The sequence below is a fragment of the Aotus nancymaae genome, unplaced genomic scaffold, assembly GCF_030222135.1.
Source record: "Aotus nancymaae isolate 86718 unplaced genomic scaffold, 86718_ANA_hifiasm-v0.15.2.pri h1tg000012l, whole genome shotgun sequence".
Taxonomy (NCBI): Eukaryota; Metazoa; Chordata; class Mammalia; order Primates; family Aotidae; genus Aotus; species Aotus nancymaae.
In genome coordinates, this window is record NW_026988423.1 from 40,672,287 (window position 1) to 40,816,135 (window position 143,849).

Below are 143,849 nucleotides of genomic sequence, written 5' to 3' on the forward strand. Positions count from 1 at the left end.
TGGTTTAAAGTTTTCCGGCATTTCAATACATATTCTACCAGGATATGTCTATATGAGGATCTTTCTATAGAACATGATTTTTCTAAAGGTCAAGAAAAAATGTTTTCTATTTCTCTTTTCATTAGTTTGTTGTTCTTGTTCTACTCTATTCTAAAAACTTTATTATATTTATATTGGAGTTTTAAAATTGGATTTCACAGAAGTATCATTCTTATTACTTTCATTCCTTTATCCTTTTCTTCTAAATTCTTGTAGAACTTCTCAAGTATGTTGTTTTTTTTCCCCCCACCTTTGAAACGAGTCTTGCTCTGCCACCCAGGCTGGAGTGCAGTGGAGCGATCTCAGCTCACTGCAACCTCCACTCCTGGGTTCAAGCAATTCTCTGTCTCAGCCTCCTGAGTAGCTGTGATTATAGGCACCTGCCACCATGCCTGGCTAATTTTTGTATTTTTAGTAGAGATGGGGTTTCACCATCTTGGCCAGGCTGGTCTTGAACTCCTGACCTCGTGATCCACCCACCTCAGCCTCCCAAAGTGCTGGGATTACAGGCGTGAGCCACTGTGTCTGGCCAACTGTATTCTTAATATCACTGACTTGATTTTTCTATGGTATCAGTCTTGCCTCACTTCCATGTGGATATTTAAATCCTTTTGATTTATTGCAAATCTTATGTTACACATGATGTTCCCCTCCCTGTGTCCATGTGTTCTCATTGTTCAACTCCCACTTATAAGTGAGAACATGTGGTGTTCGGTTCTGTTCCTGTGTTAGTTTGCTGAGAATGATGGCTTCCAGCTTCATCCATGATCGTAAAGGACATGAACTCATTTTTGTGTGTGTGTGTGGGATGATACCTTCATGTACCCTTGCAGGCTAAGCAGTCCCACAGCCCCACCTGCTGGAGACCTAGACAGTGTAAGATGCTTCCCTTTCACTCACCTACCCTGGCACCAGTTCTGCCTTGGAACTTGTTATTCAGTCCTTCCCTGCACAACTCAGTTTGGGTCTTAGGACCAGTGTTTGAACTGCGATCCCCCCACCTCTAACCTGTCCCCTTCAAGTCCGTTCCCTTTCCACCCCCTCATCTACTGACCTGGGGACTCTTGCTTCAATGCTTACTTCTAGAACCATCTCATCTCTCCTGGGAAATGACCTTCAATTCACCCTCAGCCATGTCCTGTTTGCCACGGAGGTAACTGTGCATCCCTCCCCAACTAGATTGATCCCTGAGGTGGGCAAGGCCTGTGATCATCCTGGAAACTCTGCACTTATACATGTATCAAGGCTGGGTGCGGTAGCTCACACCTGTAATCCCAGCACTTTGGGAGGCTGAGATGGACGGATCACCTGAGGTCACGAGTTCAAGACCAGCCTGTCCAACATGGTGAAACCCCATCCCTACTAAAAATACAAAAACAAAATTAGCTGGGCATGGTGGTGGGTGGCTGTAATCTCAGCTACTTGGGAGGCTGAGGCAGGAGAATTGCTTGAACATAGGAAGCAGAGGTTGCAGTGAGCTGAAATCACACCCTTGCACTCCCACCTGGGTGACAGAGCAAGACTCCCATCTTAAAATAAACAAACACATATCAGCTGAGATTGAAATATTCCCCTATTGGTTGGGCACAGTAGCTCATGCCTGTAATCCCAGTACTTTGGGAAGCTGAGGTGGGCAGATCACTTGAGGTCAAAGGTTCGAGAACAGCCTAGCCAACATGGTGAAACCTCGTCTCTAATAAAAATACATAAAAAATTAGCTGGGTGTGGTGATGCACACCCAGCTACTTGGGGAGGCTGAGGCAGAACAATCAGTTGAACCCAGGAGGTGGAGGTTGCAGTGAGCCAAGATCGGGCCACTGCACTGCAGACTGGGCAACAGAGGGAGACTCCATCTCAAAAAAGAGAAAGAAAAAAAAAAAGAGAAATATTCCCCTATTCTCTAAGGGTCAGAAAATGGAAATATATTGCTCAATGCTTCCTTAAGTCAAAATCTAAGTTGTCACAGTGTATTAATGAATAGCAACAAAACTCACTCTCCATCTCAAATGCATGTGGGAGAAGTCCTACAACTTAATGTGTCAGATTTTAGGAACTTACACCTATTTAATCTAGCCTAGGATATAAGAAAAGTGACACAGAATTGTAAAATTTTATTTTCCACACATTAACATTCTTATTAACACAGCTTGATTGAAAAAATTCTGACTATAAGCATGTTATTTCTCTTTGGAACTGATGAAATCAGAAAAAGATTTATTTTGCATATATAGCATCAAAAATATTCACTTAATGAGGCCTTATCTGTTTATATTAAAAGGCTTTCTTCCAGCCAGGCACAGTGGCCCACGCCTGTAATCCCAGCATTTTGGGAGGATGCGGTGGGTGGATCACCTGAAGTCAGGAGTTCGAGACCAGCCTGACCGACAAGGCGAAACCCCATCTCTACTAAAAATACAAAATCAGCCGGGCGCAGTGGTGCGTGATTGTAATCCCAACTAGTCGGGAGCCTGAGGCAGGAGAATCACTTGAACCCGGGAGGCAGAGGTTGTGGTGAGCCAAGATCATACCATTGCACTCCAGCCTGGGCAACAAGAGCGAAACTGTCTCATTAAAAAAAAAAAAAAAAAAGGCTTTCTTCCTTCAAAATAAAGGTTCTAAGATAAGTTCAAGATTCCTTTGGATGAAAAAAAGAAAACTGGCTGAGCACAGTAGCTCAGGCCTGTAATCCCAGCACTGTGGGAGGCCAAGATGGGCAGACTGTTCCCAGGAGTTCAAGGCCAGCCTCAGTAACACAGAGAGACTCTGTCTCTAAAAAATTTACAAAAAATCAGCCGGGTGTAGTGGCACGCTCCTATGTTCCCAGCTATGCAGAAGGCTGGGGTGGAAAGACGCTGGAGCCAGGGAGGTCGAGGCTGCAGTAAGCCAAGATGATACCACTGCACTCCAGCCCAGGTAACAAAGCAAGATGCTGTCTCAAAAAACAAAAACAAAACCTTCTAAAACAGCGAGCTTACACAATGCAACAGACTGATAGGCACACTTAGTGTAATGTGAAGTATGTTCACGGAGCAGATAATTTGAAACATGACCACAGACCTCTATGAAAAACCATAATGTGCCCTTTACTTCATCTGCTTTTAGCTATTTCATAAACACCACAGAGAAATTAGACACAGTTTGAGATGAAACAGAAAAAATTCTTTTTCCATAACATAAACATGGCAGTCTTTCCCTTAGCTCCTTCTTCCACTCCCCCTTCACTGTGCTGAAGAGATACTGAGTTCTTCCAGATTTTTCGTCAGCTGGGTGGCTTCGGAACTCAATGGACTCTCCAGGTAGGCAGTTCCTGCACAGGGTTTTCCTGTCACTGGATCTATGACTTTTCCAACTTTGAAAACGATCTCGGCCAGTTCATGTTTCACATGCTTTGTTCGTGGAACAGGTAAAGCTCTGAGAAGCACAATATCTCCAACTGTGCACTGCTGAAGGGCATCGTGAGCAAAGTAGGTTTTCCGCTTATTATAATACTGTCGCGAGAGGGAGAGAAAAAAATTAGTAGTTCCTATCTGGGACTTGGTAAGGCAATAAGTAATATGAAAAAGTAATGCACAGAAAACAAGCCAGGGCTTGTGAAAAGATAAGACACTTAAGGAGGCTTCCAGCACAAAAATTAGAGCCTGAATGATATAGTGAGACCCATTCTCTACCAAAAAAATTTGCCAGGCATCACGGTGACATGCTTCTAGCCCCAGCCACCTAGGAAGCTGAGACAGGAGGACTGCTTGAGCCCAGGAGTTTGAGGATGCAGTGAGCTGAATCATGCCACTGTACTCCAGCCTGGGGGACAGAGATCCTGTCTCAGAAACAAACCCTGGCCGGGTGCAGCGGCTCACGCCAGTAATCCCAGCACTTTGGGAGGCCGAGGCAGGCGGATTGCCTGAGGTCAGGAGTTCAAGACCAGCCTAGTCAACATGGTGAAACCCCCGTCTCTACTAAAAATACAAAAAAAATTAGCTGGGCGTGATGGTGTGCGTCTGCAATCCCAGCTACTCAGGAGACTGAGGCAGGGGAATTGCTTGAACCAGGGAGGTGGAAGTTAGTGAGCTGAGATCACGCCACTGCACTCCAGCCTGGGTGACAGAGCAAGACTCCATCTCAAAAAAAAAAAAAAAAAAAAAAAAAAAAACCCACAAAATTAGCTGCTTAATTTTTGGAAAATAGGATGATGCTTCCAGAGCTGATCTTATCCCCAAGCTTTCCAGAGCATTCCCTTCAGTACCGCTGCTCTATCAATGACCACCTCTTCTATGCCATTTACATTCCTCCTTCCCACTGGAGCGCTCCGTCCAGCCTGTCAGCACGCTCCTCTCACCACTGGCTGTGGGAGTCACTTACCACTGCACTCTGAGCTCAGTGTTTTTCCATCATAAAACGAAGCTCTAATACCTGCACCTCTAAAGTTATCAAGACAATTCAACATTATAATATACATCAAGCACTTAGTTCTATGCCTGGCTCAAAGTAATGCAAATAAACTACAAATGATAACTAGAATCACCTGTTCTATTTATTTACTGACAGAGTTTCAGCCTTGTTGCCCAGGCTGGAGTGCAATGGCGCAATCTTGGCTCACTGCAACTTCTGCCTCCAGGATTCAAGGGATTCTCCTGCCTCAGCCTCCCAAATAGCTGGGATTACAGGTACCCGCCACCATGCCTGGGTAATTTTATATATATATATTTTTAATAGAGATGGAGTTTCACCATGTTGGCCAGGCTGGTCTCGAACTCCTGATATGAGGTGATCCACCAGCCTCGGCCTCCCAAAATGCTGGGATTATAGGCGTGAGCCACTGTGCCCGGCCTAGAATCACCTATTCCTTAAAACAAACCTGCTGTCGCAGGTGTTCCCATTTTACATATTAAAAAAACAAGTTCAGAGAGGTTAAGCAATCTGGTAAAGAGTCAGTATTCAAACCAAGGTCTCCCAAGGCCAAGAATCAGGCAGCCACTCTTGAGCTTGCTCCCGTGTTTCTAATCCTTGACAATAAACAGCATTTCCACCCACCTGCGTGCCACCTTGGATGTGAAGCCATCCTTGGCACCTATCGGTCCCCTGGCACAGCAAACAAATCAACGACTGTGTCCTTTCTTCCTGAAATATTTTTTCCACTCCATCTCCACTATATCAACTTTAGTTCAGGCCCTTATTTCCATCCTGGATTTTTGCAGTGGCCTCTTTGCCCATTCCCTTAACTCCAGTCTTCATCCCTCCCCGTGTTTCCAAGTCTGTCTTCCCTTGGCTTCAAGCAGGGATCCGCAACCCCCAGGCTGCACCAGCCCTCAGGGCCGCAGACTGATAGCGTTTAGTGACCTGTCAGGAACAGGGCCGCAGGGCAGGAGGTGAGCAGCAGGTGAGGCGGCATGAGCATTCCCACAGGAGCACAAACCCTACTGTGAACTGTGCATGGGAGGGGTCTTGGGATGTACGCTCCTTATGAGAATCTAATGCCTGACGATCTGAGGTGGAACAGTTTCATCCTCCCCCTGCCCTACCTCCATAGAAAAATTGTCTTCCCTCAAACTGGTCCCTGTGCCAAAAACGTTGAGACTGCTGGCTTAAAGGATGAAATCTAGCTCCTTGGGAAGCTGATGCACAAGAATTGGTTGAACCAGGAAGTTGCAGTGAGCTGAGATCGCACTACTGAACTCCAGCCTGGGTGACAGAGCAAGACTCAGTCTCAAAAAAAGATGAAATCCAAAACACAAAAGACCCTTCACAGTCTAGCTCCAACTGTCCTTGTCATTCGTTCAAGAACGCCTACCAAATGCAAAGCTCTAGGCTCAGTGTTGCCAAGCCACTGTATGTTACTATAGAATATCATGCTCTATCATGGCTAAATGAACTAAATGAACTTCCACAAATCACTCATTATAGCTGAAATGACTTTCCCCCACCCAGTCCTCTGGATAAAACTTTTTTTTCTGTTTTTACATGGAGTTTCACTTTTGTTGCCCAAGCTGGAGTGCAGTGGCGTGATTCATCTCACTGAAACCTCTGTTTCCTGGGTTCAAGCGATTCTCCTGCTTAGACCTCCTGAGTAGCTGGGATTACAGGCACCTGCAACCATGCCTGGCTATTTTTTTTTATTTTTAGTAGAGATGGGGTTTCCCCATGTTGGTCAGGCTAGTCTCGAACTCCTAACCTCAGGTGATCCTTCTGCCTTGGCCTCCCAAAGTGCTGGGATTACAGGCATGAGCCATGGCGGCCCGTTGGATAAAATCCTTTTTCAGATTTAGCTAAAATGTCTCTTAATCAAGGTTACTCTCCTACAGCACCCAGAGAGGAAAGAATGAGATGCCCTGTTCTCTGTTCCCACAGTACTATTTTATTTTTTTTTTTTTGGAGATGGAATTTCCCTCTTTTCGCCCAGGCTTGAATGCAATGGCTCACTGCAACCTCCACCTCCCGGGTTCAAGTGATTCTCCTGACTCAGCCTCCAGAGTAGCTAGGATTACAGGTACGTACCATGATGCCCAGCTAATTTTTGTATTTTTAGTAGATATGGGGTTTCACCATGTTGGCCAGGCTGGCCAGGCTGGTCTCGAACTCCTGATCTCAGGTGATCCACCCACCTCGGCTTCCCAAAGTGCTGGGATTACAGGTGTGAGCCACTTCCTCCAGCCAGTGCTTTGCATACAGAATGACTATAGCAGTTAGAGTGGATTGACATTAACTCTATTTTCTTGGAATGTGTAAACCATGTTATGCCCACAGACCAGCAGACTGCCTGGCTGAAAGCAGATGAAAGACAAGAGAACTCTACTGAGAGAGAAACGTTTTTTGCTCAGGATCCAGGACATGTTGGTAACTTACCAAAGTCACCCGGAAACAGGAATGTTTCTCACCTTTAATAAATAGGGATCCAGAACAAGCCTGGTCACTCTCACTTTAGCAGTCTTTTGCATTTTTGTCCCAATCACCTTCCCCACGATCCATTTGGCATGGACGGATGAACGAACTACGGACATTATGTGGCTTTGGTCACCTGAAAAGCAAATTCCAAAGTCTCATATTCTGGTGGTTATAACGAATTTTGTCACAAGAACTGTCCAGGGTAGTTCAGAAAGTTTTTTCTTTTTCGTTCCCCCCTCAACCCAGAAACAGCTTTTTTTTTAAGCTTTCTTGAATCACCATTTTATTATTTACTGATTTTTTTTCTTGAGATGGAGTTTCGTTCTTTCCCCCAGGTTGCAGTGAAGTGGCACGATCTCGGCTCGCCACAACCTCCGTCCTCGGGTTCAAGAGATTCTCCAATCGCTTGAACCCGGGAGGCGGAGGTTGCGGCGAGCAGAGATCACGCCACTGCACTCCAGACTGGGCAACGAGAGCAAAAAAACTCTGTCTCAAAACAAACAAAAAAGAGATTCTCCTACCTCAGCACCCCGAGTAGCTGAGCCTACAGTCTCGCGCCACCACGCCCCGCTAATTTTTGTATTTTTAGTAGAGATGTGGTTTCGCCATGTTAGCCAGACTGGTCTCGAACTCCTGACCACAGATGATCCGCTGGCCTCAGCCTCCAAAGTGCTGGGATTTACAGGCGTGAGCCACCACGCCCGGCCTGAATCACCATTTTAAAGATGCTCACACGTTCCCCATACCCAACCCCTCATCTTTACAGCGCTTACAAAGCAGTAACTTTAACTTCGCCAGGCCTCACATTCTCGCTCTGCAAAATGGGCCTGTTTCGCAGGAGTGCCTTGAGAATCTGACCCACAGAACGCTCGATACCACAGATGAGCGCTGGCCATTACTGGTCCCTTGTGACTCTCCACCCCGCTGGGCAGCTTCTCCCCACGGGCTCGGCCCGGGTGGCACTGGGTGGGGCCACAGCGGTGTCCCCGTCTCCGCCCCAGCGACCGAGGACTCGGGCTGCGTTTGGGATCAGTTCATAATGAGTCCATTCCGCCAGGCTTTGGAAGGGTTGGGGTGATTCATCCCCTAGCCCCGGACAACTCTGAGGTCACACGACGCGATTCGCTCTCAGGGCTCTCTAGCGACGGTGCCTCGGGTCCCCTGCAAATCCGCCCCCGACAGCCACATCCCGGAGCCCGCGCTCACCTCCGCCACGACTCTGCAGCCACCTGCCCCGAGGAGCGCCGGTCGCAGCGGGATGGCGTCACGCCGTACGCACTGGCTCCGCCCCACGCCGGCCCCCTCCTGGTCCGCGGGTCTCCTGCTAGTGGGCGAGTTTAAGGCAGGACCCCGCCCACTGTCCCTTAAAGGGGCCCGCGGCGGGGGCCGGGCGGGGAGCGTTGACCTCCTTCCTAACGTGCCCAGCTAGTGGACAGCGGCGCAGGAGGTTGCGGACTGTTTTTTTTCTTTCTTTTCTTTTCTGTTCTTTTCTTTCCTTTCACGGAGTCTCGCTCTGTCGCCCAGGCTGCTTTTCTTTCTTTTTCTTTCTTTTCTCGATATATATATATATTTATATATATATATATATTTTTTTTTTGAGACGGAGTTTCTCTCTTGTTACCCAGGCTGAAGTGCAATGGCGCGATCTCGGCTCACCACAACCTCCGCCTCCTGGGTTCAGGCAATTCTCCTACCTCAGCCTCCTGAGTAGCTGGGATTACAGGCGCGCGCCACCACGCCCAGCTAATTTTTGTATTTTTAGTAGAGACAGGGTTTCACCATGTTGACCAGGATGGTCTCGATCTCTTGACCTCGTGATCCACCCGCCTCGGCCTCCCAAAGTGCTGGGATTACAGGAGTGAGCCACGGCGCCCGGCCCTTTTTCTTTCTTTTCTTTGTTGACATGGAGTCTCCCTCTGTTGCCCAGGCTGGAGTGCAGGGGCGCGATCTCAGCTCACTGCAACCTCCGCCTCCCATGTTCAAGCCATTCTCATGCCTCAGTCTCCAGAGTAGCTGGGATTGCAGGTGTGCAACACCATGCCTGGATAAGGATTTCTGAATTTTTAAAAAGCTTTATATCAGATTTGGAACATGACTCCAAATATAATCTCATTTGTAAAATAAATTACTATCCCTTTTATAATCCCTCCTGGGAATGTAATATGCTGCTAGTTTAAGGTTTAAATTCATTTGGTTTCTATGCATTGAAAGTTTATGGCCAGGCGCAGTGGCTCATGCCTGTAATCCCAGCACTTTGGGAGGCCAAGGTGGGTAAATCACCTGAGGTTAGGAGTTCGAGACCAGCCTGGCCAACATGGTGAAACCCTGTCTCTACTAAAAATACAAAAATTATCCAGGTATGGTGGTGTGTGCTTGTGGCCCCAGCTACTCGGGAGGCTGAGGCAGGAGAATTGCTTGAACCCAGGAGGTGGAGGTTGCAGTGAACGGAGATCATGCCACTGTACTGCAGCCAGGGTAGAGTGAGACTGTCTCAAAAAAAAAAAAAAAAAGTTTATGTATAAGCTTTCTCTCCACTATGAATAATTTGATATTGAATGGGATAAAAATGTCTGACCAAAAATTTCCTACATTTATATATTTACATGATTTCCCCCACCATGAGTTATGTGCTGCTAAGTGAAGGACTGTGACTTAAGCTTTGCTCACATTTATATTCACATAATTTCTCCCGAGTATGGATTTTCCTGTGTTGATTAAGGTGTGCGCTCTGGCTAAAGGCTTTCCCACATTCATTACATTTATAGGGTTTCTCTCCTGTATGAGTTCTTTCGTGTTGATTCAGATGTGTCCTCTGGCTGAAGGCTTTGCCACAGAAACGACATTCATAAGGTTTCTCTCCAGTGTGAAGTCTGTGATGTTCAGTAAGGGACGTGATACGGCTAAAGGCTTTACCACATTGATTACATTTATAGGGCTTTTCTCCCGTGTGAATCCTCAGATGCTGAGTAAAGGATGAATGCTGACGGAAGGCTTTCCCACATCCATTGCATACAAAGGGCTTTTCTCCCGTGTGAATTCTCTGATGTTGAATGAGATGTATCCTCTGGCTGAATCTTTTTTCACATTCATCACACTTGTAGGGCTTCTCTCCTGTAAGCACCATCTGAGGCTGGGAAAGAGACGAGTTGTGGCTGAAGGCCTTCCCATACTCCCTGGGTTTCTCTGCAGTACGAATATGATCAGTAAGAAGGATATGTTGATTGAAGATTTTTCCACACTCATTGTATTCATAGGGAGTCTCTCTTACATAATTTCCCCGATAGTAAATCAAGTCTGAATTATGTTTGATGTTGCTTCCCTGTGTGTCAGAATTCAGGGGTATTTTAATGGAAGGAATTCTCTGATGCCTAAGGGTTGAGTTCAGATTACAGTTTTCTGTGAACTTGTTACACTCAAGGTTTCTCTGATGTGTAATCTTTTTGTGGGTCAAAGTTACTTGTCCTAAATATCTCTGCTGGTCTTCTTGGTTAAACTCCGGATGGTAATCAAAATCCCAGAGTCCTCCTAGGATGGAGTACCAGAAGCTGTCTCCTGTGAGTCTCTCCATTATCATCTCTTGGGTTTGATCTTCATCAGAAATATTCTGGCTGGTGGTTGACTTTTTGATTTCAGGTCTGTTTTCTCCATCTAAAACAAATTCAAAACATACAAATACTTTCCAATATTATCATGTTCTCCATGCTTTGAAAAAAAAAGTAAAAGAAATTGTTGCACAGCAAATTACCAAATAAAACTGACAATAATGTGTACAAGGTGTACGTGGCATTGAGTTTTCCACCGTGGCCGCGTCACACAGGGAAAGACTATGAAAAATCACAAGCAAGGAGCAGGGGGAGATTTGAAATATGTGCAGTAACCACAGAAAAAAGAGGTCATCCGGAGTATCTGTGGTTGAAAGCAGATGGACAGGAGAATAAGATGTATCAGAGAAAAGTGTCTGTTCAGTGGTGGGAGACAGAGGAGTGATTAATTAGAGAAAGCAGGTCTGAGGCCAGGCCCTTATAAACCCTCATACACAGATGACTCGATTGTCATGCCAGCTACTTGTTCATTTAAAAAGTATATCTTCCTATTTTTATCTTTTGTTTAAAATGATAATACTAATACTTGCTGATAGAAACATATTCAAATAATGTGAGAATTGCAAACAAAGAATTCCACCCATTAGAAAAACTACTTGTTAATAGTTCGGAGCCTATCTTGTCAGATTTTCCCTACGCTCACACGGGTATATATATAAACACCATATTCTGGACAAGCATGACTTATGGATTATGATTTAAAAATTTCATTTTAAGCCGGGCGCGGTGGCTCACGCCTGTAATCCCAGCATTCTGGGAGGCCGAGGCTGGTGGATCACGAGGTCAAGAGTTCGAGACCATCCTGGTCAACATGGTGAAACCCCGTCTCTACTAAAAATACAAAAAATTAGCTAGGCGTGGTGGCGCGTGCCTGTAATCCCAGCTACTCAGGAGGCTGAGGCAGGAGAATTGCCTGAACCCAGGAGGCGGAGGTTGCGGTGAGCCGAGATCGTGCCATTGCACTCCAGCCTGGGTAACAAGAGTGAAACTCCATCTCAAAAAAAAAAAAAAAAAAAAAAAAAAATTCATTTTAGTTTCCCACAACTTCTTTAAACTTTAGTAAATGGAGGTATTCTTCCTGTGCTTCTAGATGAAGACCTGAACAGATCCCATGGCTTTCTCCTTAATTTTTTTTTTTTGAGATGCAGTCTCGTTCTATCACCCAGGTTGGAGTGCAGTGGAGCGATCCTGGCTCACCACAATCTCCACTTCTCGTGTTCAAGTGATTCTCCTGCCTCAGCCTCCTGAGTAGCTGGGATTACAGGCATGCGCCACCACGCCCAGCTAATTTTTGTATTTTTAGTAGAGATGGGGTTTCACCATGTTGGCCAGGCTGGTCTCGAACTCCTGACCTCAGGTGATCCAGCTGCCTCGGCCTTCCAAAGTGCTGGGATTACAGGTGTGAGCCACTGCACCCAGCCTCTTCTTATTTTTTGAGAAAGTATCTCAATCTGTGACCCAGGCTGGAGTGTAGTGGCACTATCATAGCTCTCTGCTACCACCTCCCAGGCTCAAGCAATCTTCCCACTTCAGCTCCTCAAGTAGCCCGGATTATAGGTGTATGCCACCATGCCTGACTAACTGTTTGATTTTTTTTTAGAGACAGGGTCTCACTATATTTCCCAGGCTGGTCTGGAACTCCTGGGCTCAAGCGATTCTCCTGCCTTGGCTTCCCGAAGTGCTGGGATTACAGGCGTGAGCCACCGTGCCCAGCCTCCACTTGATTCTTAGTAATAGATCTTCCTACTCTTTCATTGTCACAAATATAGTATCTACTCAATAATTAAAATGCTCAGTCCTGGGTAACAGTCAAAAGCCCAACAGTAATTCCTTTCCCTTCCCCTGGGACGGTTACAGAAAGGGTCGTGTTCTCTTTCTCCCGCTTGAGATGCTTCCCCCACTCCCCGTCTCCCGAGACTCTTCTTACCTCCACTCTCTAGCTTCTTTCCCGCTTCACTGCCTCCCTGCTCACCCCTTCCCTTACTCAGTCACTGTAATTTATTTTTATTTTTACTTTCTTTGGTGACAGAGTCTTGCTCTGTGCCCAAGCAGGAGTGCAGTGGTGTGATCTCGGCTCACTGCAACCTCTGCCTTCTGGGTTCAAGTGATTCTCATGCCTCAACTACCCGGGCACTGGGACGACAGGCATGCACCACCGCACCCGTTAATTTTTTGTAGTTTTAGTAGAGACGGGGTTTTGCCATGTTGGTCAGGTTGCTCAAACTCCTGAGCTTAGGCAACCCACCCACCTTGGCCTCCCAAAATGCTCGGATGACAGGCATGAGCCACCGCACCCAGCCCACTCCCTGTAGTTTAGTTTCTATAGAACTAGAGTTAGGCATGAGGGACTGTGTGGAGGGAGGAGAGATTAAGAGAAAGGACTGTTTGTGCGGCTGAGTGGCTTCACATTCTTAGCTCGGGGAATAGTTAAACTGGACTCATTTTGGGGAACTTTTACTACTTCCGGGAGGTTCTTGCTCCCCCACATTGTCGTTTCCATGATCTGGATAGATACGTCTCTACTTTGGGCATGCATCATATTTGACAAGACCCAGGACGTCGCTGGCTGACCCACAGGAAGCCCTCATGATACCTTGCCCCACAAAGCTGGGCAGTACAGACTCATCCCAATTCAACAGCTTCTCCTGGCTGACCCACAAAGGCCATTTAAGTCATCTCTTCCTGGTCTTGGACTTTCTGAGTGGGTCAGCTTCAGTTTTCTTAGACATGAGGCCCACGCCAGTCTTCACTGCTCAGCCACAGAAAACATACCTTGCAGTTGCCAGAGCAGTTTCCTTGAAGCTGGGTAACCAGACAATTATTGTCTTAATTGGGACACTTGACGGTAAACGGCAGTATCATCAATAATTACGCCAGGACCTGTCATGGGAAAACTGGGAGGGGAGGATTCTGACCAGTCCACCTTGGCTCAACCCATTGTATGCTTCCTTCTACCTCTTCCCACAAAAGGGGGTTAGGAACTCACAACCTGGTTTTCTGCTCTTTACCAATCTCCTCACAGAAGTCCCTCTCAGATCTCTCTCTCTCTTTTTTTTTTGAGACAGAGTCTCGCTCTGTTGCGCAGGCTGGTGTGCAGAGGTGTGATCTCATCTCAGTGCAAACTTTGCTTCGTGGGTTCAGGTGATTCTCCCATCGCAGCCTCCCAAGTAGTGGGGACTACAGGTACTTGCCATCACACCCAGCTACTTTTTATATTTTTAGCAGAGACGGGGTTTCACAATGTTGGCCAGGCTGGTGTTGAACTCCTGACCTCAAGTGATCCACCTGCCTCAGCCTCCCAAAGTGCTGGGATTGCAATGTGAGCCCCCACACCTGGCCTCTCTCAGATCTTTCTTACAGGCTTGTTCTTGCTGGCCGAGGCATGAGGTTCATGAGACCATTTCCTATGTTCATGGAGAGGTAGGTGAGGGTTGCTGCACCTACTTTGGTACACAGGTATCTTCTGTCATCTCTCTGGGAGGAAAAGTCTCTTTTAAAACACACATATAGTAACTATGTGTATGTATTTATACATATATAGTTTTAATTTATTTTTAAACCAAAACAGGATAATGTACGTAATGCCCATGTAACTTTATTACTTAACAATATTCTTTCTAAATGAGTATACATATATATGTCTACTTCATTCTTTTTAAAGGGCATATTCCAATTTTCTCTGCTATTTCATACAATAATGCAATGAACATCCTTATACAAACATCTTATGGACCTGAGCTAGTATTTCAATACGGCAGACAATATGCAATGCCAGCCTGGGCATGGTGGCTCATGCCTGTAATACCAGCACTTTGGGAGGCCAAGGCAGGTGGATGGCGAGGTCAGGAGTTCAAGACCAGCCTAGCCAACATGGTGAAACCCCGTCTCTACTAAAAATACAAAAATTAGCTGGGCGTGGTGCCACGCGCCTGCAGTCTCAGCTACTTGGGAGGCTGAGGCAGGAGAATCGCTTGAACCTGGAAGGCGGAGGCTGCAGTGAGCCAGATCACACCACTGCACTCCAGCCTAGTGACACAGCGAGACTTTGTCTCAAAAAAAAAAAAAGAAAGAAAAAAAAGCAGTGTCAGATCATAGGGTTTGCACATTACACATTTTGATAAATTCTGTCAAATTGTTCTCTTAAAAGGCTCTACCATGGCTGAGCATGGTGGCTCACACCTGTAATCCTACCATTTTGGGAGGCCAAGGAAGGCAGATTGCTTGAGCTCAGGAGTTTGAGACCAACCTGGGAAACAGCAAAATTCTGCATGGTGGCTCACGCCTGTAATCCCAGCACTTTGGGAGGCCGAGGCAGGCAGATCACGAGGTCAGAAGATCGAGACTATCCTGGCTATCATGGCGAAACTGTGTCTGTACTAAAAATACAAAAAATTAGCCAGGTGTGGTGGCGGGCGCCTGTAGTCACAGCTATTTGGGAGGCTGAGGAAGGAGAATCGCTTGAACCCAGGAGGTGGAGGTTGTAATGAGCCAAGATCACGCCACTGTACTCCAGCCTGGTCTACAGAGTGAGACTTTGTCTCCAAACAAACAAACAAAAAACTTAGCCAGGTGTGGTGGCATGTGCTTGCAGGTCTAGCTACTAGGGAGGCTGAGGTGGGAGGACCACCTGAACCCGGGGAGGCTGGGGCTGCAGTGAGCCATGATTGTGCCACGGCACCCAAGCCTGGGTGAGCAAACGTGTGGTGGTACATGTCTGTAATCCCAGTGCACATAAGGCTCTACCAAATGTATGTAACAGTGTGAAATGTAACTCATTTCACCCCATCATTCCCAATGTAAGATGTGATAACATTTTGATTTTGCCAATTTGGTGGGTGAAAAATGGTACCTCTTCCATGCTGTAATTTTATTTTATTTTTTATTTTTCTTTTTGAGACAGAGTTTTGCTCTTGTTAACCAAGATAGAGTGCAACGGCGCGATCCTGGCTCACCGCAACCTCCACCTCCCGGGTTCAAGCAATTCTCCTGCCTCAGCCTCCAGAGAAGCTGGGACTACAGGCATGTGCCACCACTCCTGGCTAACAATTTTTATTTACTTCATCATGTTAGCTTGAGCATTTCCCCATATATTTATGGGCTGTTTTATCTCCCATATTTTCGAATATTTTGGCGGTGCTGAGGATCTGCAGATCTGCTAAAATTGAACACAAAGTTTTGTGGGCAAGTACATACGTGTATTTTTTCTGGAGAGAGAACCATAACTTTCATTAGATTTTCAAAGGGGTCCAAGATTCAAAAAAAGTTTACGAGCCTCTGTTTTAAGGATATCCTAACTAGTCTCTGCCAACAGTCTTTTCTCCCATTTCATTATTCAGCATAATAAAACGAAATTATTCTTCCTAAGTCACTGATTTCATTATGTTCACACACACACAATCTGGTAGCCCCAACCCTTTTAAACTATCCTTAACAAAAATTAGGCTGGATATGGTGGCTCATGCCTGTAATCCCAGGACTTTGGGAGGCCAAGGTGGGTGAACTGCTTGAGCCTCGGCAACAAGACAAAACTCTACCTCTATAAAAAAATGCAAAAATTAGCCGGGCATCATGGTGGGCACCTATAGTCCCAGATACCGGGAAGGCTGAGGTGGGAGAATCGCTTGGGCCTGGGAGGCAGAGGTTGCTGTAAGCTGAGATTGTGCCACTGCACTTCAGCCCAGGTGACAGAGCAAGACCCTATCTTACAAACAATGACAAAACAAAACAAAAATTAGATTATGCATGGCCAACAAGGTATTCCTACTCTTTTAGTACAGTAAATTCATATAAGTAAATTCAAGCATAAAATTATAGGTGGAAAAGTAGGCCTTAACCCTTATGAATGGAATGGTCTTTTTTTTTTTTTTTTGAGACGGAGTTTCACTCTGTTGCCTAGGCTGGAGTGCAGTGGCATGATCTTGGCTCACTGCAACTTCCACCTCCTGGGTTTAAGTGATTCTCCTGCCTCAGCCTTCTGCGTAGCTGGGATTACAGGCATGCGCCACCATGCCCAGCTAATTTTTGTATTTTTAGTAGAGATGGTATTTCACCATGTTGGTAAGGCTGGTCTCAAACTCCTGACTTCGTGATCCGCCCTCCTTGGCCTCCCAAAGTGCTAGGATTACAGGCATGAGCCACTGTGCTTGGCTAAAAAAAAAAAAAAACACAAGAAAACAAAAAAACAGGGTCTTGCTCTTTCACCCAAGCTGGAATGCAGTGGTGTGATCTCGGCTCACTACAACTTCCACCTCCCGGGTTCAAGCAATTCTTGTGCCTTAGCCTCCCTGATAGCAGGGATTACAGTGTATTTTTAATAGAGACGGGGTTTCACTATGTTGCCCAGGCTGGTCTGGAACTCTTGAGCTCAAGTGTTCCGCCTGTCTTGGCCTCCCAAAGGGCTGGGATTACAGGCATGAGCCACTGAGCCTGGCTCCTGTTTATATTTTTGTTTTCAAAAGTATACCCATATGTACCAAAGAGGATTTAGTTGTTTCTGGAAGGGTGGAACTATGGATGGTGAAGTTTTGATTTTTCCATGATAAGCATACAGTTATTGTAAAAAGAAAAAAATTAAGAAACGACAATATTTTTACTTAAAAATATTTAAATATTTAGCACACTTTCATAATTTCAAAAATGTAACATGATAGACAGTGAGTTTCCAATTACTAGTTCATATGTTTAAGACATTTTTTTTTTTGAGATGGAGTGTCGCTCTGTCACCCAGGCTGGAGTGCAATGGCGTGATCTCGGCTTACTGCAACTTCCGCCTTCTGAGTTCAAGTGATTCTTTCTCTTGCCTCAGCTTCCTGAGTAGATGGGATTACAGACATGCACCACCACGCCCAGCTAATTTTTGCATTTTGAGTAGAGATGGGGTTTCATCATGTTAGTCAGGCTGGTCTCAAACTCCTGACCTCATGATCCACACGCCTCAGCCTCCCAAAGTGCTAGGATTACAGGTGTGAGCCACTGCACCTGGCCTGTTTAAGACTTTTGTGTCTAGCATGAAGGGCCTGAGTTGGGTCATGAGATGATGGAAGAATGCAATAAATGAAGAAAATACAGGTTTACCATTCATCAACCTTACATACCCTGTATTGCTGGAGCAATACATGCTTAACTGGGATATACACTTAAAAATAAAATGGAATTACACCGTCATACTGTTTTGTATCTTGCTTTTTTATAGTGTTGCATATGGTGAACACATTTCCATGGCAACAAATACATTTCCACACATTTTTTTAAATGACTGTAAAATATCCAGTATTCTGTATGTACCAAGGTATTTTTAATCAATTCACATTTAGGTTGTAGCTTCTTATTACAAATAGCACAGCAAGATCGATTAGTTGGCCAAACATATATTAAAACTAAATTATTATAAATAATTATAATATGTGAACATAATGAAATCATATATTAGATTTTTTTTTTTTGAGACAGGGTCTTGCTCTGTCACCCAGGCTGGTTTGCAGTGGTATGGCCATAGCTCACGTCAGCTTTGACCTCCTGGGCTCACGTGATCCTCTCGCCTCGGCTTCCAGAGTAGGTGGAACCACAGGAACGTGCCATGACACCTAGCTTTTTTTTTTTTTGGTAGAGACGAGGTCTCCCTATGTTGCTCAGGCTGGTCTCAGACTCCTGGGTTCAAGTGATCCTCCTGCCTTGGCCTCCCAAAGTGCTGAGATTACAGGCGTGAGCCACTGTGCCTGGCCAGAAATTTTTAAAAGAAAAAAAAAAGTCCAAGTCAGAAAGTTATGGAAAGTACAAAATACACAGAACTGACTCTAAGATTAAATTACATGTGAAAAAACTAAAAGCGTATGTGATTATGGTTATACGTGGTTCAGAAGATTAATTTTAAACCAGTATATTACTTCTACCAAACTGTCAACTGCAACACTTTATTTTCAGCCAAAAGGCTTCTGTGTGCACATGGACTTTGGCTCCAGAGTGTTTGAAATGATTGGCTGGAGCTTACAGACTGCCTTTCACGGTCTCTTAGCACTGAATCTGCAGCCTGTGGACCTGGTTCCTGAACCCACAGGGAAGTATGGTGCTCCTACCTAGGCTCCTACCGCCTAGGAATCTGGAGTTCAGGGCGTTCACTGCCTGTGCTCTGGCTTCCAGAACTTTAGTTTATCCCTGGAAACATGGTAGCTGGAACACCACGCTCATATCTACTATTGCTGATTTCCTTCCTTCCACATCTGGCCTCTGCGAGGGGAATGGAAAAACTCCTGCAGTTGCCTGACACACTTGGTAACCGCTCACACCAGGAGTGCCTGTGCGTGCACTGTCAAGACACTGATCGCTCACTGAGGATGTCCCAAAGCATACTCACATCTTTGGTCAAAGGGCAGCCCGTCTGCATCCCAGCACCAAATTCCACATTGAGGCAAAGATTGCCTTGGGCTTTGAGCAGCTTTGAGGAACAAAAGTCTATCTACCCCAGCTCCTCAGCTAATCTGGGTCCCCTGTGTTAGCAGATGTGATTATAACTGCTCTCAAAAAGAAGGTGGGCATTGAGGAGGATAAAGTCCCACAAAGCCATGCCTAAGGGAGCACGCGGAAATACTGGTCACTCATCATCCACCATCCACTTCCTGCCTGGTGCGGTCTCACCTGGCTAGAGACCCAATCATTCATGGAAACCTCCATGCCCTTCTTGTACTTTCACCTAAGTCTGCTATCAGATCTCACACCACCGACCCACCTGTTGTCTGAGACTACGGACAAAGCGCTCTTTGGGAAGAAACTGTTTTCAGACATGGAAGCAGAGGAGTTTCCCGTGCCCACAGTAAGAATGACATGAAATCTAACTTGTGTCCAAATCCCAAGTTAAGTGATTGTAAGACCTCAGGCATAACTACAGACAAGGCCCTCCAGTTTATGGCAAGGGTTCCTCAGGCTTGCATTACTCTTGCCTGAGGGCTCTTTGTAAAACATAACAAAACACTGGGGATTAGCACAGATTACTGTAATCTCAACGTCTCTACTATTTTCACCCATTATCTGTCTCCACTGACTCTGTATTCCCTGGATCCACTTTAGGGGTATGAGTCTTAAATAAAATTAGATGTCTGGGGCACCTATGACCTCCTTTGTATCTAGGACTGGATACCTTCTAGACAGGCCTGTGGTCGGTATGAGCGCGCTGTGACGCCATTGCGCAGCCTGAATAACACCTAACGGGGCCTTCTGCACCAGGGCATGCCTTGCTGAGCAGACGTTTCCTCTGCTCAGGACCATCCATGCCTTTTGAACTAAATTGTTTAGGAAATAGGAACGAAGGAAACAAGGAAGTAAGAAGGACAGGAGAGAGGGAGAGAGGGAGAGGAGAGAGGAAAGAAGGAGGGAGAGAATCAGGTTAAAAGGGAGAGGGGAAAACAGTATTTTTGAAAAAATGTTAGTCCTTTCTACATGTAAAGCATCATCATATTTTCCCTTCTCATTTATTTATTTTAAAATGTGTCACAATTTACAGGGGGTTATGATTTTAATAGTTAATTCAAATTAGAAACAAACATATTAAAAAAGAATACAAAATGTCAGAGTTCATCAGACACAGTGATAAAGATAAATATTGTTTGGTAACACTTCTGTTTTAATTTCAATTTTTTTTTTTTTTGAGGCAGAGTTGCACTGTTGTTGCCCAGGCTGGAGTGCAGTGGTGCGATCTCAGCTCACTGCAACCTCCACCTCCCAGGTTCAAGCGATTCTCCTGACTCAGTTTCCCGAGTAGCTGGGACTACAGGGGTGTGCCACCACAACTGGCTATTTTTATTTTTATTTATTTTTTTGAGATGGAGTTTCCCTCGTTACCCAGGCTGGAATGCAATGGCGCAATCTCAGCTCACCGCAACCTCCACCTTCTGAGTTCAAGCAATTCTCCTGCCTCAGCCTCCCGAGTAGCTGGGACTATAGGTGCGTGCCACCATGCTCAGCTAATTTTTGAATTTTTAGTAGAGACGGGGTTTCACCATGTTGACCAGGATGGTCTCAATCTCTTGACCTTGTGATCCACCTGCCTTGGCCTCCCAAAGTGCTGGGATTACAGGGATGCGCCACCACATCCAGCTAAGTTTTGTATTTTTAGTAGAGGCGAGGTTTCACCATGTTAGTCAGGCTGGTCTCTAACTCCCGACCTCAGGTGATCCACCTGCCTTGGCCTCCCAAAGTGCTGGGATTACAAGCATGCTTCATGGCGCCAGGCCTTAATTTCAATTTTATAGATAATATAGATCTTATGGATGGCAATAAAAATCCATTTTTTTAATGAGAGTGGTGGTCAACAGTAATTTACAACTATTGCTTTGGCAAGGTTGAAAAGTTTTTTTCTGTAAAGGGCCATATAGTAAATATTTTAAGTTTTGTGGGCCATATGGTCTCTGTCGTAGTGAGCTCTGCTGCTGCAGGGTGAAAGCATCCATAGACAATGCTTTTTTTTGTTTTGTTTTTGAGATAGAGTCTCTCTCTGTTGCCCAGGCTGGAGTGCAATGGCACGATCTCGGCTCACTGCAACCTCTGCCTCCCAGGCTCAAGCAATCCTCTTGGCTCAACCCTCAGCCTCCCAAGTACACAAAAAAATTTTGGTATTTTTTGTGGCAATGGGTTTCACCACGTTGCCCAAGATGGTGCTGAACTCCTGAGCTCAAGCAATCCTCCCACCTCTTACATAAAAGAAGGAGTGTGGCTGTGTTGCCATAAAACTTCATTAACGGCCGGGCGCGGTGGCTCAAGCCTGTAATCCCAGCACTTTGGGAGGCCGAGGCGGGTGGATCACGAGGTCAAGAGATCGAGACCATCCTGGTCAACATGGTGAAACCCCGTCTCTACTAATACAAAAAATTAGCTGGGCACGGTGGCACGTGCCTGTAATCCCAGCTACTCAGGAGGCTGAGGCAGGAGAATTGCCTGAACCCAGGAGGCGGAGGTTGCGGTGAGCCGAGATCGCGCCATTGCACTCCAGCCTGGGTATCAAGAGCAAAACTCCGTCTCAAAAAAAAAAAAAAAAAAAAAAAAAAAAAAACTTCATTAACAAAAACGTGTGACTCTAGACTACATTATTTTTCATCCAGAGAGCCTACAACGCCAACAAGCTATGTGGACTGGAAACCTGCTGGGGGTCCAGGACGTCTTTGTGTTGACTCCTGCTTCATCCAGTCCCAGCTATGTATGAGAGAGCTTTCCTCCTCATGGACCCAGCAGTGGGTATTACCAAACTTTTTGACTTTTGCTAATCTGGTAGGCAAAAAAATAGAATCTTTGTAGCTTTAATTTGCAATTCTCTTATTATGACTGAGATTGAACATTTTTTCATACATTAAATGTATTTGGATAACTTTCAGAACTGTTCATAACCCAGAGACAGAGGTTGCAGTGAGTGGAGATCACGCCACTGCACAGCCTGGGCAAGAGCGAGACTCTTTTTTTTTTTTTTTTTTTTTTTTAAAAAAAAAGAACTGTTCATATTATTTTTATTGGGTTGTTGGCCTCTTATTGATTTAGAGGAGCATTTTATAATATTAATGGGAGATCAGTTCTTTTGACTTAAGTTGGAAATATTTTCATCTATTGCTGTTTTTTACTTAATTATTTTATATCATGCAGAATTATTCTATAGAATATTTTTGGATTTGTGTGTATTGGATATATGAATCTCCTCTTTAATGGCTTCTAGATTTTAAATCATAGTCAGAAAAAACTCCCACATTTCAAGGTTATGAAAGATTTCTCCTGTGTTTTCTTCAAGATCTCTCTCTCTCTCGTTTTTTTTGAGATGGAGTCTTGCTCTGTTGCCAGGCTGGAGTGCAGTGGCATGATCTCGGCTCACTGCAACCTCCACCTCCCGGGTTCAAGCAATTCTCCTGCCTCAGTCTCCCAAGTAGCTGGGACTACAGGCGTGCATCACCAAGCCCAGCTAATTTTTCTTGTATTTTTAGTAGAGATAGGGTTTCACCATCTTGGCCAGGTTGGTTTTAAACTTCTGACCTCATGATCTACCCACCTTGGCCTCTTAAAATGCTGAGATTACAGGCATGAGCCACTGCGCCTGACCTCCCCTATATATATATATTTTTTGAGAGAGGCTTGCTCTGTCACCCAGGCTGAAGTACAGTGGCGCAGCCTCAGTTCACTGAAACCTTCACTTTCCAGGTTCAAGAGATTCTCATGCCTCAGCCTCCCAAGTAGCTGGGACTACAGCTGTGTGCCACTACATCCAGCCTCTTCCAGACCTCTTATAGTTTTGTTTTATGTGTAAAATCTCTGCTTCCTTTGGAGTTTATCTTGGCTCAAGGGGTAGGCTATAAATCCAATTTTGTCTCTCTGCAGATGCCTACCTACCATATATGAAGAGGTGCGCATTTCAAAACCACCAGTTGTCTCGACACTTTACCAAAATGCCCACTTTTTACCTCCTAATTTAAAATGATGCCATTATTTAAAATAATGCCTTTATATTAAATGTCCACATGTATTTGGGTTTACTTCTGAATTGCCTATTCTGTTCAGTTGGTCTGATTTAATTAATGAAATTTTACTGTACATTTTAAACATCTAGTAGGAATAATCTCCCTTATTGATTTTCCTTTTCGGAAATTTATTTTTTTATTTATTTTATTTTTTTTCTGGAAAGGTGTTACAAACAGGGAGAGAGTAACACATGCAAAGATCAAATTGTAAATGTGAAACTGTGACACTAAAGAAATTCTATGTACATTCCATTCCATTGCACCATGGAGGTGAGTGCGTATCAGACAATTTTGGTTTCAGGGACAACTACTAAGGAAGGAAAATTGAGCGACAATATTAAAGAAGAGGTTATATTTGTTTGTTTAAAGAATGCAAGGGAGGGTTGCAGAAGTGTCCCAGATGATGGACTTACGGTCAGCTACCAGGCTGCATAGTGTCTAGATTTTTATCTATGGTTATTTATATATAATTTCATATTAAATTACATATATAATTACATAGTCTATCGTGGATGATAGACAACATTTATAAATATGAGACCTTGCGTTCTTCTCTTACAAATTTGGAGTTGCACAAAGTGTTTCCTCAATTCTCTTTCAGAATTAAAGTCTAAAAACTTATGGCTCTATAAGTCTTTACAGATCATGCAAAAAAAGTTATACTGGATTTTTTTTTGAGACGGGGTTTCGCTCTTGTTACCCAGGCTGGAGTGCAATGGCGCGATCTCGGCTCACCGCAACCTCCGCCTCCTGGGTTCAGGCAATTCTCCTGCCTCAGCCTCCTGAGTAGCTGGGATTACAGGCACGCGCCACCATACCCAGCTAATTTTTGTATTTTTAGTAAAGACGGGGTTTCACCATGTTGACCAGGATGGTCTCGATCTCTTGACCTCGTGATCCACCCGCCTCGGCCTCCCAAAGTGCTGGGATTACAGGCGTGAGCCACCGCGCCCGGTCCTTTTTTTTTTTTTTGAGACAGAGTTTCACTCTTGTTGCCTAGGCTGGAGTGCAGTGGCGTGATCTCAGCTCACCGCAAACTCTGCCTCCCAGATTCAAGTGATTCTCCTGCCTCAGCCTCCTGAGTAGCTGGGATTATAGACATGTGCCACCATGCCCAGCTAATTCTGTATTTTTAGTAGAGATGGAGATTCTCCATGTTGGTCAGGCTGGTCTTGAACTCCCGACCTCAGGTGATCTGCCTGCCTCGGCCTCCCAAAGTGCTATTCAGAATTTTCTTGATAATTTTTGTGTTTGGATTTTCCATATGAACTTTAGATAAGCTTACCTAGCTTTCCCCTCAAATTCTTGTAGGCACTTTTAAAAAAAATTTTTTGAGACAGGGACTCATGCTGTTGCCCAGGCTGGAGTGCAGTGGTGCAATCATAGCTCACTGCAGCCTTGCAGCCTCGACCTCCAGGGCTCAATCGATTCTCCTGCTTCAGCATTTTGAATAGCTGGGACTACAGGTGTGTGCTACCACACCTGGCTAATTTTTTTTTTTTTTTTGGGAGAAATGGGGGCTGGTCTCAAACTCCTAGACTCAAGCAGTCTACCTGCCTCGGCCTCCCAAAGTGCCGCGAGTGCAGCTGTGAGCCCAGGCACCTGGCCTGCAGACACTTTTATGGAACTGCATTACATGTATAGTACAGACACTGTCATCTTATGTCTGTTTATTCAAGTTTATTTTTGAGTTTGTCAGAAGTATTTAAAGTTTCTCCGATGCAGGTATTGCATATTTGCTGTTGAAGTTTATTCCTAGGTGTTTATCATTTCAGCTGCTATTACATGGGGGCTTATCTTCCATCTTGTATTCTAACTGGTCATTGTTTGTGGCTTCACCTTTGTTCCACTTCGACAGTCTACTTACGTGGCAACACATTCATATTCTGGACCGACCTTGCCTGCTCCACATAAGGAATCTCCAACTCAGTGTGCCACTCTCCTGCCTTACTCACATTCTACCCCTTTCTGACCTCTGCTAGATCTCCATCTCTTTGACTCTCCCTTGGTCTTCTAGTTTTAAGGCCTCTTCAGGCCTCATTCTACTTCCAGTCACTTCCTAGACTGTGTCAAATCACTTGAATAAACTCTCACACAGTTTCACAGTTGCCCCCAATTAGTCCCACCAATCTAACACCCTCAACCCCTGTCCTATAAACGCTTTCCAGTGCTAAATATAACAGGAGAAAGAGCATACTCATGCAAATCAGAAACCATGGCCGTATGGGGCAAAGTCTCACAGGAGCCTTCATCGCTGCTCCGTGCTGCCTCTGCTCGTCTTTGGTTGGCTTCCGCTGACTCTTGTAAGCTTCGACTCATTCCTGCCTTCCCAATTCCCTTACACTCAACAGAGGACACTGCTTCCTAATTGGCCAAGAAAACAGAAGTCATCAGGTGCAAACTCCCCTAAATCTTCCATTGATGAATTTACTGACATATACAGTCATCCTAATGTCCTTCCTTCTAATCCCACTCCCATCTCTTCTAGAACCTGCTCCATCTCTTGTAGCTATTTTTTTTTTTTTGAGACAGAGTCTTGCTCTGTCACCCAGGCTAGAGTGCAGTGGTGTGATCTTGGCTCACTGCAACCTCCGCCTCCCAGGTTCAAGTGATTCTCGTGCCTCAGCCTCCCGAGTAACTGGAATTACAGGCATGTGCCAGCTAATTTTTGTATTTTTAAAAATATGCCCAGCTAATTTTTGTATTTTTAGTAGAGATGGGGTTTCACCATGTTGGCCAGGCTGGTCTCGAACTCCTGACCTCAACTGGTCTGTCCACCTCGACCTCCTGAAGTGCTGGGATTACAGGTGTGAGCCACCTTGCCCGGCCAAATCTATTTTTTACTTGTCCTCTCTACTGGTTTCTTCCCTTCAGCATTAAAAACAAGTAAAATCGTTCCTGCTTAGAACAATTATTCTTTTTTTCAGACAATGTCTCATTCTGTTGCCCAGGCTAGAGTGCAGTGTTACCATCATAACTCACTGCAGCCTTGATCTCCTGGGCTTAAGTGATCCTCCCATCTCAGTCTCCCAAGTAGCTGAGACTATAGGCTCACACCTCCATACCCAGCTAACTTTTAAATTTTCTGTAGAGATGGTGTCTCACTATTTTGCCCAGACTGGTCTTGAACTTCTGGGCTCAAGGGATCCTTCCAAGTCTCCCAAAGTGCAGGCATGAGCCACTGAGCCTGGCCAAAATCTGGAAGTTTTCCTCAGTTAGCAATTATTTTTTCGAGTTGGGAATCTGTGGAGAGGACACAATAGGAGACAGCGTGGGTCCTACAGATGGCAGCATGTGCCTGGGAAAAGGAAGAGCTCTGCTCTCTGCTGTAGTTCCCTGCCCTGGAAAGCTACCTGAAAAGGGAGTTTTCCAATTTGTTCCTTTAGTTTCCTATTCCCCAGGTTTGGAATGTTGTAGAAATAAGTCCTAGTGTTGTCAGAGCTTCTTGACAAAACGTCTTAATTACTAGCCTCTATTCATGAAGTGTGAACACCGGTTAGGTCAAAATTCTGGTTCAGAGAGGCTGAGAGATCTGAGGCTGAAACAAGAACAAGGTTTTCTACCTAGAATCACCTAGAGCTTGAAAAGCAAGAAGGACAGCCAAGTCAAAGTCAACCTGAAAAGGCTGAAGAGTTTGAACGACAGAAAACAAGTCCCAGTGATGAGTGATGAAGCCAGGTGCCAGAGCAAAGAGTCAGAGTGGGATTCACAGAGATGGGGCAGGCTCACCTGGTGTCATGAACCAGAGTAGAAAGTATCTCACTCAGCATCTGGCATACAGTCAGCAGCCCACTCCTTGTTAAAACAGCCAGGCAGAACATTGTAGGTGGTGTGCCAGCAATAGGAAGCTAAGGTGGTTGGGATTTTTTTTTTCTAAGAAATCCCATGTTTCAGGGAATGCTTTAAACAAAAGAGTATAAAGCCAACAGATCCAGGTTTTGAAACATTTAAGTAAAATGAGAGCATAACACTAATAAACAAAAATATAATCTAAATCTAAATTCTTTTTTTATTTTTGAGATGGAGTCAAGCTCTGTTACACAGCCTGGAGTGCAGTGGCATGATTTTGGCTCACTGCGACCTCTGCTCCCAGGTGTAAGTAATTCTGCCTCAGCCTCCTGAGTAGCTGGGCCTACAGGTGAACGCCACCATGGCTGGCTAATTTTTTGTATTTTTAGTAGAGACATGGTTTCACCATGTTAGCCAGTCTGGTCTCAAACTCCTGACCTTAAGTGATCGTCCGCCTCGGCCTCCCAAAATGCTGGGATTACAGGCGTGAACCACCGTGCCCAGCCATCACCTAACTGCTAACAGAATGTGGGTGAAATACGGGGACTAGAAATGGAGAAATGGGAAAATGATATAGAAGGGCTACTTAAAAGCACTTTACTGCAGAGTGGAACAGCCAGTACATTGGGGTACACATCTTTAGGAAAATAAGGAGGAAGAAAATGCATAAAAGGGTGGAGATACAGAGAGAGGCTGGAAGAGACAAGAATCGTGTGCATCACAAGCCAGGGTGGAAGAACGTTTTCAGAAGGGAAGGTCAACACAATCCTAACTGGCTTTGTAGCCACTGGATCTGACTGGAAGGAAATCAGTGGTAATCTCCAAGAAAACAACGCAAGCAGCACAGGTAGGAACTGGGGTTATGTCACACAGGAGAGCAACAGAATTAGAAATTAGGCTGTCAGCTGCAGATAAGTGTAAAGAGCTTGATGATAAAAGGAAAAAGAAAAGATGAAAAATAGATTAAAATGGCAGAAGATTTTTGATATGGAAAAGAAAGATTTTTAAAAAATTTCTTCTAGAATCATCTCTCATGGAAAAGAAAGATTTAAAGAATCCTGAGAGGGGATGTGGAAATCAAAAACACAAAGAAAATGCTATGTGGGTATCTGCAATATTAAGGTATTTACGGGTGTTTAAATGGATACCTTCAAAATAACCTCGTTTTGTGTGCATTTTTAAAACAATAAGTATATGTTATCTGCTCAATGAGAAAAAGTTAAGACAGCCATTTCAACTTTGGAAAAATATCAAATACGAGCTGATTTTTTTCAAAAGCTTGAGTATTCCTTGAATCCCACAGGGAGATTTTTGGAGCACTGCATTGAGTGGTTCAGAAGTGGCTGCTTTCCCTCACTAAGCAGCAGTGCCCAAGAGTGTGCACTTACCCGGACAGGTGTCTAGCAGGCTGTCTCTTTCTATCATCCACTCTTCCTCCAGCTCCAACTGCGCGATTACCTCTGGCTTATAAAGCTGATGCCCTATTCACGGGAGAAACATACATCTTAGGAGTTTATACTGGGAACAAAATTCTTGTTCAGACACATTCCCAACCCTTTCAGTCTTTAGAGCCTCTGGAGGGGAGATTTCAGAGGCTGAAAATAAAGCTATCCATCTCAAACTCAGTTAAGACGTTCCACTGGAGGAGAAAGAGCAGAAAACAAAGGTCTCTGACTTCAACACTGATTAGCATTCTTCTGTCCTGGCCCAAACTGTATTCACAAAAGCTTTGGAGGCTTCCTCTACTTAAGGAAATAAACCCATGTGAATGGTTTCCAGCTTCACAGGGATGCCATCCTCACCCAGTGCGACCAGATTTCTGTAGTTCTCCAGCATCACGTCTCGGTAGAGGTCCTTCTGGGCAGGGTACAGCTGGTCCCATTCCTCTCTGGTGAAGTCCACAGCCACATCCTGAAACGTCAGTGATTCCTGAAACATCAAGCATATCCCTGCTCAGGCAAAAACTGTTCTTACAGGGACCCTCAGGGGAGGGGGTAAAAGTGCAGCACCAGGATGTCTACGCCATTGTGCTGACAGTCTTTAGGACTCTCAGTCATTCAGGTCGAACTTTTCTTTTAAAAAAATTGGTTCCTTTCTATTATTTCTCAAGGCAAAAACATAAATGAAATAATTTCTGTGTTTAAATTTTTACAGTTTGCTGCAGGGGAAAAATGACTCTCATTTCATCCAAATGATTAAAAAACTACAAGCATACCTCAGAGATACTGTGGGTTGAATTTCAGACACCACAATAATATCGCAATAAAGTGAGTCACATGAATTTGTTGGTTTCCCTGTGCCTACAAAAGTTAAATTTACTCTGTTTGTTTGTTTGTTTTTCTGAGACAGAGTTTCGCTCTTGTTATCCAGGCTGGAGTGCAATGGCGCGATCTCGGCTCACCACAACCTCCGCCTCCTGGGTTCAGGCAATTCTCCTGCCTCAGCCTCCCGAGTAGCTGGGATTACAGGCACACGCCACCATGCCCAGCTAATTTTTTGTATTTTTAGTAGAGATGGCGTTTCACCGTGTTGACCAGGATGGTCTCGATCTCTTGACCTCGTGATCCACCCGCCTCAGCCTCCCAAAGTGCTGGGATTACAGGCGTGAGCCACCGCGCCTGGCTAAATTTACTCTGTATTGTAGTCTATTAAGTGTGTAATGGCGACGTCTAAAGAAATGATGTGTATACCTTAATTTAAAATACTCTATGGCTAAAAAATGGTAATGATCATCTGAGTCTTCAATGAGTTGTAATCTTTTCACTGGTGGAGGGTCTTGCCTTGATGTCGATGGCTGCTGACTGACCAGGGCGGTGGTTGCTGAAGGACGGGGTAGCTGTGGCAACTTCTTAATTTAAAACAACAATAAGGCTGGGTGCGGTGGCTCACGCCTGTAATCCCAACACTCTGGGAGGCTGAGGTGGGTGGATCACCTGAGGTCAGGAGTTTGAGACCAGCCTGGCCAACATGGTGAAACCCCATGTCTATGAAAAATACAAAAAAATAGCCGGGCATGGTGGCCTGTGCCTGTAATCCCAGCTACTTGGGAGGCTGACACAAGAGAATTGCTTGAACCTGGAAGGTGGATGTTACACTGAGCTGAGATCACGCTTGTGTACTCCAGCCTGGGCAACAGAGCAAGATTCTGTCTCAAAAAAAAAAAAAAAAAAAAAAAAAAAGACAGCAATAAAGTTTGCTGTACTGACTCTTCCTTTTACAGAAGAGTTCTCTGCAGCATGTGATGCTGTTTTATAGCATTTTACCTGCAGCAGAACTTCTTTCAAAATTGGAGTCGGTCTTTGGTCTTTTCAAATCTTGCTGCTGCTTTATCTAATAAGTTTATGGGATATGCTACATCCATTGATGCCATTTCAACAGTGTTCAAAGCATCTTCACCAGGAACTGATTCCATATCTAAAAACCACTTTTTCGACTCATCCATAAGCAGCAATTCTGCACATCTGCAGGCTCCACCTCTAACTCAGGTTGTTCTGCTGTTTCCACTATACTGGCACTTTGTTTCTCCACAGAAGCCTTTTTTTTTTTTAGATGGAGTCTCGCTCTGTCACACAACCTGGAATGCAGTGGTGCAATCTCAGCTCACTGCAACCTCCCCTCCTGGGTCCAAGTGATTCTCCTGCCTCAGCCTCCCGAGTAGCTGGGATTACAGGCAAGCGCCACCACGCCTGGCTAATTTTCGTATTTTTAGTAGAGAAGGGGTTTCACCATGTTGGTCAGGCTGGTCTCGAACTCCTGACCTCAGGCAATCTGCCCGCCTCGGCTTCCCAAAGTGCTGTGATTACAGGTGAAAGCCATTGCACCCGGCCCCTCCAAAGAAGTCTTGAAAGCCTCAGTCTCATGATGGTTGGAATCAACTTCTTCCAAACTCCTGTTAATGTTGATATTTAATCTTCTCTCCTGAACCACAAAAGTTTTTTTTTTTTTTTTTTTTGAGACAGTTTTTGTCACATTGGCTGGAGTGCAATGGCACGATCTTGGCTCACTGCAACCTCTGCCTCCCAAGTTCAAGCTATTCTCCTGCCTCAGCCTCCCAAAGTAGCTGGGATTACAGGTGCCTGCCACACCCAGTTAAATTTTTTCTATTTTTAGTTAAGACAGGGTTTCACCATGTTGACCAGGCTGGTCTTGAACTCCTGACCTCAGGCGATCCGCCTGCCTCGGCCTCCCAAAGTGCTGGGATTACAGGTATCGGCCACCACGCCTGGCCCACAAATGTTCTTAATGGCATCTAGAGTGGTTGAATTCTTTCCAGGAAGTTTCCAATTTACATTGCCCAGATCCATCAGAGGAATCACTATCTGTGGCAGCTAGAGCCTTGCGAAATGCATTTCTTAAATATGACTTGAAAGTCAAAATTACTCCTTGATCCATGGACTGCAGAATGGATGTTGTGTTAGCAGACACGAGAACAGCATCAGTTTTCTTGTACATCTCCAGCAGAGCTCTTGGGTAACCAGGTGCACTGTCAATGAGCAGTAATTTTTAAAGGGATTTTTTTTTTTTTTTTCCTGAGCAGTGGTTCTCAACAGTGGGTTTAAAATATCCAGTAAACCATGCTGCAAACAGATGTGCTGTCATGTAGGCTATGTTGATCCATTTCTAGAGCACGGGCAAAGTAAACTTAGCATAATTCTTAAGGAACCCAGGATTTTTAGAATAGTATGAGCATTGGCTCCAGCTTAAAGCTCTTAATGGAAGAGTCAGTCTGTCTTTTGAAGCCATGCATTGACTTCTCCTTCTAGCTATTAAAGTCCTAGATTAGGCTGGGCACGGTGGCTCATGCCTGGAATCCCAGCACTTTCGGAGGCACAGGCAGGAAGATCACTTGAGGTCAGGAGTTTGAGACCAGCCTGGCCAACAAGGTGAAACTCCATCTCTACTAATAAACAAAAATAAATAAATAAATCAAGTCCTAGATGGCATCTTCTTCCAAAATAAGGCTATTTGATCCGCAATGAAAATCTGTTGTTTAGTACAGCCACCTTCATCAATGATCCCGCCTCGGTCTTCTGGGTAACTTGCTGCAGCTACTACCAACACTTGACGCTTCACTTAGCACTTCCATGTTCTGCAGTCAGCCTCTGTCCTCAGACCTCTTGCAGCTTCCAACTTTTCTTCTGCAGCTTCCTTACCTCTTTCAGCCTTCAGAGAACTGAGAGGTAGGGCTTTATTCTGGATTAGGCTTTGGCTTAAAGGAATGTTGTGGCTGGTTTGATCTTCTATCCAATCCATTAAAGCTTTCTCTGTATCTACAACACAGCTGTTTTGCTTTCTTATCATTCGTGTGTTCACCGGAGTAGGAATTTTAATTTTCTTCAGTGGCTTTTCTTTTGTACACGTGACTTGGCTGTTTGGCATAAGAGGCCAAGCTTTTGGCCTATTTCAGCATTCGACATGCTCTTCTCATTAATCTTAATCATTTTCAGCTTTTGATTGTCATTTAAACAATGTTCAAAGCACTTTTACCAGGAGTAGATTCTATCTCAAGAAATTACTTTCTTTGCTCATCTGTAAGTGGCAAAGGATTCCTGGTTCCTTTCAGTGAAGAATGCAACTCCTCCTTTCACGTGAACACTCAGAGGCCACTGTAGGGTTATTACTTGCCCTACTTTCAATACTGTTGTGTCTCAGGAAATGGGAAATACCAGGAGGAGGGAGATGGGGGAACAGCCCGTTGGTGGAGCAGTCAGAACACACAACATCTATCAGTTAAGGTTGCTGTTTTACATGAGTGCAGTTCATGGCACCCCAAAACACAACAATAACATCAAAGATCACAAATTACAGGCTATCATAATAGATATAATAATAATTAAAATGTTAGAAATATTACAAGAATTACTAAAGTGTGACACAGAGACATGACGTGAGCCACACGCTGTTGGAAAAATGCCAACGGGCTATTCTTGAGGTAGGGTTGCCAAAACCCTCCAATTTGTAAAAAAAAAAAAATGTAGTATTTGCAAAGCGCAATAAAGTGAAGTGCAATAGGCTGGGCGAGGTAGCTCGTGCTTGTAATCCTAGCGCTTTGGGAGGCTGAGGCGGGCGGATCACCTGAGGTCAGTAGTTCGAGACCAGCCTGGCCAACATGATGAAACACAAACTCTACTAAAAATACAAAAAGTTAGCCAAGTGTGGTGGCTCATGCCTGTAATCCCAGCTACTTGGGAGGGTGTGGCAGGAGAATCGCTTGAACCCAGGGGGCAGAGGTTGCACCACTGCACTCCAGCCGGGGCGACAGAGCAAGACCCCATCTCAAAAAAAAAAAAAAAGTTTAAGTATGATAAAATGAGGTATGACAAATTCATTTCAGAATTAATTTAGGATGTGTTGGAATCATGAAAGTAGGTATCAAGTGGTTGAATCTTGTATAAATCCTTACCAGGTTTTCGAGCTTTGGACGGAAGAGAGAGGATATTCCAGTAGGTTTTGAAAAAATAAGCAACAAAGGCAAATAGGTTGGCAGTGGAAGGCACATAATGTATGCTAGGATTAGAGAACAAGCTGCCTTGCTTCACACAGGGATTCCAAATAAAAAAGGACAACCTGTAAATTTCCTCTATTGTCAGTGCTTCTTAAACAGCCTCTTTGTCATAGAGACACAGACATATATACCTCTCCCTCCTCCCTTACTCCCTACCATGCCCCCAAAATACCACCACTTCATGGGTACAACAACTCCTTAATTTTTCGGAACGAGTATGGTGTTCCAAAGAAGTGCTTTTCCTGTAAGTTAAAGATTCAAGGCCGGGAGTGGTAGCTCACACCTGTAATCCCAGCACTTTGGAAGGCTGAGGCGGGTGGGTCACCTGAGGACAGGAGTTTGAGGCCAGTCTGGCCAATATGGTGAAACCCCATCTCTATAAAAAATACAAAAAAAAATTAGCCAAGATTGCGACACTGCACACCAGCCTGGGTGACAGAGTGAGACTCTGTCACACACACAAAAAAATTCAATATTTAAGTAGAATACTGGGATTGTATTTAATTTGCATGCTTTGATAATTTAACTTCCTAAAATGTATTTCAATTTAGTGACTTAGGCAATTTATAAAGCACTGAGACTTTAAGAAAAGAGTTTATCCAAGGTCAAGCAGCTGGTATTAATAAACAGCAACAGGATTTCATCTTAGCTTTTTTCTCTTTTGTTTTTGAGATGAAGTTTCACTCTTGTTGCCTGAGTCGGAGGGCAATGGTGCAATCTTGGCTCACTATAACCTCCGCTTCCCGGGTTCAAGTGATTCTCCTGCCTCAGCCTCTTGAGTAACTGGGATTACAAGCGCCTGCCACCACACCTGGATAATTTCTGTATTTTTAGTAGAGATGGGGTTTCATCATGTTGGCCAGGCTGGTTTCGAACTCCTGACCTCAGGTGATCTGCCTGCCTTGGCCTCCCAAAGTGCTGCGATTACAGGTGTGAGCCACCGCATCCAGCCTAACTGACTTCTGTTTTGGGGTAATACATTAATATGGTATAGTAGCAAAAATATATGAAAAAGTATATAATAAAAAAGTCTCTCAGGCTTTTTCCCTCTCTGTCCAGCTCCTAGTCTCTACTAATCACTATTTTTAGCTTCCAGCTTATCTTTTTCCAGAATTCTTTGTTATGCACATATGAAGATGCATTCTTATTTGCTCTCATTTATGTTTTCTCAAGGGTAACATATTTTATACCATGTAGTACTGACCCTGGCTATATACTATGTTTTTTTAACTTAACAATTAATTCTGAAGCTCTTTCCTCTTTCCACGTCAGACCTATCAGGACATAGCTTCCTCACTACTGTTTTTTTTTTTTTTGAACAGTGTTTTACTCTGATGCCCAGGCATGGAGTGCAGTAGTGGTGCCATTATGGGTCACTGAAGCCTCAACCTCCCAGGCTCAAGCAATCTCCCACCTCAGTCTCCCAAGTAACCAGGGCTACAGGCACACACCAGCAGCCAAGCTGATTTTTTTTTATTATTTGTAGAGATGGCATCTTGCTATGTTGGCCAGGCTGGTCTTGAACTCCTGAGCTCCAGTGATCCTCCTGTCTTGGCCTCCCAAAAGTATTCGGATTATAGGCATGAACCACTGCATCCAGCCCACTATTGTTTTCAAATGTTAAAAAATTTTGACATCATTTCAGACTTAAAATTTGCAAGAAAAATAAGTGTCCTCTCCCCTTTTCTCTACGTAATTTTTTTAGACTGCTTAAGAGTAAGTTGCAGAAGTGATGCACCTTTAACTATGACTGGCATTTAGTTCCTTTTTTTTTTTTTTTTTTTTAAGAGACAGGATCTCACTCTGTCATCCAGGCTGGAGTGCAGTGGCGTAATGTCAGTCCACTGAAGTCTCAACCTTTCAGGCTCAAAGGATCCCCCCACCTCAGCCTTCTGAGTAGCTGGGACTATAGGCATGTGCCACCATGATTTATTTCCTAAAAAAAATAATTCTCTTGAGAAATTAACATTGATATGGTACTGTTGTCTAAACTATCTGCTTAAGATTTTACCAATTGCCCTAAAAATGTCCTTTATAACAAAAATACCCTCCAAGATCACATGCTGCATTTGGCTGTCCTCTTCAATATCCAACAGTTCCTGATCCTTTCTTTGTATTTCAAAACACTGACAGTTTGAAAAGTACAGGCTAGTTATTTTGCAGAATAATCCTCAACTTGGGTTTGTCTGATGTTTCATGAACAGATTCACTTTTGGCAGAAACAGTACAGAATTAACGGATTTTTCTCAGTGAACTGTTATCAGGAGGCACACACTGCTGGTTAGTCCCGTTAGTGGCAATGCTAGCTTTGATAACCTAGTTATGGTACCTCCCAGTAATTCCCACTAGAAAATTACTGTTTTATCCTTGTGGGGAAGTATTTTGAGGCCGTGTAAATATTTCACTTCTCTGCAAACTTTCATCTGCTGTTTTAGCATCCAATGATCATTCTTGCCTGCACTGATTACAAATGGTGCTTTTCTAACTCCACCATTCTTTACACATTATCAGTTGGCTTTCGACTGTGTGAAGAGGTTTCCCTTCCTAATGATTTATTTATATTAGTGTGAATGTATGGATCCTTATTTTATGCAGTAAGTTTTAATGTTCCGATTGTCCCAGATTTAGCCAGTAAGAGTCTCTTAAAAGTGATTTGTGTCCTTTTGACATGTCTCTCTCATTCTTTAAGCACTTCCTTACTTTTTGGGACAGAATGATATTCTTTCAACATTCATTTTGTGGTTTCCCTGCTCCAAGTCTGGAGTCAACAATTTCTCTAAGGATCCTTGGTTCCTTTCAATGAAGAATGCCATTTCGAAACCAAGATCTGGGCATTTGATCCATGTTACTGGAGTGCCATTGCTTTTAGGTCCTCTTAGTTGTATCTACACGTGTGTGCACAGGCATACACACAGGCTGATGCCTGTAATCCTAGCACTTGGGGAGGCCGAGAAGGGCGGAACACCTGAGGTTGGGAGTTTGAGACCAGCCTGACCAAAATGGAGAAACCCCACCTCTACTAAAAATACAAAAAATTAGCCGGGCCTGGTGGCACATGCCTGCAATCCCAGCTACTTGTGAGGCTGAGGTAGGAGAGTCGCTTGAATCCAGGAGGCAAAAGCTGTGGTAAGCTGAGATCATGCCATTGCACTCCAGCCTGGGCAACAAGAGGGAAACTCCTTCTCAAAACAACAACAAAAAACACAAACAAACCCAAAAAGCCCACAAGTTCACACGGATACCTCTAATTCTAATCCAACTCAGCAGGGTTCATTCTATCCTGTCTTCCCGTGTTTGCTTAATTTTTTTTTTTTTTTTTTGAGACGGAGTTTTGCTCTTGTTACCCAGGCTGGAGTGCAATGGCGTGATCTCGGCTCACCGCAACCTCCGCCTCCTGGGTTCAGGCAATTCTCCTGCCTCAGCCTCCTGAGTAGCTGGGAATACAGGCACACGCCACCATGCCCAGCTAATTTTTTGTATTTTTAGTAGAGACGGGGTTTCACCGTGTTGACCAGGATGGTCTCGATCTCTTGACCTCGTGATCCACCCGCCTCGGCCTCCTAAAGTGCTGGGATTACAGGCGTGAGCCACTGCGCCCAGCCCTTTTTTTTTTTTTAAGACAGGGCTTCACCATGTTGGTCAGGCTGGTCTTGAGCTCCTGACCTCAGGTGATCCACCCGCCTTGGCCTCCAAAGTGCTTGGATCACAGGCGTGAGCCACAGCGCCTGGCCTGTCTTCCCGTATTTGTAATTCCCTTCTCTGACCATGAGAAAGCTGGCTACCATTAGCTACAATGTATTTGAATATTTGTTTGGTCACACAACATAAAGAAAGTGGTTGCTAATCCATGCCTCTGTACAAAAGAAGCCTATACATTAGAGTTCAGCATGTAAAGTTGTTTTGCTTTTAGCCTGAGGGCTAAAGTTCAAATACTTAGGTTCAAAGGGTACTTGGGTTAGCTCCTTTTAGCTTTGGCCTCCTTCAGGGTGGTTCTGTCAGTCACTTAAAATACAGGTAAGTTCATCTGTCTGTTTCTACCGAATTTCGGGCCCTTTCTCTATCTTTTTATTTTAATTTCTTAATGTATGTGAAACATTCACATGGTTTCAAAAGTCAGAACTATACAAAAAGGCGTATTTAGTGAGGTCTCATACTTCCTACTTCCCCTTCCATTTCCTCCATTTTCTTCATCCCATTCCCATCCAAGCCCTACAGGTAACCAATCTCATTAGACTCAGGTTTATCCTTCTGGTGTCTTTTTGCTTAAATGAGCAAAATGAGCAGGTATGTGTATATGTATACTTTTATTTATTTCCCCTTTTCCTTACACAAAACGTAGCTTATCATCTTTTGTGCTTTGCTTTTTTCACTTACAATTTATTGTTTTTTGTTTTTAGATAGTCTCGCTGTCGCCCAGGCTGGAGTGCAGTGGTGTGATCTTGGCTCACTGACCTCCTGGGCTCAAGCCATTCTTCTGCCTCAGCCTCCCAAGTAGTAGAGATTACAGGCACCTGCCACCATGCCTGGCTAATTTTTGTATTTTGGGTAGAGATGGGGTTTCACCATGTTGGCCAGACTGGCATCGAATTCCCTACCTCAGGTGATTCACCTGCCTCGGCCTCCCAAAGTGCTGAGATCACAGGCGTGGAGTGCAGTTTCTTCAGTGGTTTCTCTCTGATGACCTGTGAACTGAAAAGTTATCTGGCCTCCCACCCCACACCTCACAAACATATACTGTGGAGAAGGCAAAGGAACAGCCACTAGGGACACTCTCACGCAAGTAAACAGCAGTTCACAGGAATTCTAAAATGTAGCAGAGCTGGGCACAGGTGGCCAGTGTCTGAAACGGGGCTCAGGCCTACTTCCTGGGAGCTGTTCCTTGAGATTCTTGACTCCACACACTGGGCTTTGGTTCTACTGAGTCATCTTCTCTTTTCCATAAGAAGGAGCCTGTGTTTGTAGCTGGGTAAGGTTTTCTCAGCCTGCTCATTGAAGTTTTAGGGTCCAAAGGCCTCTTTTCCTTTTACACTGTCTGTTCCTTCTCATTTAAGCTGATAAAATTGGACTTTTGGCCGTGCGCAGTGGCTCATGCCTGTAATCCCAGCACTTTGGGAGGCTGAAGCGGGTGGATCACAAGGTCAGGAATTTGAAACCAGCTTGGCCAATATGGTGAAACCCCATTTCTACTAAAAATGCAAAAATTAGCCAGGAGTAGTGACATGAACCTATAATTCCAGCTACTCAGGAGACTGAAGCAGGAGAATTGCTTGAACCCGGGAGGCAGAGGTTGCAGTGAGCTGAGATTGTGCCATTAACTCCAGCCTGGGCAACAGAGAGAGACTCTTTCTAAAAAAGAAGTTGGACTTTCTGGCCAGGTCCGGTAGCTCACACATTTAATGTAGAGTGACTTGAGGTCAGGAGTTTGAGACCAGCCTGACCAACATGGAGACAGCCCATCTCTACTAAAAATACAAAATTAGCTGGGCGTTGGTGGCGCATGCCTGTAATCCCAGCTACTCAGGAGGCTGAGGCAGGAGAATTGCCTGAACCCAGGAGGCGGAGGTTGCGGTGAGCCGAGATTGCGCCATTGCACTCCAGCCTGGGTAACAAGAGCGAAACTCCGTCTCAAAAAATAAATAAATAAATAAAGATGGGGTTTCACCATATTGGTCAGGCTGGTCTCGAACTCCTGACCTCAGGTGATCCACCCACCTCAGCCTCCCAAAGTGCTGGGATTACAGGCGTGAGCCACCGCGCCCAGATTTTTATCAACTCTTCCTAAAGCATTTGACTAAACAACTCTCGTTGCACTCAAACTCATCAATTTATATAATGATGAACCAGATTACAGAATCACAACAGGCTTAACAGGTTTTGGAAGAGATACAACAGATGCTTGAGAAACATTCATTTTTGGTAGATGTTATCCTCAGGCATACTTAATAATCCCATCAGCTCCAAGCAGTCCTAGGGGCCTGGGCATCAGTCACTCTGTTCACAGAGAGAATGTAAGCATCGTTTAAATTCTAGTGAGCTATTTTAGGGTGATTAAAAGACAATCCATTGTTCCCTTGTTTTCTTCACAACATCCAGCTCGGACAACAATCCATGAAATTGAGTCTGGTGAAAATGCTGGAAGGAGAGAAGAACTAGAAAGAGCTACATAGGTGAATGGAAAACACGCTGCAGAGAGTACATCATCTGTCACGTGAATCTCCTGGGTTCTGGATTTTTGGGACTCAGAACTTTTGAGAAGTGAAAAAATAAAAGTGCCCACATTCTGAGAACTGTAATGGCATTTTAGAGGAGAGAAAAACTGAACCTACCTGGGACCTCACCATCTGTGAGCCATCATTCATTTCTTTCTCCTCCATGTTCTCTTCCTGAGAAAAAAAACAGCACTCTGAGAAGGCATAACTAGGAAAAGGAGAAGCATCTCGTTAATACATGATATAAAGGCTAAATTCAAATCCTGGAGCTTCTGCTTTGTGTAGGTATGGCAGACACTACAGAGAAGCCCTCTAAGACATAAGCTTAAAGGCTGTGCCATTTCTATTCCTCTATGACATTAGGGAATTCAATGCAGGACAGTCTTTCTTCTGTGGTGCAACTTCCCTTGTTGTGGCCTCGGGGAGCTCAGGGGTTTTCAGCCCTCGCTACATACTGGTGGAAATTTAAAAAGAAGCCAGTGCTCAGCCCTGACACTCAAAAGATTTGGATTTAATTGATCTGGGGTGGGTCTGAGCAACAGCATTTACAATTTTAAAGTTTCCAAGTGACTCTAAGTGTAGATGAGAACTACTGGGATAAACTGATGGAGAGGACATCGGTAAGGGCCCATTCTTACTCTTTATCCCCACAAGGAATGAATTCACTCCAACACGTACACTCCAGACATCTGGCTCTCCCACCTCTAAGGTGATTCCTCCAATATACAAAGGAGATATCACTATTCTCATTTTTCTGAGTGTTTACCTTCCTTTTTGAGTGTCTGGATTCAGTCTTCCACTGATATTACACCTCTTTGCAGTTCTGAGGTTGTAATGTCACCAAAGCTCTGTTATCTTCTACATGACAGTCAGGAGACACACCAGGATCAGCAGCTTCAGGATCTGGGGCAGTTCCTGAAAGTTGATTTTCAGTGCCTTATGGGGAGCAGCCACTCTCTGGTTCTAAAGGTGCCCCGTCTCTGATGACAGCCTGAGGAGCCAGTGCATAGCCACAAGAATGATTTCTGCTTCCAGGGGTGGCCACTCTCAGAATCTTGCCTTGTTCATGCCGAGTTGAGATGTAGGGGTCTCGAAGGTTGTTATTCCCTTTTTACTCTCTCTCTAGAAGCATCGATTCCTCATGTACACATTTCACTACGATATTCAAAGCTGCATCCTGGCAGGGATCTTGTAAGATAGAATTTCAGGTTGAAGACCTGTAATGAGATGTACCAGGGTCAGCAGAAGAAACGCAGCAGTTTCAGCCACCTAGGGGCTTGCATACAAACCACTCATACAGACAGAGCACAGTAAGGTGTGGCGTTCTTTAATCAAAAAGCACTTTTAGAACTTCTCAGATTCACACATTACAAAAGGCAGAGATGTGTACATGACACATCTGAATCAGAGATGTGTACATGACATTGTGTCAATGACAACAAATTCAGCCTCAGTCCTTTCCTAAACTTTTACAGAACAGAGAACACACGCTCTTTGCCTAGACAAACAGTGACGGTTTTCTTTAGAAAGATGGAAAAACACGTGTTTCATCAACAACAGAGTAAGACTGTGTTGATTTGCTAATAATCATGAAGGAATACATTTTTTTTCTGTTCACAAAGGTTGACCTGAGAAATCTTTTTTAAAATGCGAGTGATGGAAATGAAGAAGCCATTTCTGAGGAGCAATTTTTTCAAAGAGAAAACTGCAGTTCCAGTGAAATGGCCCTGTGAGATGAGGCAGCCTTTCACGGCCCAAGGCATGGCAACAATCTGACATTTCAAAACCCCTTCTCTAAAACCTTTCAGGAGTGATTTAAAAGCACTTTAAGAACTAGGTTCTTCATTCCCCATGCATAAGCTTGGGAGAAACCCCACAGTCAGGAGAAGCAGACAGGTTATTCCCCAAGATGGGTGACTAGAGATGGTAGAGCCAGTTCTCCCCAGAAAGAACCAAAGTTACAGGTAAATGACCATGGCCGGAGGGGAAGGCTGAGGGAAGAGTGCTGGAACTTGTCAGAGAACCCACGGGTAGAAGCTGGGGTGCAGTGGGGCGTGGTGGCTCACACTTGTAATCCCAGCACTTTGGGAGGCTGAGACAGGCAGATCATGAAGGCCAGGAGTTTGAGACCAGTCAGGGCAACATGATGAGGCCCTGTTTCTATAAAACATACAAAAATTAACTAGGTGTGATGGCTTGTATCTGTAGTCCCAGCTACTGTGGGGCTGAGGTGGAAGGATTGCTTGAGCCTGGGAGGTGGAGGTTGCAGTGAACCAAAATCATGCCACTGCACTGAAGCCTGGGTGACAGAGTAAGACCCTGTCTCAAAAAACAAAAACCAAACCAAAAAGCCCTCAACAAACCAGGCAATAAAGGAACATACCTCAAAATAATAAAAGCCCCCAGCACTTTGGGAGGCCAAGGCGGGCAGATCACGAGGTCAGGAGATTGAGACCATCCTAGCCAACATGGTGAAACCCTGCCTTTACTAAACTAAAAAAAAAAAAAAAATTACCTGGGCATGGTGGTGCACACCTGTAGTCCCAACTACTTGTGAGGCTGAGGCAGGAGAATAGCTTGAACCCAGGAGGCAGAGATTGCAGTGAGCTGAGATTGCACCTCTGCACTACAGTCTGGGCAACAGTGCAAGACTCCATCTCAAAAAATAATAATAATAAAATAAATAAACCCACAGCCAACATCATACTGAATGGGGAAAAGCTGAAAGCATCCCCCTAAGAACTAGAACAAGACAAGGATGCACACTCTCACCACTCCTATTCAACATAGTACCGAAGTCCAGCCAGAGAAATCAGGCAAGAGAAAGAAATAGAGGACATTCACATTGGAAAAGAGCAAGTCAAATGATCTCTGTTTGCTGATGACATAGTCTTACGCCTAGAAAACCCTAAAGATTTCATAAATGATTTCAGTAAAAGTTTCAAGATACAAATTAGTGTACAGTGGCTCACACCTATAATCCCAGCATTTTGGAAGGCTAAGGTGGGAGGATAGCTTGAGCCTAGGAGTTTCAAGACCAGCTTGGGCAACATAGTGACACCCTGTGTCTATTTAAAAAAAAATGTATATATATATATACACACATGTGTGTATATACACACACACACAGACACACACACACACACATTCCTAGGAATACATTTTTTTTTTTTTTTTGAGACGGAGTTTCGCTCTTGTTACCCAGGCTGGAGTGCAATGGCGCGATCTCGGCTCACTGCAACCTCCGCCTCCTGGGTTCACGCAATTCTCCTGCCTCAGCCTCCCGAGTAGCTGGGATTACAGGCACGCGCCACCGTGCCCAGCTAATTTTTTGTATTTTTAGTAGAGATGGGGTTTCACCATGTTGACCAGGATGGTCTCGATCTCTTGACCTCGTGATCCACCCGCTTCGGTCTCCCAAAGTGCTGGGATTACAGGCGTGAGCCACTGCGCCCAGCCTAGGAATACATTTAACCAAAGATGTTAAATATCTCTACAAGGAGAATTATAAAACACTGATGAAAGACATAGTCGATGACACAAACAAATGAGAAAACATCCTATGCTTATGGATTTGAAGAATCAATATCGTTAAAATGGCCCTACTGTTCAAAGCAATCTACAGATTCAACATAATTCCTATCAAATTACCAATGTCATTTTTCACGGAATTAGAAATAACAATCCTAAAATTTATAAGGAACCAAAAAAGAGTCTGAATAATCAAAGCAATCCTAAGCAAAAAAATAAAGTTGGAGGCATCACATTATGTGACTTCAAATGATACAACAAGATTAGTAAACAAAGTAGCATGGTATTGGTACAAAAACAGACACACAGATCAACTGAACAGAATACAGAATCTATAAATAAAGCCACATACCTACAGTCAACTGGACTTTGACAAAGTTAACAAAAATATACATGGGGAAAAAACATCCTATTCAATAAATGATGCTGGAAAACTCAGATAGTCACATGTAGAAGAATGATACAGGACCCCTGTCTGTTTTTTTTTTTTTTTTTAAGACGGAGTCTCGCTCTGTTGCCAGGCTGGAGTGCAGCGGTGTGATCTCAGCTCACTGCAGCCTCCAGCTCCCTGGTTCAAGTGATTCTCCTGCCTAGCCTCCCAAGTAGCTGGGATTACAGGTATGTGCCACCATGCCCAGCTAATTTTTTGTATTTTCGTAGAGATGGGGTTTCACCATGTTGGCCAGGCTGGTCTCAACCTCTTGACCTTGTGATCCATCTGCCTTAGCCTCCCAAAGTGCTGGGATTATAGGCGTGAGCCACCACATTTGGCAGGGACCCCTATCTTTTACCATCTACAAAAATTAACTCAAGATGGATTAAATTAAAACCTAAGCATAAGACCTGAAATTATAAGAAACCTGGAAGAAAACCTAGGAAAACCCCTTGTGGACATTGGCCCTGGCAAAGAATTTACGATTACAGCCTCAAAAGCAAATGCAACAAAAGCAAAAAATAGAGAACTGGGGCTTAAACTGGAAAGCTTTTGCACCACAAAAAAAATTTTCAACAGAGTAAACAGACATCCTATATAACAGGAGAAAATATTTGCAAATCATGCTATCTGACAAAGGACTAATATCTAGAATCTACAAGTAACTCAACAAGAAAAAAACCAAATAACTCCATCAAAAAGTAAAGCATACAAGTGACTGACAAACATGAAACAATGTTCAAGATCACTTATCAACAGTTAAATGCAAATTGAAACCACAAGGCGATATAAGGCGATATCATAACATCAGTCAGAATGGCTACGATTAAAAAGTCAAGGCCAGGTGTGGTGGCTCATGCCTATAATCCCAGCACTTTGGCAGGCCAAGGCGGGCAGATCGTGAGGTCAGGAGTTTGAGACCAGACTGGCCAACATGGTGAAACCCCGTCTCTACTAAAAAATACAAAAATTTGGGCAGGGTGCAGTGGCTCAAGCCTGTAATCCCAGCACTTTGGGAGGCCGAGGCAGGTGGATCACGAAGTTGAGAGATCGAGACCATCCTGGTCAATATTGTGAAACCCCATCTCTACTAATACAAAAAAATTAGCTGGGCATGGTGGTGCGTGCCTGTAATCCCAGCTACTCAGGAGGCTGAAGCAGGAGAATTGCCTGAACCCAGGAGGCGGAGGTTGCGGTGAGCCGAGATCGTGCCATTGCACTCCAGCCTGGGTAACGAGAGCGAAACTCCATCTCAAAAAAAACAAACAAAACAAAACAAAACAAAAATTTGCTGGGCATGGTGGCGGGTGCCTATAATCCCAGCTACTAGAGAGGCTGAGGCAGTGAACTGCTCGAACCTGGGAGGTGGAGGTTGCAGTCAGCTGCAATCATGCCACTGCATTCCAGCCTGGACAACTGAGCGAGACTCTGTCTCAAAAGAACCAGCATGGTGATTTCTCAAAGAACTACCAATTGAGATTTCTCAATAGAATTACCATTAGACCCAGCAATCCCACTACTGAGTAACTATCCAAAGAAAAATAAATTATTATATAAAAAAAGACACCTGCACTTGTATGCTTATCACAGCACCATTCACAATAGCAAAGTCATGGAATCAACCTCAGTGTCCATCAATGGATCATTCAATAAATAAAATATCATATATGTACAACATGGAATACTAGGCAGCCATAAAAAAGAGAAATCATGTCTTTTGCAGCAACATGGATGCAGCTGGAGGCCGTCATTCTAAGTGAAATAACTCAGAAAATCAAAGACTGCATGTTCTCACTTGTAAATGGGAGCTGAACAATGGGTACATGTGGACATACAGAGGGGAACAACAGACACGGGGGACTCAAAAAGGAGGGAGGGTGGGACAGGGGTTAGGCTGAAACATTGCCTACTAGGTGAAGTGTTCGCTACCAGAGTGTGGGCATATCAGAAACCCAGACCTCATCACTATGCGACATGTCTATGTAACAAAGCTGCACATGGAATACTATGCAGCCATGAAAAAGAATGAAATCAGAGCTTCTGCAGAATCATGAATGAACTGACTTCAGGGTGAAGCCCGTTAATGAATACAGGACAAAGAAAGTATCGCAGTTTCTAGGGCCTAATATTTAAATATATGAAAGGCAGGCACAACTGGAAGGCAGTGAACCTAAACATTTAAAAATTAAAAATCTCGGGCTGGGCGTGGTGGCTCACACCTGTAATCCCAGCACCTTCGGAGGTCAAGGCAGGCAGCGTACCTGAGGTGAGGAGTTTGTGACCAGCCTGACCAACGTGGAGAAACCCCGTCTCTACTAAAAATACAAAATTATCGGGTCATGGTGGTGGTGCGTGCCTGTAATCCCAGCTACTTGGGAGGCTGAGGCAGGAGAATCGCTTGAACCCAGGAGGCAGAGGTTGCGGTGAGCCGAGACCACACCACTGCACTCCAGCCTGGGCAACAAGAGCAAAACTCCGTCTCAAAAATAAAAAAAATTAAAAAAATCTCTCCTCTGTATTGACTCTCCAGTGCCCCCAAAACAAGGAAACACAATACCAGGCTATGCAATTGTCCACAGTGCTCCTTGCTACAAAAGCTTTCAAAAAGGACAATGAAATTTTACATTTTTCTCAGCAAAAATGCCAACATAGGAAGCAAACAGGGATGGAACACATTTAAAAAGGGATTTCAGCAGGCTAACAAAATCCCCAGAAACAGGATCTAAAAGAGAAAAAGCGGAGAGGCCTTCCCTGCTGCAGAAAACATTATAACCTAAATATCGGCTTTTAATTAAGCTGATTTCTGACTACAGAGCTCTAAAATAAAAAGTCTTTCCAAATCTCTTGCCAGATTTCAGCCAGGGCAAACCTCAAGTAGGTCTCTCCCTTCAGGTTTTCTGATTCTAAAACTAGCTTTCGCCGACTAATTGTGCATGCAAATGAATCACTTTACACTTCAAAGGACCCCATTTTGGCTACTGCCTCTTATGACCACCCCATGTTAGATGGGTCCAGTTTCCTAGATATTTACAAGAGGATGCCCCATAAGTGTCATACACAAGCCCAGCTGGTGATGGTCACAAATGAAAAACCAAGCCCCAAACCCCAAAAATAAAACACAGATGCAATCTTAAAAGCACACTCTATAAAACAAGACCATAGGAGCCACACTGCCAATCCCTTACCCTAACCTCCCATCCTGAGGCAGAGGCAGAGGCAGAAACACTTTGACATGAATTTTCTGCTGTGACACAGGCAGAAAAAAAGTAGTTTCCTGCAGATATTTTTTTTTTTTTTACCCAAATCTCATCTTGAATCTGCAGATATTTTGACTTGAATCTCCTGTACAAAGACAGAGATTGAAGCCTTCACTCTTAAGGAAAAGGGAAGATTTGAAAAACAGCCCAAATAATGTCTACACCTTCAACCAAAGAGTGGGAAGTCTGAATTCAGGAGAATTTACCCGAAACACCTGGTGGGACGTCTGAGGCCAGGGAGTTCATGCTGGTGCCAAGTGCCCCTTTCAAAGAGAAAGACCGGTGGTGGGTGAGAGTCACTCTCAATCCTGCCTCCCTATGCCAGGTATGTTGACCTAAAAGGAAGAAGTTGAGGCAAAGTAAGTGAAGAGCTTATGTGCGCCAAGCCTGAAGTCTGCAACTTGGGAGCATAGATTCAAGTTGCGATAAAAATACACTCTGATTAACAGTGGTTATAAGTTAATTTTTTTTTTTTTTTTTTTGAGACGGAGTCTTGCTCTGTCGCCCAGGCTGAAGTGCAGTGGCGAGATCTTGGTTCAGTGTAACCTCCGCCTCCTTGGTTCATGTGATTCTTCTGCCTCAGTCTCCCGAGCAGCTGATACTACAAGGTGCATGCCACAAGGCCAGCTAAGTTTTGTATTTTTAGTAGAGATGGGGTTTCACCATTTGGCCAGGCTGGTCCCAAACTCCTGACCTCGTGATCACCCTCCTCAGCCTCCCAAAGTGCTAGGATTACAGGTGTGAGCCACTGCGTCCGGCCATAAGTGGATTTTTAAAGGAAAATAAGACGCAGTTCCTGAGCTATTTACAAAAAATCCACATCAAAATCACATAAGGTATTGATTGGCTATACATTGTTCTTTGTATCATAATTCCAGGAATGTGAAGCTCATGGGTGAGTCTGGAACAAAATGAATCTAAACAAGTGTCCCCTGCATGGGTGCAGTGGGGCGGTGTTTTTATTCCATTTTTGTTTTCTCAGTACAAACTGAAGAGGACTCCAGAGATCGCCTAATTGTGGCTTTCCCAACGTGTGCTAAATTAGTATTTTACGTCTGTTACAAGAAGGGCGCAAACTGAATGTGGAAAATGCTGGCTTCAACAAAGTTAAATACGTTTCTTTCCTATAATCTTAAGAGATTTTCATATGGTAATATACATCCTAGATCCCAGAAACCCCCAAAGGGATGTCAAATATATTATGTATTATATACATTATTTCCCACATATATTTAATTTGAAAATATTTTTTATGGCAACTGATGGAACTAGGGTTCCATAGAATACACTTTTGGAAGCGCTGATTTAGTTCTCAGTTCTTTGGTTTAAGGAAGGATCCTGAAATTAAAGATTGTGAAGGAGCTGGTTCTAGAAGCTGGGTCCCCTGATTCAGTCTTGGGCTCTTCCTAGTGCCTTGATATCCATGGGAGATTGGTTCCAGAACCCCCATGGATACCAAAATCCCTGCCTAAGGAACACCAGTGAAGCTCACTGCTGTGTAGTGGTTCTGTCTGAGCTGTGCATTAGACACACTTGCAGTGACTTTAAAATACACAGACGTAAATACACAGACATCCAGGTTCCACCCGAGAACTACTAAGTCAGAATCTGCAGAGGTGAAGTCTGCCATCTACATAGTTTTTAAATGCCCCACAAGTGATTTTGATCCAAGCCAGAGTTCAGAACAACTATCAGAACCTATCATTTCCTTGACTTCCTCAACCTCAATGTTTTTCACCATCTTTCCACTTCAGTCACCTACTTCTGGGGCCACACCAGTTCTCAAATCTTTCTTATCTTAGAAAAAACTAGATAGTGAGATCTAGACTGGATAGGGAGGAAAGTGAAGAAAAGAGTGGCTTAAAAGGGAAGAACATAGGCCGCTCACACCTGTAACCCAGCACTTTGGGAAGATGAGGCAGGTGCATCACTAGAGGTCAGGAGTTTGAAACCAGCCTGACCAATATGGTGAAACCCTGTCTCTACTAAAAATCCAAAAATCAGCTGGGCATGGTGGTGCATGGTGCATGCCTGTAATCCCAGCTACTCGGGAGGATGAAGCATGAGAATTGCTTCAGCTGAGGGGTGAAGACTGCAGTGAGCAGAGATCACGCCACTGTGCTCCAGCCTGGGCGACAAGAGTGAGACCCTGTCCCAAAATAATAATTTAATGTCTCTCCAACATTAAAACTCTCCTGGCCACACACCCCTTTTGCAACTCCCATCCTCTCTTTTTTCAAGGCCACAACTCTTCAAAAAATTGTCAATCCTTACTCTGTCTACTTCCTCATTGCCCATCTCTCAATTCTCTATAATCTGGCTTTTGTTTCTATCCTCAAACTGCTCTGGTTATGGCCACCAAAAACCTGTATGATGTTCATGCAACCAACCCCATTACTTCCTTTTTTTGGGGCTCTGTTTTCCTATCTAGGGTACAGTTGGTGTGATCTTAACTCACTGCAACCTCTGCCTCCTGGACCCAAGCCATCCTCCCAAGTCAGCCTCCCGAGTAGCTGGGACTACAGGTGCACGCCACCACACCTGGCTGTTTTTTATTTTTAGTAGAGGTGAGGTTTCATCATGTTGCCCAGACTGGTCTCAAACTCCTGAGCTCAAGTGATCCGCCCACCTCAGCCTCTCAAAGTGCTGGGATTACAGGTATGAGCCACCAGGCCTGGCCTGACCTCATTACTTCTTCCAAGACAGTATCTGATACTGGTGATGGGCGACTCTTGCTTTACTTCCACTATCTCTCTCAGGGGGCTGTGATCTCATCTCTTTTCCTCTGCCTGTCTTTTACATGTTGCTGCTTCTTAGGTTTTCCCAAGATCTACTCTCATTTCTCTGTAGTTGACTTACAGGGATCTTAAAAAGATACAAACCTGATCCTATCAGTCTCACACTTAAGATTCTTCAGGGCATCCTGCCACTCTTAGGTTGGAGTAGAAAGCCATAAAGAATCCTATGACTGGGCTGGGCACGGTGGCTCATACCTGTAATGCCAGCACTTTGAGAGGCGGAGGCGGGCGGACCACCTGAGGTCGGGAGTTCGAGACCAGTCTGACCAACATGGAGAAACCCCGTCTTTACTAAAAATACAAAATGAGGGTTTGGCCCAATGGCGGCGCCGCTGCTTCACACGCGGTTGCCGGGAGTTACAGCCGCTTCGGCCTCTACCGTCAACACGCTGGGCATGTCGAGGACCGGGTAAGAGCCAGGCCACTTCCTTCTGCGCATCCGGACCAAAGCTCAGGACACAGCGTTGGGGAGCGGATTGAAAGGGTCTGGGACAAAGCTAATGGCTAGGATTTCAAATATGCTTGCATTAGAAAACGATTTTTTCAATTCTCCTCCAAGAAAAACTGTTCAGTTTGGTGGAACCGTGACAGAAATCTTGCTGAAGTACAAAAAGGGTGAAACAAATGACTTTGAGTTGCTGAAGAACCAGCTGTTAGATCTGGACATAAAGGATGACCAGATCATCAACTGGCTGCTAGAATTTCGTTCTTCTATCGTGTACTTGACAAAAGACTGAGCAGCTTATCAGTATTCTATTGAGATTGCCTTGGTTGAACAGAAGTCAAACAGTAGTGGAAGAGTATTTGGCTTTTCTTGGTAATCTTGTATTGGCACAGACTGTTTTCCTCAGACCATGTCTCAGCATGATTGCTTCCCATTTTGTGCCTCCCCGAGTGATCATTAAGGAAGGTGACGTAGATGTTTCAGATTCTGATGATGAAGATGATAATCTTCCTGCAAATTTTGACACATGTCACAGAGTCTTGCAAATAATAGCAAGATATGTACCATCGACACCGTGGTTTCTTATGCCGATACTGGTAGAAAAAATTCCGTTTGTTCGAAAATCAGAGAGAACACTGGAATGTTATGTTCATAACTTACTAAGGATTAGTGTTTATTTTCCAACCTTGAGGCATGAAATTCTGGAGCTTATGATTGAAAAGTTACTCAAGTTGGATGTGAGTGCATCCCGGCAGGATATTGAAGATGCTGAGGAAACAGCAGCACAAACTTGTGGCGGGACGGATTCCACAGAAGGATTGTTTAATATGGATCAAGATGAAGAAACCTGGACATCCTGATGTCTTTGCTTTTGTCCTACATGAAGGATGTCTGCTATGTAGATGGTAAGGCTGATAACAGCAAAATGAAGGATCTGTATCGCAACCTGATAAACATCTTTGACAAACCCCTGTTGCCCACCCATGCCTCCTGCCATGTGCAGTTTTTAATGTTTTACCTCTGTAGCTTCAAATTGGGATTTGCAGAGGCATTTCTGGAACATCTCTGGAAAAAATTACAGGATCCAAGTAATCCTGCCATCATCAGGCAGGCTGCTGGAAATTATATCAGAAGCTTTTTGGCAAGAGCTAAATTTATTCCTCTTATTACTGTAAAATCATGCCTAGATCTTTTGGTTAACTGGCTGCACATATACCTTCATGACCAGGATTCAGGAACAAAGGCATTCTGCGACGTTGCTCTCCATGGACCATTTTACTCAGCCTGCCAAGCTGTGTTCTACACTTTTGTTTTTAGACACAAGCAGCTTTTGAGTGGAAACCTGAAAGAAGGTTTGCAGTATCTTCAGAGTCTGAATTTTGAGCGGATAGTGATGAGCCAGCTAAATCCCCTGAAGATTTGCCTGCCGTCGGTGGTTAACTTTTTTGCTGCAATCACAAATAAGTACCAGCTCATCTTCTGCTACACCATCATTAAGAGGAACAATCGCCAGATGCTGCCAGCCATTAGAAGTACCTCTGGAGGAGACTCAGTGCAGACCTGCACAAACCCACTGGACACCTTCTTCCCCTTTGATCCCTGTGTTCTTAAGCAGTCAAAGAAATTCATTGATCCTATTTATCAGATATGGGAAGACATGAGTGCTGAAGAGCTGCAGGAGTTCAAGAAACCCATTAAAAAGGAGATAATGGAAGATGAAGATGATGATTTTCTAAAAGGTGAAGTGCCCCAGAGTGATACTGTGATTGGGATCACATCGAGCTCCTTTGACACACATTTCCGAAGTCCCTCAAGTAGCATGGGCTCCCCACCCTTGTTGTACATGCAACCCAGTCCCTTCTGACCTCAAAGAGTTGTGACCGAGATGTGACATTTGGGATTCCCCATCACTCGTCACCCCCTCAGCACCCAGCTGGTGCCGTTGAGCACAGACTGCATTGAACTAGAGTGAGCAGCTGCCTCGGCTGTGGCACTCCAGGTTAGACTCAATCAAGCATCTGAAGGCTTTTTTTTGTTCCCCTTATAGACAAAATGAAAAGACTGAATATCATGTGCAATATTTTACTGTGGAATTGATGATAAATTTGGAAGGCTCTGCTTATTTAATATGTACATTTTTTAACAGCTTTTTGACATAATTACTGGGTAATTTCTAATATAGGCACAGACTGTTTTCATGATGGAAATAAAGAAAAATACAAAATGAGCTGGGTGTGGTGGCAGGCGCCTGTAATCCCAGTTACTCAGGAGGCTGAGGCAAGAGAATCACTTGAACCTAGGAGGCGGAGGTTGCAGTGAGCCAAGATCACACCATTGCACTCCAACCTGGGCAACAAGAGCAAAACTTCGTTAAAAAAAAAGAGAAAAAGAATCCTATGACTGACTGCTTCCTGCTCTCTGCAGTCACTCTCTGGTTTGCTCCTGAGGCTTCATTCACAGTGACCAGCTTTTAGGTGCTGAAATGTGCCATGTGCCAACCCTCCACCACCATGACAACACCTACTCCTTTTCTTGGTCTCAGGAAAGATTTTGACGTCACAGACCAGGTGAGGGTCACTCATTTACATCTTCCTTTTCCAGGTAGTTTTTTTGAGACACAGTCTTGCTCTGTTGCCCAGGCTGGTGTGCAGTGGTGTGATCTGGGCTCACTGCAACAACCTCTGTCTCCCAGGCTCAAGTGATTTTCCTGCCTCAGCCTCCCAAGTAGCTGGAATTACAGGCGTGTCACCAAGCCTGGCTAAATTTTGTGTTTGTTTTGTTTTGTTTTTTGAGATGGAGTCTCGCTCTGTTGCCAAGCTGGAGTGCAGTGACACAATCTCGGCTCACTGCAACCTCCGCCTCCCGGGCTCAGGTGATTCTCCCACCTCAGCCTCCCGAGTAGCTGGGACTACAGGCACACACCACCACGCCCAGCTAATTTTTGTATTTTTTAGTAGAGAGGGGGTTTTACCATGTTGGCCAGACTGGTCTCCATCTACTGACCTTGTGATCCGCTTAAAGTGCTGGGATTACAGGCGTGAGCCACTGTACCTGGCCAGTTTTTGTATTTTTAGTAGAGATGGGGTTTGACCATATTGGTCAAGCTGGTCTTGAACTCCTGACCTGAAGTGATCCTCCCGCCTTGACCTCCCAAAGTGCTAGGATTACAGGTGTGAGCCACCACACCTGGCCATAGGTAGCATTTTAAAAAAATCACTGTAATTATTTGTCTAGTAACCCATCTTCATACCTCACCATTGTGTTATGTTAATCGCCATGAAAGCAGGAACCTGGTCTATCTGATTAACTCTTTTATTAATATTTTTAATATCCAGTGTCTGGCACATAGAATGTACTTAATAAATATTTGCTAAATTTATAAATGAAAGGATTCTGGTGTTTGCTTTTCTAATTTTTTTTTAAAGATGGGGTTTCACCATGTTGGTCAGGCTAGTCTTGAACTCCCAACCTCGGGTGATCCGCCCGCCTTGGCCTCCAAAGTGCTTGGATTACAGATGTGAGCCACCACACCTGGCCTGCTTTTCTATTTTTAATTTTTAAAAAACTTTTAATTTTAAACCCATTTTAGAGTTACAGGAAAGTTGTAAAATAGTAGAGTTCCTGTATACCACTCATTCTGCTTGTCGTAATGTTAACAGTTTACAAAACCACGGTACAATGCTCAAAACCAGGAAATTAACACTACTACAGTTTTTTTTTTTTTTTAAGGTAGAGTTCTGTTCTTGATGAGGCTGGAGTGCAATAGCATGGTCTCAGTTCACTGTAACCTCCGCCCCGCTGGTTCAAGAGATTCTCCAGCCTCAGCCTTCCAAGTAGCTGCAATTACAGGCACTGACTACCATGCCTGGCTACTGGTACAATAGTATTAACTCAAATTATTCACATTTCATTAATGTTCTTTCTCTGATCTAGGTATTGATACAAACGGCAGTAAGTTTTATTTTTCATTAGTTTTCTCCATTGAAATGTAATAGTTCCTTCAGCTATCTTTCATGAGCTTGATGCTTTTTTAAAAGATTCGAAAGCATTTTATAACAGTACATATATTTAAGAGACAGGGCAAAAGTTGAGAGATAGAGGTCACACGCCTGAGCATCAAGCCTGAGAGACCACCTCCCTGTTCAGACCCAGGCTCTGGTTCATTCTGAGCAATGCCATTCTGATTATGTAGTAAGATGAAAATTTGTCTTTACAATAGTTACAAGAGAAATTCACGCTATGTATCAAACACCAAACTGATGAGGTGAATTATAACAGCATGACAATGCAGGAGCAAGTAACCAATAGATTAACTTACTTACCAATGATTTAAACGGTTTAATAAACATCTAGTTTTATCACACTTTGTACTAGAATAATCTCAAAGATACAATGTATTTTAGCAAAAAAGTAAAATCCTATCAGTTTTCGATTCCTTCTTGTATACTGACATTCTTTTTTTTTTTTTTTTTTTTTCTGAGATGGAGTCTTACTCTGTCACTCAGGCTGGAGTGCAGTGGTACAACCTCAGCTCACTGCAACCCCTGCCTTCTGGGTTCAAACAATTCTCCTGCCTCAGCCTCTTGAGCAGCTGGGATTACAGGCACACCTCACCACGCCTGACTGATTTTTGTACTTTTAGTAGAGACGAGGTTTTGCCATGTTGACCAGGCTGGTCTCGAACTCCTGACCTCAGGTGATCTGCCTGCCTTGGCCTCCCAAAGTGTGGGGATTGCAGGCATGAGGCATTGTGCCCAGTCAGACTGACATTCTTAACTGTCATGTCAGTTGATGCAGCAACTTGTAAGTGATACAAAGGTCTTCTCTGTAGACTTAAGCTGCACTATGGCTACAGTGAAATCCTAATATGTGATCTGTTTAGTGAAGGTTAAATCCTTTGTGTTCACTTAAATCAGGAACAGCCAAAGGTAAGAGGTGAACTGAGCAAGGGGTGGCGGGATTGGTGGGTGCAGAGCTTCCATGCCCTCTCAGCATGGCAAGCTTCACCAATCTGGAAGTTCTCCAGACTCCTTTTTTTAGGGTTTCTATGGAGGACGCATTATAGAGGAAAGACTGATTAAACTACTGGACATCAGTGACTTTAAATAACTGGACAAATAATAATTGTATATATTTATAGAGTGCAATGTGATGTGTTAATATATATTTACATTGTTCATGTGGTGTGGCTGTGTCCCCACCCAAATCTCATCTTGAATTCCCACATGCTGTGGGAGGGACCCAGTGGGAGGTAACTGAATCATGGGGGCAGGTCTTTCCCATGCTGTTCTTGTGATAGTGAATTAAGTCTCATGAAATCTGATGGCTTTATAAGGTAGTTTCTCTGCACAAGCTCTCTCTCTCTCTCTGCCTGCTGCCATCCATGTAGATGTGACTTGCTCCTCCTTGCCTTCTGCCATGATTGTGAGTCCTCCCCAGCCATTGGGAACTGTAAGTCCATTAAACTTCTTTTGTAAATTGCCCAGTCTTGGGTATGTCTTTATCAAGCAATGTGAAAGCAGCCTAATTTCTTCTTTAGAAAGAAAGAAAAAAAAAAAAAAGAAAGCAGCCTAATACATATTGTGCAACAGCCAATTATCATATCTGTCACCTGACATACTTTTCAATTATTTGTGGTGAAAACTTTAAAAATCTACTCTTTTAGTAATTTTGAAATATACAATGCACTATCAGCCAGGCACAGTGGCTCACATCTGTAATACTAGCACTTTGGGAGGCTGAGGTAGGCAGATCACTTGAGGTCAGGATTTCAAGATCAGCCTGCCAACATGGTAAAATCCCATCTCTTCTAAAAAAAAAAAAAAGAAAGAAAGAAAACAAAACAATGCATTTTTATATTAGTTATCATTCTGTGCAATAGATCACCAAAACTTATCCTTCCTGTCTCACTGAAACTTTGTATCCTTTGGTCAACATCTCTCTAGCCCCCTCCCACAGAGCCCCAGATTCCAGTAACAAACATTCTACTCTCTACACATTCAACATTCTTAAGTTCCAGATTTTAAGTGAGATCATGCAGTTTTTGTTTTTCTGTGCTTGGCTAATTTTACTTAATACAATGTCCTCCAGGTTTATTTGTGTTGTCACAAATAATATAATTTCCTTCTTTTTAAAGGCTGAATAGTATTCTATTGTGTAAATATACATTTTTTAAATCCATTCATCCAGTGGACGTCTAGGTTGCTTCCATATCTTGACTACTGTGAATAATGTTGCAAAAACATAGGAGTACAGATATCTCTTTGGCATACCCATTTCAATTCCTTTGAATATATACTCAGGGCCTGGCACAGTGGCTCACACCTGTAATTCTAGCACTGTGGGAGGCTGACACGGGTGGATCACCTGAGGTCAGGAATTCAAGACCAGCCTGGCCAACATGGTGAAGCCCCGTCTCTACTAAAAATACAAAAATTAGCTGGGTGTGTTGATGCATGACTGTTAATTCCAGCTGCTTGGGAGACTGAGGCATGAGAATCACTTGAACCTGGGAGGCAAAGGTTTCAGTGGGTCAAGATTGTGCCACTGCATTCTAGCCTGGCTGATGGAAGGAGACTCTGTTTCAGATAATAATAATAATATATACTCAGAAGTGGGACTGCTGGATCATACTGTGGTTCAATTTTTTTTTTCGTTTTTTTGAGGAACTCCTGTAGTTTGTTGCAATGGCTGCATTAATTTACATTCCCACAGTGTATAAGTGTTCCCTTTTCTCCACTCTCGTCAATACTTTTGTCTTTTTGGTAATAGTCATTGTAACAGGTGTGAGTGCTCTCTCATTGTAGTTTTAATAAGCATTTCCATCATGATCAGTGATAACCATTTCTTCATGTCTCTGATGGCCATTTGTAGCATCTTTTTTTTTTTTAGAGGTAAATGGGAAATTTTGAATTTAATTTTCTGTGAGTGAGAGTGTCTGTTCAGGACATTTGTCCATCTTATTAAAATTGGCTTACTTGTTTTCTTGCTATTGAGCTCCTTATACATTTTGAATATTAGTCCCTGATACGGTTTGGATTTGTGACCCCACCAAGTCCCGTGTTGGCTTGGAAGGTAACTGGATCACGGGGTGGATTTCCCTCTCGCTGTTCTCATGATAACGATGAGTTCTCAGGAGATCTGATAGTTTAAACGCGTGTGGCACTTCCGCCTTTGCACTCTCTCCTCCCGCCACATGAAGAAGGTGCTTGCTTCCCCTTTGTCTTCTGCCATGCTTTTACGTTTCCTGAGGCCTCCCAGTCATGCTTCCTGTAAAGCCTGTGGAATCATGAGTCAATTAAACCTCTTTTCTTCAAAAATTACCCAGTCTCAGGTAGTTCTTTATTAGTAGTGTGAGAACAGACTACCACAGTCCCATCTCAGATGTATGGTTTGCAAACATCTTCTCCCAATCCTTAGTTTTTCTCTTCATCTATTGATTGTTTCCTTTGCGGTATAAAAGCTTTTTAGGTTGATTCAACCCTATTTGTTTACTTTTGCATTTGTGGTCATATCCAAGCAATCTTCGTCTAGACAAATTTCATGGAGCATTTTCCTCTCTGGTACTTTTATAGCTTCAGGTCTTCTCTTTAAGTCCTTAATTCATTTTGAGTTGATTGTCCATTGGTGATTAACTCTATCTTCAACCCCTCTTCTCCTTAGAGGTGGGGTGGGGTTTGGGGTTGGGACTTAAAGTTCAACCGTCTAATTACATGGTAGGTTCCTTTAGCCAGTAGCCTTCATCCTGAAGCTACGTAGGGACTTTGAGTCACCAGTCATCTCATTGATTATGAACAGCAAAAGATGCTCCTATCATCCCTATCACTCAGAAAGTGATGAGGGTTGGGCCGGGTACAGTGGCTCACACCTGTAATCTCAGCACTTTGGGAGGCTGAAGCTGGAGGATCACAAGGTCAAGAGATCGAAACCATCCCGGCCAACATGGTGAAACCCCGTCTCTACTAAAAATATAAAAATTAACTGGGTTTAGTGGCACGTGCCTGTAGTCCCAGTTACTTGGGAGGCTGGGCAGGAGAATCACTTGAACCCGGGAAGTGGAGGTTGAAGTGAGCAGAGATCAGGCCACTGTACTCTAGCCTGGCAACAGTGAGACTCCATCTCAAAAAAAAAAAAAAAAAAATGACCAGGGTTTTAGGAGCTCCGTGACAGGAACTGGACATGAAAACCTATTCTATATGATGTCAATTTGTCTAAGATGTTTTGTGGGGTTCGCTCCCACGTGAGGCCCCTCAGAATTGGGCCTCGCCATATGGTGAGCTTGAGCCTGGACACAGTTTCTCGTTGGAGGCAGTCGAGATTGGGGAAAGTTAAACTGAGATCAAAGGATATCTAAAAGCAACTTTGCTAGACGATAAGATGATACCTATGTGGTCTGAGAAGACATTGTGTTTATTCTCTGTTTCTGCTTTTTATGACTTTGTCTACCCATTTGCTGGGTCCTGTGCTTGTTCTTGTGACTGCTGTTTGCACAGTTAACAGGCTTACTGCCTCTCTGGTGCCCTGCATAGATAGTTAACTTTTTAACTTTAGCCTTCACTGCGGTTTGCACAGTTAACAGGCCTACTGCCTCTCTGGTGCCTTGCATAGATAGTTAACTTTTTAACTTTAGCTTCCCCCAACCTGACAATGAGACCCGTCTGGATGACTTGATTGTATCGGATTATGTACCTGATTTTACTATTGTGTTATCTGCTGCCTAAGCTTGTATCCCAGGACTTTCTGTTCCCTTTGATGTATGAGATATTGGTGTCTGTTCCTGCAAACGAAGTAGGACAAAGATATATATACTAACTGTGTGCAAAAATAAATTTGTCACTTAAGCAAAAGCTTACTTGACCCTCCGGACCTCTCTATGCTTTCTCTCTTTTCTTCCAGCGCACTCCCCTATTCAGGTTGGAACCCTCTTGCTGGCCAAGAGTCCCCGGCAGACGTGCCGGCCGACCGGGAGCCCAGAATGTTTACGATGTCAATATGTCTTATTAATGGTAATATGTCTCATTAACGGCAATATGTCTCATTAATGGCAATATTTACAATTATCACTTGGTTAAGGTGGTATCTACCAAATTTTTCTATGGTAAAAGTTACTATCTTTCCTTTTGTTGCTAATAAATATCCTGGGGGAAGATACTTTAAGACTACCTACAGGACGGAAACAGTGGCTCATGACTGTAATCCTAACACTTTGGGAGGTGGAGGCGGGAGAATGACTTCAACCCAGGAGTTTGAGACCAGCCTAGGCAACACAGTGAGACCCTCATCTCTACAAAAAAGAGAAAAAATTAGCTGGATGTTGTGGTGAGTGCCTGTTGTCCCAGCTACTTGGGAGGCTGAGGTGAGAAGGTTGGTTGAGCCTGGAAGGTCGACGCCACAGTAAGCTCTGATCATGCTACTGCACTCCAGCCTGGGTGAAAGAGTAAGACCCTGTCTCAAAAAAAAAAAAAAAAAAAAAAAGATGTACATATCTTGATTCTCAAACCCTCTAATTTTAGAATCATCAGTGTAACTCATCTACAACAATTATTATTATTATTATTTTTTGAGATGGAGTCTCACTCTGTTGCCCAGGCTGGAGTGCAGTGGCATAATCTTGGCTCACTACAACCTCTGCTTCCTGGGTTCAAACAATTCTCCTTCCTCAGCCTCCCGAGTAGCCGGGATTACAGGCACATGCCACCACAGCCTGGCTAATTTTTGTATTTTTAGTAGAGATGGAGTTTCACCATGTTGGCCAGGCTAGACTTGAACTCACTTCGTGATCCACCTGCCTAGACCTCCCAAAGTGCTGGGATCACAGGCGTGAGCCACTGCGCCAGGCCTGCAACAATTATTCACATAGTGTTTGCCTGATGGCGTTTTTCTATTTCCCTCTTACTAATTTATTATGGGAATTTTTCCAGGAAGGAAAAGCTGCTTCTTATCCTCCAGATTATTTGTTTATATCTATAGAGACTCATGGATACTTATTTTATTCTATGAGTTAAAAGTCGAATACTTTATTTACTTTATTGTACAAATTGTTCCAGCTTTGCCCTTTAGGAGACTCCTGTGTTATTTCAACCAGGCTTTCTCCTTTCTTTCTTTTTCCTTTTTTTTTTTTTTTTGAGACAGAGTCTCACTCTGTCACCAGGCTGGAGATCAGTGGTGTGATCTCAGCTCACTTCAATCTTCACCTCCCGGGTTCAAGCGTTTCTCCTGCCTCAGCCTCCTGAGTAGCTGGGACTACAGGTGCGCACCACCACGCCTGGCTAATTTTTTGTATTTTAGTAGAGATGGGGTTTCACCATGTTGGCCAGGGTGGTCTTGATCTCCTGACCTCATGATCCGCCCAACTTGGCCTCCCAAAGCACTGGGATCACAGATGTGAGCCACCACGCCCAGCCAGTATTTTTCCTTTCTTAAGCGCTTTCTCACTTCCTGGCAACATAACATATCAGGCTCTTGCATTTTCCTGCCCAGTCCTGGAATCAACCATTTCTCCAACATGTCCTGGTTCCTTTTACTGGAGAACAGGATTTAGAAAAAAAAATTTGGGTGCTAGGTGTGCTTATTGCTACTGGGGTATCATCGCTTCTAGGCCCTCTTAGCAGACATAGCTAGGAAATATGTAATATTTATATACATACACACACACATACTAACCATGTATATACACACATTGATTGTGTGTGTTTGTGTATATATACATATACACATACATATATATTAAATACCATGAGTTCATACTGATACCTGATTCCAATCTAATACCACAAGGTTCATTTTAGTCTTTACTTTTTCCTTACTGGTAACGTCCTTCTTCAACAGTAAAAAATGGTGGCTGGGCACGGTGGCTCACGTCTGTAATCCCAGCACTTTGGGAGGCCAAGGCAGGCAGATCACAAGGTCAGGAGTTCGAGACCAGTCTGGTCAACATAGTGAAACCCCGTCTCAACTAAAAATACAAAAAATTAGCCAGGTGTGGTGGCGGGCACCTGTAATCAAAGCTACTCAGGAGGCTGAGGCAGGAGAACTGTGTGAACCCAGGAGGTGGAGGTTGCAGTGAGCCAAGAGCACACCATTGCACTCCAGCCCAGGCGACAGAGACAGCCTGTCTCAAAAAAAAAAAAAAAAAATGGTGGCTCTCATTATCTACTTATTTATTCAATTGTGATATACATATAACATAGTTTTATAATAGAGTTGCTAACTCATACCCTTGTGAGAAACACATTTACTAACTTGATTACAGCATTTATGTGGAATTCTTTTCATTGTTAGCCTTATAGTACACAGTTAAGATACTGTTTCCGAAAGTTATTTAAGGTAAGTTTTCTTTCCCACCTCTTTCAATGTGGCTGCATCCTTCCTTTGTAACGAAGTTAGGTCCAATTTACTAGTGTTTATATTTGGTCTCCTCTATTTTTATTGTATTTATTCTCAGGTGGCTTCTCTCATTGCCTTGGTTTCACTGCTCATCCTTTCTGAGCTACAGAAACATAAATAAATCCACCCTCCTGGACACCCCCAGGTAGATGTCCCTTGTATTTCTCAAGCCTAAAATGTCCAAAACTCATTCTCAAGTCTCTTGCCATTAATTTGCCAAACAAAAAGGCAGGTCAGAATGGTGACTCCACAGCCAAACCGAATGGGTTTAATTCCCAGCTCCATGACTTTAGCTGTATGAGTCTGGCTGGGTAGATTACTCGACCTCACCAGGCTTCAATTTTCTCATCTATAAAACTAGGAAAAATAATAGTATCTACCTGGGGGTTTCCTGTGAGGATTAAGGAAAAGTAAAAATTTGTAAATACTTAGAATGTAACAGCACATGATGAGCATTCTCTCTCTCTCTCTCTCTCTCTCTCTCTCTATATATATATATATATATATATATATCTTAATTTTAACTCTGCTATTATATTTCCCATCTCAATGAATAGCAGCACCAAGCCTGAAACCCGAATGGCATCTTGACCTCCCTCTTTCTCCCTCAGGCTGTCCAATCAACGTCACATCCTGGTATACGTATCCCTTTGATATCTCGTGAATGTTTCGGATCTTCATCTTCGTGTCTACTACCTACCTTGGTTCAGGCCACCATCACTTCACACTTTGATTACTGCCATTCCCATCTAACTTGTCTCCTTGACTTTAGTCTAACCTTTTCTTCATACTGCAGCCAGAGTGATCTTTCCTATACCCCTCTCTACCATGGAAATACCCTCATTTTACTTTTTGGCAAATATTAAAACACAAATTTTAGTAAATATTAAAAAATAATGAAAATCATCTATAATGTTATCACCTAGAGACAACCAGTTAGCTTATTTTGGGATATATCATTTCAGGCTTTTTCCATGCATACACACACTAACATACACATGCACATATCATTAAATGCATAATTTTCTTTTTAGAAACCTACATTTTAATTGACAATACTGTGGATCTCACTTCATGATGGAAAACAAAAGTTGAAACATTAATTTTCTTTTCTTTTTTTTTTTTTTTCCCCAAGATGGAGTTTCGCTCTTGTTACCCAGGCTGGAGTGCAATGGCATGATCTCGGCTCACCGCAACCTCTGCCTCCTGGGTTCCGGCAATTCTCCTGCCTCAGCCTCCTGAGTAGCTGGGATTACAGGCACGTGCCACCATGCCCAGATAATTTTTTGTATTTTTAGTAGAGACGGGGTTTCACCATGTTGACCAGGATGGTCTCGATCTCTTGACCTCGTGATCCACCCGCCTCGGCCTCCCAAAGTGTTGGGATTATAGGCGTGAGCCACCGCGCCCGGCCGAAACATTAATTTTCTTAATAGATTCATAATATATTCCTTTACATGCAATAACCAAAATTTATTTCATTATTAATAGACCTTTAGGTTATTTACTTTCTTATTTTCATTCTCTTTTTTTTTTTTTTGAGAGAGAGTCTTGCTCTGTCGCCAGGTGCCAGACTGGAGTGCAATGGCGCGATCTCGGCTCACTGCAACCTCCACCTCCTAGGTTCAAGCAATTCTCCTGCCTCAGCCTCCCGAGTAGCTGGGACTACAGGTGCACGCCACTACGCCCAGCTAATTTTTGTATTTTTAGTAGAGACGGGATTTCACCATGTTGGCCAGGATGGTCTCAATCTCTTGACCTCGTGATCCGCCCGCCTCAGCCTCCCAAAGTGCTGGGATTACAGGCGTGAGCCACCACACCCGGCCTACTTTCTTTTTTTCTTGTGGTTATAGACAACAGCAAACACTGTTAGACATACAGTTTTAGAATGTTTTTGCCTGATTAGTTCCTTAGGAAAAGTGTAGCTGCAGGGTCAGAGAAAAGACAAAATGCTGTATAGAAAGGTTGTATCAATTTACATATTCATCAACAACATATGAGACCATTAACCAATGCCAGGCCTTGTTCTTTTGAAATACATAAACATATTTAACCACTGCTTTAACATGCACTTCTTAGATATATGAGACAGAAGTTTTTATACTTTTAGCTTTATCTTTAAAATAAATTACCCTTTTGTGTCATCTGTCCATTTTCTACTATTGTCTTTTTCTTACTGATTTGCAAGAGTTCTTTTTTTTTTTTTGAGACGGAGTTTCGCTCTCGTTACCCAGGCTGGAGTGCAATGGCGCGATCTCGGCTCACCGCAACCTCCGCCTCCTGGGTTCAGGCAATTCTCCTGCCTCAGCCTCCTGAGTAGCTGGGATTACAGGCACGCGCCACCATGCCCAGCTAATTTTTTAGTATTAGTAGATACGGGGTTTCACCATGTTGACCAGGATGGTCTCGATCTCTTGACCTCGTGATCCACCCGCCTCGGCCTCCCAAAGTGCTGGGATTACAGGCTTGAGCCACCACGCCCAGCCGAAAGAGTTCTTTACACAGAAGGTAGTGTGCAGTAAAGGCATTAACTCAGCAGAACCAGATGGTCCAAACCCTGAACATTTCAAGGAAAGGTATCCTGGCCTGTCTCCTTGGGAGACAACCTCTACCCCTGGAATGTCCTACCAGTTAAGAGTGTCTTTGTTTACCTGAGGCCATGGGACATGTCCAGAAATTAATGTTAAGAAAGGGAACCTGTTACGTTGAGAACCTCAGGCCATGTGGTATTAGCCCCTCCTTTGGAAGGGCTGGAGAGTGAAGGTCAGCCACAAGGGTGGTCAGCTAAGCCTACGTGACTGGTGTTGGGGCTCAGAATTTGACATCACAAAAGAAAAGCCTCAAAAGCAGAAGTTTCTCTCTGGCCTTCTCCTGCCCTCCTGCCTCTCACCCCTCATTCTCCCCTGAAGCTAGGCTTAGAAACTAGAATTCTTCTTCCCCAAAACAGGTTACAGAAACAAAAAGCCTTGGCAGGTGTGGCTCACGTCTGTAATCCCAGCACTTTGGAAGGCCAAGGCAGGTAGATCATTTGAGTTCAGGAGTTTGAGATCAGCCTGGTACACATGGTGAAACCCTGTCTCTACTAAAAATACAAAAATTAGCCAGGCGTGGTGGCGGGTGCCTATAATCCCAGCTACTCAGGAGGCTGAGGCAGGAGAATTGCTTGAACCTGGGAGGCGGAGGTTGCAATAAGCTGAGATTGGGCCACTGCACTTCTGCCTGGGCAACAAGCAAAACTCTGTCTCAAAAAAAAAAAAACGGGGCTGGGTGCAGTGGTTCATGCCTGTAATCTCAGCACTTTGGGAGGCCAAGGTGGGTGGATCATGAAGTCAAGAGATTGAGAACGGCCTGGCCAACATAGTGAAACCCCGTCTCTACTAAAACTATAAAAATTAGCTGGGCGTGGTGGCGCACACCTGGACTTCCAGCTACTTGGGAGGCTGAGGCAGGAGAATCACTTGAACCCAGGAGGGGGAGGTTGCAGTAAGCCAAGATCGTGCCACTGCACTCCAGCCTGCTAACAGAGCAAGACTTCAAACAAGCAACAACAACAAAAAACACCCAAAACACAAACAAAACAAAACAAAAAAAACAAGAACACTTTTTCTTCAAAGGCAGTCATAAAACCTAAAAATATTACCCTAATTCCCTGCTTTCTGTATAAGAACTGGTCATAAATTATTTGACCTTGGCCAGGCGCAGTGGCTCACGCCTGTAATCCCAGCACTTTGGGAAGCCAAGGTGAGCGGGTCATCTGAGGTCAGGAGTTTGAGACCAGCTTGGCCAACATGGTAAAACCCTGTCTCTATTAAAAATATAAAAATTAGCCAGGTGTGGTGGCGGACGCCCGTAATCCAAGCTACTCAGGAGGCTGAGACAGAATCGCTTGAACCTGGGAGGTGGAGGTTGCAATGGGCTGAAATCGCACTACTATACTCCAGCCTGGGTGACAAGAGGGAAACTCCCTCAATAAATAAATAAATAAATAAATAAATAAATAAATAAATAAATTCTCTGACCTACCTTGTTTCATTGTAGGTCATAAGACCCCCATTCCAGAGTGGTTCTACCCCATACCAGGCAAGAAGGAATGCTTCCCAAAGAGAATCTGAACAAACAGGCCTGGCTGCATCTTCCCATTTAATCTATCGCGTGAGATCACACCCTTTTGTCCAGTCGTATTTCTAAATGGCTGTCCATACCTCAACATAAACTGGAGAGTTTTCCCTGTATCATTGGGTCTTCATTCTGAAGGCTCCCATGTCACATAAAACTATGATCAAATAAATTTGTATGCCTTGTCCCCTATTACTCTGACTCTTTTTGTTGTTAATGCTTTTCAGTGAACCTTCAGAGAGCAAAGGGGAAATTATAAAACTATGATCAAATACATTTGTTATGCTTTTCTCTTGTTAACCTGTCTTTTGTTATAAGGTTTTCTGTCATGACGCTTATGACAGGGAGAAAGGGGATCACCCCTACACCAGCCCCCAATTAAAACCCTGAACACCAAGCTTGAGTGAGCTGCCCGGGTTCCAAATGGCACAAACACAAAGCTCTCACACATCGTTCCTTGGAGATTTAAATGTTACCTGTAAAATTCCATGGAGAGAGAGGACAATAGGAAGCTTGCACCTGGTCTCTCCTGGACCTTGCACCTTGCTCTATGTGCTTTTTTCTGTCGCTGATTTTTTTTTTCTTTTTCAGATCTAGAATCTAGACCTGAAGACTGTTGTTGACTTTTTTTTTTTTTGGAGACAGAGTCTCACTCTGTCACACAGGCTGGAGTGCAGTGGCCTGATATCAGCTCACTGCAACCTCCACCTCCCAGGTTCAAGTGATTCTCATACCTCAGCCTCCCAAGTGGCTGGGATTATAGGCAACTGCCACCACAGCCAGCTAATTTTTGTATTTTTAGTAGAGATGGAGTTTTGCCATCTTGGCCAGACTGGTCTTGATCTCCTGACCTCAGGTGATCCACCAACTTTGGCCTTCCAAAGTGCTACACAGTACTTGCTGAAATCTAGGAGTTCTAGCAAATCACTGAATCTGGTGGGGGGGTGGTCTCAGGGACCCAAGAAAATAGACAGTAACCAGCAACTCCCGTGTCATAACACACACACACACGTAGTCTCCATTCCACCATCTTCTGTCTTTTATTTTTGTTCCTTTTTAAAGACGCTATTTTGTAAAATTTCTGCATTGTAAAATTTGTTTTTTCCTCTATGGAGCGGTCCTAAGTGTGTGTCAAGGTTTTGTTCTTTTTATTCTTTATATAACTTAAACACATTAAGTCATTTTTTTAACTCAAGTTCCACACGTTTTTTTACATAAGCTCACAAGGGAAAAACACGGGAATATATAGAGTAAAATATGAGGGCCCTTCAACTCCTTTTTTTAAGACGGAGTTTGGCTCTTATTACCCAGGTTGGAGTGCAATGGTGCGATCTCGGTTCACAGTAACCTCTCAGCATTTTGTATCATCAATATGTTTTTCTTCATTTGAATTCTATTATTATTTGTGAGCTTAAACATTTTTGTTTGTTATTGGTTATCTGTATTTCATCTGTATTTCATCTGTATTTCTTTTCTTTTTTTTTTTTTGAGATGGATTCTTGCCCTGTCACCCAGGCTGGAGTGCAGTGGCATGATCTTGACTCATTGCAACCTCTGCCTCCCAGGTTCAAGTGATTCTCCTGCCTCAGCCTCCCAAGTAGCTGGGACCACAGATGTGTGCCACCACGCCTGGGTAATTTTTGTAGTTTTGGTAGAGACAGAGTTTCACCATGTTGCCCGGTCTGGTCTCGAACTCCTGATCTGAGGTGATCTGCCTGCCTCAGCCTCCCAAAGTGCTGGGATTACAGGCGTAAGCCACCACTCCCAGCCAGTCATCTGTATTTCTTCTATAAATTGCCTATTTCCTTCGGTACACATGTGCTATCACAGTCTCTCTCCCTCCCTTTCTCTCTCTCTCTCGTTATTAACAAACATTCTTTACTTATAATGGATATCAATCCTTTGTCTCTCACATATTATGTGGTGCAAATGTTATCTTCAAATCTCTCATCTATTTTTAGCCCTTTGTTCTTTTCAAACACAGCAATTTTAAATTGTGATATAATCAAATAATGAATTTTTGCCAGAGGGTTTTGTGTCCTATCTGAGTAGTCTGGTGTGGACAGTGCAGGAGTGCAAGCGTACTTTTTACTAAATCATAAATACATTAATATAATCTTAACTTGTGATTTTTATAAACAAGGGTTTACTACTTCCCACTTCAGATTCATAGATGACAGTCCATTTTAGTTGAGATTTACTTTTCTCTTTTCAATGATTTACTTTTTTAAATTAAATAAGTGGACATCACTTCTCTTAATCTTTCTTCTCTCTTGATTTATATTTTCATACCTTGCCTTGCAAGTCACATTATACTCTTGTTCCTGTAAAACCACTGTGTATCATTAACTAGTGTGGGTGAAATAAAAATTACAACTATGCCCTAGACACAATTTTTCTATAAAATAACCATGCAACTTTGGAAAAGGTATTTAGACTGAGCTTTAGTTTCGTTCATATTTATATTAGAAAGTTGAGCCAGGCGCGGTGGCTCACGCCTGTAATCCCAGCACTTTGGGAGGCTGAGGCAGGCGGATCACCTGAGGTTAGGAGTTGGAGACCAGCCTGACCAATATGGTGAAACCCTGTCTTTAAAAAAAAAAAAAGGAAAGTTGAAACTGAATTATTTCTTAGTTCCTGTATATAAACTTCTAATTGTCCATATTTATTTGCTGATGAACTTATCAAATAGTAACTTTTTCGTGTGGAGTTCATTCAAAACTTAATAGTTTAACGCCTTAATCTATGCTAGGAATTGTTCCAAGTATGTGTGGGAGTAGGCATACGCCTTAATTTTTTTTTTTTTTTTTTTTGACACAGAGTCTCACTCTGTTGTCAAGGCTGGAATGCCGTGGCACAATCTAGGCTTACTGCAACCTCTACCTCCCGAGTTCAAGCACAATTCTCCTGCCTCAGGCATGCACCACCATGCCCAGCTAATTTTTGTATTTTTAGTAGAGATGGGGTTTCCCCATGTCGCCCAGGCTGGTCTCGAACTCCTGACCTCAGATGATCCACCTGCCTCTGCCTCCCAAAGTGCTGGGATTACAGGTGTGAGTCACCAAGCCCAGTTTTTCCTTAATAGTTGATTCTCTTATGTATCTGTTATATCAGGATAATTCTTCTTATATCTTTATAAGAATTCTCTTAAGGGATACATTTTTTTTTCTTGTAACAATGATTTTATTGAGGCAGTTTTAATCTTATAGCAGATTACAATTCTCAATTCATTTTGATATTATAACTGTTATGGACTAAATTATGTTCCACACCCCCAAATATGTTGAAGTCCTAATCCCCAATGTGACTTTATTTGAAATAGGGCCTTAAAGATTGTAATTTTTTTTTTTTTTTTTTTTTTTTGAGACAGTCTTACTCTGTTGCCCAGGCTGGAGTGCAATGGTGTGATCTCGGCTAACTGCAACCTCAAGCAATTCTCCTGCCTCAGCCTCCTGAGTAGCTGGGACTACAGGTGCGCACCACCATGTCCTGCTAATTTTTTTGTATTTTTAGTAGAGACGGGGTTTCACCATGTTGACCAGGATGGTCTCGATCTCTTGACCTCATGATCCACCTACCGTGGCCTCTCAAAGTGCTGGGATTATAGGCGTGAACCACCGCGCCCAGCGACACCAACATATTCTAAGAACTATAACTCATACAGATTTATATAGTCCTCTTTTCTAATGAAATTTACAAAAAAATCTGAACTCCAACAAATTAAACTGCTTTTTTTGGGAAAAAAAGAAAAAGAAAAAAAAAGTGCAAGAGTGTAAGGCAAAGCCGGATGCAATATCAAGATCATAAAGGGCTTGGAGGGCATCACTAAGGAAGTAGAACACTATCCTGATGGCAGCAGGGAGCCACATGCAAGTTTTCAGCAACATAGTGACTTTCAAGCAACGTTTATAATAACTAGCTAGCTAGAACACACTAATTGCTACAACCTATTAAGTGCTACAATCTACCTTTTAGAAAATTATGTTTTTTTTTTTTAACTTTTCTGTATCTTTTAAATGCCTCACAATTCAAATTAAAAGAAATAGATCAGGCCAGGTGTGGTGGCTCACACCTGTAATCCCAGCACTTTGGGAGGCCAAGGTGGGTGGATCATCTGAAGTCAGGAGTTCGAGACCAACCTGACCAATATGATGAAACCACATCTCTACTAAAAGTACAAAAATTAGTCAGGCATAGTGGCATGTGCCTGTAATCCCAGCTACTCGGGAGGCTGAGACAGGAAAATCGCTTGAACCCAAGAGGCAGAGGTTGCAGTGGGCAGAGATCGCGCCATTGCACTCCAGCCTTGGCAACAAGAGCAAAATTCCGGGAAAAAAAAAAAGGAAGAAAGAGATCATTATATGAAAGGACATAATTAAAGGAAATTTGCTTAAAACATTTATTTTATATTTTGAAACAAGGTCTAATTCTATTACCCAGGATAGAGTACAGTGACATGATTCTGGCTCACTGCCACCTCCATCTCCTGGGCCCAAGCCATTCTCCCACCTCAGCCCCCCGAGTAGCTGGGAACTACAGGCACACACCACCAAGCACAGCTAATTTTTCTAGTGTTTTTGGAGCGACGGGGTCTTGCCATGTTGCCCAGGCTGGTTTCCAACTCATGAGTTCAAGTGATACTCCTTCCTCTGCCTCCCAAAGTGCTGCAATTGCAGGTGTGAGTCACCACAACCGGCCTAAACATTTTAAATGAAATAAATACACATATAATTAGTGCAGAAACTGTCAGGGCAGTAAAAGGAAAGAATCTAGAAACATCCGGGCGAACGTCTTGTCTCAGGCCTTTAATTCCAGCAGTTTGAGAGGCCCAGGCGGGAGGATTACTTGCGCTCAGGAGTTCAAGACCAGCCTGGGCAACATGATGAGACCCGATCTCTTAACAACAACAACAACAAAAAGTGGAGGGAGGTGGTGCGCACCTGTGGTCCCAGCTACTAGGGAGGCTGAGGCAGGAAGAGCTCTTGAGCCCAGGCTCGAGGCTGCAGTGAGCCATGATTGCACCACTGCACTGCAGCGTTAAGTGACAAAGTGAGATCCTGTCTGAAAACAAAAACATCAATAAACAGAAACACACCTGAGTATATACACGCCTGCAAAATGTAATTAAAGTGTCACTGCAATTCAGTGGAAAAGTGACTCAACGGAGTCAAGGCAATGAGAGAAAAAGGCAAATCTCTACCTAACCCCTTACCACAAATATCATACCCAATGAAATACAGATAAAAAGGGGAAAAAGAAAAATATTGTTAAAATTATTTAAACGTCTTAGAAGAAAATAAAGGCAACGTTTGCATAAAGCTGAGATGAGGAAAAACTTTCCCCCAAAATGATACCTATGGACGCCTGCCCAAAAATAAATTGCAGATTTTTTTCAGCCTTAGAGTCATTCGCAGATAGTAGTGGACAGTGTGTTTATAGTACTGGAACGGGGAAGACCTTCCTATAAAAGACCAAAAATCCGAAAGGGACACGGGGCGGGTGACAGGAAAGGGGACCGCTGCCGCCCCTCCCCCGCCCGCCCGCCTCCTGCCACCTCCGCCTCTTCCCAGAGCGCACTTACCTTTGCAGACAAAGGGCGCTCCGGCAGGCTCCGCCCCCTGACGCCGCCGCCGCTGCCGCTGCCAGTGTGGACCCGGGCGGGAGAGGGTGCCGAGGGCCCCGCCGCCTAAGCCGATGACGCCGGGTGACTGGGCTGCTGGGGCCGGTCCAGCCTCGGGCGCGCCAGACCCACGCTGACTACAGCCTCCCTGCAATGGCGGCGCGTGGTGCTGGCCTCGGATCCCCAATACGCATGCGCCGGCTGCGTCCGAACCCGGTTTCCTCATCGCGGGGGCTCCTGACTCCCACCAGCTCCCCCCGGTCTGCTTTTCACCTGTGCTGTGCAGACCCCAGGGGCCGCGGCCTCTGCCCCCAGCCCTCCCAGAACCTCCCGGTCGGAGAGGGCCGATGGGGACGGGCCGCGGACCAGTCCCGTGGTCCCTGCCAATCAGAAGCGTTGGACTGTCCGTCTCCATGATGACGGTACAAGCCTGTTCTCAGCCCTGGAAACACCCCTCCTTCCCATCAACTTCATATTCATGAAACTCAAAATATAATGATCATGATATTGGCCGGGCGCGGTGGCTCACGCCTGTAATCCCAGCACTTTCGGAGGCCGAGGCTGGTGGATCACCTGAGGTCAGGAGTTCCACACTAGCCTGGCCAACATGGTGAAATCTCGTCTGTAATAAACATACAAAAATTAGCTGGGTGTGGTGACAGTCGCCTGTAATCCCAGCTACTCTGGAGGCTGAGGCAGGAGAATCGCTTGAACTCAGAAGGCGGAGATTGCAGTGAGCTGAGATCAAACCACTGCACTCCAGCCTGGGTAACAGAGTGAGACTCCATCTCAAAAAAAAAAAAGATAATGATGTCATTACATAATAACGCTACTGATGCTACTGATGAGAAGAATGGAATTTTTTTGTTTAGCCATATTTTGCTTAATGGGAGTTCAGAGTTAGTGAGTTTTTTGTTTTATTTTGTTCTGTTTTTCAGACAGGGATTTGTTCTGTTGCCCAAGCTGGAGTGCAGTGGTGTCATTACAGCTCATTGCAGCCTTGCTTTCCTGGGCTCAAGCAATTTTCACCCACCTCAGTCCCACCTGGGACTACAGGTGCAGTCCACCATGTCTGGCTAATTTTTGTATTTTTTTTGTAGAGACAGGGTGTCACCACATTGCCCAGGCTAGTCTTGAACTCCTGAGCTCAAGTGATCCTCCCACCTCGGCCTCCCAAAGTGCAGGGATTACAGGCATGAGCCATTACACCAGCTCTCAACTTTTGTGTTGGATAGAGGGGGTACATATGCAATTTGTTACAAGGTATTTTGCACCCAGGTAGTGAGCATAGCACCTGATAGGTAGTTTTTCAACCTACGCCCCTTTCCCCACTTCCCCATCTAGTAGTCAACAGTGTCTATTGTACTCTTTTTTTTTTTTTTTTTTTTTTTTGAGACGAAGTCTCACTGTTGCCAGGCTAGAATGCAGTGGTGTGATTTTGGCTCACTGCAACCTCTGACTCCCTGGTTCAAGCAATTCTCCTGCCTCAGCCTCCCAAGTAGTTGTGATTACAGGCATGTGCCACCATGCCCCGCTAATTTCTTCTTTTTTTTTTTTTTTGGTATTTTTAGTAGAGACGGGGTTTCACCATGTTGGCCAGGATGGTCTTGATCTCCTGACCTAATGATTCACCTGCCTTGGCTCCCAAAGTGCTGGGATTACAGGCATAAGCCACTGCGCCAGGCCTATTGTTACCTATTTATAAAATTTAAAAATTAAGCTGGGTGTGGTGGCTCATGTCTGTAATCCCAGAACATTGGGAGGCTGAGGCAGGCGGATCACTTGAAGTCAGGAGTTTGAGACCAGGCTGACCAACCTGGTGAAACCCCATCTCTACTGAAAATACAAATTTTCGCCGGGCGCGGTGGCTCACACCTATAATCCTAGCACTTTGGGAGGCCGATGTGGGTGGATCACGAGGTCAAGAGATCAAGACCATCCTGGTCAACAAGGTGAAACCCTGTCTCTACTAAAAATACAAAAATTAGCTGGGCATGGTGACGCATGCCTGTAATCCCATCTACTCGGGAGGCTGAGGCAGGAGAATTGCTTGAACCCAGGAGGCGGAGGTTGCAGTGAGCCGAGATCGCGCCATTGCACTGCAGCCTGGGTAACAAGAGCAAAACTCCGTCTCAAAAAAAAAAAAAGAAAATACAAATTTTCAATAGCCAGGCGTGGTGGCGGGTGCCTGTAATGTCAACTACTAGGAAGGCCGAGGCAGGAGAATCACTTGAACCTGGGAGACGGAGGTTGCAGTGAGCTGAGATCACACCGTTGCACTCCAGTCTGGGTGACAGAGTGAGACTCCAGTCTCAAAAAATATAAATAAATAAATAAATAAATAATTTAAAAATTTAAAAATGAGCACATGAGATGGCAGAACTTGTTGCAACCACCTTGGAAAATATCATCTGCCATGAAGGGCAAGTAGAAAGAATGTCGCAGTTTAAGATTTCAGAAATCTAGCCATCTGAAAGGATCACAAGAGCCTTTCCTGGGGTGGCTTAAGGGGAGTGGAAGCAAAGGTCATCAGAGCTGAGGAAGGCGTGGGATGGTGAGTCAGGCAAATTGCATGCTCATACTTGTGGACGCTGACATCCTCAGGAAAGCAGGAGGACTTCAGAGAACAGGGGGCAAAACACGATGTCATTCATTATTTCTTTTAAGAAACACGGTGTTTCTCTGTCACCCAGGCTGGAGTGCAGTGGCACGATCATAGCTCACTGTAGCCTTGAACTCCTGGGCTCAAGCAATCCTTCTGCCTTGGCATCCTGAATAGCTAGGGCTACAGTGTGTGCCACCATACCTGGTTAATTTTGTATTTTTATTTTTTGTAGAGATTGGGTCTTGCTATGTTGCCCAGGCTCATTTATAACTCCTGGCCTCAAGCCATACTCCCACGTTGGCCTCCCAAAGCATCAGGATTATAGGCGTGAGCCACCGTGCTTTGCCACAAAACACTCTTAAAAGCTTTTGTTGGCCAGGTGCGGTGGCTCATGCCTGTAATCCCAACACTTTGGGAGGTCAAGGTGGGTGGATCACAAGATTGAGAGATCAAGACCATCCTGGCCGACATGGTGAAACCCCGTCTCTACTAAAAAAAAAATACAAAAAATTAGCCTGTCGTGGTGGCGCATGCCTGTAGTCCCAGCTACTGGGGAGGCTGAGGCAGGAGAATCGCTTGAACCCAGGAGGTAGAGGTTGCAGTGAGCCGAGATCGCGCCATTGCACTCCAGCCTGGCGACAGAGTGAGACTCTGTCTCAAAAAAAAAAGCTTTTGTCTTTTGTTTCTGGAGTGGTGAAATAATCTCTGTGGTGAGGACTTCCTTTTTTTTTTTGAGACAGTCTTGCTCCGTTGCCAGGCGCCAGGCTGGAGTGTATTGGCGTGATCTCGGCTCACTGCAACCTCCACCTCCTGGGTTCAAGCAATTCTCCTGCTTCAGCCTCCCGAGTAGCTGGGACTACAGGTGTGCACCACCACGTCCAGCTAATTTTTGTATTTTTAGTAGAGATGGGTTTCATCCTGTTGGCCACGATGGTCTCCATCTCTTGACCTCATAATCTGCCCGCCTCGGCCTCCCAAAGTGCTGGGATTACAGGCATGAGCCACCATGCCTGGCCGAGGACTTCCTTTTTATTTGGGAAAAGATATTTGCTGTGGGCCTGTTGTTTGTGCAAAGATTCTAATAGCTAAAATTTTTTGTGTCCATTCATTCATTAATTCAAAATATATATACTGGGGCCCAGCTTGGTGGCTCAAGCCTGTAATCTCAGCACTTTGGGAGACAGGTAAATCGCCTGAGGTTAGGAGTTCAAGACCAGCCTGGCCAACATGGTGAAACCCTGCTGCTACTGAAAATACAAAAATAATCTGGGCATGGTGGCATGTGCCTGTAGTCCCAGCTACTCTGGAGGCTGAGGCAGGAGAATCACTTGAATCCAGGAGGCAGAGGTTGCAGTGAGCTGAGATCATGACACTGCACAGACTCTCTCAAATAAATAAATAAATAAATAAATAAAATTTTATAAATATATATGTACTGGGTACCTATGGTTGGGATCTATTTGTAAATATATATGTACTGGGTACTCTATGGTTGGGATCTATTTTAGCTGCTGATACAGTTAATAAAACAAATATCTTTGTCCTTGTGAGGCTTATAGTCTAGTGGGAGACACAGACATAACAAGATAAATAAGTATAATACATATTATGTTATTTGGTGGTAAATGCTAAAGAAAATAATCAAAATTCTTCATGTGTTATTAGCTTATAGCACAGGAGTTAAGAGCTTGAGTCCAGGAAATAGACTTGGAGTTTGAATTCTAGGCATGCTACACTGCCTGTCTCTTCATCTGTAAGACATACAAAACAATAGTTTTCTATATCAAAAGTTGTCATGATTAAATAATTTAATACAGACAAAAAAGGAAGAATAGGATGGCAGGGGTGTGAGAAGTCATGGACTTCAGGGTTCCTCAAGTTACTGAGCTCTAAGTTTAGACTGGTGGCCAGGGTGCTAGTGCTGGGGTTCACGGAGCTTGGAGAAGACCCCAGTTGAGACATACCACAGGGGCCTTGGGATGGCACCGTGCAGTGGAATCTTAGCACACTTCAGGATTTAAGCCTAGGTCTAGCTTGCTGCAGAGCACAGGGGAGCCATCTCTGTATCATCTTGAGGCAAGAACAAGGGAAGACCCTGGCCCTTGATTACAATGATAGATAAAACAGAGGAAATGGGTTGGGAAATAATCCATTCATTATATTCTGGAAATGAACAGAGCCTCCACATCAAATTGAGTGGTGATTTATTAAAGGGAAGCCAAGACCGGGTGCAGTGCTCATGCCTGTAATCCCAGCACTTTGGGAGGCCAAGATGGGTGGATCACGTGAGGTCAGGAGATGGAGACCATCCTGGTCGACATGGTGAAACCCAGTCTCTACTAAAAAGACAAAAAATTAGCTGGGCTTGGCAGTGTGTGCCTGTAATCCCAGCTACTTGGGAGGCTGAGGCAGGAGAACTGCTTGAACCTGGGAGGCAGAGGTTGCAGTGAGCTGAAATTGCACCACTGCACTCCAACCTGGCAAAAGAGCTAGACTCCATCTCAAAAAAATAACAGAATCCATTATCTTTTAAAAAATATTATATTCAATTTTTTTGAGACAAGATCTCACTCTGTCACATAGGCTGGAGTGCAGTGGCATGATCATAGCTTATTGCAGCCTCTAATTCCTGGGTTTAAGCAATCCTCCTGCCTTAGCCTCCCAAGTAGGGGAAACTACAGGTGTGCACCACCACACCTGGCAAATTTTTATTCTTGGTGGAGATGAGGTTGCTATGTTGCCCAGGCTTAGCCTATTTTTTAAAGCAAGCAAAAGACTTGAATGGCCCTTCACAAAAGAGAACATCTAAGTGGTCAACAAACACATTTAAAAAATGCTCAAATTCATTAGTCATTAGAGAAAAATGATTTAAAAACTACAAAAAGCAGCCAGGCATGGTGGCTTATACCTGTAATCCCAGCACTTTGGGAGCCCAGGAGTTTGAGACCAGCCTGGACAACAGAGACCCCATCTCTACCAAAAAAAAAAAAAAAAAGGCCGGATGCGATGGCTCTCATGCCTGTAATCCCAACACTTTGGAAGGCTGAGGTAGGCAGATCACCTGAGGTGGGGAGTTCCAGACCAACCTGGCCCACATGGGGAAACACTGTCTCTACTAAAAATACAAAATTAGCCAGGCATGGTGGCAGGCACCTGTGATCCCAGCTACTCAGGAGGCCGAGGCAGGAGAATCGCTTGAATCCAGGAGGCAGAGGTTGCAGTGAGCCAAGATAGTGCCACTGCACTCCAGCCTGGACAACAGAGCAAGACTATCTCCGAAAAAAGAAAAAAAAAAGTGGATAGCAGTATCTACCTCGAAAAATTGTGGTGGGATCAATACTGCAGAGAACCTAGCAACTATTAAAAAAAAGTTTCAGGACCTTCCATAAATTTATCATGCCAAGGGGGAAGTTACAGCCTGACCAAATCACATAGCATGTGTGTAACTTCTGGTTCTTAAATTATACTTCATTCTTTCCTTATTATTTTCATTGTGTAAGTGACTATGAGACAGCAGAGACTAGACCTTTCCTTCTGGTCACTCATCTTTGCTACAGATTAACTGCCTCTTTTGTTGTTCCGTACCAACTCACATCAGATGGCACAAAAGACCCCATGACTTACATCTTCAGTGTGAAAGGTTAAATACACCTTTCCTGGAAAAAGACTAGCTTGTCTGGGTGCAGTATCTCATGCCTGTAATCTCAGCACTTTGGGAAGCTAAGGTGAAGGGACTTCTTAAGCCCAGGAGTTTGAGACCAGCTTGGGCAAAGTATCGAAACCGTGTCTCTACAAAAAATACAAAAATTAGTCGGCTATGTTGGTGCATGGCTGTAGTCCCAGCTACCAGGGATGGTGAGGTGGGAGGATCGCTTGAGCCTGGGAGGTTGAGGCTGTAGTGATCTGTGATTGTGCTCCTGCACTCCAGCCTGCGTGAGAGAGTGAAAGAAAGACTGCCTGGACTAAGATTGTTTTAACTATGTATTAAGCCATAAACAAAAAGATGCTGAAATTTTGTTAAGCTTCCCTAAACTTTGTCTATGTAAGTGATCCCAAACTTCTAGCATTGGAACACTGACTTCCACTCTTGGGAATGTGTGCTTCCCAGGTGGCCCTCCTTAAACCCTGTGCATGAATAAACTCCCTTTAAAGTAGATTCTGACCCTTTTGATTATGAGGTAGACACACTGTTCAATATACATTATAATACGCAGATACTCACCTTCAGAGTAGTCTACGATATTTAGGTAGAAATCTTTTTGTTTTGAGACGGAGTCTTGCTCTGTTGCCCAGGCTGGAGCGCAGTGGCGTGATTTCGACTCACTGCAACCTTGGCCTCCCAGGTTCAACCGATTTTCCTACCTCAACCGCAGGCCAGGAAGTCGCGCAGGTAGTAGTAGTCCAGGCAGTGGTAAAGCTCCTTCTCGTAGCTATGGGTGGGGGTGGCCTGGCCGGAGCCTGCGGACACAGAAAGGCCCGCTCAACGCCCGCGTCCATGTGTCCGGTCGCCTGTGTCCGGTGGCCGCCTGCTCAAGCGCTCTCCTGGAAGACCCAGCAGTTCAAGACCTCCCAGCTACTTGAACCCCCAATTTTTTTTTTTTTTAAATAAAGATGGGGTTTCACCCAGATGGCCAGGCTGGTCTTGAACTCCTGACCTCAGGTGATCCACCCACCTCGGCCTGCCAAAGTGCTAGGATTACAGGCGTGAGCCACCGCGCCCGGCCGAACCCCAAATTTCAAGGCTCCAATGAGCTATGATCCCTGCACAGCACTCCAGCCTGCGAGACTGAGGTAAACCCTGCCTTAAAAAATAAAAAATAAAACCATCCAGGTGTGTAACAGGGAGGGACTGTTTAGAGAAAACAGTCCGATTGCCTCCACGTGAGGGGCGGGCCTTCAGCGACGTCACAGGAGCGCGGCCTCGTCTTTGTGATGTCATATGCAGGGCCCTCGGCGTCGGTGACGTCACAGACGCGGGCCGTCGGCGTCAGCGACATCAGGGACGGTACAGTGCCTGGAGCTGAGCTGCGTTCTCGTCAGAGTGAAGCCTTGCAACCATGATCTCCCCGCCTAATCCTGTGTGTTGTTGGCTGAAGAAGGATAATTGACAAACTCAGACTCAATACAGAGTTTACGTAGGTCAAAAATAGAAAGCTGTGTCCGGCGGAGGCGGAGGATCTCTTCAGTCCAGGAGTTATAGAGTAGCCTGGACAATATGGCGCAACCCCGTATCTATAGTCCCACCTCAGCCTCCCAGCTACTTGAACCCCGAGGGTCAAGGCTGCAATGAGCTATGATCCCCCCACAGCACTCCAGCCTGCGAAACTGAGGTAAACCCTGTCTAAAAAAATAAGAAAGCTATCCAAATGTGCAACGGGGGGGACTGTTTAAAGAAAACATGAGCCTGGTTGGGCCCTGTAATCCCAGCACTTTGGGAGGCCGAGGCAGGAGGATGGTTTGGTCTTAGAAGTTCGAGATCGGTCTAGGCAACATGATGAAACTCCATCTCTATGAAAGATACAAAACAGCCGGGTGTGGTGCACGCCTGGCCTAATTTTTGTATTTTTTGTAGAAATGGGTGTCTCGCTATTTTGCCTAGGCTGGTCTCGAACTCCCGGATTCAAGCAATTTTCTCACCTTGGCCTTCAGAGTTGTTGGTATTACAGCCATGAGCCATCTCGCCTGCCTGGGTTAGGCTGTTTAATAACAAGAAAATGTTCGGCCCAACTCAGTGGCTCACGGCTGTAATCCCAGCGCTTTGGGATGCCAAGGTGGGCAGATCATATGAGGTCAGGAGTTTGAGACCAGCCTGGCCGACACAGTGAAACCTGGTCTCTACAAAAAATATAAAAATTAGTCGGGTGTGATAGTGCATGCCCGTAGTCCCAGCTACTCGAGAGGCTGAGACAGGAGAATCGCTTGAACTGGGGAGACACCACTCCTGGGTGACAGAGCGAGACTCCAGAGTTTGAGATCAGCCTGGGTAATGTAGTGAAACCCTGTCTCTAGAGAAAAAAAAAAAAAAAAAAAAAAGTCAGGTGTAATTGTGTTCACCTGTGGCCCTTGCTACTTAGGAGGTGGAGGCAGGAGATTCACCTGAGGCCAGGAGCTCAAGGCGGCAGTGAGCTATGATCATCTTACTGCTCTCCATCCTGAGCAATGGAATGAGACCATGTCCTTGATAGTTAGCTAGCTAACTAGATAATTGATGCGTAGTTTTCTATCAGAAATTTTTTTCCTAGATTTGAAATTTTTTTTTTTTTTTTTTGAGACGAAGTCTTGCTCTTGTTCCCCAGGCTGGAGTGCAATGGTATGATCTCCACTCACTGCAACCTCCGCCTCCTGAGTTCAAGCGATTCTCCTGCCTCAGTCTCTCGAGTAGCTGGGATTACAGGAGCCCTCAGTGACACCTGGCTAATTTTGTATTTTTAGTAGAGAGGGAGTTTCCTCTATGTTGATCAGGCTGGTCTAGAACTTCCGACTTCAGGTGATCTACCCATCTTGGCCTCCCAGAGTGCTGGGATTACAGGCATGAGCCACCGCGCCCGGCCTGAACATGTTTTTCTAAAGTGGCGTTCAACACATCAGCATTTTATAGTGTTATTAGTTGTTAATATGATTATGATTTTCTGAAATACAGTATCCTTTACAAAAGCAGTTTTGTCTTTCAAAGAACATAGATAGGTCCTCAAGTGAATTTGTCTGATGTTGATGACCTTGATATCATTTTCTCCAGTTGATTGGCACAGTCAGTCAATAATTTCAGGTCACTATTGGCCTTTGAGGAAGAGCCCAAAGGCAACAAGCAAGGGCGCTGGTGTCCAGTCGCCTTCTAGAAGCATTTTCACCTTCCCTTAAGGTTCCCCTTCATGAACATAGAAGTACTGTATGTAGAATTGACCCGTGCTGCCCCGGCAACTTTGTATATTAGGCTAAATTTAAGTTTCTTATCTTTATAGGCTAATGGAGTCAGAAGTCACTGTCCAGAGATGCAACAGGGTCCAATTAAATAACATTCTCTGAGTCCATTTCTTTCTTTTTTTTTTTGAAAGAGAAAAAAAGAAAAAGAAAAGAAAAAAAAAGAATGAAAGAAAGAAAGAGGAGGAGAAAGAGGGAGAGAGAACGAGAATCTTGCTCTATTGCCCAGGCTGGAATGCAGTCTAAAAATAGGTATTAAAAACCTCTTTTATGCCAATGACTGTGCTTAACAATGGAGACAGGAAGGAATAAGGGAGGAAAATAACAAACAAGCAGCCAACCAATATTTCATTTAAACCTGTGAAATGCTATGCAATTGCTGAGGAGTGATTTACTTCCAATTATGTAGTCACTTTTTTTTTTTTTTTTTTGAGATGGAGTTTCGCTCTTGTTACCCAGGCTGGAGTGCAATGGTGCAATCTCGGCTCACCGCAACCTCCGCTTCCTGGGTTCAGGCAATTATTCTGCCTCAGCCTCCTGAGTAGCTGGGATTACAGGCACATGCCACCATGCCCAGCTAATTTTTTGTATTTTTAGTAGAGACGGGGTTTCACCATGTTGACCAGGATGGTCTCGATCTCTTGACCTCGTGATCCACCCACCTCGGCCTCCCAAAGTGCTGGGATTACAGGCGTGAGCCACCACGCCCGGCCTGTAGTCACTTTTAGAATAGGTGTGATGTGATACTGAGAAGAATATATGTTTTGTGGATTTGGGGTGGAGAGTTCTGTAAATGTTTATTAAGTTTACTTATTCCAGGTCTGAGTTCAAGTCCTGGATATCCTTGTTAATATTCTATCTTGTTGATCTGTCTATTATTGACAATGTGGTGTTAAAGTCTCCCACTATTATTCTGTGGTAGTCTAAGTCTCTTTGTAAGTCATTGAGAACTTGCCTTATGTATCTGGGTGCTCCTGTATTGGGTGCATATATATTTAGGATCGTTAGCTCTTGTTGCATTGATCCTTTTACCATTACGTAATGTACTTCTTTGTCTCTTTGGGTCTTTGTTGCTCTAAAGTCTATTTTATCAGAGACGAGAATTGCAGCTTCTGCTTTTTTTTATTTTTTCTCTCTCCATTTGGTTGGTAAATCTTCCTCCATCCCTTTATTTTGAGCGTTTGTGTATCCTTGCATGTGAGATGGGTTTCCTGGATACAGCATACCGATGGGTTTTGACTTTTTATCCAATTTGCCTGTCTGTGTCTTTTGATTGGGGCATTTAGTCCATTTAAATTTAGGATTAATATTGATATATGTGAGTTTAATACTGCCATTTAATGCTAGCTGGCTGTTTTGCCCATTAATTGATGTAGATTCTTCATTATGGTGATGCTCTTTACCTTTTGGTATGTTTTTGGAATGGCTGATACTGGTTGTTCCTTTCTATGTGTAGTGCTTCTTTCAGAAGCTCTTGTAAAGCAGGCCTGGTGGTGATGAAATCTCTGAGTACTTGCGTGTTCACAAAAAATTTTATTTTTCCTTCACTTATGAAGCTTAGTTTGGCTGGATGTGAAATTCTGGGTTGAAAGTTCTTTTCTTTAAGGATGTTGAAAATTGGCCCCATTCTCTTCTGGCTTGTAGGGTTTCTGCTGAGAGCTCTGCTGTGAGTCTGATAGGCTTCCCTTTGTGGGTAACCTGACCTTTCTTTCTGGCTGCCCTTAGTATTTTCTCCTTCATTTCAACCCTGGTGAATCTGATGGATTATGTGCCTTGGGGTTGCTCTTGTTGAGGAATATCTTTGTGGTGTTCTCTGTATTACCTGGAGTTGAGTATTTTCCTGTCTTGCTAGGTTGGGAAAATTTTCCTGGATAATATCCTGAAGAATATTTTCCAGCTTGGATTCATTCTCTTCATCACATTCAGGTACACCTATCAAACGTAGATTAGGTCTTTTCACATAGTCCCATATTTCTTGGAGATTTTGCTCATTCCTTTTTACCCTTTTTCTCTAATCTTGTCTTCTCATTTTATTTCATTGAGTTGGTCTTCGACCTCTGATATCCTTTCTTCTGCTTGATCAATTTAACTGTTAAAACTTGTGCATACTTTGCGAAGTTCTCGTATTGTGTTTTTCAGCTCCATTAATTCACTTATATTCCTCTCTAAATTGTCTATTTTCATTAGCATTTTGTTAAACCTTTTTTCAAGGGTCTTAGTTTCTTTGCATTGGGTTAGAACGTGTTCTTTTAGCTCACAGAAGTTTCTTATTATCCATCTTCTGAAGCCTGATTCTGTCAATTCATCACACTCATTCTCCATCAGGCCTTGTTCCCTTGCTGATGGGGAGCTGCGATCCTCTGTAGGAGGAGAGGCATTCTGATTTCGGGTGTTTTCAGCCTTTTTGCGCTGGTTTCTTCCCATCTTTATGGATTTATCCACCTGTCGTCTTTGTAATTGCTGACTTTCAGATTGGGTTTCTGAGTGGACATCCAGCTTGTTGGTGATGAAGTTTTTTCTGTTTCTTAGTTTTCCTTCAGTGGATGCCCCTCCCCCACAGTGCTGGACCTTCCCAGGTTCAGCTGTGCTTGCTGTGAAACTCTCAATCCTCAGTGTTTCCAATTGCTGTTTTTTTGTGGGGGCGGGAGCAGCTGAGCCTGATCACCTGGCTCCCTGTCTCAGAGCCTTTTTTTTAGTTGAATGGTTGATTCTCTCCCAGGTGTTCCAGTCGCCTGTTGAAATTGAAAAGGTGCTGGAATCTGTGTAATTTCCCTTGTGGCACCCACTGTGCCAGCTGAAACAGCGGCGTTGAGATTTGTGGTGCTTTTTTGCCCAGGAGTCTCCTGGTCTGGCTTCCTGCTTCAGTCCCCTTTTCAATCAGCTGAATGGGCGACTCTGCCTTCCTGGAGATCCAAACGCCAACTAACAGGGCACGCAGTCCTGTATACTCCGCACTGAGAACCGCCATGCTGGAGCGCTGGCAAAACAGCCGCGCTGGCCAAAAGAGTCTCACTGGTGACCCGTGAGGCTCCTCCGCTGGGAATCTCCTGGTCTGTGGGCAACAAAAATTCGTCTGGGAGTGTGGCGTCCACTCACTCTCTGTGCTTTCACTGGGAGCTGCAATCCTGAGCTGCTGCTAGTCGGCCATCTTGGATCTCTCTCCTGAGTCCATTTCTTTAGCTGTAAAATAAGAATAACAATTATATCCATCTAAAAAGACAGCTTATTGTATTTGAGTATTCTTTTTTTTTCCTGAGATGGAGTTTTGCTCTTGTTGCCAAGGCTGGAGTGCAGTGGTGTGACCTAGACTCACTGCATCCTCCACCTCCTGGGTTCAAGCAGTTCTCCTGCCTCGGCCTCATGAGTAGCTGGGATTACAGGTGCGTGCCACCACACCCAGCTAATTTTTGTATTTTTAGTAGAGACAGGGTTTCGCCATGTTGGGAGGCTGGTCTCAAAATCCTAACCTCTTGATCTGCCTGCATCAGCCTCCCAAAGTGCTGGGATTACAGGTGTGAGCTGCCGTGCCCTGCCGGATTTCTTAAAATGATATTTTCAGTATTTGATAGATGATGTGTGAGCAGCAATCTTGCTAACACATTACCTGACACTTTGGGAGACTAGAAGATGACAGTGACAGCTGATTTGACCCAGATGTCTCTAATTCTATTCATGAGGTGTCTTGGAGGATCATAGCAGAGTGAGTTGCTGGTGTGTCCACAAGGAAATGAGCATGGAACTCTTACGACAGCTGTCCTGAGTAGTGTATGTGTGCTGTGCTTGAATATCTCACTGCTCATTTATGCACAGGCTTTCTGGTGACTGAGTCAACAGTGTTTGTTTAATAAATAATGTAGCCGTATTTCTTTTCTTTTCTTTTCTTTTTTTTTTTTGAGAAAGGGTCTTGCTCTGTTACCCAGGCTGGAGTGCAGTGATGCAATCTTGGCTCACTGCAGCTTCGGCCTTTCTAGTACAAGTGGTTCTCCTTCCTGAGTAGCTGGGATTATAGGCACTACTATGCCTGACTAAATTTTGTATTCTTAGTAGAGATGGGGTTTCACCATGTTGGCCAGGCTGGTCTTGAATTCCTGACCTCAACTGATACACCTGCCTTAGCCTCCCAAAGTGTTGGAATTACAGGCATGAGCCACCGTGCCCAGTCAGCCCTATTTCTTTTTTTTTTTTTAATGTTTCTTCTTTTTGCCTTAGCCATGCATGAGCATATTTCTTTAAGAAATTTTGCACTTGTTAAAAGAATTTGAACATACAGTTATCCAGCTTCCCTTGTTTTTGTATGCTTGAATCCATCATGATGGATAACCTTTTTGATGTGCTGTTACAATTAGTTTGCCAGTATTTTATTGAAGATTTTTACATCTGTGTTCATCATGGAGATTGGCCTGAAGTTTTCTTTTTTTGTTGAGTCTCTGCAGGGTTTTGGTATCAGGATGATGTTGGTCTCATAAAATCAGTTGGGGAGGATTCCCTCTTTTTGTATTGTTTGGAATAGTTTCAGAATGATTAGTACCAGCTCCTCTTTGTATGTCTGGTAGAATTCGGCTATGAACCTGTCTGGACCTGGACTTTTTTGGGTTAATAGGCTGTTAATTGCTGCCTCAACTTTAGCCCTTGTTATTGGTCTGTTCATGGTTTCAACTTCATCCTGGTTTAGTTTTGGTAGGGTGCAGGTGTCCATGAATTTATCCATTTCTTTCAGGTTTATTGGTTTATGTGCATAGAGTTGTTTGTAGTAATTTCTGATGGTAGTTTGTATTTCTGTGGGATCAGTGGTGATACCCTTTTATCGTTTTTTATTGCATCTATTTGATTCTTCTCTCTTTTCTTTTTTATTAATCTGGTTAGCAGTCTATTTTGTTGATCTATTCGAAAAACCAGCTCCTGGGTTTATTGATTTTTTTGAAGGGTTTTTTTTGTGTGTGTGTCTCTATTTCCTTCATTTCTGCTCTGATCTCAGTTATTTCTTGTCTTCTGCTAGCTTTTGAGTTGTTTTGATGTTGCTCCTCTTGTAGGGTGTCAATGTTAGATATTTCCTTGTTTCTCATGTTAGCATTTATTGCTATAAATTTCCCTCTAGACACTGCTTTAAATGTGTCCCAGAGATTCTGGTATGTTGTGTCCTTGTTCTTGCTGGTTTCAAAGAACATCTTTATTTCTGCCTTCATTTCATTGTTTATCCAGTCAACATTCAGGAGCCAGTTGTTCAGTTTCCATGAAGTTGTGTGGTTTTGAGTTAGTTTCTTAATCCTGAGATCTAATTTGATTGCCTTGTGGTCTGAGAGACTGTTATGGTTTCTGTTTTTTTGCATTTGCTGAGGAGTGATTTACTTCCCATTATGTGGTCATTTTAGAGTAAGTGCAATGTGGTGCTGAGAAGAAGGTATGTTCTGTGACTGTGGGGTGGAGAGTTCTGTAGATGTCTGTTAGGTCCGCTTGTTCCAGTTCTGCATTCAAGTCCTGTATATCCTTGTTGATTTTCTGTCTCATTGATCTGTCTAATGTTGACAGTGGAGTGTTAAAGTCTCCCACTATTATTGTGTGGGAGTCTAAATCTCTTTGTAGGTCATTAAGAACTTGCTTTATGTATCTGGGTGCTCCTGTATTGGATGCATATATATTTAGGATCGTTAGCTCTTCTCGTTATATTGATCCTTTCACCATTATGTAGTGTCCTTCTTTGTCTCTTCCGATCTTTGTTGGTTTAAAGTCAGTTTTATCAGAGACTAAAATTGCAATCCCTGCTTTTTTTTTTGCTCTCCATTTGCTTGGTAGATCTTCCATCCCTTTGAGTTTGTGTGTGTCTTTGCATGTGAGATGGGTCTACTGAATACAGCACACCAATGGGTTTTGACTTTTTACCTAGTTTGCCAGTCTGTGTCTTTTGATTGGGACATTTAGGCCATTTACATTTAACGTTAATATTGTTATGTGTGAATTTGATCCTGCCATTTTGTTACTGGCTGTTTGTTTTGCCCGTTGGTCAATGCAGTTTCCTCATTGCATCTTTGGACTTTACCATTTGATATGTTTTTGGAGTGACTGGTACTGGATGTTTTTTTCTGTGTTTAGTGCTTCCTTCAGGAGCTCTTATAGGGCAGATCTGGTGGCGACGAAATCTCTCAGTAATTGCTTGTCTGTAAAGGATTTTATTTCTCCTTCACTTATGAAGCTTAGTTTGGCTGGATATGAGATTCTGGGTTGAAAGTTCTTTTCTTTAAGGATGTTGAATATTGGCCCCCACTCTCTTCTGGCTTGTAGGGTTTCTGCCAAGAGATCCACTGTGAGTCTGATGGGCTTCCCTTTGTGGGTAACCCGACCTTTCTCTCTGGCTGCCCTTAGCATTTTTTCTTTCATTTCAACCCTGGTGAATCCGACACTTATGTGCCTTGAGGTTGCTCTTCTTGAGGAATATCTTTGTGGTGTTCTTTGTATTTTCTGGACTCGAATAGTGGCCTGGCTTGCTAGGTTGGGGAAGTTCTCCTGGATAATATTTTCAAGTGTTTTCCAGCTTGGATTCATTTTCCCCATCCTCTTCAGGTACACTGATCAAGTGTAGATTAGGTCTTTTCACATAATCCCATATTTCTGGAGGCTTTGTTCATTTCTTTTCACTCTTTTGTTCTCTTTTCTTGCCTTCTCTTTTTATTTCATTGAGTTGATCTTCGATCTCTGATATCCTTTCTTTTGCTTGGTCAATTTGGCTATTGAAACTTGTGTATGCTTCATGAAGTTCTCATGCTGTGTTTTTCAGCTCCATCAAGTTATTTATGTTCTTCTCTAGGCTGGTTATTCTTTTTTGTTTGTTTGTTTGTTTGATTTACTAAAGTTTTATTTTTCCAAATGTACAGTTGGTTGGACCTTTCATGTGTCTTCACTAGCAGCTGAAGCATCTCCACCCTTGGTATTTCTGGTGTAAATTACTTGAGCTCTGTGCTTTGAAACCAGTTTGATAAGTCCTTTGCTAAGAAACCCCTGAAGGGCTGCCCTGGCAAGGGAGCCTCAAATGTTTAGTCTCTCAGAGACCACAGCTGAGGTTATAAGTTTATAGTTGAGAACTTCCTTGCAGAGTTTGTCATAGGTAGCTTTGTCAAACAAGACTAAGTTATTGAGTTTGTCCCAAACTCTGCCTCTGGACCACTTTTTTTTGGCCTTGTCCCCGGATTTGTTCACTGGGTCTTTGTCTTTCTTGGCCAACTTTCCAGCATCTTTTTTCTTCTTGTCGTTCTTGGGCAGCATTGCGAAGCTCGGAGAGCAGCAGCGAACCCTGCAACCACGCTAAGCTGTCAGACAAAAAGTAGGCTGGGTATTCTAGTTAGCATTTCATCTAATCTTTTTTCAAGGTTCTTAGTTTCTTTGCATTGGATTAAAACATGTTCTTTTAGCTCAGAGAAGTTTGTTATTACCCATCTTCTGAAGCCTGCTTCTGTCAGTTTGTCAAAATTGTTTTCTGACCTGTTTTGTTGCCATGCTGGTGAGTTGTTGTGATCTCTCTGGGGAGCAGAGGCGTTCTGGACTTTGATGTTTTCGTCCTTTTTGCACTGGTTTCTTTCCATCTTCTGTGAGTGGACATCCTTTCTGTTATAGTTGGGGTTATTTTTCTCATATGAGGCTTTTTTTTTTCTTTTTTTAAACGCCTGTGTCAGTGTGCCTCTTGAGACAGTCTGTCCGTTGTCTGCCTGTGGAGGCGCTGCTGGGCTGCCTTGGTCCCAGCCAGGCTGCTGTTTATTCTTTGCCTGGTTTCCATACTGGTGGGGTTAACCCCACCTTCCCAATGGTGGGCTCTTTCCTTCTGCCAAGCCCTCTGTTCCCAGGTGGAGGATATGTTAATTGTGAAACTCTCCCGGGAGAGGGACTCTGGTTGCTGTGTCTTGTTGGGGAGGGTCCTGTCTGGTCGTATCCCCCTCCCCACTTTCAACCCTCCCATCTGTGGGACGGGCAGTTCCTTTTTGCAAGCTTTCTTGGTATTAGTCCAAATCTCCGCCCTGGTCTGCGTTAACAAGGCACTTGTCGGCCTGGGCTATTGCCTGGGTCTGCGACTCTGGATGGTTCTCAGCAAGGTGGCGTTTTCCTGGTCTGTGTGCTGCCAAAGAGTGAATTGCTGTATGTGCTTCAGAGAACTGAGGAGGTGATGCCCCCGGCCATCCTCCGTGCCTGTTACACTTTCCAGGTGGGGCAGTGCACCGCCTTGCCTCAGCTGGATGCCTTTGGGCTGCTTTTGCTGCCTTTTTGGGGGGTTGATCCCGTTGTTCAACCAGTTTCTTTAAAACAAAACCGGTACCTCGCTCGGAGGCATGGGTATTGCTCTGGTTCTGTCTCACTTGGTGGTAGCTGCACTCCGGAGAAGCTTCCTTTCGGCCGTCTTCCCCACTTCACCAGCAAAATCGATTATTTGTGTTTTGAATAAATAGAACATTAAGCTTGTATACATTTCAAAAATATCATTTTGATATTCTACTGTGTCATAGTTACAATAATTGTATATGTATTGAATTTATATGTACATTAAATTGTAATATGTTTATGTTCTTTAACATTCTAACTTGCAACTGTGTATCTGTAAAGTCTTTTTTTTTTTTTTTTTTTTAAGAACATCAGACTCTTAATTTATTGAGGCATTTGTTTGATGCCAAGTTAAGTGGCCCAGGCTCTGTGTAGGGGGTGAGGTTGAAGCAGGAAGAAGGGTGGTGAGGGGCAAGGGTGCCAGGATTAGGTTGGAATACTTCAGGGTGCTCTGAGGCTCCTCAAGATTTCCTGGCTGGTTGTGCTGCTGGCCTGGGCATCTGATGAGCCTGCAAAGGTGACTTTAAGAGGTGGGTCCTCCAGGGGCTAGGACAGGGACTTTAGAGTCATGCTGTTGACTTTGAATCCAGATTCCTATGCTTGGTAGCTGTGACCTCTCCATGCCTCAGTGACCTGCAGAACTGAGCTCTGTCTGAGCCAGGTCCCATCCAGGCACTGTGGATCCATCCAGAGGGAAACTGTCCCAGGTTGCCCACTGTCCGCTGCCAGCTTTGTGCGATGTCTCGAGGGCTTTCTCAAGCAAATCTTGACTCCTTCAAAGCCCTGATAATCTAGTGGAGGAGGTGAAACTCATCTGCCTCTGTCCTTCTAGGTGCACCTCATGCCAGGTGCATCTGTAGACACGGGCCATGCTCCCAGACTTCCAAAGTTGGAGGAAGTCTCCAGGCTCAAGTGGGTATGTTAGAGCAGCTGCTGCCCTCTGGACACAGTGACAAAAGAACACTCTGGGCCTGGAGCCTTGATCTGGGCCATTGGACAAGGCTCTTGCACTTCTCTGAGCTTATTTCCCCATCTGGAATGTGCACTGATTGTATCTCCCTGTGAGTACTGAGGGCTCGGTGTTAGTTTAGAGCCACAGTCCGGGGGTTTGGGCTGTAATTCTTCTTCAGCCCCATAGCTGGGGGGAACCAGGGACTTTGTTGGGGATTACCCTAGGTGTCAGTCTAGCTTCCTGCCCTTGGCTTTTGGATTCAGTATCTGAAGTAGTCTAGAGGGCAGGTGGTCCTGGTGGGGCTTGGGGCTTCTCCCCAAACTGAGGTCACACTCAGAGCTAGAAATCTTGGTGCCTGCTCTGGGCTAAGGATGCACCTGGTCCCCAGGGTGCAGGTAACTGCCCACCTTACCTGGTTTCTGCCTTCCAGGGCCCATCTTCAGACCTCAGAACTTCCCATCCTATTCCTCTCTGGCCTCCCTCTCTGGCCAGCCTTGAGCCTTCGTGGGTCCAGCACTTTTTCTAGGCCGTCTCCTGGTTATCTTTCTGCCCTGAGCCTGGCTCATGCTGCTCTCCCTCCCACTCAAGACCCACAAGGACCACTCCACACCCAGCTCAGCCCATCCCCTTGGATAGTCCTTTCTCTTTCCTCAGGTGACCAGGTGCATATCTTGGTGTCAGGATCTTACCTGCACCTAGGAACGCCTACTGGTCACCTCGGTCACAGAGACCAAGGCATTTACTTGATATGAGTGTCCTTGGTTCACTGTCTACATGGCCAGGGAGGGAGTCAATAATAGGCTTTTCACTTGCTGCACGAGCTCTTTCTCCCAGCCCCATAGCTCTAGGGTTGGAGCATGCTGTAGGAGACACACCCCTCACTTCCTGGCTGAGGACTATGGGTCATCTCAGGTGATTTCACAGTCTCCACATGCCCCACCCCCCAGCTCTGCAAATACTAAGCAGCGTAGCCTGCCTAGGGGACAGCAGGCTCAGGAGTGCTCAGATAGTTCCTAGAGTACCCTTGGCAGGCCCCTCACCGAGCTGCTGTCACAGCTCTGTAGCAAGATTTTTAACCTTTTTTGAGTGTGGAGCTTGCTGAGAATGAGAGCTGTTGACTGTTTTCCCAGAAACACATGTGCACACTCCCCACACAAAACCTTTCTTTGATATTGAAAGTTCTGTCATCCTCTTCCTCCTAGATATTAGGAGCAATATCACAGGAGGGATGTACACCCTTCTCGATCTTGAAAGTAATATTCTCTTATCCTTGGATATTAATAACAATATTACAAAAGGAGTGTACACCCCCTGCGATATTAAGAGTAATACTATCCTCTTTTCTTCTAGATATTAAGAACAGTATCACCGGGGGCTGTGTACACCACATGCGATATTGGGAGCAATATCTTCTTCTTTTCCCCTGGATATTAGGAAGGATATATCTTTCTGCGAGAACAGATTAGGAACAATATACACCTTTTGCTCGATCAGGAGTAATGTCATTTTCTCCCACCGCTGAATATTAGAAACAACATCACGGGGGATGTGTACAGCCTCTGCAATATTGGGAGTAATGTGATCCTCTCTACCTTAGAATATTAGAAACAATATCACGGGAAGGGGGGTGTACACGCCCTTCAGTATTGATAGTAATATCATCTACCCCTGGATATTAGGACAATAACACGGGGAGGTGTTCACCTTGTGTGATACTGGGAGTAATATCCTACCACCCTGAAGATTAAAAACAAACTACAGGGAGGTGTACATGCACCCACTGCAATATTAGGAGTATCATTCTCTCCCCCACTGTATATCAGGAACAATATCACTGGGAGGGGAGCTACATGCTATGCGATATTGGCAGTAATATCACCCCTCAAATATTAGAAACAATATCAGAGTGAGGGTGTACATCCCTGGCGATGTTGGGAGTAATATCATTTTCTTCCCCCACCTCCGTTTATTAGAAACAGTATCACAGGTGGAGTGTACACCCTCTGCAATATTGGGAGTAATATTTTCTCCCTTCCTGGATATTAGGAACAATATCACAAGGGAGGTTTACACCCCCTGCAATATTTGTCAGTAATATCTCCCTCTCCCCATGGATATTAGAAAGAATATCATGGGGAAGGAGTATATTCCCCATTATATTGGGAGTAATATCATCCTCTTTTGCCCTGCATATTAGAAATAATATCACAGAAGGGGTGTACACCCTCAGCGATATGGGCAGTAATATCCTCTCCTTCCCTGGATACTAGGAACAATATCACAGGGCGGATGTACAGCCCCAGCCACGTTGGGAGTAATATCATCTCTCATCCCCTAGATATTAGGAACAAAATCACAGGGGGATTGTGTGCTTCCTGAGATATTTGGAGTAATATCCTCTCCATTTTTGGCTATTAGAAACAATATTACAGTGGTGGTGTACACTTCCTGCAATATTGAGAGTATAATCATCCTCTCTTCCCTGGATACTAGGAACTATATCACAGCAATATCACAGGGGCGTGTACACTTAATGCAATATTGTGAGTAATATTATCCTCTTCCCCCTAAGTATTAGAAACAATATCACAAGGGGTGACACATCCCTTGTGATGTACATCCCTGGATATTAGGGCCAATATCGGGGCGGGGGGTGGTGAACACCTTCTAGGATATTGGGAGTAATATCATCCTCTTTCCCCCTGGATATTAAGAACAATATCACAGGGGGGTGGACACTGTTGCTTTATTGGGAGTAATATTATTCTGTCCCCCCCCCAGATATTAGGAACAGTATCATAGAGGTGGTGTACACCCCCTGCGATATGAAGAGTAATATCCCCCTCTGCCCCTTTAGCTATTGGGAACAATGCTAAAGACGGTGTGTACACCACCAGCGATACTGGGAGGAATGGTATCCTCTACCCCCCAGATACCAGGGAAAATAGCCCAGCATGGGTGTACAATTCTTACGATATTGGGAGTAAAATCATCCTCTCCCTCCCCCCCGGTATCAGAAACAACACCACAGAGGCCGTGTACACTCGCTGTGATATTGGGAGCAATATAATCCTCTTCCTTTCAGGATATTACAAAAAAAATCACAGGGGGCATACACCTTCTGTGATATTGGAAATATCCTCTCCTCTGGATATTAGAAACACTATCATAGTGGGTGTGTACATCTGTGATATTGGGAGTAATATCATCCTCTCTGCCACCCCCACCCCAGATATTAGGAACAATCACAGGAGTGGGGTTAACATCCCTGCGAAATTAGGATAATGATCCTCTTCCCACGTGGATATTAGGAACTGTATCACAGAATGAGTGTACACCCCCTGAGATATTGGAATTAATATCGTTTTCTCCTGGATATTAGGATCAGTATCACAGGAAGTTATACACTGCCTGTGATACTGGGTATAATATTATCTTCTTCCCCCCTGGTTATTAGGAACAATATCACAGAAAGGTGTACACCTTCTGTGATCTTGGGAGTAATATTATCTTCTTCCCTTCTGGAAATTAAGAACAACATCACAATGGAGGTGTACACACCCTGTGATGTTGGGAGCAATATCAGCCTATCTTGGTCCGGCGCAATGGCTCATGCCTGTAATCCCAGCTCTTTGGGAGGCCGAGGCAGGTGGATCACTTGAGGTCGGGAGTTCGAGACCAGCCTGACTCAACACGGAGAAACCCCATCTCTACAAAAACACAAAAAATTAACTGGGTGTGGTGGCGCATGCCTATAATCCCAGCTACCTGGGAGGCTGAGGTGGAAGAATCGCTTGAACACAGGAGGCAGCAGTTGCAGTGAGGTGAGATCACACCACTGCTGCACTCCAGCCTGGTGACAGAGCAAGATTCCGTCTCAAAAAAAAAAAAAAGGATATGTATGAATTGTATGAATAGTTTCCAAACTTTGGAGGGATCAAGAAGCAAGAGGAAAAACAAACGCTTCCACTCACCTTTGTTCACAAAATTGTGGTTTACCAAATCACTGTAAATTATAGATGACTTCTAAGAAAGACGTTTCTTAAATCTAGAAAACAAAACGAGTAAAGGTCCAGGCGCGGGGCTCACACCTGTAATCCCAGTACTTTGGGAGTCCCAGGCAGGTGGAGGGAGGGGGAACGGGGAGGGGAAGAAGGGGCTGGGATCACCTGAAATCAGATGTTTGCGATCAGCCTGACAAACATGGTGAAACCCCATCTCTATTAAAAATGCAAAAATTAGCTGTGCGTAGTGGTGTGTGCCTGCAGTCCCAGCTACTCGGGAGGCTGAAGCAGGAGAATTGCTTGAATTCAGGAGGCGGAAGTTGCGGGGAACCGAGATTGCACCACTGCACTCCAGCCTGGGCGACAGAGTGAGACTCTCTCAAAAAAAGAAAAAAAAAGTAATCAAAAATGTTTTAAATACAAGTTATAAAAACATTGTCTTAATAGATTTTTTGTTTTGCTTGATCTTGCTTATCAGTTTTTTGAATCCTTAGGTTTCCTTTCTAGAGTTCTAGAAATTGGTTTTCAGTTCATTTATTTTTATTTTTATTTTTATTTTTGAGACTGTGTCTCACTCTGTCACCCAGGCTGGAGAGCAGTGGCACAACTTTGGCTCACTGCAATCTCTGCCTCCCAGATTAAGCTACTGTCCTGCCTCAGCCTCCTGAGTAGCTGGGATTACAGACATGGACCACCACACCTGGCTAATTTTTGTATTTTTAGTAGACATGGGCTTGTCTTAAACTCTTGACCACAAGTGATTCACCTGCCTTGGCCTCCCAAAGTGCTGGGATTACAGGTGTGAGACACTGCACCCAGCCCATTGATTTTTTAAAAATACTTATTTGTAATGTATTGAGGGGGTCTAAGTGTGAGTTTCTCACATGCCTGTGTCACATAGTGGAAGCCTGGGTAGTTCATTGATGTGAGTTATCAGAAACCTGGGTTCAAGAGGACTCCTTAGAGTTTTTTCCATAAAAGGCAAATTTGTGTGCAGGGCTCAGTGGCTCATGGCTGTAATCCCAGCACTTTGGGAGGCTGAGGTTGGTGGATCATGAGGTCAGGAACCCAAGACCAGCCTGGCCAACATGGTGAAACCCCGTCTATACTGCCACCAATTAGCTGGACGTGGTGACAGGCACCTGTAGTCCCAGCTACTTTGGAGGCAGAGGCAGAAGAATTGCTTGAACCCAGGAGGCAGAGGTTGCAGTAGAGTAGGCGTCTAGCCTAGGTGACAGAGTGAGACTCTGTCTCAAAAAAAAAAAAAAAAGAAAAAAAAATTTAGACTATTGCTGATTACAAATATTTTTAGTGTAGAATTCAAAATGGTAACTGTGGATGATGGAAACAGAAGTTATGATGAGAATTGATATAGGTTCCCAATTCACAAGAAAATTTAATTTCTTATTTTATGTGCAGCATTTTAAGACAGTAACCGGAATCATGACCAACAGCATCACATCATGACCACCAGACATTTTTTTGTTTGTTTTTGACATGGAGTCTCACTCTATTGCCCAGGCTGGAGTGCAGTGGAGTGATCTCGGCTCACCAGAACCTCCTCTTCCTGGGTTCAAACAATTCTTCTGCTTCAGCCTCCTGAGTAGCTGAGATTACAGGCATGCGCCACCTTGCCTGGCTAATTTTTATATTTTTAGTAGAGACAGGGTTTCATCATGTTGGCCAGGCTGATCTCAAACTCCTGACCTCGTGATCCACCCACTTCGACTTCCCAAAGTGCTGGGATTACAGGCATGAGCCACCTCACCTGGCTGGAACACCAGACTTTTATAAATTTCATAAAATCTTCAGAATGCATTAATAACTTTTTTTTTTTTTTTTTTTTTTAATGAGATGGAGTCTCGCTCTGTCACCCAGGCTGGAGTGCAATGGAGTGATCTCAGCTCATTGCAACCTCCGCCTCCCTGATTCAAGCAATTCTCCTGCCTCAGCCTTCCAAGTAGCTGTGACTACAGGCATGTGTTAGCATGCTTGGCTAATTTTTGCATTTTTAGTAGAGACGTGGTTTTGCCATATTGGTCAGGTGGGTCTTGAACTCCTTGACCTCAGTTAATCCACGTGTCTCAGTCTCCCAAAGTGCTGGGATTATAGGCATGAATGACCATGCCCAGCCATTAATAACATGTATACACATATGGCTTTAGCAAATATTTAGCATAACAATCAAAATTACAAATCATAGCATTAAAATTTTATAAATGTATATAATTTTTGAAACATGTATGTCAACAATATACCTATAAATATAACTGAGATGAGATCTACTGTCACCTCATCTGACAGTGCCCTCCATGCAGTATCACCACATTTGACAATGCCCACCCATACAACCTGCCAAATAAATCTAGTCATTTAATATCCCTGCAAGACCAGAGATACATTCTTTAGACTCTCCAAGGGACCCATCTGACGCAAAGTTAATTTTAAATCAAAAATACTTGATTTGGGATTTTGATGCTGGCGAAACCCATCAAAGATAACAAGTTTGAAAACACTTGATCAGAAGAGAATCACAGGTCACTTTTAAAAGAATATTCAGACAGGGCACGGTGGCTGATGCCTGTATCCCCAACACTTTCGGAGAACATGGTGGGTGGATCACGAGGTCAGGAGATTGAGACCATTTTGGCTAACATGGTGAAACCCCGTCTCTACTAAAAATACAAAAAATTAGCTCGGCATGGTGACACGTATCTGTAGTCCCAGCTACTCAGGAGGCTGAGGCAGGAGAATCATTTGAACCCAGGAGGTGGAGGTTTTAATGAGCCGAGATTGTGCCACTGCACTTCAGCCTGGGTAACAGAGCAAGACTCAGTCTCAAAAATAAATAAATATAAAGAATATTCATTTATCCAGAGACTTAAAAAGCAATACAGAAAGTTAACGTGGATCTAAAAACCTTAATCCTTTAGGCCAGGTGCAGTGGGTTATGCCTGTAATGCCAGCACTTTGGGAGGCCGAGGCAGATGGATCATCTGAGGTCAGGAGTTTGAGATCAGCCCGGCCAACATGGCAAAACCCCATCTCTACTAAAAATACAAAAATTAGCCGGGCATGGTGGCACATGCCTGTAATCCCAGCCACTGGGAAGGCTGAGGCATGAGGATCGCTTCAATCTGGGAGGCAGAGGTTGCAGTGAGCCGAGATCATGCCACTGTGCTCCAACCTAGGCAACAGAGAGAGACTCAGTCTCAAAACCAAACAAAAAAACCTTCAGCCCTTTTAAAGCTCAGTTTTACTCAGTAATCAAAAAGAATACTTGAATTTAATCAAACACAGGATGAGCATATAGAGGGTTATGGGTGTACACACATGATGACGTCGGTCATATCTCCATTTGCCAACTGATTACGCATTAGAATGGCATCTTTACTGACCAGAAAGCCAGTATTGTAGGTGGTATAGGAGGCACTCTTGGACTTGAGACAAGAATATTGTTGTGTAGAAATGTCATCGATTGTGTTAAAATTATTCTCCATGGGCTAGAGAACACATAGCATGGCGTTTAGCATCAGATAGCTTTGATTGGCTGTGAGGTCTCAAAACTCACCAGCTGTGTCACATTAGATGAAGTGCTTCATCATTCTGAGACTTAGTTTTTTTTGTTGTTGTTTGTTTGTTTGTTTGTTTGTTGTGAGATGGAGTTTTGCTCTTGTCACCCAAGCTGGAGTGCAATGGTGCAATCTTGGCTCACTGCAACCTCTTCCTCCTGGGTTCAAGTGATTCTCCTGCCTCAACCACTGGAGTCCTGGGATTACAGGCACCCATTACTACACCCTTCAATTTTTTGTGTTTTTAGTAGAGATGGGGTTTCACCATGTTGGCCAGGCTGGTCTTGAACTCCTGACCTCAGGTGATCCACCTGCCTTGGCCCCTCAAAGTGCTGGGATTACAAGTGTGAGCCACTGTGCCTGTCCAAGACTCAGTTTTTCAGGGAAAAATAACTATGTCCTATGTAAGCTTGCTAGCAGTTTTAAGTATAATAATGTGTGGGAATGACTTTGCACCGTAACTACCATGTAGTAACAGCTTAATTAATGTTAACCCTTATCATTATCATATAAGAATGTAAGTTACAGGAAAGAGGAGCCCTGTCAGTTTGTTCTCTGCTGTAGCCCAAGATCATGAATCATGGCTGGCATATAGTAGGCATTTATTTATTTATTTATTTTATTTAATTGATTGATTAATTTATTTAGAGATGGAGACTCACTCTGTTGCCCAAGCTGGAGTGCAGTGGCTCCTGCCTCAGCCTCCCTAGTAGCTGAGGATTACAGGCGTGGACTACCACGCCCAGCTTTTTTACTTTTAGTAGTGATGGGGTTTCACCATGTTGGCCAGGCTGGTCTCAAACTCTTGCCTCAGGTGATTCACCCGCCTTGGCCTCCCAAAGTGTCGGGATTACAAATGTGAGCCGCTGCACCTGGCCCATAGTATGCTTTTAATAATATTTGTTGAATAAGTATTTATCATTCTTGGCATTCAGAAAGGGGGAGTGGGGAAGATTTTTAAATAAATTTATTTATTTATTATATATACACACACACATATATATATATAGAGAGAGAGAGAGAGAGAGTTTTGCTCTTGTTTCCCAGGTTGGAATGCAATGGTGCAGTCTTGGCTCCCCACAACCTCCACCTTCCAGTTTTAAACGATTATCCTGCCTCAGCCTCCCTGTAATCCCTGTAGCTGGGATTACAGGGATGCTCAACCACACCTGGCGTTGTATTTTTAGTAGACATGGGTTTTCTCCTTGTTGGTCAGGCTGGTCTTGAACTCCCAACCTCAGGTGATCCACCCACCTCACCCTCCCAAAGTGCTGGGATTACAGGCATGCGTCACCATCCCCGGCCTAAATAACAATATGTTTTTAAAAGCCACATTGTCCCACAATACCCATTTCTCTTGCATATTTAGGAAATTGAAATTTTTTTCTAAAACATGGGGACATATGGGAAATAGGATGCAAAATGTGCACGAATGTTTTAGACACAGTTTGAGGTTTCCAAGAGATTCCATGCTGGGGATGCTGCTTGCTTCAAGCTCCCAAAGCTCTGGGAGGACATAGTATTTATCCTCCCTCAGCAGAGGCCATGAGGCTAGAAGTCCTGGGGAGCACCCAAGACTTCGGCTTTTAGCATAGTGTCTTTATTGTTTGGGCCCATGGCAGACAGAGGTCCTGGGTCTCTGGCTTTCTGTGACCTTTGCCTTCCTTGCCAATAGAAAATGTGACACTTCAAAGCAAGAAACTTGAGGGCATGCATCACCCCAGCCCTGGCATCTGCCCAGAGCTTGAGACAGAAGAACATTCTCCAGCTACCTCACAGGGCTGGCATAGGCAATCATTGCTCTGTGAATCACCCAGCTGTGTCGGGCAACATGAACCCTGTAAGGTCTGTTCTCGCCGAGTTTAAAGTGAAAAAACTGAGGCCAGCACAAGAAGATCTGATGCAAAGGAATTTATTCAGGCTCCTGGATGAGGTTCTGCGGTCTGACAGGAGGGGCCGGAGAAGTCGCATGGACTCCTCTCAGACAGGGGGTTTTATAGGGAGTGAAACAGCTCGATTGGTTGTGGGAGAGCAGGACTGCTATTGGGTAAGTTACAAGCCTTTACCTAGGACTTGGCTTGTTGTTGGTTGGAATTACTCGGCTGCTATTGGTTATTAACACTTGGCTGCTATTGGTTGTTAAGATGCTAGGGTTACCACACCTTGTTTGCATACTAGGCTCATTAAAGGGAGGGTCAGGCTGTGTGAGCATGGGAGAAGGGGAAAAGCTTCAGCATGTCTGAGCTTGCCTGAGCTCGTCTGGGCTTGTCCGAGCTTTTGAAAAGAAGGTGAGGGGGAATCTACGTCCGTGCTCCTGGCGAGGCAGCCGGCCTTACAAACCCCATCTGCAGGAATGTGAGGAGGAAAATACAAGTCTTTACATGAGCCTTGAGAAGGCAGATGCAGCAGAAACCTCCAGGCGGTAACTAGCCAGTCTGGGACCTGTGGTGGAGAGAGAGCATATTGGCAATCATGTGTACTTACACCCTAGGGTCACCAGGTGGCACTATGGCCTCATCTCTGGCTCTGAAAAGGAAGATTTGAAGGAGTTCATCACAGCTAATGTTTAAAAAGCCCCTACCATATGCCAAATTATTCACTCCTGGCAAAAACCTAAGGAGCTAGGGATTCTTATTATCTGTATTTTATTTTATTTTATTTTTTGAGACGGAGTTTCGCTTTTGTTACCCAGGCTGGAGTGCAATGGCACCATCTCGGCTTACCACAACCTCTGCCTCCTGGGTTCAAGCAATTCTCCTGCCTCAGCCTCCTGAGTAGCTGGGACTACAGGCGTGTGTCACCATGCCTAGATAATTTTTTTTTTTTTTCAGTAGAGACGGGGTTTCACCATGTTGCCCAGGATGGTCTTGATCTCTTGACCTCGTGATCCACCCGCCTCAGCCTCTCAAAGTGCTGGGATTATAGGCATGAGCCACCACGCCCGGCCTATTATCTGTATTTTTATATCAAAGGAAACAGAGACATAAAGAGGTAAATTATCTTGCCCAGATCACTCAGCTAATAAGTGGTGGAGGCCAAATAGGACCTAAACAGTGTGGCTGCAGAGCCCACATGCATTGATTCCACAAGTGTTTATTGAGCACCTGCCATCTACAAGACCTTGTGTGATTAAATACGGTTATGATTAATAATATAAAAATGACAAATCACTGATACTTTTTAGAGGTAAGTTTTTTTTTTGTAGGTTTCAGACACAGAACTGTATATACAATAATAGTGAAATTGATCCCACTAGTTATGACAGAAATGATGATACATTTAAATGAGTTGGATGTTTTAGAGGTATATCTCATGAATCCTTGACAGAAACTGAATGAGGAATGAAATTTGTTATTCCCATTTCGCACAGAAGGAAACTGAGGTGAAGAGGGGTAAAGTAATTTTGCCTGGCATGAAGTAGAAATCCAAAGTACAGGAATTTGAACTTGGTTCTGACCTTTTCTGAGGCCCCCATGCTCTTGACCACTATAGACTCAAGCATCACTTTGTTTTTCCACTCATTCAACAAACATTTTTTTAAAAATTGTCTGATAGGTTGGCACTCATCATGAGCTTCTGTTCCCGTTCTGCAGGTGGTAAAGCCCTCTATTGTCCTGACCCCACAGTTCCTGTCCCATGACAGGGCCAGCTCACCAAGGAGCTGCAGCAGCAGCACGTAAAGTCAGTGCCATTCCCCATGCGAGTACCTGAGGAAGGTGAGTGAGTGCAGACAGATAGGGCCTGGCGCCCTTGAACAGTTCCTGGCCTCGGCTGCCCCATGTCTCACGGGGGGCCACGCTGGGGAAGCGTAGGCAGTCACAGTACTGGCTTTTTCCTCCTTTTTACTTCCATACCAGTGTCTTAGGGATGGGGCAGAGTAGTTGACTTATTTGGATAAAAACTATCTTGTGTCAGAAACTCAGAAAGAATCACTGCTGGCATGTTAATCTAAAGAAAAAAAACCAGACAGGTGCCCAACAATATTTAAAAAGGTTATTTATTTATTTGAGACAGAGTCTTGCTCTCTTGCCCAGGCTGGAGTACAATGGTGTGATCTTGGTTCACTGCAACCTCTGCCTCCTGAGTCCAAGCAATTCTCCTGTCTCAGCCTCCTGAGTAGCTGGAACTATAAGCATGTGCCACCACACCTGGCAAGTTTTTGTATTTTTAGTAGAGATGGGGTTTTGCTGTGTTAGCTAAGCTGGTATTGAACTCCTGACCTCAGGCAATCCTCCTGCCTCATCCTCCAAAGGTCTGTGATTACAGGGGTCAGCCACTGTGCTTAGCCTAAAGGTTACTTATTATCCTGCAAAATTTAGGCTGGGTGTGGTGGCTCATGCTTGTAATTCCAGCATGTTGGGAGGCAGAGGTGGGTGGATCACCTGAGGTTAGGAGTTCAAGACCAGCCTGACCAGTATGGCGAAACCTTGTCTCTACTAAAAATACAAAAATTAGCCAGGCATGGTGTTGCATGCCTGTAGTCCCAGCTAGTCAGGATGCAGAGACAGGAGGATTGCTTGGACCGAGGAGGCGGAGGTTGCAATTAGCTGAGATTGTGCCAGTGCACTCCAACCTGGGCACAGAGTGAGACTCTGTCAAAAAAAAAAAAAAAAAATTATCCTGCAGAATTTGAAACAAAATCGGCAACTTCTAAACTGTTTTTTAACACGACTCATAATAAATTCTGTATTATGTATCTATGTTCTATATCTCTAAATAAAAGACTTAACGAAGTCATATTTACAACATGTAATATATATTTTTTTTCTCCTATCTTCTTCTTTTTTTTTTTTTATGCAGACTCACAGCTTCAGAATTCTAGGTCTTAATGGGGGGGTGGGGAGTTGGGTAGGAGGGTGTATGTATCTTTTCCTTTAACAAGCCCCCAGGTGATTTTTTTTTTTAAAGGAAGAAAGAAAGAGAGAAAGAAAAAGAATGAAGAAGAGGAAGAGAAAGAGGGAGAGAGAACGGGAGTATTGCTTTATTACCCAGGCTAGAATGCAGTCTAAAAATGGGAATTGAAAACCTCTTTTATGCCAATAATTGTGCTTTACAATGGAGACAGGAAGGAATAAGGTAAGAAAATAACAAGCAGCCAACCAATATTTCATTTAAACCTATGAAATGCTATGCAATTATTGAGGAGTGATTTACTTCCAATTACATAGTCACTTTGGGAATAGGTGTGATGTGGTACTGATAAGAATGTATGTTTTGTGTATTTGAAGTGGAGAGTTCTATAAATGTTTATTAAGTTTACTTGTTCCGGGTCTGAGTTCAAGTCCTGGATATCCTTGTTAATTTTCTATCTTGTTGATCAGTCTAATATTGACAATGTGATGTTACAGTCTCCCACTATTATTGTATGGGAGGCTAAGTCTCTTTATAAGTCATCAAGAACTTGTCTTATGTATCTGGGTGCTCCTGTATTGGGTACGTGTATATATAGGATCGTTAGCTCTTCTTGTTGCATTGATCCATTTACCATTATGTAATGTCCTTCTTTGCCTCTTTTGATCTTTGTTGCTTTAAGGTCTATTTTATCAGAGGTGAGAATTGCAACTCCTGCTTCTTATTTATTTATTTATGTTTGCTCTCCGTTTGGTTGGTAAATCTTCCTCTGTCCCTTTGTTTTGAGTCTTTATGTATCGTTGCATGTGAGATGGGTCTGGATACAGCATACCGATGGGTTTTGGCTTTTTATCCAGTTAATAATATATATGAGTTTAATACTGCCATTTGATGCTAGCTGGATCTATTTTTGGAAAGGCTGATACTGGTTGTTCCTTTATATGTATAGTGCTTCTTTCAGAAGCTTCTGTAAAGTAGGCCTGGTGATGGTGAAGTCTCTAAGTACTTGCTTGTTTGCAAAAAATTTTATTTTTCCTTCGCTTTTGAAGCTCAGTTTGGCTGGATATGAAATTCTGGGTTGAAAGTTCTTTTCTTTAAGGATGTTGAATATTGGCCCCCACTCTCTTCTGGCTTGTAGGGTTTCTGCTGAGAGATCTGCTGTAAGTCTGATAGGCTTCCCTTTGTGGGTAACCTGACCTTTCTCTCTAGCTGCTCTTAGTATTTTCTCCTTCATTTCAACCCTAATGAATCTGACGATTATGTGCCTTGGGGTTGGTCTTCTTGAGGAATATCTTTGTGGTGTTCTCTGTATTACCTGGAGTTGAATATTGTCCTGTCTTACTAGGTTGGGAAAGTTTTCCTGAATAATCTCCTGAAGAGTATTTTCCAATTTGGATTCATTCTCTTCGTCACATTCAGGTACACCTATCAAACATAGATTAGGTCTTTTCACATAGTCCCATATTTCTTGGAGACTTTGCTCATTCTTTTTTATACTTTTTTTCTCTAATATTGACTTCTCGTTTTATTTCATTAAGTTGGTCTTCGACCTCTGATATCCTTTCTTCTGCTTGATCAATTCGACTGTTAAAACTTGTGCATACTTCATGAAGTTCTCGTGTTGTGTTTTTCAGCTCCATTAATTCACCTATATTCCTCTCCAAATTGTCTATTCTCGTTAGCATTTAGTGAAACCTTTTTTCAAAGTTCTTAGTTTCTTTGCATTAGGTTAGAACAAGTTCTTTTAATTCACAGAAGTTTCTTATCATCCACCTTCTGAAGCCTACTTCTGTTAATGGAACGCACTCGTTCTCCATCAGGGCTTGTTCTGTTGCTGATGAGGAACTGTGATCCCCTGTAGAGGGAGAGGCATTCTGATTTTGGGTATTCTCAGCCTTTTTACTCTGGTTTCTTCCCATCATTGTAAATTTATCCACCTGTCATCTTTGTGATTTCCGACTTTCAAATTAGGTTTCTGAGTGGACGTCCAACTTGTTGATTCCCAGCGCCGAAATCTGAGCAATCCACTGCACCGGCCAAAACAGTGGTGTTAAGATTGATGGTGCTTTTCTGCCCGGGAATCGGCCAAAAGGGGACCCAGTCCCGCTCACTCTGCACCAAGAACTGCCGTGCTGAGGAGCCAGCAAAACCGCTGTGCTGGCCACAAGAGTCACGCTGGCGACCCGTGGGGCTCCTCCGCTGGGAATCTCCTGGTCTGTGAGCAACAAAAATTCATCTGAAATTGTGGCATCCTCTCGTTCTCTGCACTTTCACTGGGAGCTACAATCCCGAGCTGCTAGTGGTCAGCCATCTTGGATCTCTCTCCATACATATTTTTTATTCTGCTTCATTTGTTTTGAATGCTCTTTGCAATCTACAAAAAGTCCAATAGTAATAATTAAATTACTCATTAAATTGAGCATTAACTTGTCATTTAAAATGATAATCTCAAAAATGATCTTTTGTTTTTGAGCTAAAAATATTTTAACTATATACTATTTAAGCAAAAAACACTGGCTATGAAAGAATACACATGGTTTATTATTTTTCGAGACAGAGTCTCACTTTGTCACTCGGGCTGAAGTGCAGTGTTGTGATCTCATCTCACTGCCACTTTTGCCTCCCTGAGTTCAAGCAATTCTCCTGCCTCTGCCTCCTCAGTACCTGGCATCACAGGTACACACCACCACTCCTGGCTAACTTTTGTATCTTTTAGTAGAGACAGGATTTTGCCATATTGGCCAGACTGATCTTGAACTCCTGACCTCGTGATCTGCCCACCACAGCCTCCCAAAGTGCTGGGATTGCAGGCATGAGCCACTTTGCCTGGCCCATAGTTTTATCCTATCTGTTTAAAAATAAAGATTGAAAGAATACATATGCAAATAAGTTTACTTTTCTCTTCTTGTAATACTTTGCTGCGTTGTCTGGGTATTGACAATCAATATGCATTCTGAAGCTACATGGCTAACATTGAGTACTCACTGTGTGTGCCAGGCCCTGAGCTTAATGCTCAGCATACATTTTTATTTCATTTAATTCTCTCCACTACCTGAGATAATATAGCCAACCCATTTTACAGAGTTGGAACTGAGTTTCAGAGACTGGAAGTAAGCTTGCAGTTAATAAGAGGCAGAGCTGGAACTGAAGCCTACGTGTGCCTCACAATCAGTTCACATTCTAACGGTAGGCTAGTCTGCTTCACAGAGCATGGAATAGATGGTGCGTGACTGCTAGGATGGACTAGGTATCCCTGTAGGTAATAAACAGCCCAAAACAATGGAAATTTACAACAGTGAAGGCTCTTTGTCTGCTCATGCTGCACGTCCTCCATGGCGCTCCTGGGCTCTGTGCTCCACGTCCCCTCATCTGCCACCAGAATAAGGGAGCGGCCTCCATATGGGACCTGTCAGTGGCTCTAAGAGATGAGGGAAAGGGCGGCCAGTCTCAATGGCTCCCAACTCTTTTGCCTTGAGGTGACACACTTCCACTCACATCTCCTGAGTCAAAGCAAATCACGTAACTACATCCACCTTCAAGGGACCCAAAGGAGAACCTGAAACACTTGGTGGACTCCATTAAGACCACCATATGGTGTCAACCTGTGCAGGAGACTGTGGAGTGGCAGAGGAGGAGAGTGGAGAATTGATGGGAAATGACAGCAGGACTGAGTCACCTCAGATTTCCTTTATCCTCTACCAGGTGGAGTTTGTCTCAGAGCTGCACAAAATCAGCAGCACCATGATCAAACAGGGTAAATTTCAGAAAAAGCAGTTTTTTCAGATGTGATCAGCAGTGAACTCAGAAGTCAGCTGGGTAGCATTGAGTCAGTAAATCTCTGACTGCCTCAGTTACCCCATATGATAGTGGTGAAGATGGGAGCACTGAGAGAATTGATTTGGAAGGCTATCAGGAGTGTGAACATTCAACATTTTAGTTCCTTTAAGTTAGGCACTATCTTTCCTGTAAGTCTCCTCTTTCAGATTGTACAGATGAGAGTGGTCAGATTAGGACTGAAGGTCGTGAAATATTGGCTCCCACACCAACAGTTCCCCTGTGTTGTGCATGCATTCTGTGCACTTTCCTGTGCTAAACACTGTCCCAAAACACTGTGGAACCTGATTCTTCCTCCTTGTTCCAATGGCCTTGGGTGACTCAAGTGCCCATTCAATGACCAGAACTCAGGTCTTAGAGTGATGCTCTGTGAGGCCCCAGGTACCAGCTGCTGCCCTGGCAAAGTGTGAGGCAAGGGACAGGGCATTATCTGTGGGGGGCAGTGGTCAGCCACGCCTGGTGACTCTACTTGGTGGACAGATGATCCTACACCTGCCACCTCCGATGGATCCACTGCCTCTGTGCCTGTTTGTCCTGCCGATGCTCCAGTGGCTGCCCCAGCATCCCAGCCTATGCCCAGTGCCACTGAAGACAGACCTGGCCCCTGGGGACCCAGGAGTCCTATGGGACTCAGCTGTCCCCAGGAGTCCCCAGATCCTCATTCTTATCAAGGACATAGGAGCCCTACCCTCTGGCCCTGCCTCAACAGCCGTAAATGATGATTTACTGCTGTTATCATCATCACTGTCTTTAGTGGCCAAGGACCTTCCAAGGTGCCAGCTCTGAAAGGAAAGGTGTCCTTGGGAGGTGATGACACTCGATACACAGGTGCTCAACAGGTTGTTTCCTCCTATCCTCAGACAGTCTTTGACACAGCCATTGACACTCCCATTGTGTGAAAGGAAACCAGTCCAGGGTCACACAGCTGGTCAGCACAGCTGGTGAGGGACCTGCCTGCAAGGGAGGTTGACCCTGGCTTTGAGGAGCCTTTCCTGGGCTGCATGAATCACCTCCCCAGTTGGAGGCCCCAAACTCTGCTCACATCTCCTTCCTTGCCCTGTCTCTGCTTGGGCTATAATCAAGGTGACCCCAGCAACCCTTCATGGACATGATGGTACTCTGCCATTCACTTTTGGGCTAATCCGACTTCATCACCCACTTACTTGGTCTCTCCTTTTACAACCAAGACAACACAAATCTGAGACTTTTTATTGTAGGTGACAGCATACGAATAGAATTGAATGCCATAGCTGTGTTGTCCCTGTTTTGTTTTTGTTTTCCTTGTGCCTCAGGGTTGTTTTTGTATTTATGGTAAAGGCATTGGCTTTCCATTTGTAGCATGAAAAGAATATTTGCAGTTTACAGTAACTTTACAGCATAGTAAATTGTAAGGAGATTTAAAGCAGTGGTTTTCAGCTGCGAGAGGCCTGAGTGAGTTTGAGCACGCTGTGTGATCTGGCAGAAGCAGGCCTTTGGGAAGTTTAGCCAAGTACGGGTCCAGGAAAGATAATGGACAGTGGGGATGCGGATGCCATGGCTGCTCTTTTGGCTCCTCCTGGGGTTTCCCAGCCATCAATCCACCCATGTGATAGACGCTGGACCCGTGGGGTTCTTTCTTTGTTATTGGGCTGTGTCACATGGCAAATTATACAGTGCAGGCCTATAATTTCTGTGCTTTGGGGGTTAAGGTGGGAAGATCACCTGAGTCCAGGAGTTTAAGACTAGCATGGATATCAGAGACAAACTCCATCTCTACAAAAGATTCCAAAAAAGATTAGTTGGACCCCCACAGCACTTTTGTCTCAAAAGAATAAACCAAAACAAAGTGAAATGTCATTTGAGTTTTGTGTCATCTGGTTTGATGACTTTTTAGGAACTTCTGAGTCATCCGTGTCTTCTGCTCTTGGGGGCTGCCTCTGTGTCCAGTCAGTGTGATGGGAGCTGAGAAGTGCATCAGATGGAGGGGAAAGGGCTGCACCTGCTGGGAGGTTTGCAATATAGGAGTCACTAGGAGTGACATGACCAGGATGTGAATGAGGACTGTATTGTCCTTTGTTTTATAAAATGTGTATGGTGCAGATCATTGATGGACCCAAAGGAGAAAGGGTCTTAATGTTCTTATGTTATCCACATATAAAGAAATGATAGGCCAGGTGTGGTGGCTCATGTCTGTAATTGGGAGGCTGAGGCCAGTGGGTCAGTTGAGGTCAGGAGTTCCAGACCAGCCTGACCAACATGGTGAAACCCTGTCTCTACTAAAAATATACAACATAGCCAGGCATTGTGGCAGGTGCCTGTAATACCAGCTACTCAGGAGGCTGAGGCAAGAGAATGGCTTGAACCCAGGTGGTGGAGGTTGCAGTGAGCCAAGATTGCACCAGTGCACTATAGCCTGGGCGACTGAGCAGGACACGCTCCAAAAAAACACACACACAAAAAAATTTGTGTGTGTGTGTTTTTTTGAGACAAAGTCTCCCTCTTTTCTCCCAGGCTGGAGGGCAATGGCACAATCTCGGCTCACTGCAACCTCCACCTCCCTCGTTCAAGCGATTCTTCTGCCTCAGCCTCCTGTGTAACTGGGATTCCAGGCACCTGCCACCACACCTGACTAATTTTTGTATTTTTGGTAGAGATGAGGTTTCACCATGTTGGCCAGGCTGGTCTCGAACTCCTGACCTTAGGTGATCCACTAGCCTCAGCCTCCCAAAGTGCTGAGATTACAGGCATGAGCCACATCACCTGGCCTTTTTGTATTTTTTTTTAGAACATCAGCTATTGTTAATGTATTTTATGTGTGGCCTAAGACAGGTTTCCTTCTTTTAATATTGCCCAGGGAAGCCAAAAAATTGGATATGCTGCTTTACATTAAAAAAAAAACAAAACAAAACAAATAAAACTCTACATTTGGAATGCCTAAAAACACTACCAGCCATGCAAAAAACATGAGACTGATAACTTCCAATCTTTCTTGAAGCAGTGGAATCCTCTGGTGATATGTGAGGGGCGTGGTTACCTCTTGGAGGAGGTTGATGGTGTCTAAGGATTATCATTTTTTACTGAAATATTGTAAATGTCACTGACCTTTTCATTATTTCAACTACTATTATTCCAGGTGATCAGTTTTCCACCTGATTATTTGTATCCTGGGCATGACTTTCTTGGCATTCTGTGGATGCTTATACTATTATGTTTGTGGGAGTTTCTACAGTTAGCTTTTTCCTCCAAAAAATTAGCTTGTGTGAGAGTATACTAACTTCCTGTAGAGGTATACTTGTAATCACACATAAGAAGAAATTACTTAAAACAATTCATGGTTCTGGACTTTATTATGAATATTGGGTTTTACCAAAAACATCAGGGAAATGATTTATTAGCATAAGAATTATAAAAAAAATCTGCCATTTACATTATGAAAATTAAATAGGTTGGTGTTTGTTTAATAGAATGTCAACAGAGCTTTGGGTCAAAAATAAGTTTGTTTTTTTAACCTTTGTGCTCTTTTTCAGAAATGGAGCATGAAGTTTTGGCACTTAAATAGGAAATTCTGTCTAAACTTTTCTGCTTTATAATTCTATTGTATGGCTGGAAGGAAAGCTTTCACCTTCCTTTCTAAAGGTTCACTGCAGAAATGAACCAACAACAGACAGCTTAACAGGAGAAGAAAAACAGAACAGGCATAAACATGGGAGCCGGCTGAAAAATGAGACTGCAAGAAGAGTCAGATGGTCGATGCTTAAAGAGTGCTGTCTTTTCAGGAGAGAGAGATGGAGATGGAGATGGAGGCAACTTAGAGGGGGAGTAAGTGATTTTTAGGGGAAATGAAGGAGCCCAAGGAACAAACAGTTGGCCTGAGACAAGGTTCCTCTGAGATCATAGGGAAGAGGCGACAAAGTACAGGAAGGTGAAGGGCAGAGCTGCACTGCCTCTCATGATGCAGAGAAAGCCCCAGAGAGTCTGTTGGAACTGCCCTTCAGAGAATCAATGAAGAGTGTGTCTGGGCAGGGTAACTTCGAATGATGTCACTGAAAGTGCATGTTCCTGGTTGCAGGTGGAGAGGGATCAGTACGTCCAAAGTCTGTACTTGATAGGAATTTGGCTGCTAAGTTGTGCCATCATTTGAGCCTTTTTGTCCATTGGGTAAATTGAGCTCTACATTTTCTCTTGCCTTTCATGACAGTAAAAATGTGGTTGTCTGGGGGCTGACCCTCCTTCTGAACAATGATCCAAGAAAAAAGCACTAATCCCACAATGCTGTTTTATATTCAAGGGAAGAGGAAGTATGTTTTATTTTTACAACCTAGATAATCACCCACCATTTGGGACTGCCTTTCAAGATGTGTAGAAAACAGAAAATAGATGACTTATGAAGATATCTATGCACATTTAACAGTCTCTCTCTTTTTTTTTAAATGGAGTCTCACTCTCTGGCAAGTGGGAGGAGGAAAAAGAGGGTGATGAGTAGGGAACAGAGGGGTGAGCAGAATGGAGAGAAGATTTGCAAAAACAGTTGGAAGAAAAGAGAGGCAGGGAAAGAAGACGGTGGTTAAAACAATTTTGGGTAGATGGAGGTGGGGGGAAAAGAGGGTGGCAAGTGGGAGGAGAAAAAGGGGTACAGAGAGGGAGGGGTAAGAATGTCAAGCAGGAGGGAGAAGGTTTTGCGAAAAGAGGAAAGCTTTTAAGTAGATGGAGGGGAAAGAGGGTGGCAAGCGGGAGTAGGGAAAGAAGATTGGGAAAAAGACAATGGGGAAAATAGTGTGGGATATCTGGAGGATAAAGAGTGGCAAGGAGGAGGAGAAGGGTTTGTGAAAAGAGGATGGGTAAATGTTTTTGTGTAGATTGAGAAGGGAAAGAGGGCAGCAAGGGGGGAAAGACGATGGGGAAAACAGTTTTGGGGATATGAAGGGGGAAAAGAGGTGGTGAGCAGCAGGAGTGGGGAGAAGGCTTTGAGAAAAGATGGGGGAAGTGTTTTTGTGTAGATGAAGGAGCAAAAGAGGGTGATGAGAGCAGGAGAGGGGAAAAGAAGGTGGCCAGGGAAAAGGAGAAAAGACGGTGGTGAGAAACAGTGAAGAAAAGTTTTTGGGTTGATGAATGGCAAAAACAGTAGTGAGCGGGAGCATAGAGAAGGCTTTTCGAAATGAAAGTGGGGGAAAATGGTGAAAAAGTTTCAGGGTAGATGGAGGAAGAGAAAGGGTGGCGAGAGGGAGCAGGCCAAATTCATTTGGGAAAAGAAGATGGGGAAATAACGGTGAGGAACAAAGGTTTTGGGTAAGTCTTTTTCTGATTTTTAAATCAGGTTATTTGTATTTTTGCTTTTGAGTAGTTTGAGTTCATTATATGTTTTGTGTATTAACTCCTTGCCTGATGCGTAATTTGCAAATACTTTCTTCCATTTTCTGGATTGTTTCTTCATGCTACTGATTGCTTCCTCTGCTTTGCAGAAACTTTTACATTTAATGTAATTGTATTTGTCTGTTTTTGCTTTTGCTGCTTGTGCTTTTGATGTCTATTTGAAAATCCCTTGTCCTAACCAATTTCATGAAGCATTTATCCTATTTTTTCTTCTCTGGTAGTTTCGTAGTTTCAAGTCCTACATTTAAATCTTTATTTTGAGTAGATTTTTGTATATGGTAAGATAATGGTCTAGATTTATTCTTGTACATGTGGGTGTTGTGTTTTCCTAGCACAGTTTATTGAAGAGACTGTCCTTCCTGAAGGTGTCTTCTTGGTGCCTTTGTTAAAAATGAGTAGACAGTAAATGTGTGAATTTATTTCTGAGTTCTCTATTCTGTTTCATTTGTCTGTCTGTCTGTCATTCATCTATCTATCTCTGTCTCTCCCTGGCCCCATTTTTGGTGCCAGTTCCATGCTGTTTTGGTTACTGTGGGTTTGTAGTATATTTTGAAATTTGGTAGTGTGATGCTTCCAGCTTTTTTCTTTTCATGCAAGATTCTTTTGTCTGAGGTATTTTGCATGTCTGTGTAAATTTTAGTATATATTTTTTCTATTTCTATGAAGAATGTCTTTTGTAATTTAATGGGATTGTGCTCATTCTGTAGATTCCACTGGGTGATATAGATATTTTAACAATATTCTTCTAGTGCTTGGACATGGGATATCTTTCCATTTACCTATGTCCACTTTAATAGCTTTTATCTATGTTTTGTAGTTTTCATTGTGGGATCTTTCGCCTTTTTGGTTAAGTTCATCTCTAGGTATCTTTTGGTGGAAGTGGTAGCTACTGTAATGAAGTAGCTTTCTTGATTTCTTTCTTAGGTGTCTCACTATTGGCGCATAGGTGTGCTACTCATTTTTGTGTATTGAGATTGTGTCTTTCAACTTTAGTAAATTTATTATTTCTAGTATATATTTTTTGTAGAATCTTTAGGGTTTTCTCTGTATATGTATGTGATCATTTCACCTGCAAGCAGACAATTTGACTTCTTTTTTTCCAATTTGGGTGGCTTTTATTGCATTCTCCTGTCTAACTGCTCTTTCAGTACTATGATGAATAAAAGTGGTAAAAGTAGCCAAACCTGTTCCCGATCTTAGAGGAAGAGATTTTAACTTTTCCTCATTGTTTGTGATGTTAGCTGTGTTTTTGTCATATATGGCCCTAACAATGGAGATGGTTCTAGTTATAGGTTTGGCATAGAGGCTGATTGCTGTGTTAACAGAAATTCCTATCCCTAGTTTGTTGGTCAATTATTTATTTATTTATTTATTTATTCCAAGACGGAGTTTCGCTCTTGTTACCCAGGCTGGAGTGCAATGGCGCGATCTCGGCTCACCGCAACCTCTGCCTCCTGGGTTCAGGCAATTCTCCTGTTTCAGCCTCCTGAGTAGCTGGGATTACAGGCACGCACCACCATGCCCAGCTAATTTTTTGTATTTTTAGTAGAGATGGGTTTCACCATGTTGACCAGGATAGTCTCGATCTCTTGACCTCATGATCCACCCGCCTCGGCCTCCCAAAGTGCTGGGATTACAGGTGTGAGCCACCGTGCCCCGAGCTGTTGGTCATATATGATGAAATGGTGTTGGCTTTGTGCAAAGTACTTCCTGCATCTATGGAGATGGGTATCTGGGTTCTTCATTCTGCTTAGTTGATGTTTATTTGCAGGGATGGCTTTAGTATGCAAAACCAGCTTGATTTTCTGAGAAAAGGGGGTAGTGATTATGGTCTGTAATCCTTCACATATGTCTTACTATCAGATTATGATAATTTTGTTGAGCATTATTAATTGTATAATTATGCTAGACATTCATCTATGCCTTTCTGTTCTTGTGATTTAATTTCCTAGTGTAATTTAGTATTAAATTAGGAATGGGATTGCCTAAGATTGGTTTTTTATTTAGGGTATTAAGGGTTAGAAGTTTGGAGGATAAAATTTAGCAGAAATGGGACATACCTGAGGGATTGTGGGGAAGAATGGCATGCAGACAAATATATGTACATGTTAATGGAAGCGCCAGTCACATTTTGGATCTTGTAATCAGGAGGCCCTCATTACACCCTGTGAATGTGAGAACCTAGTTCCCATTCAGCTACTGCCAGCAAAGCTTGGGTCATGTGCTTGGTCACAGCCTCTGCTAGCCTCATAGTCTTTGTTTTTTATTTTTATTTTTGAGATGGAATCTCGATCTGTTGCGCAGGCTGGAGTGCAGCGGTGCGATCTCAGCTTACTGCAACTTCCGCCTCCCGGATGTTGAAAATATGCACTTTGAATAAAGAGACTCCCCCCAAACAGGCTTTGTGTGAGCAACGTGGCTGTTTATTCACCTGGGTGCAGGTTGGCTAAGGCTGGAAAGGGTGTTAGCAAAGGGCAGCGGGATAGTAGTTGGTTTTATAGGTTTGGGGTGGGCAGTGGAAACTTACAGAGAGTAAGATCAGTTACAGTGGTGGGGGTAGGGGCAAGGAGTATACATTACCGTAAGTTTAGTTACAATGGCGCCTGGGGGTTAAGAGCAGTTAAGATGACAGGATGGGTGAGGTATTCACATTATCATAAGAACAGTTAAGATGGCAGGGTTGGGTGAGGGGCCATCTCTGGGAAGTTCCCCGCTGGGTGATCATGGACAATGGTGAATGCGGGGGTTGGGGGGGTGGGGGGAGACGATCAGGAGGCAAGCAGGACTCCAGAGTTTCAGGCTCTAGGTTTGCATATGGACACCTGACACCGGGTTCAAGCAATTCCCTGCCTTAGCCTCCCGAATAGCTGGGCTTCTAGGTGCTCGCCACCACGCCCAGCTAATTTTTGTGTTTTTAGTAGAGACGGGGTTTCTCCATCTTGGCCAGGCTGGTCTTGAACTCCTGACCTCATGATCCACCTGCCTCGGTCTCCTAGAGTTCTGGTATTACAGGTGTAAGCCACCGTGCCTGACCGCCTCATAGTCTTTCTGTGAAATACAGGGGGAGAGGTATTCTTCCCAGGGTGGTCCAGGGTTCAGTGAGATGAGTTATGCAGGTCTGTCAGCAGAGTGACTTGGACAAGGGAGAGGTTCCATAGCTGTCTTCTTTCCCCAGTTGCTCAGAGCGATTGTGAGACTGGAAAGTACCCCACGTGGGAGAGTGGCCATGTGCAGGGAGGAGGTGACCTGGTGAGGAAGGAGACCCAAGCATCTAAGATCACCTCCCCCTTGACTTCCACACTGTATTTCAATAGATGTAAAGGCTGGCCAACCGGGTGCCGCCTTAATCTCTCTCCTATAGATCGCAGGCATGGTGTGGGGGAATCTTTCCGGAAGGCATTGTTTTAACGTAAACAAGTTCAAACCCCACCCCACGCCTACTCCATGGACCAAGAGCTTTTCACATGTGATGTCTAGAACTGTAAACCCAAGATCCTTTCACGTGTAATATCTGGAGTTGTAAGCCTATATAAAAGCGGGGCTTCTGTTGGTTAGAGTCGCTTGGCTGTTAGGCAGTTATGCTGCCTTGCTCCAGCTCGCCTTCTGCTGGTGGCCAGGGGCACTGCAGGGCCCTTGCGCTCATAGCGCTGGCGGAGGATGCGCGCCCTCTGGTGGCCGTTCCGCTGCACCACTTAAAGTCGTAGCGCAGTGTTCAGCGCCATCGTTCTGGAAATGCAAACTGAAAAGGAGCCGACTAGCCCAGGTTTTTCTAAAAAGAAAGAAGGGATAATTAATTGGAAACTATAGGAGTGAAATAAACATGGATGCACATTTTACAACTGATGGAAAAATTCACTCAACATAGTCTTCACACTTAAAATGCAAAACTGTCAGAGGCATCTTAACCACAGTGACTTTATTTTAAATAAAAGCTTTAGAAAAAGTTAAATCTGGGCTGGGTGCAGGGCTCACGAGTGTAATCCCAGCACTCTGGAAGGCCAAGGTGGGATGATCATTTGAGATCAGGAGTTCAAGACCAGCCTGGGAAAATAGTGAGATCCCCATGTCTACAAAAAATATAAAAATTAGCTGGCATGGTGGTGCTTGCCTGTGGTCCCAGCTACCTAGGAAGCTGAAGTGGGAGGATCGCTTGAGCCCAGGAGTTTGAGGCCACAGTGAGCCAACCATGATTGCAACACTGCACTCACACCTGGGAGACAGAGTGAGACCCTATCACACACACATTAAATTTGTTGGATTATATATTTAGGGATTGAGCACCTTTGGTTATAAAATATTTATGGTTGCGGGAACAAGTTAATAACCAAATAAAGACCCAAAATTCATAAAAATATAAGAGTTGGTTAAGCAAAAAGCATTTTTTTTTTTTTTAAAGACGGGGTTTCACCATGTTGGTCAGGCTAGTCTTGAACTCCCAACCTCAGGTGATCTGCCTGCCTCGGCCTCCCAGAGTGCTGGGAATACAGGCATGAGCCACTGCGCCCAGCCTGCAAAAAGCATTCTTAATTTAAAAATAAGTTTACTGGCTGGGCGCAGTGGCTCACACCTGTAATCCCAGCTCTTTGGGAGGCCGAGGCGGGTGGATCACGAGGTCAAGAGATCGAGACCATCCAGGTCAACATGGTGAAACCCCATCTCTACTAAAAATACAAAAAATTAGCTGCGCATGGTGGAACATGCCTGTAATCCCAGCTACTCAGGAGGCTGAGGCAGGAGAATTGCCTGAACCCAGGAGGCGGAGGTTGCGGTGAGCCGAGATCGCGGCATTGCACTCCAGCCTGGGTAACAAGAGCGAAACTCTGTCTCAAAAAAAAAATAATAATAATAAGTTTACTTTAAGTGTACACTCATAAATTGTTAAAAACAATAGTAACAGAAAAGTAGCAATATTAATAGCCTGACACAAACTGATCACAGGCCTTTATAAGAGAGTACAGTATTCTTTTATTTATTTATTTATTTATTTATTTATTTTTTTGAGACAGAGTTTCGCTCGTTACCCAGGCTGGAGTGCAGTGGCGCAATCTCGGCTCACCGCAACCTCCGCCTCCTGGGTTCAGGCAATTCTCCTGCCTCAGTCTCCTGAGTAGCTGGGATTACAGGCATGCGCCACCATGCCCAGCTAATTTTTTGTGTTAGTAGAGATGGGGTTTCACCATGTTGACCAGGATGGTCTCGATCTCTTGACCTTGTAATCTACCCGCCTCGGCCTCCCAAAGTGCTGGAATTACAGGCTTGAGCCACCGCGCCCGGCGAGAACAGTATTCTTAATAACCTATATAAACAAACATTAAGGCCAGGCGCAGTGGCTCACACCTATAAGCCCAGTACTTTGGGAGAACGAGGAGGGCAGATCGCTTGAGGCCAAGAGTTGGACACCAGCATGGCCAACATGGTGAAACCCAGTCTCTACTAAAAATACAAAAAATAGCTTTGCACAGTGGCAGTATCGTAGCCAGTATCGTAGCCAATGAGGTTTCTCTGAGGCGTAATTATTGCTAATTGAAAACTTTTCCCAATACCCTGCCATGATGACTGGAAATATAGTCGGCTTTGGCAATTATTGGCAGTCTCTACAGGGATTGAATTTTTTAAAATTAAATAAATAAAAAAATGAAAATTGGCCGGGCACGGTGGCTTACGCCTATAATCCCAGCACTTTGGGAGGCCGAGGCGGGTGGATCACGAGGTCAAGAGATCGACATCCTGGTCAACAAGGTGACACCCCGTCTCTACTAAAAATAAAAAAATTAGCTGGGCGTGATGGTGCACTCCTGTAATCCCAGCTACTCGGGAGGCTGAGGCAGGAGAATTGCTTGAATCCAGGAGGCAGAGGTTGCAGTGAGCCGAGATAGTGCCATTGCACTCCAGTCTGAATAACAACAGCGAAACTCCGTCTCAAGAGAAAAAATAAAAAATAATAAAAATAAATTAAAATGGAAAAGAAATACAAAAAAATTAGCCAGACGTGGTGGTGCACACCTGTAATCCCAGCTACTGCGGAGGTTGAGGCAGGAGAATCCTTATACCTAGGAAGTAGAGGTTGTAGGGAGCTGAGATCATGTCATTGTGACAAGAGTAAAACTCCATCTCAAAAATAATTTTTTTTCTTTAAAACAGGTGCATTCCTCCTCTTGCTTCCTGAGGACTCCCTGCTCTGTAACTTAGTAGTGGCTAACAAACTCTCCTAACGTCACTAGACTCTGTGGCTCGCCATAAATTCCATCTCGTGTGAGATCCAAAAACCTGTTGTTAGAGTCTTGGACAAGACCCCTTTTCTGGAGACAGAACTATACTAATTATTTTCTTTTCTTTTTTTTGAGACAGAGTCTTGCTGTGTTGCCCAGGCTGGAGTGCAGTGGCATGATCTCGGCTCACTACCCTGTGCCTCCCAGGTTCAAGCGATTCTCCTGTCTCAGCCTCCCGAGTAGCTGGGATTACAAGCACCTGCCACCACACCACGCTAATTTTTGAATTTCTAGTAGAGACAGGGTTATACAGTGTTGGCCAGACCAGTCTCTAACTCCTGACCTCAGGTGATCCACACGTCTCAGCCTCCTAAAGTTCTGGGCTTACAGGCTTGAGCTACCTTGCCTGGCCGGCTTGTATCCTTGGTGATCGCTTGGATATGGAGGGTGGAGGAGGAGGGGTGTCATGCAGATACCGCTCTTGGATTACTACCTGGGATATTAGGTGCAAGGCTCTATTATTGGTTCAAATCCTGAGCGCGCCAGCAAACAACTCGAGGCGGTGTGGAGCAACATGCTGTTTTAACAAGCGCCTGGGTGCAGACGGGCTGAGGCCTAAAATGGCGTCAGCCCCAAGTGAGGGCGAGGCAGGGGTTTTCTAGTCTCCTGTAAATGGGGTGTTCCAGTCTGATGTAACTGCTACATGGGACCTAGAGGGCCTCTCTCCTGATCTTCAGGGGGTACTTATCATCAGCCTGCCCTCTTCTGGCTTCTGCTCTCTTGCTGACCCACACTGCTGGTGCAAGTGGTCTTGTACCTTGGGACCGGGCCTGAGGAGGGAGGAATTATCCCCCAAGTTTTCAGGCCCCGGGGAGAACCTTTCATTAGGGAGAGTAGGCTGGCTGATTCTTCTTTGTTAGGCACATCTTGGTTTTGTGGTGCAGTGGGGTGCCTGAAGCCGAAAGCTTGACTCATCGTACAGGCCAGACCCCACATGGCGTTCCTGTGACTGCCAGGCCACTTTGAGGCTGAGAGAGACAGTTTTGTCTGGCCTCTGTCCTGCACATGTTTACAGATGCCTTCTCTGTGTTGGCAGATCTGGGGGTCCACCAGATAGGATCCCGTGAAGAGACCTCAGAGGCCTTTAGTCCACTGTGTTTATCACATCATTTCCACCATCAAAGATGTGAATAAAATATAAAATATAGAGGTTTACTTAGTGATGAGGTTGATGGTGCACCTGTGCTAGGCAGTGTTTTAGTTCCTTGAGACACCAAGGAGTTGAGACAATCCTTTGCCTTAGAGTTTTGCATCCGTAAGTCCTGGTATCGAGAGCTGTGTGCGTTACTATCTCTGGTTTGGTCAGGCGGGATCTGGGCTGTCTGTAAGCTTAGGTAAGGGTTGGCTGGTGTCCAGCAAGTATCCAGTACCCCCTCAACATCCCAGTTCTTCTCCACCAGTCTTCCAATTCTAGGACTGATGCGGAGGCCCTCAGTGACTTAAGAGGGGAGATACTGTGCTCTGTGGCTAGGTCACACTGTGCAGCTTCTTCTGAGACTGTCTTCTTCCACTTAGCAATGTGCATGAAAGATTCATTCATGTCTTCGTGTGAGTTAATAGCTTGTTCCTTTCCATGGCTAAATAGTATCCATTGCATGAATGTATCACAACTTGGTTATGCATTCTGGGGAGCAAAACCTTCCTCTTCTAACTTTATTCCAGGGTTGGAGGCCTGCAAATTAAGTGACAATAGATTCATTAGTAGAGACAATACTTGGCTTCTCGTTCCACAAGTGTCATCGTGGGACAAAATTCATCAGATGGCAGGATCCAGTTTTCAAAGAGGTAAAAATAGCCCAAAGACAAGAGACAAGACTAGAATCTGATAACCCTCAAGGGCTATAGTTTTCTTATTTAAAAATTTTTTTTGAGACAGGGTCTGGCTCTGTAGCCAAGGCTCGAGTGCAATGGTGCAAGCTCAGCTCTCTTCACCCTCTGTCTCCTGTGTACAAGCAAGCCTCCCTCCTCAGCTTCCTGATTAGCTGGGACTACAGGCACATACCATCATGTCCAGCTGATTTTTGTATTTTTAGTAAAGATGGGTTTCACCATGTTGCTCAGGCTGGTCTTGAACTCCTGGCCTCCCAAAGTGCTGGAATTATAGGCATGTGCCACATCTGGCTGAGTTATAGTTTTCCATTGAAACATAAAATTTCTCTCTGTAGTAACCATCATTTTTGATCATAGATAATCGAAGTCAGATTATTCTTGTTTTAAAAGTAAGTCTAGTTTTATTAGATTTGCCTGATTATGTAAGTGCAGCAAGAACAAGCGCTGACCACACAGGTGCTTTCAAGCTTCTTTGCTGGAAGTTTTCATACAGAATCTCAGATTGGACTTTTAAAGGCCTCACTGAGGCTAAAAGCCAAGCCCAGAACATACTATCAAATTTCAGCTGCAGTCCTTATAGCTTTGGGTGAATTCCTGTCTTCTTGAGGCCCCCAAACTATCCCCAAAACCTGGGCCTACAAGAAAATGACCTTCCTTACTAACCTGTAAGGCTGTGAACCCTGTAATCTAGGTATCAGGCTGGGTTTTCTGAGTGCTTTGTAAGGATGGGCTCCATAAAAGTCAACCTTTGTTCCTTAATATTGCTGGTGATAACTGATCTTAGGTACACTGTTCCTAAATATGATATTCCAGTATAAGCCTTGATACTATAACCAAAGTTTCCAATTATGTCCTGTTCTAAGGTGAACAGATTCTTATTGGACTTCTGCTAACAACTATATTGTCATGAAAATAAGAGGGGGGGTCAGGGTAGAGCTTGCTTTTATACATTTTAGAGAGACAGGAGACACCAATCAACATGTGTATGATGTACAGTCATTTGGTTCAGTAAGGTGGAACAACTAGAAGTAGGAAGTGGGGGTGCTTCTAGGTCAGAAGTAGATAAAATAAAAGGTTGCATTCTTTAGAATCCTTGATCAGCCTTCCACTGAATACAATTTAGTCTGGTTCAGTGAATCTGCATTTTTACATATACAGTAGGGCAGAGGAATGGCGTGATCTTGGCCCACCACAACCTCCGCCTCCCGGGTTCAAACGATTGTCTTGCCTCAGCCTCCTGAGTAGCTGGGATTACAGGCATGTGCCACGATGCCTGGGTAATTTTTGTATTTTTAGTAGAGATAGGCATCCACCATGCCCAGCCTGCTATCGGCATATTTGCTGTGGTTGAGTATCTGTTCAGATATTTACCCAGTTTTAAAATCACGTATGTATTTTGTAAATATCTTCTCACATCTGTCTTGTCTTTTTGTTCTCTGAATACAGTTTTTCACAGTAGAATACTTAGTTTATAAAGTCTGTTATCAATATTTTCACGAATTGGCATTTGATGTTGTGTGTTAAAACTCAACACCAAACCTAATGTCATATAAATTTTCTTTTAGATTTTTTATAGTTTCACATTTCAAATTACAGTCTCTGGACTATTTTGAGTAGGTTTTTGTTTTTCTTATTTTGTTTATATATTCATTTCGTTCTGCATGGCTTCCAAAGTCTTCCATCACCATTTTTGGGAAGGATGTGGCTACAATGGGCTTTATTTTGGTTTGAATTTCCAAAATTATTACATTGAATAAACTGAATATTGGATTTTATAGGTACTTCAGGACAGCCAGGCAGGGGTGCATGTCCACCGAGAAACTGAGCAAGAGTGTCTGTGCTGAGCTCTGCCGCCACCAGAGGGCGCGCGAACCCACCCCGACCAACTTCCCTCTGAGGTGCCAGAAGAAGCGAGGAGCTTCGACTTCCTCAGGGCAGCACAAGGGTCAACTAAGCCTTGTTCATTGGTGAGCAAAAAGCTTCCTTTCCATGGCCCTGAGTGCAGAGAAGAGAATCTTTAGAGTACTCGGCAAAGGAAGAAATTCATCTAGAAAAATGAAATCCCCAAATCCCACTGTTAGGACTACACCCTGACGTCATTGTCAACGTCCCAGACACAGTGGCTGCTAAGATGTGTTCTCACAGTGGCCTCTAATATAATAATCACACAGTGCCCTAACATTACTATGATATCCATACAGTGCCCTAACACCAATATAATATCCACATCATACTCTAACGCTAGTCTGATATCCCCATCGTTGCTTCTAATACCAATGTAATACTATCCACACGGTGCCCTAATGCTAATGTAATATCAGCACTGTTCTCCAACACCAGTATAATATGTACACCGTGCCCTAACACTAGTATCCACACCGTGCTGTAACACTAATGTATCCACACAGTAGCCTCTAATACTAATATGTATAATATGTACACATGCCCTAACACTAGTATCCACACCTGCCATAATATTAATGTATCCACACAGTAGCCTCTAATACTAATATGTATAATATGTACACATGCCCTAACACTGCTGTCCACACTGTGCTGTAATATTAATGTATCTGCACAGTAGCCTGTAATACTAATATGTATAATATGTACACATGCCCTAACACTAGTATCTACACCGTGCTGTAATATTAATGTATCTGCACAGTAGCCTCTAATACTAATATGTATAATATGTACACATGCCCTAACACTAGTATCCACACCTGCCATAATATTAATGTATCCACACAGTAGCCTGTAATACTAATATGTATAATATGTACACATGCCCTAACACTAATATCCACACCTTGCTGTAATATTAATGTATCTGCACAGTAGCCTGTAATACTAATATGTATAATATGTACACATGCCCTGACACTAATATCCACACTGTGCTGTAATATTAATGTATCTGCACAGTAGCCTCTAATACTAATACAATAATATCTACTAAGTGAAGTCTGTTGACTTTGAGGCTTTTATAAGGCTTCACAGCTTAGGATGAAGAGTAGCCTCTATAGTGGATTTTGATGATGTCTCTGCTTTTCTGGCATAGTATTGATATGGTTGTTTTAAAAAGTAATTTACTATTTAATAATGTCATTCTTCTAGGAAACTTCCAGTAGCAGTGCAAAATATAACCTGTTTCTTTTCTTAGAGTCCCCAGCAGTTATTGCTGTACCAGGTTTGCAGCGTCCCACAAAATACTCCAGTATATTTTACCCAAATCATGGACACTCTCCCAGATTACCACCACAGAACCCCTAGATCAGGAAATCAGCACAATTCCTATGTGATAATTCAGTTCACAAGCTCCTTTCACTTTTACTTCCTGCCCCGCCTGGGAGTGTAATGTGTTTTTTCATTCTGGTCCAGTTTTCCTGACACTGTTCCCAAGACTTTCCTGCATATTTATTATCTTGACACATTTAAAGAGCTTACAAGTTTTTGTTTGAACACCTGTTTTCAGGTCTTTAGGGGATATACCTGGAAATGGAATCACTCAGTCATATGGTAAATCTATTTGTAACTGTTTGAAGAAACTCCAAATTATTTGACACACATGCTGCACCATTTCATACCATCACAGCAGTGTTTAATAGTTCAAGTTTCCACACACCTTTGTCAACACTTGTTTGTTTTTAGTGTAACTATTCTAGTGTGAGTGAAGTGGTATCTCATTATGGTTTTAATTATGACTAATGATGTTAAGCATCTCTCAGGTGCTTGCTGGTGAAGTGTATATTAAAGTGCTTCGTTAGTTTTTAGATTGGATTGTCTTTGTTGTTGAGTTGTAAAAGTGATTTATACATTCTGGATAAGACAGTTATGAAGTATCTACTGTGCAGATTTTTTCTTCCATTCTGTGGGTTACTGGAACATAATAAGAGTTTCTGTGTGGTCATCTCCACTCCAGTGTACTGAGGCAGAGCACTAAGCCTTCGTAATGTATGAAGTGATGTGTCTTTGTATGCTAATGAGATGACTGATGGCTGGGGGTAACTGGACAGCCTCAGTGGGGCTGGTTGCCAAAGAAACCAACCTTGTCATTAGTGGATTTGAAATTTCAGCCTCCCTCCCATCTCTGTGAAAGGTGGAGGTGCTCATGGTTGAGTTGAATACCTAAAGGCGCTGTTTTAACCAATCTGCCTGTGTAATGAAAGACAGGGTTGGGAGAGTGTCTGTGTTGCTGAACATGGGGAGATGCTGGGAGGATCATATCTGAAGAGGGCATGGGAGGCTGCACCCCTTCCACACACCTCACCTTGTGCATCTCTTCATCTGGCTGTTCATTTGTAGCCTTTAAAATATCCTGAGTAATAAGTCAGCAGTAGTAAGTACACTGTTTTCATGGGTTCTGTAATGTGCTGTAGCAAATTGCTGAACCAAATAAGGATGTTGTGGGAGCCTCCAATCTGTAGCCAAGTCGACAGAAGTTAACCTGGGAATGTACTGTTTGCGATTGGCATCTGAAGTGGCTACCATCTTGTAACTGAGTACCCTTACTTTCTTAAAGAAGAAATGTATTACTTCTACCTTTTCCTTTGCCCACACTTCCTACTTAGCTTTTTAGGAATGCAATTATAGGCTTCACCTTCTCTCCACCAGACACTTCCTACACTGCAAGCTTTTTATAAGTTCCAGAGACCAAAACTTGAAAAAAACTAGGCACCTCCAGAACTCTCCCCTGCCTGGAGATTGCCAGGATCCAGCAGTCCATTTACAACCTAGCTCTGCCCAAGGTGGTGCTAGCAAGACCACCTAGTGGAGAAAACATCAGAACAAGTCCCACAGACCCTGCACCTCCTCACCCCATCCCCCACATGCCATTCTGCCAAGTCCCCCTTTCAAAGATCCTGCTTTCTGCCCTGAAAGTGGATTCTGTCCCCTTAAGTCAGGAGCCTATACATTCCTTTAGCTAAGCTCTCTTATAAAGTCACTTTTTAAAATTATCATCCTCATGTTTACCATCCTCTCATGTGTTGCAAGCAACAAGCTGCATGACCTGTTTTCCTAGGACTGAGCCCTTAGCCTGTGGGGTCTGATGCTTTCTTCCGGTAGTGTCAGAATTGGATTGCACTGTAGGACACCTGGCTGGTACCCAGGATTTGGTCTGTGTGGGGAAAAAACCCATGCATCTGGTAACAGAAGTGTTCTGTGTTGAGTGTTGAGAGTTTACTAGGAGAAGATAGTTGTTTTTCCTTTTCTAACAATTTTGTCTTTCATCTTTTTTCATCATGTCTTCGAGGCATAAAAGTTTTGAATTTTGAGGAAACCATCTTACCTATTTTTCATTTTGTGGTTTGTGGTTTTGGTATCAGATCTGAGAAACCATTGCTACATCCAGCGTCATGAAGGTTTAGCTGTGTGTGTTCCTCTAGTTTTTAGTTTTCCCATCTTTAGGTGTTTGATCCATTTTAAGTTAATTTGTTAATGTGATACGAGGTAAGGATACAATTTCATGTCCCTTTATGTGGATAGCAAGTTGCCTTACATCACCTGTTGAGGACAGCATTCTTTCCCCAGTTTAATGGTTGTGAATCTTGTGTAAAATCATTTGAGCATAGAGGTGCTGTTTCTGTCTGGACTCCCAATCCAATTCAATTGACCTTTCTGTTTATTCTTGTGCCAGTATGATGCTGTTTTGATTACTGTTGCTTTGTAATAAGATTTGAAATTGGGATGTACGAACCTCCAAATCTGGAGTTATTTTTCTGGATTGGTTTGGCTATTGAGGGTGAATTAAAATTCTATATGAATGTTGGGATTAGCTTTCCCATTTCCGTCCCAAGGCCTTTGGGATTTTTGTAGCAATAACATTGAATTAGTAGTTTGCTTTGTGTCGTTTGGCAAACTTGACAAATACCGTCTTCAAATCCATGAATGTAACATGTTTTTACATTTATTTGGGCTTTAATTTCCTTAAGCAATGTTTTATAATTTTTCTCATCTAAGTCTTGCCCTTTTACATTTATTCCTTATTATTGTTATTGGTCTTATTTAAAGTGAAATTTTTATAATTTCCTTTTCAGATTATTCACTGCTAGTGTATACATATAAAATGGATTTTTCTGCCAGCTGCCATGGCTCACACCTGTAATCCCAGCACTTTGGGAAGCCAAGGAAGGCAGATCACCTGTGGTCAGGAGTATGAGACCAGCCTGGGCAACATGACAAAACCCATCCCTACTATAAATACAAAAATTATCTGTGTGTGGTGGTGTATACCTATAATCCCAGTTACTCAGGAGCCTGAAGTGGGACAATTGCTTGAAACTGGGAGATGGAGGTTTCAATGAGCCAAGATCATGCCATTGTACTCCAGCCTGGGTGAGAAGAGGAAAACTCCATCTCAAAAAGAAATAATAATAATAATATAATAAAATGGATTTTTGTATTGGTATTGTGCTTGTAAGTTTACCCAATTTGTTTACTATCACTAATAATTTTTTAAACATTCCTTAGGAATTTCTATGTATGAGACCAGGTGATAATTGATCCTTGAATAGTTGTTATTTTATTTTCTTGCATAATTGCCCTACCTGTATCTTCCAATATGAATATAAGAGTAAAAGTAGGTATCTGTGCCTTGTTATTCTATTAGGAGTAAACCTTTCAGTGATAACAATTGAGTATGTTTACTGTTGGTTTTACAAAATTGCTTTTTATCATGTTTAAGAAATGTCCTTCTATTTCTAGGTTTGTGAGTGTTTTTTATCGTGACATGATGTTGAACTTTGTCGGAAGCCCTTTCTGCATCAGTTGAGAGAATTATGGAGTGTTTTCCATTCATTCTAATAATACGGTATACTACATTGATGGCGTTAGTGTGTGGAACCAGTGTTGCTATTCTAGGATAAAGAAATCATGTTCATGTTGTTTGGTCCTTTCCAAATGCTGTTGGTTTAAATTTACTATTATTTTGTTGAGGATTACTAAGTCTGCATTTCTGAGGTTATAGATCTGTAGATTTCAGTCCTTGAAATGGCGTAACACTGTGTAGGATGGATCAGGGTGGGATTGGGTATAGATTGTGGTTACTATTTACAGAGTTAGTGTGCAAGGGTATGACACAATCAGGACATAGGGCTTTACAGGCTAAGAGTTTAGCAGTTAAAGATTATGGTTTAAGGGCTCCAAGATAGGAGGTTCAGGTTGGTGGCTGAGAGCTCCAGTAGAGATTAGAGGGTGAGATTAGGTTGACTAATAGGGTTAGGTTGACAGGTCAGAATTACAGTGAAGGGTTAGGGTGAAAGTTTTAGTGAGATTTTGGATTGGGGTTATATACAGGTTAGAGTAGGTTTAGCTTAAAGTAAGGATTAGAGTGGGTAAAAGTAACATTAGCGTTCATGATTGAGGGTTAAGCTTACATTAGATTTAGAGTTAAGGGTAATTGGAGTAAGGTTAGGGTTAGGGATTAGGATTAAGGGTTAGCATTCAGGGTTACAGTTTAGAGTAGGAATTAGGGTTAGGGTTTAGGGCAGTGGTTAGGGTAAGTATTAGGGTTTTAGGGTTAGGGTTAGGTTTAGAAATAGGGTTGGGGGTTAAAGTTAGGATTAGGGTTTGGGGCAGGGTTGGTTGGTTTAGGGGTAGGTGTTAGGGTTGGGCTTAGTATTTAGGGTTAGGGTTAGTGTGAGGGTTAGGGTTAGGATTAGGTCTAGAGTTAGGGTTAGAGTTAGGCCTACGGCAAGGCTTAGCATTAGGGTTAGGGCTAGGGCTATGTTTAAGTTTAGGTTTTAGGGGTTAGAGTTAGAGGGTCAGGGTTATGGTCAGTGTTAGGGTTAGGGTTTAGGGCACAGTTAGGCTTAGGGTTTGTGGTTAGTCTTAAAGTTAGGGGTTGTGGTTTAGAGCTAGAGTTAGGGCTAGGGTTAGGGATATGAGATCTGGAGTCAAAGGGTTAGGGTTAGGGTTAGGGTTAGGGGAGGGTTAGGCTTAGAGTTCGTGGTTAGTCTTAAAGTTAGGGGTTATTGTTTATGGCTAGAGTTAGGGCTAGGGTTAGGGATATGAGACCTGGAGTCAAAGGGTTAGGGTTAGGGTTAGGGTTAGAGGAGGGTTAGGCTTAGAGTTCGTGGTTAGTCTTAAAGTTAGGGGTTATTGTTTATGGCTAGAGTTAGGGCTAGGGTTAGGGATATGAGACCTGGAGTCAAAGGGTTAGGGTTAGGGTTAGGGTTAGGCTTAGGGTTAGGCTTAGGGTTTGTGGTTAGTCTTAAAGTTGGGGTTATGGTTTATGGTTAGAGTTAGGGCTAGGGTTAGGGATATGAAACCTGGAGTCAAAGGAGATTATTTTAGAACTTTATAATTTGAATGCCCTATTGGATTCTTGTCTTGAATGGGACCTGTAACCCCCTTATTTCTCACATTTGGAACACCTGTATTTTCCCAATGCCTATATCCCCATTGTATCTAGGAAGCAACTAGCTTGCTTTTGATTTTACAGCTTCACAGGTGGAAAGGACTTGCCTTTTCACAGATGAGACTATGGACTGTGGACTTTTGAGTTAATGTTGAAATAAGACTTGTGGGACTGTTGGGAAGGCATGATTGGTTTTGAAATGTGAGGACATAAGATTTGAGGGGTCAAAGTTAAAGAATCATAGCAATGTAGCTAAACATAAAAAATCTTGCAAACCCATAATTTTTATGATGAAACAAATACATCTTATCATCTTTTATGTATAATATGTTTTAATTTTTTTTAAAACCCAACGAAATGTGAGTTTTGTGATTTTGATCTTACTATAGCAATGGTTTTATAAAGAAAAAATGAACAATTCAGGATTGCAGAGATGGTAGACTATTAAAAGTAGTTTGGGTATTTAATTATTATGAAATAATTGTGTATTAAATAACTAAATCCAACACTTGTGATTGAACAGATCTGTAGGCATATGTAAGTGTTGAGGTGAAAGTGACAAGCAAAGCAGTTATGTTGAACATTTATGTCTGGAGGTAATCAATAGAGGAACTGGCTGTGGTTCTTCGCCTCTGCATCACCTTTGTTTTGTGCTGTAGCTGAGTATCAAAAACAAAACAAAATCACCACTTATTTCTCAAAGAGAGAGAAAGAATATTTCCTTCAATTTAAACATTCCTAAATTGCCACCTGATGGCCACTGCACTCTTGGAGGAGGCCAAGGCAGAGCAGACCCTCAGGTGGGCGGGCAATGCACTTGACCCTGAGGACATCAGGTACCCGGCCCCCCATCCACCACTGGCACCCGAATCACCCCTGCAGCCTAGACGTGGCATGGGAGCAGCAAGTGGCTAGACACCCCAGACCAGGCCCACACCTCCAGCAGCAGGAATCCCAAGTTTGGGCACCCAGGGGGAAAAGTCAGGTGGCCGGCTGCCAGCAGCCGCTCAGTCTCATCGGTGTGGATGCAGAGCGCCCAGCGCAGGGGCCCAGGATCCGGAGAGGTGTCCAAAAGGAGCGGACCCTCAGGCCAGATGGGCTGTGCACTCGGCGACCCTGATGCCACCCAAGGGAAGCTCCACCATCCCACACCAGTACCAGAACTGCACCCTCAAACTGCGCATCCGGCATGGGCAGCAGTGGGGGGCCGGTGGGGGAAGGAGCAGCCCCTGACTTTCTGTGCGTCTCCCGCTCTGTGACACCTGCCAGACAGACCCCGGGGCCAGAGTTTCAGCACTGAAGCCAGGCCATCGGCGAAGCCTCTCCAGTGCCCATGCCAGACCTGATCTCCCTTTGAGAAGTGGGGCGGCCGCAGGGTCAGACAGGCCTCCCCCTCCTCCCTTAGATGAGATATGTAAGGATTGATAATGTTCCATTAGGAACTCATGTTTGTGATATAAAATGCGCGCCTGATCCTGCACCTGTGGTCCTCCCGCAGCCCGGGCGAGCACGGGAGAACACGGAGCCCAGCGATGCCTGCCCGGAGCTGCAGCCCCACCTGCCTGCGCGCACCTGGGAGCGGCTTCCGGGAGCCCGGCGGCCACCGTGGCGCAGGCGCGCGTAACGGCTTTGCGGGGCTCCCTCCGTCTGAGAGGTCGGAGGCCGCAGGTGTTGCCGCTGAAGGCTGTGATGGACCCAGCTGGATAGCGGATTCTGGGTTAGAAGGCAGATTTGGGATCGCAGATCGGGGTTGGCTCAGGTGGGGGTGGCTCAGGTGGGGGTGGGAGGAGCCACGGCTTGGGAACTGGCTGTTGGGGATCTGAGAAGTCACCACCTTGAAGAAGTTCCTCCGCTTCGGAGCCAGGGGCCAAGGCAGAGCAGACCCTCAGGTCCTGGGCTCCACAGACCCCGTCTACACCGCTTGCGGGACGCGGAACCGCGGATGATCCACAGGGCGGCTCTCAGGGGCGACGCTGTGGAGGTGGAGCTGCCTGGCGCGCAGGAGCGGAGACCTGGACGCCCAGACAAGCCGCACAGGTAGCGGGGCCCAGCCCGGGTGGAAGGTTCCCGAGGCCCGGCTTCCCCCCTGGAACGGGGCCTTGGAGGGCGTCGGGCACCCTCGGAGCAGCGGAGGCAAAGGAGCCTCAGCTGCTTTATCCTCCTAATTCCCCTGCTGGAGCACCTGGTGGAGGAGGTGAGTGATTTAACTCACAAAGTTAGGCATATACAGCGTTGTTATTTTTAACGTTCACGTGTAAAACATGGTGTGTTATACATTACAGGAGGTCCCTACTGAGAGAACTCATTCCCCTATCAAAAATACCGGGAGTCATTTTCAGTAGGCGAAAATTTCTCAGATAAAACTGCTCGGTTCTTTACTGAAGGTTTTAGAGGGAAACTTGGAAGTGGGAGGTGGGTTTTGTGTTCTTGAATGAGGAGACACATTTTTCTCAAAATGTGAACTCTTTCTGTGTGTATCAGTTTTACATAAACCGAACGAAAATGTAAAGGTTTTAACACTTTTGCACAACACTCGCCGTCTTTTACTATTGTGATGACGTTTAAAATAATTTTATAATGGACTGAAAAGGTACTGGCTTCTCTAGATGTTAAAATGTGCTATTAATTTCTATAATTGTTTACTAACAGCTGAAAATACAGATGAAGGCATGGAACAGAATAGGAAATCGAGAAACACTGAAATGATATATGTAAGGATTGATAATGTTCACAGATATGAATAGGAAAGGATGAATTATTAATGAAAAAATGCCTCCTCTTTGAAGAAAACTAATGTTATATCATAAACATGAGTGCCTGATGGAACACAGATTGAAACTTTTACATATGCAAGTGAGAAAAGTATCGGAAGGAAACACAAATGTTTATTTTACAGGTGTATTTTATGTTGACAAAGGCCTTCCTAAGAACGACTTCAGAGGCAGGCATTCTGAAGGTTGATTTAGCAAACTAAAAATTAAAACTGCCTGTGTATTAGAAAAAAAAAAAGAAATGAAAGAAAACATACTTGAAAAGTATTTACTATATTATATTCAGATGAGAAGTGTGTTTTCATTTTACAGGGAATTCATTATATATCGTGATAAGTACTGGTATGTATAGCATATATATTACATATATAATGTTCAGTTATATATACAAATTAGATGAAAAGTTACATATACACACATTAGACGAAAAGTGCATCTTTATAGGAAATTCTTTCAAATCAAATAAAAACTCTAATAAAAGTGGTCAAAGAACTTTTTTGCAGATTTGCAAGTTACTTATGTACACAGGAAGAAATCCTTTGCGTTTCTGGTATACGAATTTAAATTAAAAGAGGAATGAAACTGTTTTCCGTCCGCAATATGTGTGAGGATGCTTTGTGCTGCCGCTTAAAGTGTAAGTTGCTGCTGACTTTATAAATAGACAATTCGGTGGTAAGTGCTACATTTAAAAAATGTGTATACTCTTGGCCGGGCGCGGTGGCTCAAGCCTGTAATCCCAGCACTTTGGGAGGCCGAGGCGGGTGGATCACGAGGTCAAGAGATCGAGACCATCCTGGTCAACATGGTGAAACCCCGTCTCTACTAATACAAAAAATTAGCTGGGCATGGTGGCGCATGCCTGTAATCCCAGCTACTCAGAAGGCTGAGGCAGGAGAATTGCCTGAACTCAGGAGGCGGAGGTTGCGGTGAGCCGAGATTGCGCCATTGCTCTCCAGCCTGGGTAATGAGCGAAACTTCATCTCAAAAAAAAAAAAAAAAAAAAAAAAAAAAAAAGTGTATACTCTTTACCCATCAATTCCATCATACTAAAATACCCTTAGGAAGTAGAGATACATGCACTTTGTTTTTTTTTTGCAGCACTTATTTTAAAAAGAGCAGATAGAATGAATTCTATAAATAAATTTCTGTTCCAGCCAAGGGCGGAATAATAGGTGACCGTTGAATGTGACAATAGATTGTGCGAAGCTGTATTTTGTTACAGTCAGCAAGGAAAAGAATCAGTTTGATTATACATACACACAAACATACTATGGTCTCGTGTTAAGAAAAAGTGTGTACAAAATATGACAACATTTCTAATTTCTGGGCATTTGCATTTTAAGTAAACTTTGTCTTATCTGTGATTGCTGCAGTGAGCATGTACAACACTTCTAGTAAAAGTTTAATAATAATTAATGGGATAATTCTTGGGAAGAGGAATATGAATCTTTCCCAGATAAAAAAAAAATCTCTTACACCCCGGCGCGTGGTTGGGGGCGCGGGGTGCAGGCGCCGCGGTGACCGCTGTGAGCCAGAGTGAGGCCGCCGAGGCAGGCGGCAACCAGCGAATGCACAGAAAGACTTGAACAGTCCTGTGTCCTGCAAAGAGAAACCAGATAGAGTTCAGGAGCCCGGACTGCAGAGAAGGGCCCTAGTCTCCGATCTCTGCCCCAAGCTTCTGGCTCAAGGCCAGGGCAGAATTGGCACTGAGGACGCATGGGCAGGACTGGGGTCCTTGTCCCCGAAATGGAATGTCTCCTTTGCAGTCTGCACTGCCCAGAAGGCTTGAAGGGTGAAGAGATGAAGAAGTGTGGCCGGGAAGGGATACCACTGAATAAATACAGCCAGCAATACCACAGGCTGTTTAAGGATGTTCCCTTGGAGGAAGTGGTTCTCAAAGTGTGCTCCCCTGCCCTCCAGAGGGACCTCCTTCTTCAGGGCCGGCTCTACATCTCCCAACAACTGGCTCTGCTTCCACGCCAGCATCTTTGGCAAGGATATCAAGGTGGTCATTCCTGTGGTGTCTGCAAATGATTAAAAAACACAAACTGGCACGGCTCCTTCCCAACAGCCTGGCCATCACCACTACCACCAGCCAGAAGTGTATCTTTGTGTCACTGCTCTCCCGGGACAGTGTGTATGAGCTGCTGAGGTGAGTCTGCACCCACCTACAGCCTTCCAGCAGGAAGAGTCTAAGCATAATAGAATTTCCAGAGGAACCTGAGTCTCTGGAAGTCCTCATCCCTGAAATGAAGTGGAGAAAGGTATGCCCGTCCTCCAGGTCCCTGTCTTTCCCAGACAACATGCCTCGTCCCCCTCCAGCATCCGTGGACTCCACAGACAGTTTCTTCCCCTCCAGGAAGCCTCCAGGGCCTGAAAAGTCGAGAGCCCAAGTAGTCTCTGAAAATGGCAGGAGGTGGGCATGGCCCATGCCGGACTGGGGTCCTGCCTGCCCTGAGAAGCTGCTGAACTGCTCTCCCACTGCAGAGAATGCTGTCTGTGAGCATGAGCTGGAGGAGGAGTCTGGGAGCACTGGGGAGCTGAGGCTCTGGGGTTACTGGCTCCGGAAGGTCTTTGTGCTGATCTGCATCCTGGTGGTGTCCTCATCTTATCTGGCATTCTGTATTTCACAGCTAGAGCAGCAATTATGCCCCTTGAGTTGGGACGGCCCAGGGCACAGGTAACAGCCACTTGGCCTTTGACCCCATTCCTTCTCCAAGAAGAATTTGCTGGGTGCTAAGTCTCTACCAACGATCCCTGTGGTTTATGCAGCTGCCATATGAAGGAAAATATTCCAGATCCGCCTTCCTCCTCCCAGCTCTTCTCCTCCCTCTGAGAGATCAGAAGTACCTGTTTACAAAGTAACTGGCTTCTATGATTTTTGGACTCAAACAAAAAGCCAGATTTTTTGGAACCAGCTGAGGAATTCTGTACACAAAGCTTCAGCAACCACTTAAATGAGAAAAAAAAAAAAAATCAGCTGGCTCCTTGGAAACAGCTCTGGCACACAGCTCACTCCCGTGGTGGGGTCAGAGGCCAGAACACAAACCACCTGTGAGGGCTCTGGTCTCCCCCACACTCTGTGCTCCACAGGGCTTCTCTGCGGGCAGCCAGGCACCTGTCAAGCTTGGGCAGGGGCCTGCTGAGAAGCCATGGATGAAGAGGGAAGGGCCAGAGATGACTCCATCCAGAGATGAATTTCCATGCTCTGGGCCGGGGCTCTATGCTGGCCCCTCATGAGGTGGCTGGCTGCACAATAGGGAGATGCTGCCTATGACAGGAATGGTGGCAGGGGCTGTGAAGAACAGAGGTACCTGACTTCTGTGTCCTCAGCTGTCACTTTCTGGTGGCACAGACCACTGTGGTCACAGACTTGGTAGTGGGTGTTGCCCTTGTGTGCTCAAACATTTCTAAGGTGTCCCAGGCCCTGGAAATAGGGAATGGGGAGGGTGGAGGCTTGGATCTGAGGTCTTGCTGTCTACTCCCTGCCTGCTCGGATCTCAGGCATGGCCAACAGCAGCCTGTTGGGGAGGCTTGGCTGGGCAGTCGTGTGTGATGGTGTTGGGCCATCACAGGGCAGGGGTCACTTATGTCACCCCCATAGTCATTGGGTTGCAGGCCATGGAGGAGGGTCCTCCACTCCATGGGACCTATTCTTCATGAAGGTAGAAGCGTCCACTGTGGGCCTGGTACAGTGCAGGGGCCAGGCCAGGGGGGTCTATTTCATACCTCTGGGGACAGGAAAGGTAGGGGATGAGGAGGTTGGATGCGGTAGTGGTTCTGCCTTGGGGATTCTTCCTCCTCCTTCAGGGCCTTCTCTATTCTAGAAAGCTTCTCTGTGCCCCACAACTCTGGCCTGATCTCCCTGGGACTCCCATCTGCTAAGATAGTGGCTTTGGGCATTCTGGAAGGGTCTTAGGAGGCCAGAAGTATCAGGGAAAGTTGCTGGTGATGCGGTGGGTGGTGTCAGAAACAGCTACTGTTTTCCCCACTGAGAGGTTAATCAGGGAATGAAATCCAGGTGGAAACTATTTATTGTGGAGCAGACGATTGTCTGTCCCATTTATGACAAACCCAAATGAGGATTGGAGGGACTCCCAGTAAGTGGTCTCTTCACGCTCTCCCCCTCCCAGTTTTTAGGATGAAACTTAGAGCCTGGGCTTTTGTGTTGCTTGCACCGAATCCGTATGTCTCAGGGGAAACTCACTGTTCCATGAACGGCCATCCTTTTAATTTGGAACCAGCCCTTTTTGCCCTTTCAGCAGTCTTTTTTAGGGAAATAACCTTTCTTACCTCAGTACTTCTCTCTGGTTCTTGCTGAAAGACAGGGAGAACAAATCCATTCTCTCAGCCTTGCTGGGTTGTCAGAGGCCATGAGAGGTGCCAATGATAGGTGGATGTGCCAAGATGCAGGTGAACTTGGTCTCCAGCTATACCCAGGCTCAGAAAGGGCAAGAGCCATGCTGCAGGGTAGGTGGCTTTGGAGGTGCACGTGGGGCCCAGGGCTTTGAGTGGTATGGCCGTGCCTGTCACTCCAGATGGCGCTCTGTTTCTCCCTGTTGTCCCCATCTGGCCCTCTGGGGCTACTGTGCCTTCTGCTGCGTGTATTTATAAACAATGTGTATTTTATATAGACCTGCTTGCATTGGCTGATGCTCCTTTAATTCCCTGAGTTTGGTTCAGCCGCTCTTGGGTTGTTTTGCTATGGCCTTAGCCTTTAAAAATATTTTAAAATAAACTTGATTTTTCTAGTGTAAAAAAAAAAAGTATCTCACTTTCTATTGTTTATCATCATCATTATTATTATTGTGCGTCATTATCTTTGAACTTTTAGCCTCTTCAGAAATGAAAAGGGAATGTTTTTATCTGTCTCCAGATTTATGTATATATTTTATTATGTACATATATTTTTCTTAAATGTAGATTTATCTCACATATGCAAACAATGATAGATTAATCATTTCATTTTACTTGTATTCTTTGAAAATAAAAATAACAAGTATAAATGATTGCTATTGCAAAAATACTGCTTTATAGGAGTTTATTTAAAAATATTGAACTCCCATCTGTATTTATCCATTCTTTCATTGAATTTATTAATCAAACATAACCTGAGGACCTATTATGTGGCAGACATATTCTACTGTCTCTCAGGACTCTTTCATCCTTAAAAACTTCATGTTGACCTGCCCTGTCTGCACAAGATGAGGGATTTCAAATGGGGATATTAGGACTTAATCTCATTTAAACTTTATCTCCCACCTTTCAAACAGAAGAATTTCTGAAGTTAGAACATAGTAGAAGGTAAAGTTTAACTGCCCTTTCAAAAGTTTATCCGTCTTAAACACTAATATTAATCACGGGAATGTCTGATTTGCATATATTCTCTAAATATAAGGATTGAATTAAATGATCCATACCTATTCATTTGAATCATGAGTTTCCTTTGGCTTCAAGTTGTTTGAAAAATCCAAGAATTAATTTGTTTAAAAAATGCGTTACTGTTATTCCAGTGCTCTTTCCCCAGAGTATAAGAACTGAAATGTATTTAGGTGCCAGTTATATCCCTAGAACTGCCCTAGACCTGCTGCGTATCCCATATGCTACTTAATGGAAGGACTCATGGATCGTGCGATGCCCCATTATTATATATGTCAATAAAATAATTTTTAAAATGCTACCAATGATAGTTGTAATAAATTGTGAATTATAAGTGGCATTCAAATATCAGGAGTGTTAAAATGTGACCTATTCTTTAAGTCATCCTACAAAGAAGGTATAATTGTATTATTAATTAAAAATTTTTGTTAAGTAGTAGTAATAGAAATAATCCCAGAACTCAGGGAGGCTGACGTGGGAGGATCGCTTGACACAGGAGTTTGAGACCAGCCTGAACAACAAAATGAGATTCTTGCTCTACCTAAATTTTTTTAAATTGCATTTTAGGTTTTGGGGTATATGTGAAGAACATGCAAGATTGTTGCATAGGTACACACATGGCAGTGTGATTTGCTGCCTTCCTCCCCATCACCTATATCTGGCATTTCTCCCCATGCTCTCTCTCCCCAACTCCCCACCCCCACTGTCCCTCCCTTATTTCCCCCCAAGTGTGCAATGCTCCCCTCCCTGTGTCCATGTGTTCTCATTGTTCAACACCCACCTATGAGTAAGAACATGTGGTGTTTGATTTTCTACTCTTGTGTCAGTTTACTGAGAATGATGGTTTCCAGGTTCATCCATGTCCCTACAAAGGACACGAACTCGTCGTTTTTGATGGCTGCATAATATTCCATGGTGTATATGAGCCACATTTTCCCTGTCCAGTCTATCATCAATGGGCATTTGGGTTGGTTCCAGGTCTTTGCTATTGTAAACTGTGCTGCAATGAACATTCATGTACATGTTTCCTTATAGTAGAATGATTTATAATCCTTTGGATATATACCCAGTAATGGGATTGCTGGGTCAAATGGAATTTCTATTTCTAGGTCCTTGAGGAATCACCACACTGTCTTTCACAATGGTTGAACTAATTTACAGTCCCACCAACAGTGTAAAAGTGTTCCTATTTCTCCACATCCTTTCCAGCATCTGTTGTCTCCAGATTTTTTAATGATCGCCATTCTAACTGGCGTGAGATGGTATCTCAATGTAGTTTGATTTGCATTTCTCTAAGGACCAGTGATGATAAGCATTTTTTCATATGTTTGTTGGCCTCATGTATGTCATCTTCTTTTGTAAAGTGTATATTCATATCCTTTGCCCACTTTTGAATGGGCTTGTTTGCTTTTTTCTTGTAAATCTGTTTTAGTTCTTTGTAAATTCTGGATATCAGCCCTTTGTCAGATGGGTAAACTGCAAAAAATTTTTCCCATTGTGTTGGTTGCCGATTCAGTCTAATGACTTTCTTTTGCTGTGCAGAAGCTGTGGAGTTTGATTGGGTCTCATTTGTCTGTTTTGGCTTTTGTTGCCAATGCTTTTGGTGTTTTGGTCATGAAGTCCTTGCCTACGCCTATGTCCTGAATGGTTTTGCCTAGATTTTCTTCTAGGGTTTTTATGGTGTTAGGTCTTATGTTTAAGTCTTTAATCCATCTGGAGTTAATTATAGTGTAAGGTGTCAGGAAGGGGTCCAGTTTCTGCTTTCTGCACATGGCTAGCCAGTTTTCCCAACACCATTTATTAAACAAGGAGTCCTTTCCCCATGCTTGTTCTGGTCAGATTTGTCAAAGATTAGATGGTCGTAGATATGTTGTGTTGCCTCCAAGGCCTCTGTTCTGTTCCATTGGTCTATATCTCTGTTTAGTACCAGTACCATGCCGTTTTGATTACTGTAGCCTTGTAGGATAGTTTGAAGTCTGGTAGTGTAATGCCTCCTGCTTTGTTCTTTTTGCTTAGAATTGACTTGGCTATGCGGGCTGTCTTTTGATTCCATATGAAGTTTAAGTTGTTTTTTTCCAGTTCTGTGAAGAAGGTCATTGGTAGCTTGATGGGGATAGCGTTGAATCTATAAATTACTTTGGGCAGTATGGCCATTTTCACGATATTGATTCTTCCTAACCATGAACTTGGAATGTTTCTCCATCTGTTTGTGTCCTCTCTTATTTTGTTGAGCAGTGGTTTGTAGTTCTCCTTGAAGAGGTCCTTTACATTCCTTGTTAGTTGTATTCCTAGGTATTTTATTCTCTTTGTAGCAATTGTGAATGGCAGTTTGTTCTTGATTTGGCTCTCCTTAAGTCTGTTATTGGTGTATAGGAATGCTTGTGATTTCTGCACATTGATTTTGTATCCTGAGATTTTGCTGAAGTTGCTTATCAGTTTCAGGAGATTTTGGGCTGAGATGATGGGGTCTTCTAGATATACAATCATGTCATCTGCAAATAGAGACAATTTGACTTCCTCCTTTCCTATTTGAATACCTTTATTTCTTTTTCTTGCCTGATTGCTCTGGCTAGAACTTCCAATACTATATTGAATAGGAGTGGTGAGAGAGGGCGTCCTTGTCTACTGCCAGATTTCAAAGGGAATGGTTCCAGTTTTTGCCCATTCAGTACAATATTGGCTGTTGGTTTGTCATAAATAGCTTTTATTATTTTGAGATACGTTCCATCAATACCAAGTTTATTGAGGGTTTTTAGCATAAAGGGCTGTTGAATTTTGTCAAAGGCCTTCTCTGCATCAATTAAGATAATCATATGGTTTTTGTCTTTGGTTCTATTTATGTGGTGAATTATGTTTATAGACTTGCGTATGTTGAACCAGCCTTGCAACCCCAGGATGAATCCTACTTGATCTTGGTGGATAAGCTTTTTGATGTGCTGTTGCAATCAGCTTGCCAGTATTTTATTGAGGATTTTTGCACCTATGTTCATCATGGATATTGGCCTGAAGTTTTTTTTTGTTTTTGAGTCTCTGCTGGGTTTTGGTATCAGGATGATGATGGTCTCATAAAATGATTTGGGAAAGATTCATTCTTTTTGTATTATTTGGAATAGTTTCAGAAGGAGTGGTACCAGCTCCTCTTTGTATGTCTGGTAGAATTCGGCTGTCAACCCATCTGGACCTGGGCTTTTTTTGGGTGGTAGGCACTTAATTGCTGCCTCAACTTCAGCCCTTGTTATTGATCTATTCAGGGTTTCAACTTCTTCCTGGTTTAGGCTTGGGAGGATGCAAGTGTCCAGGAATTTATCCATTTCTTCCAGGTTTCTTAGTTTATGTGCATAGAGTTGTTTGTGATAATCTCTGATGATGGTTTGAATTTCTGTGGAATCTGTGGTGATATTGAATATTGGCCCCCACTCTCTTCTGGCTTATAGGGGATCTGCTGTGAGTCTGATGGGCTTCCCTTTGTGGGTAACCCGACCTTTCTCTCTGGCTGCCCTTAGCATTTTCTCCTTCATTTCAACTCTGGTGAATCTGACGATTATGTGCCTTGGGGTTGCTCTTCTTGAGGAATATCTTTGTGGTGTTCTCTGTATTTCCTGGACTTGAATATTGGCCTGTCTTGCTAGGTTGGGGAAGTTTTCCTGGATAATATCCTGAAGAATATTTTCCAGCTTGGATTCATTCTCTTCGTCACTTTCAGGTAAACCTATCAAATGAAGATTAGGTCTTTTCACATAGTCCCATATTTCTTGGAGACTTTGTTCATTCCTTTTTACCCTTTTTTCTCCAATATTGCTTTCTCATTTTATTTCATTGAGTTGATCTTCGACCTCTGATATCCTTTCTTCTGCTTGGTCAATTCAGCTGTTGAAACTTGTGCATGCTTCATGAAGTTCTCGTGTTGTGTTTTTCAGCTTCATCAATTCACTTATATTCCTCTCTAAGTTGTCCATTCTTGTTAACATGTCGTCAAATCTTTTTTCAACATTCTTAGTTTCTTTGCATTGGGTTAGAACATGTTCTTTTAGCTCACAGAAGTTTCTTATTACCCACCTTCTGAAGCCTGATTCTGTCATTTCATCACACTCGTTCTCCATCCAGCCTTGTTCCTTTGCTCGTGAGGAGTTGTGATCCCTTGTAGGAGGAGAGGTGTTCTGGTTTCAGGTGTTTTCATCCTTTTTGTGCTGGTTTCTTCCCATCTTTGTGGATTTATCCACCTGTCATCTTTGTAGTTGTTGACTTTCAGATGGGGTCTCTGAGTGGACATCCAGTTTGTTGATGATGAAGTTATTTCTGTTTCTTAGTTTTCCTTCTAACAGTCTGGCCCCTCTGCTGTAGGACTGCTGAGGTCCACTCCAGGCCCTGCTTGCCTGGGGATCACCTGCAGTGGCTGCTGAACAGTAAGGGTTGCTGCCAGTTTCTTCTTCTGCTATCTTTGTCCCAGAAGGATACCTGCCAAATGTCAGTCTGATCTCTCCTTTATGAAGTGACTCTTTGGATATACAAGACTCAGGGAGCTGCTTGAGGAGACAGTCTGTCCTTTATAGGAGCTTAAGTGCTGAGCTGTGAGCTCTGTCATTCATTCAGAGCTGCTGGGCAGGTACGTTTAAGTCTGCTGCAGCAGAACTCATAAACCCCTTTTTTTTCCCCTTGCTCTGACCCGGGGATTTAGGGCTTTATTTATGAGTTTCCATTGTGCTTCTGCCTTTTTTTTTCAGGGCTGCCCTGCCCAGCAAGGAGGCAGCATAGTCACTGTCTGCCTGCAGAGGCTTTGCTGAGCTGCTGTGGGCTCTGCCCAGCTGCTGTGTGAACTTTCCTGCAGTCCTGTTTATATGGGTGTAGTTAGAACTGCCTTGGCAATGGTGGCCTACCTCTGTAATGGCGGACTCTCTCTGTAATGGCGGGTTGCCTCAGCAATGGCGCACTGCCTCAGCAATGGCATACTAACTGTGTAGTGGTGGAGTGCCTCGGTAATGGTGAATGCCCCTCCCCCACAGAGCTGGACCATCCCGGGTTCAGCTGTGCTTGCTGTGAAACTCAACCCAGAGCATTTCCAATTGCTGTTTTTTTGTGTGTGTGGCGGGGACCAGCCGAGCCTGATCACCTGGCTCCCTGTGATTTCCCGTGTGGTGACCCACTGCACTGGCTGAAACAGTGGTGCTGAAATTTGTGGCACTTTTTTGCCCAGGAATCTCCTGGCCTGGCTCCCTGTTTCAGTCCCTTTTTAATCAGATGAATGGGTGACTCTGCCTTCCAAGAGCTCCAATCGGCAGCTAAAAAGGCACGCAGACCAGTGTATTTTGTACAGAGAACCGCCGTGCCGGGGCACCAGCAAAACAGCCGTGCTGGCCAAAACAGCTGCACTGGTGACCTGTGGGGCTCCTCTGCCTGGGGATCTCCTGGTCTGTGGGCAATAAAAATCCATCTCGAAATGTGGCGTCCACTCACCCTCTGTGCTTTCCCTGGGAGCTGCAATCCTGAGCTGCTCCTAATCAGCCGTTTTGGATCTGAAACCTACCTAAAATTTTAAATTAGTATCTGCGCATGCTGGTGTACATCTGTAGTCCCAGCTACTCAGGAGGCTGGGTATGGAGGATTGCTTGAGCCCAGGAGTTCCATGCTACAGTGAAGTATAATTACATCATTGCACTCCAGTCTGGGCAAAAGAGTGAGACCTTGTCTCAGAAAACAAAAATCTAACAATTTTGGGTTGTTGCTGTAGGAACTATTTTAAATACTTCACATAGTTTCTCATTTAAGCACCATGATGTCCTATGAGATAGCTATTGTTGTTGTTTTTATTAATGAGGAAGTTGAGGCACAGAAAGGCTAAGTGATAGATGGTAACTGACAGTTTAAAGTAGGACTGAAACCCTAGTTGAACTGAATCCAAAGACTGAGCTCTTTCTATTCACATAGGCTGCTGTTTTCATTAAGGTAGTGAGCAGTAAGAGCTAATAAGTATTGTACTTTCTTCAAGAAAAATAAGGAAGAGGAAAATCATGCTGTTCAATGTTTACAATTCCATGAATGACTGTATGTTTTGAGATACTGCACTACAGCTTCCTAAAAGGCCCTCTGACTCTTGCACTACTGCTCTGCATTTGGCCTGTGCCAGTGGCTGTGTGGAAGTGGTCACTCTCCTGGTGAACGGAAAATGCCAGGTTGACATTTGTGGCAAAACAGAACACCTTTAATACAGGTATATAGTAGCCAACTCTTCAGCATAACATGGGTTTGATTTATATATATATATATATAATTAAAATAAATTTATCTAATTTAAATATAACTCATTGGTGAAACCTGTGGAATGTGTATTTTGAATTCTTAGAATTTACAATCTATTTCTTGATCTAATGTGGACAAGCTGTACATTGCCAGGAAGACACTTGTGCCATCATTCTGCTGAAACATGGCACCAACCCACATCTTAAGGATATCTATGGCATCACTGCTTTCCATTATGCTGGGTATAATGAGAATATGTTACTGGTGTTACTGGCAGAAAAACTGCTTTCTGATGATGCAAATATTGAAGCAATGGACAAGGTGTAGATTAATCAACTTTCTTTTCAAAGTATTTGTTTTAACCCTGACATAGGTAGGGGTCCATTTTTTATATTTGGCAGCTCAAGCATTCACTGAATGCAAGCAAATTGAGTTATTTTGAAATAACTTCATTGTCAAAAATCATATTTTAAATAATCATACTTTGAAAGAAGCATTAAAGGGCACAGCTTTTTAAAATACACTTTGGAAAATATTTGTCAATTTATTAATGGTAAAACCTTTTCAATTTATTTTAAATGCAAGGGATTTTTTTCCCCTAATTAATGTAAAACAACACAGGAAAGAGAACATGCCCTGAAAATAGGTTTATCTTAAAACTCAAACAAAACTAAAGCCACTTAGAATTAATAGACATCTTGCTGCTGCTGACAATTTTCTAAAAACCTGATGTATCGTCTCTCAGTGGTGAGGCTTAAGAGGGAAAAACGGGAAGGGAAAGAAGAGCCATCAGGAATATGCAGGTCGCTTGGAAATTAGGTAATAGGGAAAATGCCAAGAAGAGTGTTTTTAGTTTGCTGTTTTTCTGGTTTATGTTGAGACGAGGTGCTCTTTAGCTGTGGGGCTAATACATTTTGGGTTGAAAAAGAGAGTGAGTTTAAACTTGCCTAGAGATTAATTTTAGGAGGACTCTGAGGAAACCATATAGGCAGTGAATATGTGATGACAAAATGAGAAACACTTCAACAGAAGATGAAACAAATTATTAACTGACTTATTACCCATCCAGGCAGAAACAGCCACTTAGATCTAAGAGTCTAAGCTTCCCTCTCAAATCTAGAATGTCTTGATGGAAAGGTGGGAGATAAGGAGCTTATTAATAGCAAAATAAAGTTGGATTTTGAGTTTATTTGATCCTGTTCTCATACCCATGAAAATTAAGTGTAGGTTTCATAAATGACTCTCTCTCTTACTCTTTTCTTTTTTTGGCCACATCTACAACTGGTAAAGGGAATTAGCCATGTGGGTGAGGGATGAGACTGAAGTGATTGCCTGTTGCACTAATTCTCAGAATTGTGCTTTATAGTGACCTGAGCAAATTTTGTTAAAAATCTAAAATTTTAGGCTTTCCCCTGAAGCTTTTGTTGTAATAGATCTAATAAGGCCCCAATGTGTATGTTTAAAAATGTTTTCTTGAAGGTGGGCACAGTGGCATGTTCCTTTAGTACCAGCTTAAGGCTGAGTTTTAGTCCAG

The 143,849-nt window shown here is 43.8% G+C and overlaps 3 protein-coding genes, 1 non-coding gene and 2 pseudogenes across 7 annotated transcripts; 3 read left to right on the forward strand and 3 right to left on the reverse strand.

Moving 5' to 3' along the window:
- Nucleotides 1-2,135: 2,135 nt before the first annotated feature.
- Nucleotides 2,136-8,191, reverse strand: MRPS17 (mitochondrial ribosomal protein S17). Its single transcript, XM_064375605.1, has 3 exons — nucleotides 8,122-8,191; nucleotides 6,909-7,048; nucleotides 2,136-3,527 (listed from the first exon to the last, which is right to left on the reverse strand). The coding sequence occupies exons 2-3, from the start codon at nucleotides 7,029-7,031 to the stop codon at nucleotides 3,258-3,260; spliced, it is 393 nt and encodes a 130-aa protein (XP_064231675.1). The 5' UTR covers nucleotides 7,032-7,048; nucleotides 8,122-8,191; the 3' UTR covers nucleotides 2,136-3,257.
- A 1,054-nt stretch (nucleotides 8,192-9,245) lies between these two features.
- Nucleotides 9,246-71,087, reverse strand: ZNF713 (zinc finger protein 713). 4 transcript variants are annotated; one of them, XR_010342425.1, is made up of 8 exons: nucleotides 71,049-71,087; nucleotides 46,930-47,058; nucleotides 40,269-40,719; nucleotides 39,620-39,676; nucleotides 28,591-28,717; nucleotides 28,177-28,269; nucleotides 25,197-25,363; nucleotides 17,682-18,232 (listed from the first exon to the last, which is right to left on the reverse strand). XR_010342425.1 is itself a non-coding variant. In XM_064375606.1 (7 exons), exons 4-7 carry the CDS (start codon nucleotides 39,665-39,667, stop codon nucleotides 9,539-9,541), a joined length of 1,293 nt encoding a protein of 430 aa, XP_064231676.1. In that variant the 5' UTR covers nucleotides 39,668-39,676; nucleotides 40,269-40,719; nucleotides 46,930-47,058; nucleotides 71,049-71,087; the 3' UTR covers nucleotides 9,246-9,538. The 4 variants fall into 4 exon arrangements, 3 of the variants coding, with proteins under 3 accessions (XP_064231676.1, XP_064231677.1, XP_064231678.1); XM_064375606.1 differs by lacking the exons at nucleotides 17,682-18,232; nucleotides 25,197-25,363 and adding an exon at nucleotides 9,246-10,563; XM_064375607.1 differs by lacking the exon at nucleotides 25,197-25,363 and having other exon boundaries at nucleotides 71,049-71,080.
- LOC105714949 (RNA polymerase I-specific transcription initiation factor RRN3-like) lies at nucleotides 50,022-51,945 on the forward strand. Its single transcript, XM_064375324.1, is given in 3 exon segments — nucleotides 50,022-50,254; nucleotides 50,256-50,812; nucleotides 50,815-51,945. Coding segments are annotated over 3 exon segments (1,806 nt in total). The 3' UTR covers nucleotides 51,831-51,945.
- A 16,402-nt stretch (nucleotides 71,088-87,489) lies between the features above and the next one.
- On the reverse strand, nucleotides 87,490-87,864 carry LOC105714948 (small ribosomal subunit protein eS25-like; annotated as a pseudogene).
- Nucleotides 87,865-116,939: 29,075 nt separating this feature from the next.
- LOC135274728 (U4 spliceosomal RNA) lies at nucleotides 116,940-117,073 on the forward strand. The gene has a single exon (XR_010342497.1). It is a non-coding gene; the product is annotated as a U4 spliceosomal RNA (small nuclear RNA).
- Nucleotides 117,074-131,302: 14,229 nt separating this feature from the next.
- Nucleotides 131,303-133,677, forward strand: LOC105715018 (GRAM domain-containing protein 2A-like; annotated as a pseudogene).
- Nucleotides 133,678-143,849: the final 10,172 nt, after the last annotated feature.

Coding starts and splice junctions, on each gene's coding strand:
- MRPS17 (XM_064375605.1), bottom strand. CDS start 7,031: ATGTCCGTAGTTCGTTCATCCGTCCATGCCAAATGGATCGTGGGGAAG. Junction 3,528..6,908: donor TGGATCCCTATTTATTAAAG/GTGAGAAACATT, acceptor CTCTCGCGACAG/TATTATAATAAGCGGAAAAC.
- ZNF713 (XM_064375606.1), bottom strand. CDS start 39,667: ATGGAGGAGAAAGAAATGAATGATGGCTCACAGATGGTGAGGTCCCAG. Junction 28,718..39,619: donor CACAGATGGTGAGGTCCCAG/GTAGGTTCAGTT, acceptor TTGATGTTTCAG/GAATCACTGACGTTTCAGGA. Junction 28,270..28,590: donor CAGAAATCTGGTCGCACTGG/GTGAGGATGGCA, acceptor TCCCGTGAATAG/GGCATCAGCTTTATAAGCCA.